Source organism: Pseudorasbora parva, chromosome 3 (genome assembly GCF_024679245.1).
Source record: "Pseudorasbora parva isolate DD20220531a chromosome 3, ASM2467924v1, whole genome shotgun sequence".
In the NCBI taxonomy this organism is placed as follows: Eukaryota; Metazoa; Chordata; class Actinopteri; order Cypriniformes; family Gobionidae; genus Pseudorasbora; species Pseudorasbora parva.
Genome location: NC_090174.1, coordinates 39,349,923 through 39,471,818, shown reverse-complemented (window position 1 = coordinate 39,471,818; position 121,896 = coordinate 39,349,923). Strand labels below are relative to the sequence as shown.

The 121,896-nt window shown below is 38.5% G+C and overlaps 5 protein-coding genes across 8 annotated transcripts; 3 read left to right on the top strand and 2 right to left on the bottom strand.

Annotated features, from left to right (window-relative positions):
- Positions 1-3,824: 3,824 nt before the first annotated feature.
- Positions 3,825-19,088, bottom strand: spns3 (SPNS lysolipid transporter 3, sphingosine-1-phosphate (putative)). Of its 4 annotated transcripts, XM_067438787.1 has the most exons (14): positions 18,964-19,088; positions 17,709-17,815; positions 15,737-15,988; positions 15,316-15,381; positions 13,315-13,451; positions 12,966-13,117; positions 11,274-11,340; positions 10,536-10,678; positions 9,948-10,100; positions 9,469-9,658; positions 7,171-7,236; positions 6,774-6,872; positions 6,270-6,441; positions 3,825-4,120 (listed from the first exon to the last, which is right to left on the bottom strand). In XM_067438787.1, exons 3-14 carry the CDS (start codon positions 15,942-15,944, stop codon positions 4,077-4,079), a joined length of 1,497 nt encoding a protein of 498 aa, XP_067294888.1. In that variant the 5' UTR covers positions 15,945-15,988; positions 17,709-17,815; positions 18,964-19,088; the 3' UTR covers positions 3,825-4,076. The 4 variants fall into 4 exon arrangements, with proteins under 4 accessions (XP_067294888.1, XP_067294889.1, XP_067294891.1 ...); XM_067438788.1 differs by lacking the exon at positions 17,709-17,815; XM_067438789.1 differs by lacking the exons at positions 3,825-4,120; positions 18,964-19,088 and having other exon boundaries at positions 6,276-6,441; positions 6,774-6,852; positions 17,709-17,933.
- Positions 19,089-19,100: 12 nt separating this feature from the next.
- On the top strand, positions 19,101-30,454 carry ube2g1a (ubiquitin-conjugating enzyme E2G 1a (UBC7 homolog, yeast)). Its single transcript, XM_067438791.1, has 6 exons — positions 19,101-19,289; positions 20,974-21,076; positions 21,729-21,826; positions 24,088-24,266; positions 24,463-24,586; positions 28,914-30,454. The coding sequence occupies exons 1-5, from the start codon at positions 19,244-19,246 to the stop codon at positions 24,547-24,549; spliced, it is 513 nt and encodes a 170-aa protein (XP_067294892.1). The 5' UTR covers positions 19,101-19,243; the 3' UTR covers positions 24,550-24,586; positions 28,914-30,454.
- Positions 30,455-31,319: 865 nt separating this feature from the next.
- On the top strand, positions 31,320-52,063 carry ankfy1 (ankyrin repeat and FYVE domain containing 1). The gene is made up of 25 exons (XM_067438784.1): positions 31,320-31,386; positions 33,339-33,543; positions 35,075-35,193; positions 35,367-35,502; positions 39,278-39,401; positions 39,990-40,139; positions 40,758-40,923; positions 41,084-41,288; positions 41,419-41,487; positions 43,135-43,334; positions 43,431-43,528; positions 43,845-44,055; positions 44,151-44,249; positions 44,327-44,480; positions 44,813-44,981; positions 45,111-45,229; positions 45,689-45,845; positions 45,990-46,190; positions 46,975-47,151; positions 47,259-47,406; positions 47,496-47,586; positions 49,737-49,861; positions 49,947-50,093; positions 50,187-50,277; positions 50,466-52,063. The coding sequence occupies exons 1-25, from the start codon at positions 31,377-31,379 to the stop codon at positions 50,596-50,598; spliced, it is 3,504 nt and encodes a 1,167-aa protein (XP_067294885.1). The 5' UTR covers positions 31,320-31,376; the 3' UTR covers positions 50,599-52,063.
- Positions 52,064-52,311: 248 nt separating this feature from the next.
- On the bottom strand, positions 52,312-53,978 carry cyb5d2 (cytochrome b5 domain containing 2). Its single transcript, XM_067438785.1, has 4 exons — positions 53,543-53,978; positions 53,316-53,455; positions 52,649-52,835; positions 52,312-52,557 (listed from the first exon to the last, which is right to left on the bottom strand). The coding sequence occupies exons 1-4, from the start codon at positions 53,839-53,841 to the stop codon at positions 52,380-52,382; spliced, it is 804 nt and encodes a 267-aa protein (XP_067294886.1). The 5' UTR covers positions 53,842-53,978; the 3' UTR covers positions 52,312-52,379.
- A 1,062-nt stretch (positions 53,979-55,040) lies between these two features.
- On the top strand, positions 55,041-111,735 carry zzef1 (zinc finger, ZZ-type with EF hand domain 1). The gene is made up of 54 exons (XM_067438780.1): positions 55,041-55,670; positions 56,652-56,796; positions 56,936-57,130; positions 59,519-59,702; positions 59,781-59,980; positions 60,369-60,579; positions 61,306-61,422; positions 61,644-61,822; positions 63,394-63,492; positions 63,676-63,767; positions 63,927-64,072; positions 64,405-64,510; positions 65,434-65,652; positions 65,788-65,879; positions 66,590-66,774; positions 67,475-67,608; positions 67,701-67,771; positions 67,858-67,972; positions 68,187-68,346; positions 69,266-69,387; positions 69,514-69,636; positions 69,890-70,059; positions 73,884-73,965; positions 75,070-75,271; positions 76,160-76,302; positions 76,773-77,016; positions 78,505-78,584; positions 78,675-78,765; positions 78,861-79,368; positions 80,562-80,726; positions 80,825-80,944; positions 81,132-81,293; positions 82,878-83,007; positions 83,448-83,586; positions 84,543-84,708; positions 84,991-85,253; positions 85,368-85,537; positions 85,686-85,821; positions 86,075-86,247; positions 86,416-86,696; positions 87,584-87,758; positions 89,388-89,520; positions 90,109-90,341; positions 90,812-91,129; positions 91,841-91,941; positions 92,306-92,441; positions 92,528-92,887; positions 93,052-93,195; positions 93,288-93,456; positions 94,652-94,750; positions 100,211-100,376; positions 101,147-101,297; positions 108,103-108,174; positions 110,933-111,735. Exons 1-54 carry the CDS (start codon positions 55,194-55,196, stop codon positions 111,011-111,013), a joined length of 9,135 nt encoding a protein of 3,044 aa, XP_067294881.1. The 5' UTR covers positions 55,041-55,193; the 3' UTR covers positions 111,014-111,735.
- The last annotated feature ends 10,161 nt before the right edge of the window (positions 111,736-121,896 follow it).

The following is a 121,896-nucleotide window of genomic DNA, read 5'->3' as shown; positions in this document are numbered from 1 at the left end:
TCTGCTTCAAATGTCTCTGCTATTGGCTCGTGGAGTGAGTAAACATCAGTAAACGATACGATCGCGTGCTTCGTCATTCAAATGCGCTAACGGTTACTCCATTGTTGTTCTGTATAATGTTACACTATTCTGACTCTGACGTGCAAAACCGTTTTGCTTTCTACCTCTAAGGTCTAGTCACATACAATAGTCCATAAACCGAATCATGTCCTCATAAACTGCGCGTAAAGACACACAAAGGCCACTAAATACAGTACATACCACAGAGACGGACATCCTGATGTTGCCGTTTCTCCTGTTCAATTTATTTCAGCCTCAGATTTGATTCTGGATCATTATCTGTATTAGCTGAGATAGCGATGGGTTTCTCCACGCTTGAGGACGTCACCGCTTTGTGCACATTCGTCATTCTTTAGCTCCGCCCACACGATACGCCTCCAGGCGCTCGGTTTTTTCCGGAAAGACTCGGTACAGCCCATATTTCTTTTATAAATATGATAAAACTAAAGACTTTTCGGAGATATGAAGGATGCAATACTACTCTATAGGTACTCAAGATTGACATGAGATTGACTGAAACTGAGTGTTTCACCCCCCCCCCCCTTTAAAAATAAGTTAACGGCTTACCTTAAAATTTTTAATTTGTTGAAATTAAAAAGTTGAGTTAATACAATGACATTTTTTTGAGAATTGACCACCTTTATTCAAATATTATTAAAAGATTTTGTAAGCATATTGGGTAAATGTGTTTTTTATTTGTGATGACAGTGAAACATGCCAAATTGTGCTATTTTTATGATTTATAAAAAAAAAAAATTGTGGTTCAGATACAATAATAATTTGAGTTTCTATTCATTAAACAAATTTCCTTCATTGTATCAACTCATTTATTATATCAATAAACTCAACATTACTTTGCAACCAGGTTATACTTTTTAAGTTGAAACAACGTGTTTTTACATTGTGCAGTTTGAGCTACTTTAACTTGTCTGTTTGATCGGACCAGACGGGTCAGCTTTCTCTCCCCATGTTCTTTAATGAGCTTTGGCTGCCCATGGCCCTGTCGCCGGTTCACCGTGTACCACACAGACCCCTGCAGACCAAGAACACACCACAAAAGCTGCCAGTCGCCATCACAATTTGGCCCTTGTCAAACTCGCTCAAATCCTTTCACTTGCAGGCACATAAGAAAGAGAGGAACCAGCCAATTCACTGAAATAACTCTGACTTTACAGTGTCACAGCGTATGAGAGAGAGGACAATTTAGGATGAACTGATTCACTTATAAATTGTTGCTGCTAATGCTATGAGTTATTAAGTTATTCAACAATATGCTTAACATTGGTATGACTGAGCATGATGCTGCATAGCTTAAAGCAGCACAGCACAATGCAATTCAACAATAATTACAGCACTGTAAAGCAGAACTTGACTTATAAAGGCCATAGCATCATCATAATTCTACATATATGCAAAGCTAAGGGCATTTTTATAAACAGCACAGCAAATTACAAAGGAAAATATAGTATACCCCTTGTTCACCCAGAGAGTTACTGTAAGGCGCTATATTCTATATTGTTCCAGATAAGTGCTGTTTGTGCATATGAGTATTGAGTGTATCTGTGTGCCTCTTATTTATGGTTATGAAATGCACACCAGGCCTAAGTAAACACTGACCATCTCTCTCTCTCTCTCTCTCTCTCTCTCTCTCTCTCTCTCTCTCTCTCTCTCTCTCTCTCTCTCTCTCTCTCTCTCTCTCTCTCTCTCTCTCTCTCTCTCTCACCATAATGCTTCTCATTGATCGCCCTGCAAATTTATTAGCCATTGTGACAGCTTCCTGCCAGGTTCAGCAGGCAATCAGGGGAAACACACAACTGCTCAGATAAAGGGAGGGCGCACAATACCTATTGTGTCCTAATTGCGGGTCAAAATATTACCCCGAATGGAATGTTTTTCAGGTATGCGTGTACGTTCGTGTCTATAAACGTGTGGCAATGTTTTCTCAGTGTGGTTATGTATGCACCTCCCTATCCACCTAAGCTGAAGAATGAAGATTGTCGCTAGAAAGGCTTAAAAATTCCAAACACAAGGTCAGAAAAACAAGAGAGCGCGGATGAGAAGAACAAAACAGGGTAAAGGAAATGGATTCCAGCCAAAGCCAAACAAATGAGCGGCAATGGCTTAAAATGAATTACCTTGACCTTTTGCGGTCAATAGCACTCAGAGTTTAAGTTCAGTGTTTTGAGGAAAGTATTTGAAAGGGTGTGCACTGTTGCATAAATGGAGAACAATATTATCTGTCCTTTCAATACTGCCAAACAGCAACGTTACATATTTTAACATCTGTTAAGCAACTAATTTTATACCCTAGGAGTGAGCTTTAAGTATATCTATTTAAGTGATGACAAAATGAACGTGTCTCAGTTCATGTTTGGAGGTCTGTGTTTGTGTAGGCCTATCTGTATTATTTTTAAATACCGGTATATATTTTATGGTTTCTGTGTCAGGGGTTGGGGGCTTGGCGTGTTAGGGCTTGTTTGCGTGTGTGTTCATGTGTAACATGCCATTAGATAGAAGTGACACTGTGTGAATGACATCGGTTTAGCTGGTTGATTGACAGCTCTCTGTTTCAAAACAGGCAGTGTGCCTTACAGGCATCAGATCGAGACAGTGAGACATAAATAGGATTGGTCTTATGGTTTGTTTTACCCTATGGGACATAAACACTGAGGACTTTATGCTTCTTTTCACACAACAGCAGCAGTTATTCAGCACCACTAAAGCAATAATCAATAAATGAACATTCCTGACTGTACTGGTATCAGATGACATGATAAGCCTTGTACAGGTATAGCTCATAAAACTGCTTAACACACAATACAAGACTTAGCTAATACTTGAAATAGAACAAATTAACCTTTCTCTTATGACCACCAAGGTGCACTTTGGTGACTTTTGGCTACCTTATGTTTTTTCCTCCCAGTATGACGCTTATTAGATTGTTTAAAATTATTAACTAACAATACATTCACCAGAAGCTAGTTTTAAACATATCACATTTTTTCAAATGTTTTATCCTGCCCCGCTTGAAATAAAATAAAACAATTTAGCTACTAAAAAGCTATTAAATGTTCATGTTTATTGTTTGCTGGGTGTAAACTGAACAATTCAGGGTTTTAATTTGAACATTTTGAAAACAGGGTTGAATAAAAGATTCATGGTTTGACTCAGTAAGACTCCATCTGTTCAGGTCATAAATGTTTTGCAGTCAACAGGCGCTGGTGGCTTAAACAATGAGTATATTCTGCCACCTATTGTTGCTTAAGGGTATGACAGAATTTAAAAACTACTGTATGTGGAATTAAATAGCAGCCAAAGCACATAAAATAAAAGCATACACATTTATTTAAAAGTTTTTGTTGTACAAAAAGAAATAAAAAAGATAAACCATTTTTGAAGTACAAAATAATAATGGCATTTAAATGGCCTATTCATTTGCAGTCTCAGGATGTACACTGACTGGAGGACTCATTTTACACACAGTATTTCAAGCTTTGAGTTTTAGTCCAGGAGGGGATGTTATCTCCTCTTGTTCCCCTGAGGCTCGTATTAGTAGCACACAGCTGCCGAGAGAAGAAAGCAGGACGAAAGCTCTTATGACATGTACGCTGCAATTTGTCAGCCAAATTTTTGTTTAGCATAAATGGATGAAAATTACATCATAACAGGTAGTTTAATTTACCATATGAAAAATATGTAAGCAAGACAATAAGTCATATACACATGTACTGAGTCATGACTAATACAAATAATAAAAAAAACAAAAACAAAAAACATAAAAATGCTGCCTAATGTGTTCACTTGTTTTTTCTTGGTAAGATGCCAGTCCAGTGTTTTTTGTGATGTAAACTTGTACGTTACTTGTATCCCATTACAACGTCTCCTCATTAATACTCTGTCATTTGAAAGTTCCTAAAATCTTTCCATGTCTCATCTCTATTCATTCACATTTGCATTTACAAGTGTCTGCTTGATGTAGCAAAGCTCTTCCAAGGACTTGGTTGGTGTGTAAAAGGTTACACTGAGTCTGTGGATGTCTCAGGTGGTGCAGGAGCCTGTCCTGAATTGAGGAAGACAGAAAGGAAGGAAATTATTCAAATATATGCATTTGTGTACCCCTATGGAGTAAAATCCAAAACCAGCTTCAAGATAGCATAAAATGTGACAGCTTTTCACATTATAAAATGGGAGCTTTGGACTGTGATATTAGAGTTCGACCCTCAGAAAATCAGAAGTGATAAGTACTGAAAGAGCTGCAGTAAACAGTATCTTCTGTTCTATCTAAAGAAGGGATGTGTTGATATGAACACAGAGGAAGCCGTTGGCGCGTCACCTAAATCTAATGAATCTCACCTACATCAAGTTTCCTGCTAATAGTTTTTAGTGTCATTATAGATATGAGAGTACATTGTCATACTCAAAATGTGAAAATGAACTGAATTTTGTAAGCTTAAAACAAAAAACACTGTGCATTAAAATAAAGAAGGAAAAGTTCAGATTATGCATAATTGTTAACATACCTTGTGTATACACTACAGTTCAAAAGTTTGGGGTCTTTAAGATTTTTAAATGTTTTTGAAAGAAGTCTATTATGCACACCAAGACTGCATTTATTTGATCAAAAATACATGGAAAACAGGAATATTGTGAAATAATATTACAATTTAAAATAACAGATTTCCATTTGAATATATTTAAACAATTTAATCAATTCCTGTGACTCCAGTCTTCAGTGTCACGTGATCTTTCAGAAATCATTCTAATATGCTAATTTGTCAAGAAACATCACGTTTGAAAGCATTGTTTTATTCAGGATACTTTGGGAAAAAAAACCCTGAAAAAAAACTCGCCTTTATCCCAAGTTCACCTTTGAGCCTTGTGTGAAAATTCCATCACGTTTGCCATAGATCTGCTTACAGTGTGATCTTTTATACTGTCACTATAGCTAGGAGATGATATTATCTGTGCCAAGAGTGTTAGCTAGTTAATGCCAAAATGGCAAAAACAAAGCTTGAAAACTTAAATTTACGATACATTTTTCACATTTAAATAAATTTGTGGATTTAATCATTTAATAGCTTGACATATCAGCTTTTGTTTTCAACTATTAATCAAACAATTAAAGGGGTATTGTGCAATTTTTACAAGATGTAAAATAAGTCTCTGATGTCCCAAAGTGTGTATATGAAGTTTTTGCTTAAAATACCCCACAGATCATTTCAAATGTTAAAATTCTCACTTTTTTAAGGTGAGCAAAAACTTGCTGTTTCTGTGTTTGTCGCTTTTAATGGAAATGAGCTGCTGCTTCCGGCCTATTTTGAGAAGAGGGCGGAGCTTCAAGAGCTTGTTTTAGCAGCTCTGATTACCTCGCTCAGACATGCACTGAAAATGTCTGACACTGTTCAGCCTTTTATGTTCAAACTGAAGTCAGAAAAAAGATGGAGAGACTCAAAAAGTGACAACATGTAGAATGTAAAATTACATACTTTATTACATACTAAATAAAGTTAAATCATCATTAACCACCCGTTTAAAAGGCACCCGGCCGGAGCATGCTAAAGTCATTCACAAAGCAACTTTTTGTTTTGAAGAAGACGGGAAGATAAGTGCTAATAGATTTAAAGAAAAGCTTTACTTGCAAACTACAATTCATGTTCATCACTAAGGTGAGAACCAGGCCCGTAATAAACCTAAATATACTTGAAATAATTGAAAAGTCTATCCAAATAGTAATAGTTTGGTGTTTGCTATTGTAATGATGACAGTAGCGCACAGCGGTTTCATGCTCTGGCGCAGTTAATGATCACACTACATGCGTACCGCGCCCGGGCCCAACCGAACTGCGCTCTGGCGCACCTTTTCCAAGCTGGCCAAGGCCGGCTAAACGAACCGGGCCCGGGCACTAGTCAACTGAAACCAGACTTTGGGAGTCAAACGCCCCCAGGCACAGTTCTTTTTTTTAAAATCTGCCTACTACTGGAATTGTGTCTTGTAATAATTAAATGCTTTATATATATATATATATATATATATATATATATATATATATATATATATATATATATATATATATATATATATATATATATATTTGTATTATTTTTTTATTGATTTTATTATTATTATTATTTTTATTTCGTTTTTTTAATTTTATCAAATCAGCCAATTATGTCCATGAACATATAAGCATTACAATAGCCTGTTATTACCTGAAGTGAGCAGTTCTGCTGCTTTCCTGTCCTCTTTGATATACAGAGAGGTCATTAGGAAAAACAGGCCTCCCAAGACCCCAATGAATGGGCACAGAAGAATGCTATATTCCAGTCTATGGAAGTTCCAGCTGGCAGAGTCTGGTTTAATGTTTTTCAGAGCGTCTGAGATCTGAACAAATCACACAAAAAAACAGTCAAATTGATTACGCGCATCTGACATAAAAGTTTCTAAGTATATATATATATATATATATATATATATATATATATATATATATATATATATATATATATGCGTGTGTGCATACTGTATACACTTTTATGTTATATGCACTACTGACAGCACAACTTTTAAAAATCACACTGTGAAAAAAGCCATTGTATTTATGTCAAAATAATATCTCACAGTTCTGTATCAGTAACACTTATGTATAGTGACAGCAAAGCCTTTCACTCCACTGCTATTTAATGTGAAAGTATAGTGGATTAAAATATGCTTACCGCACCGATGAGATATGGACTTCCTGCATCTCCCAAAAGATGACAGACCATAATCTGTAATGCCTCGGCTGTCGCTCTCCTGGTAGGCACAACAACATACTACAAATAATATGAATAAAATGTAAAAGATGCTTTTTACAACAACAAAAAAATCACCAATTGTTATAAATAAAATCACACACTGGAAAATTCAAAACAATAAAATCAAACAATACATCACTGTTCTCAACATTTCTAAATTTAAGCATAATGGTATTTTTCCTTTTATACTATTAGCTTTATTGAATCACTTAGCAGGTTTCCACATGTTGTCGCCCTGTGCTAATTTAAAAGAGAGTGCGTTTAATTTCTGCACTTTTTTGTTTTATGTTGTATTGAGTAGTTATAAACCTCTCACCAGCAGAATGTCCGCCAGAATAGCCCAGTTGAGGGACAGCAAAGTCTCTCCAATAGCAATGAATGTCTGTAAAATGGCACAAACATCAGAAACATTCAGTACAGAATATTTAGAGAGCATAATGCACCCTGGTGGTGGTCACACTGTCTTTTTCTTTTGGAAGAACCAGATTTCAGCATCCTGGAACCAATCAAATTTAAAGGAAAAGTTTACAGTTTATGTCAAGTTTAGGTTTAAAACCAGAGTTAGGCACTTCTACATCTGTGTTATTCACCCATCATTTCCTTATGATTGCAGAGGTATGGTATAGTTAGAGTTAGGTTTAGAGGTAGGACACAATTTTCAGATAGGAATGTTGTTCTAGGATTAACAAAATATGTTGACCCAGAAACTTATCAAAATTAGGACATGCGTTGTTCTGTATGTATTCAAACAATGCTGCTAACTAAATTGTTTAAGTTAGTTAAAAGGAGTATATTTCTTTAAAAAAACATTTCTTTCCAAATCTGTATGACTTGTTTTTTTGCATTCACAATCAAAGTCGACAAAGTGTATGGATAAAAACAGTTTAAACAATCTTTAAAGTATCTTCTATTGTTTTCCACAGAAGAAAGTAAGTCGCACAGGTTTGATAACAGAACAGAACCTTTAATATTAAAGGGATAGTTCACTTTCAAAATTACATGTTGATATGTTTTAGCTTACCTCATGGGCATCCGAGATGTAAGAGTATTTGTTTCCCCAGTAGTTTCAATTTTGATCATTTTAGGTCAAACCGTTCTTGTCTCTGCCTCACATAATGCAGGTCTATGGTCACCACCTCAAAGAGCATACACAGAGAAGTCCAAATGAAACAATCCCCCATCGTAAGTACACACTGATGGCCTAAGACACAAAACGAGCGGTTTGTGTGAGAAAACGGTTTTGATATCGTTTTTACCTCTTGTACACAACTACGTCCGACTGATCCGAGGGCCCGCGTGAGTGTTTCCTGTTGTGACATTTGCGCGTTCTGGCTTTAGTCTGCGCAAGCGCGGAAAACGCCGGAAGTGGATCTCTCGCGCGTGTACGTCTCTCATTGTTTACAGAAATTTGTGAAGTGTTATCTTTCACTGTGAAGATCTAAACATATTTAGACGTACAGGACATCGCAATGGAAGAAGATTTCGATATATTAAAGGTGCCGTTCTTTCGTGTGTTTTCGAAGCTTTGATTATGTTTACAGTGTGCAATATAACATGAGCTCATGTTTCGCGTGTAAAAAAACACAGTATTTTTCACACAATTTACTTATCTGTACAGCGCTGTTTTCTCTGTCCTAAAAAACGGCCTGATGATTTCCTTGTTCTATGAAGTCCCTCCTTCAGAAATACGTAATGAGTTCTGATTAGGCCAGCGCTTCCCGTGTTGTGATTGGACAGCAGCTTAGCGCACTTTGCCCGGAAAGGTCTCGCCTCTTACCATAACGGGGAGATGCACGCGCTCAATGCACGCTCTTCTCCACGTGAGAGAGCAACAAGACCACGCCCCCTATTTTGCGTGTTCTTCTGGGCAGAGGGTTAGTCAACAAACGGTTCTAGTGACGTCATTACATCCCTGCACTTCCTGCTGTAGTCCAAACCGGCCGTTCGCTGTAGGCTTAGAAAGGGAACTTCTGTTAAATAATAATAGCTCGCTTGGCATTGAACTTTGAGCTTTATAATTTTACAGGTATTATTTATGCTCTAACAGCAACATTACACTCTAACTAAAGTTTGAAAGATGGAATCGCGAAGAACGGGACCTTTAACAGACAACGTTGAATTTTTTTCACGACCATATTTATTTGAACCAAAATACACTGATCAAAAATGTGATACCACTTTCGGCGCTTTCCGCGCTTGCGCAGACTAAAGCCAGAACGCGCGAATGTCACAACAGGAAACACGCACGCCTGCCCCCGGTCAGTCGGACGTAGTGGTGTACAAGAGGTAAAAACGATATAAATACTGTCCGTTTTCTCACACAAACCGCTTGTTTCGTTGATTGTTACGATGGGGGATTGTTTCATTTGGACTTCTCTGTGTATGCTCTTTGAGGTGGTGACCATAGACCTGCATTATGTGAGGCACAGACAAGAACGGTTTGACCTAAAATGATCAAAATTGAAACTACTGGGGAAACAAATACTCCTACATCTCGGATGCCCATGAGGTAAGCTAAAACATATCAAAATGTAATTTCAAAGTGAACTATCCCTTTAACATAAATACTGAATCACAAAGTAATACAACAGAAACGTGGCTGAACTCTGCTTACGTATGTGGCCGGGATGCTGGTGCCCGCCAGGATGATGGCAATGAAAAAGCAGGGGGAGGAGCTGAGCATGCCAACAGCACATATCAGAGGATCTGCGTTGGGCAATCTGTCTCTCAACTTCTTAGATATGAAGGTGCCCAGAAACACTCCCACAACCCCTGTCACCACTGTGATTGCTCCGAATATATAACTTTCACAAGAGAAAGAAAAAACAGTGAGATATTATTTAATTTTGGACACTCCCTCAACTCAATTTGGAGGTACAAATGGCAGAAAAACACACTGCATCAGATATACTGACATGATTGCAAGAGCAAAAACAACTGATGTAAACAGAATGCTATCTTAGCAAGGATCAAGCAGATATGAACACTGCCGTTTAATCAATCTTTGGCTAATCTCTCAATCTTTTACTAGTCTACTGCTTTCCTTTAAGATCTGTTCAATTATATAGTCAAAAAGCAAGAGGCTTGCTATACCTGTCTAAAGGGTTACAGGGTTCTTCCTTGCAAGGTAGTCTGAGACCCTGTGTAACCTGTGCACGAGACAGAAAGGTGGGGGTCCAGAAGGCCAGAGCCCCTGTGACAAAAGCCATGGCCGTCACACCAAGAGAAGACCACACAAAGCTCCGACTGGAAGGAGGACACAGATAAAAAACACAATAAAAAGTCATATTTGCTCAGGAATAACATTTAATAAGAGAAAACACTTTTTGACCCGAAAAGCCTCCATTGTCCAATACAATATTTTATATTTATAAGCCCCTATATTTCCTCTGAAAAAAAAAAAAAAAAAAAAAATGACTGAGGAAAAAAAAAATCTTGATTTAGGTGTTTTAGCATTTTTATTACATTTTACTTTTTTATATAGTTAAAAAAATAATTATTAATTAAAAAAAAAAATTAATTAAACCCTTTTACCGGTTAAATCATTAATTCTGTGGAACCACTGCCCTTAACAATATGCAAATGAGATCATGACAAACACCTTAAAGATTGTTACGAGCACATGCCAAACTAAAAAACATGAACATTTAATCTAACTTGGGTCTTTAAAATGTGACTTACTTCTTCAAGAGGTACTTGATGTCATCAATGTAAGAGGTGCTTTCTAATGTTGCTCCTCCCTGGGTGTCCGAGGCTCCACGAGGGGGATTGGGAATCAGAAACATAAGGAGCAGCAGACCCAGTAATCCCAGAGCAGGGCTGATCTATAGCAGAAGAAACACTCAAACGATCCGCTCAGCTTTCATTGAAACATATTTGTCTTGATAAAATGAATCAAATAGATGCTTACATTGCAAAGCCGCTAAAATAATCATTACTGATGAACATAATCTTGTAATATATACTAAATGTAATCTTTTACTCAATGAGGGAAAGACAACAAATATTTTAGCATCTTCAACTTTAATTTAAGTTAGCTCAATATTGCAATTCAGTTTTTCATACATTTATTTTTTTCCCGCAGACCAAGACCCTCTGCAAAAAATGTGTACCCCCTATTTAAGACCTCTTTTTTTTTTTTTACTGAGAACAGAGCATATACACTGGTTAAAACTGTTACACTTTAAAGTTAACTTTGAACTTGAATATAGAACAAATATGCAATGAAAGGGACCAAGGAAGTGTTAAATCTGATTAAAATATAATGCAATAAAGAGCCGTTTTTATAGCTGGCTACATTTCAGTTGCCTGTATGACAAAAAGATTAACAGATTATTAAATCTAACACCTAAAACAATAAAAGCTTCTGTGCAATATTACCACTCTCCATATATTTAAAATATATATATATTCTCTTACCCTCAGCGCCCAACGCCAATCCCCTGTTGCATTAGCTACAGTTGCTCCCATTATATATCCTAGACCACTAAATGAAAAAGAAAAGAAAAAAAAAAAGATTCAACAAAAGTCAGCACATTAAGTGCTCGCTTAGAGTCTCAATTTTGTTCCCAGAACTCTGTGTATGTGTGTGTGTGTGGGCATGTTTTTGGGACATATGAGGACACAAATGTGTATGATGACATGGGTATGACATAGGTATTACAAGGAGAGGGGGAAATATGAGGACATTGGCCATGTCCCCACTTTTCAAAATGATTATAAATCATACAGGATGAGTTTTTTTAGAAAGTAAAAATGCAGAATGTTTCCTGTGATGGGTCGGTTTAGGGGTAGGGGGGGCAGTGTAAGGGGATAGAAAATACGGTTTGTACAGTATAAAAACCATTTCGCCTATGGAATGTCCCCATATGTCACAAAAACAAACGTGTGTGTGATATATATATATATATTTCGATATATATATATATTTCGATATATATATATATATATATATATATATATATATATATATATATATATATATATATATATATATATATATATTTCGATATATATATATATTTCGATATATATATATATATATATATTTCGATATATATATATATATATATATATATATATATATATATATATATATATATATATATATATATATATATATATATATATATATATATATTATAATACCAATTTAGGTCAACCAATGACCAAGCAATACTTCATTTAGTTCAGTCTGTGGTGTAAAAGGTCACATTAGCAATTAGAGAAAAAAACACTTAGGCAAAACATGGTCAGGTCAAAGTGTAAATAATTTTAGTCCCACATTTTTATAAATTTTACTGGTAGTCCACTGTATTAAGAATTTTGGGGTATATGTCTGTTAACTTTATTTTGCTATCCTGTATGTTTCCTTACTTAACTTATAAAGTTATATCTTCATTTTTCAAAGTTTTATTTTATTTTATTTTTTTAAGTAAGCAAGTCTGGCCTAGGTGACAAAATAACTCAAAAGTAACAACACATTACTTAAAAGTAATTAAATACTACTACTTTTTAGGGAGTAACGCAATATTGTAATATTGTAAAAACAAAAAACAAAACGCTGACCATCATTGCAATACAGTAGTAGTAATTTTATACAACAGTTCAAGAAACAAGAGGCTAGTTCTAAAACAAACTGAATAATTAATCGCTGTTCACCTTATTTCAGAAAAGTAACCCAAATTGACTGTTATTTCTTGTGAGGTGCAAATTCCTGTCATTTCTTTTTTCTTTGCAATGTAATGGTTACTTTTATTAAATATTGAATAAAGTTGATTGAATGACTCATGAGAAATGAGACAGTAACTTGCTTTACTCCTGCATGAATTGGAGTTTTTGAATGAATCATTTGAATAAATTAGTCAATGACACACTCATAAAGACAGTCACTTGTCATCCCTACTGGCATAAAGATATAATCTGCAAGTGTCATTAAAAAATCTCCATTACTAAAGCACAGACTGACAGTCAGTCTGGAAGATACAAATACAGAAAAGCAAAGTTGCATGATCCAAAAAGTCTGAAAATTAGCACTTTTAGAATCCCTCTCAGTCAATGAAATAGGACCAAAACAAACCATATAGACCAAATATTTAGTAAGACCTTCACCTTCCAACCGGTATGAAAATATAGAAGAAGGAGATCATGAGAGTTCTCTGGTTGCCAGTGAACAAGTCACCAATTATAGTAGGAGCTATGGTGGAGTAACTGGCCTCTCCTGTCCCAACCAATGCCCTCGTCAGGACCAGAACCCAGAAGTGCTGTGGTGAGAATCAAGACAGGTCTGTAACTTAAAACTAAATTAAATTATGTTGTTCCCTTTTAACTGTTAAATATAGTAAAATAAAGATATTGTTCAAGAGTGCAGGTACAAAAAGAAACAATAACACATGATTAAAGTTGTGAGACTTGATTACACTGGAATCCCAGAACTTCCCATAAAGACTTTATACTGTACCGAATTTGAGACGAACGAGCTGCCCAGCGATGTGCCAATCCACACAATCAACCCAGCGATCATGAGAAGCTTCCTGTCATAGCGATCTCCAAGGTAACCAAAAACTGGCGCCAAGAACATAAAGCTACAGATAAAAACTGTAAATATGTTAACACAGGGTTGATGGCAAAGTTGAAAAGTTTGATTGTCACGGTGTGGCTTTTACAAGGAAGCCTACATCGCAAGAAAATATAATGCAAATGGTCTTTAATCCATAAATCCACAGGAATGCTCAGGAAACAGATTTGACAACACATAACTTGGACAACACCGAACAAAGAACTGAATGAAGACAAGACATAAATACACAGAGGAACTAATGAGATAATTAATGGGACATCTGGTGAATGGAATTATTCAGTAAGGAAGCAAACCTGCACACAATAGGAAACTAGACAGAAACAGGAATAGAACTAAATGAAAGAAACTAAAACAAAACGGAACAACACAATACAGCCGTTACAGCATGTACATCGGTGACAGGTCTGGTGAACTGGTCGGCTTTGGTAGAGGAGGTGGGAGAGATCGCAGGTAGCCTATGTGACGCGGAGCTGCGTGGGACCAGCGGAGAAACAGGAGACTCAGGGCTGGACGGAATCAACGTTAAAAGGAGATTTAGGGAAATTCTCTCTATACCAAACCCAATTCAAAGTCAGAGGCCAAGATCACCATCAGTGGCAGGAGTGTGGGCAAGACTCTATTCCATGCTCTTAAATTCCACAATAATCCCTCCGGCATGGGTGTTGTTGCCTGCTCATGCGCCTGGTCAGATTCTTGGTTGGGCTCAGGGGAGGGGTATGGCTCTGATTGGTTTCTGGCTCATTGTCCACAGCAGCCTCTGGCTCCATTTCTGTGGTGGGGACAGGCATCCACCCTATCCGGTGGGGTGCAGGTTGACTGGGCTCTGTGGCTGGTGTTGGGGCAGATGGTGAACAGCAATTTGAACACCCACTCCACGAGCGTGGCACAAGGACAGCTCCCTTGATGATGGCACGCCAATTTCCGAAATATCCCAGGTGTGAGACTCCAGGGAGTGATCCCTCTGCTCCAGGCATAACATACAAACTCACGGAACAGTAACTTAGACAATAAAGATTTGAATGAGGACAGGACATAAATACACAGAGGAACTAATGAGTTAATTAAATGGACAGCAGTTGAACAGGATAATTAATAAAGGGAATAACCTGGCACACATTAGTAAACTAGGGCTGAATCCGAAATCACTCCCTAAACAGTCATTCACTATTCCCTACATTAGTCCACTAATATAGCTCACGTGAAGGAGTAAATGAAAATGAGTAAGTGAATCTGCACTGACATATTTTAACATACGTCAGTGCAAGTTGCTTTCAGTTAAAACAGCTCAAAAATGCATTTTAAATGCACATTAAATGCTAGTCTAAGACTAGGCTTAAGTCCTGTCTGAGAAACCGTGGGAATGAAACTAAGCCAAAAAAGAACATAATAGGGATCTGTAAGATTTGTATTTTTTTTTTTTTTTTTTTACTAATATTCAAAATATTTAATTTTTCTAGTTACATGTCATCAGATTTTCCACAACTTTGTTAATGCTACCCGATCTATAAAGCATGATGCTATGTAACTATGTATTATTTTAATGACTGTCAGTCCGCAGAATAATCAACCAACTAACAGTTTGGAGATTAGAGCAGACAGAGATCAGTAAAAATGAAACTGTAGACCAGATCGGTGTCAGATTAGATGATTTAGACTGAGCGGTGCTTTCAAGAAATGCAAACTCCCCAGGCGAACTCCAAATTTGAACATATCTACTGTGTTTTGCTTGATACCAGGCTTGTTACTAACTTACAAAATGACAGTAAAAGACCTATTAGTTCATCTCTAACAAGGATATACTCTTGTAAAATCAATTTATGCAACGTTCTCTTCCTTCTTACTGTTTTGTCAGTGAAATGTACTAAAAAGTCAAACTGATACCTGTCTGTAGGAGTCCTGATGTGCTGTCAGAGATTTTGAAGAAATTCTGGATGCTGGACAGCACACCTGGATCAAAACCAGAACAATAGCTGTCGTTATTTCTAAGGACATTCTGTAAACCATCACACTAGCTATGGCTTTGGGTACACTGTCAGAAAAAAAGGTACATTTCTGTCACTGGGACAGTACCCTAAGGTACAAAACCGAAAAGGTACTAATATGTACCTTTAAGGTACTACTATGTTCCTTTAAGGTACTAATTCACACTCTTAAAGTACTGATATGTACCTTTTTAGGTACTAATATGTACCATTTAGGGGTGAGTAAGGTACAAAGATGTACCTTTTCCCTTTTGTACCTTAGGGTACGGCCCCAGTGACAGAACTGTACCTTTTTTTCTGAGAGTGTATAGTGTGCTCACCTGCTATGGTATAACGGTCCATATAGTTAAGAAGATTGATGTAGCAGAGCACTGCCACTGCAATGTAGGAGCGTCTCTGAGAAATGGAGGTTGTTTGCATGGAGGATGCATCACTATCAGGTTGCTCAGAGCTCATGGAGCCATAAGGTATAGTCTTGTTTGAGCGGAGGCTCAAGCGGGTTTTTGGTCTGTGTTCGTTGGAGGCCATGGTTCTCTCTGTCTCTATCACTATACCAAAATAATAGATTTTCTCTGGGGGAAAAAACAACTTGTAAGCACTGGTAAAAGTGTCAAAACCATTGTGGTTTTAAAACCATATTGTGCTGGTGAATGATTTGTGAACTGTGGCATTAAACTCACATGGCTTTCATGTGATTCAAGGCCACTGGACAATGTTTTCAGATTAACTAGTAGCTATGGCAGCTAGAAAAAGCATAGGTCTGGAGTGCCTCATAGGGGAAATAAACACCCAACAGTATTTGATCAAATAAGGATCACATTTTTTGCTGGATTGGGAAAACATACCTTGTATTTCGTGCAAAAGAGCTAATGAAATGTCAAAGGCTTGGCATGAATGTAGAATCAAATGTTTAAAGTTGGTGTCTGGAGGATGTTCATCCACACATTGATGCAATTTTTATTCTTTTGTGATAACAGATTGTTGCTAACCTATAGCTTGTGACCCCTGTGTGGCCAGTCAAATTTAGGCAAAGCAAAACTTGGTAATGACAAATAAGCACTAGTCAGGAAATCTCAAACCAAGCCCTTGATAAAAAATAAATTGATATGGAGTTATAATATATAATGGTGAAAAGAAGCTTTTAGGTCAAATGTTAAATGGGCTGCCACAACATTTCTGTGGCTATGAACACGTTCATTGCATGACTTTGTAAATGAGAAAATATAGCTTGCTGTAGCATGTCACAAACAAATGAAGCCTTTTAATAATACTTTTGTAATGTATCTGACTAGAAAAATAAGTGTTTTTCTGTATAACAGAAGATAACTACATTTTGTGAGAATATGTAGACTGTGAGAATAAGTAGACCGGAAGCTGCTATCTCAAAGTTGGTTGTGATCTTACTAGTTGCACAGCAAGCTGTCACCAACTCAACCCACAAGCTTATGTTATTTTTAATTTAAATGCAGCAGTCCTATTTTTGGATCTAACTCACATTTTCCACCGTTATTTTAATACATTTACATTTAGCAGACGCATTTATTCAAAGCAACTTACAATTCAGGAGTACAGGAAGCGATCCGTCAAGAAGAGGCAAAGAAACGCAAAAAGTTCCCTAAATACTAAGATTTATATACTACTCAGAATAGCAAAAAACAGAAAAAGGGAAGAAGAAAAGAGAAATAGAGGAGGAAGATTTTTTAAAATCTTTTTATGATAAGATTAAGTGCTCATGGAAGAGATTAGTTTTTACCTGTCTTTTGAATGAAGCGAGTAATTCTGTTGTGCGTTTGGAGGACGGAAGATCGTTCCACCAACCAGGAACAATGAAAGAAAAAGTTCTGGAGAGGGATTTCATGCCTCTCTGAGATGGTACCACAAGCCTTCGCACATTAGCTGAGCAAAGGCTTCTAGTGCCTTCAATAAGTTTAATAACATTGCGTCTGAAGGGAGATTTAACAGATAAAAAAATTGACTGGTAGTCTGAATATACCAAATGGGTATCAATAGATGAGTTAAGGTCAGGGCTCAGTTCCTTAGAGACTGTCAACAATGCTACTGTTGTGGCGATCAGCTGTGTATGACCACCACAGGACAATGCCATATGATTGTTCAACCTCCAACCAATCTTGTAGACATTGAGGTTATGCTAAATTTCCATTTTCAGGTTCACATTTTTTTATTTATCAACTTGTTCAGAAAATGCGAATCGAACATTCCATGAGAAGATAATTTTGCCTTGACAATTTCAGTAATTTAAAGCAAATTCAACCAACCATTTCAGTAACTTACACTTCAGTCGATGTGCTCAAATGTCCAGTGCTGCTCTAATCCATCTTTCTGTGCAGGCCTTTTTCTTCTTTTCTCTTTCTTATTTTGCTGTGTTTGTTGAGATGTCACTTGTACAAACAGAAAGGCATTCCTCTGAGTATACAGCACACTACAGGGTTATCAAGTTATAATCACGCCCTACCCCCTTTTCTGGTCACACACTGCAGAACAGTTCCTCCTTGTGTTATGTTGCGATATAGACCACAAACCAGTAGATTTTCATCTCTTTGCTCACTTCAGGCTTTCTGCACACTGATCTGTTACCCAGATCTGCAGGGGTTTTGGCATTATTTTTCACTGTAATGCTCTAAAGTCTGAACACCAGGACAAAGGTCTGATAAAAATAGCTGCCAGTAAATAAAAACACCAGGAAAGGAATTCTTCAAATGGAAACCCAATCTTGTATTGTCTACTCAACTGAGTGAAGTTTATGACCCTTGTTTTTATACTAATAACACAATTCATACTGTTGCATTGATAGATCATTCTAGATAAGCCATCCTGTTTACTGAGTATATCTGTTCAGTTATGATGGTGGTCAGTCTCTTTTTCCCACAAGGTTTCTTCAAAGCAGGCTTATGAAACTTTAGCTGTGGTATTGCTGTCTGATGATGGATTACGGTAGTTTTTCATTCTTGTGAAATCATCTGCCTATAACAACTTCCTCTAAAATACAAAGTACACTGTATACATTCCATTATGTACCATGATATACACTACATTTAGACCTACATTTAGATCTAAGACCACATCATAACATGTACTTGTGTAGCCTACACTTGTGAGCAGAGACATCTCACTACATGATAAACTGATATTTTGAAAAGTAGGTAAGTAAGTAAAAACAATGAGGGTTACCATTATAAAAAGTAGGCTTTTTCGTTCGTTTCGAAAGGATTTTCGTTAAATTATATATTATATTGCAATAAAAATGAAATACAATTTTGTATGACTCTTTGCTGTCGCCTAGTGGTTGAATGACACTACTGTCCATAAAATCAAAACCTTTTCATCGACAGTTAACTCTGGCTCTTACAAAAACTAAGAACATATAACCAAATGAATCCCTAGACATAAACTAAGCACAGCATTAAGCCAAAATAAGAAAACAAATATACAGGACTCTTCGGAAAATCTAGCCTACATATGACTAGTTATTCTTTTATCGTCTTCTGCGTGAATTTTTGGACTGGAAACACGTTTTCAATAGACTCACCAACAACATCACTGGAGTGCTAACATATCTCGCACTCAAAGCCCTCACTGTTTGTTATTTGTTGGTGTATGCTGGGGCATGCGCGAATCCGCCGCCCTCAAGAAACGTTCTCGGTTCTCTCCTCGCGGCCTCATAGAGAGCAGAGCGCATGCGCAAACCGGATCAGAATGTTGAGCAAAACGGACTAGAGGAGAGACGGAAAGACGTGCAAGCAAATTCAAACATATTTTCTCCTTAGCTAAGTGAGCGACTGTCGACCTAGAATATAACTTATAAAAACATGACGGAGCCCCAGTCAGCACTGTTACTCAGGAGACAGCTAGCAGGTAATTTTTCAAGGCTGTTGGAAAAAGCCAGGCTAACAAACCGGTGAACATTTAGCCTGTCAATAGCGTCAAGACGGAGGTGTTAGCCGCTAGCCGCTAGTTTAGCTGCTAACGAGCTCTGCATTTATTTTGATGCATTCGTTAGCGAGTTAGCAGCTAGTAGCCGGCTAAAGGATATCTCCGCCGTCTTTTGTTATTTTAAAATGCTGTTTTGGTACGAATTATGATGGAATTTCAATCTAAGAGTTGCTAAGAATCAATTAAAATAATAATACGCGTACATTCGGGTTTTTTATCCATTTTGCGTATGTAACGTTAAATGTATAACTGTCAGGCAGATCTGGCTGTAATCACTCCTGCGGGGCCGCTCGCAGTCGGCTAGCCCGTGTTTTGACATCTGTGTACGGACTCCGGGCGCAGTTTACATATGAGCACCAGCCGTCTCAGGGAAACACTGGCATCGCTCCCATTTCCGTTCACCATCTTCTCGTGATCCGTCAAACCAGTATTGTTATCACAAGGCGCAATGATGAGATTTATAAGCCGTACATTGTGTGCAATGTCCCCGCAGCGGGGCGATCAAATCCCTTTGTTTTTCTAGGCTGGCTAAAAAGGCTAGGCTAACAAATTGATGGTTGTTGTTTGAACACCATCTCACCGGTACATAGAGAACTTGAGACCCCCCGGCCAACTGTATTTTCATAATAGATTACATACGTGATTAACACACAAATTGTTTTTATTTTGTGTTTACATAGGTAATAAGCTGTTACTAGTGTCGTTACTAGTTTGTTTCTCCTGTTCTTTTGTCCAGTACACACACTGAGCAACATGATCCGTGAGTGTCAGCTTTACTGAGCTCAAGCCAGAGGAGGATATCTTTATTGGGCCCCATTTGCGCAGTACTGCCACTGAAGTGAATTAGTTGTAAAGGGGTCAAACTAAGCAGATTACATGAGTTCTTGGTTTAAACATAATGAACATTTCAGATTATGTCAAAAATGTTAGATCTGATTTATGACAGCTGTCTCTTTGCGGCATAGACAGCTCAAGCAACCCCATCCCCCCCAAATTACTCATCTTACAAATGCATGGAGGCAACTCGCTTGTTTCTTTCCAAGGGTCGATGGGGTGAGTGGCACCCTGGCCTGTCATGGAGTCAGGTTCTGTGATTGACTAATTCAGGGGACCAGGGCTGTTTTGGTTACTTCTTTTGACAGGACCAGCATGGTGAACTCTCTGGCCTTGTTCTAAACTCAGTGAACCCTCAGTGGGAACAAAAGCCTTACAGCATCCATTTAGGCTGGACTATAAAGATACGGGCCATGAAAATGTGGGACTTGTAAGATCTTAATTCTCTTAAAAATGACATCCTTATGATTGGATTACCCAACAACTGTCAACTTGTTTTTGTCAACAAGGCGGTCACCCCCCAATTTGCAGCGATTTTTGTTTTGCTCTTTCTTATAAGAACACAGAAGTTCAGACAGAGCATCTGAGACCACAGGCACCAATAGACGGACGTTCTTTGGCTCAAGGCTCAGTCAGTTGATCTGATAACAAACAGGCAAATTGCTCGTTTCTTGTCTAAAATGCTCCCCAGATGTGAAAATTTACTGATTTACTTTTTCTTCGTTCATCTAAAATAGCTAATCAGTATCTTCATGCTCTCTCTTCCTTGCAGAACTGAATAAAAATCCTGTGGAAGGTTTCTCAGCTGGTTTGATAGATGATAATGACCTCTACAGATGGGAAGTGCTAATAATCGGTCCTCCTGATACACTCTAGTAAGTCTTTTTGTTGTCTTATGAAATACCATGTGACAATCATTTACAAGCATAAATTAGTCATAAATTGAAAGATTATATGTAATTATTACTGTTGTTGTTATTGATATGTCTGTTTCTGCATATTGATAGTTTTTAAACAATTGTTAAAATTATTGTAAATGTATTGCAACCAAAATGATTTTTTTAAAAATTGAATACTGTTGAAAGCCATGAATTATAGCCATTGCTGCTGATATGGCATTAAATCATAAATAAATAAATAATAAACTGAGTCATCCGCTAAAGAATTAGTGCAACCAAAAATAAAAAACTGTCATCGTGTACTAACAAAGAACGAGCTGTACAGTTATTCTAAATTAATATTGTGTTGCTTGAAAGAAACTCATACAGGCATGAGGGTGATGACAGAATTAAAATTTTTGTGTGAACTACGGATTTAATTTAAATGGATTGCCCCATGGCAAATGACAGCCTGGTTGTGGTTGTTCCTAATGAAGAATACACACACACACACACACACACGTTTTAGTGGTGCCATGTGGGAGTCATAATTGGCATCGTTTAAGCAGTTGCAGAATATTTTTAAACATTGCAAAATATATTGTTGCTGAATGAGACTTTAAGCTTAAGTGTTTTTTTCTGTTTACAGTGAGGGTGGTGTCTTTAAAGCCCATCTTACATTTCCCAAAGACTATCCTCTCAGACCTCCTAAAATGAAATTCATAACAGAAATATGGCATCCAAATGGTAAGTGTGGGTTCACCCCACTGGGTCTTTTACATTTTTTTCTGAGTATTCACCAGCAATCTTTGTATTTAATGTTGTCTCAGCTGAAGCAAGTTTTGTGAGATTTGATTTTTGCAGATTCCCACAGAATATAAACATCCCTCACAATTTTCTCAGGAAGAGAGAAAATCTTTCTCTATCTTTGATAGAGAGGCTGCTCACTGAGAGCCATGGGTTGAACGTGAAGTTCAGTTCCTCCTTTCTGGATGTAGTTTGGGCGTAACTGATGTAGCTAGAAGGTTCTACCCTACCCAAAAATCTATCCCACCGCCCATTAGATCCACAGAGGTGGAGCTGGACTTGATCAAGCTCAACCCATGACATCCAGAGAGGTGGTGCTGGAGGTCATTTGGCTCTGCAGTGAGCACCACTTGGGCTGATAATATGGAAGCTGTATTGACACCTAGCATTGCGAATTTAGCCTTATGTTTTAAGTTCAAAGTAGTTCAGAATGTGATTATTTTATTCCACTAGCAAAATGTCTAATAACGGGGCTTACCTATCATTAGCCAAGTTTCTATCCACTTTTTCCACTGTTTTGTTATTGACAAAGTGAATATGCGTTTAAAAAATATTGCACAGTTTGTTGTTTCCATCCAATGGGCCTTTTAACCCAAAAAATGGTGTGTGTAATGACATCATCCCTAAAACAAAGCATTGTCGCATAAGTTTTGTTGTATCGCTAAAAAATGTTTTGCCCTCAAGACGTTTCCATACATAATTTCACGTTTATCACAAATGATATCATATCTTCCATGTCCCAAATATTTGTAAAATGCAGAGAGTAATGAGAAGATTTAAATTTAATTTCTATTTACAGATTAAATAATAGGCCTATTACTAAATTAGGGAATATTAATCAGAAGATCACGGAGTAGTGGGGCAGTTTGTCTGACAGGACCGCAGGTAACTGCCTCTATGATGAACTCCATTGGTCTGGACACAGATCAGCTCAATTGTCCTGTGTGTAACATTTTACTATCCATAAAAAAGATCAGTACAGTAAAATGTTTGGTCATATAGCAACAATCTTTAATGTAAGCCTTGAACATGCAATCAAGCCAGTCGTGGTTTGGCGTGGCTGAGATGTCAGATCATTCAAACCAAAACATTTAATTGTTCTGGTTTTTGGAGTTCAATTACATCAAACTGATCAAAAACAAAATCGCTGATATATTTTTTTCTCAGAGACAGATGTAGCTGTAACCTAAACATTTTATTTGTGTAACCTATATTTAACTTTTTAAATAGTCTAGCTTAACTGATGCGGTCTCAACAATTCTAAAATTTGTTTAGAGCTTTTTGGATTTAATGGGAGCAATGCCACGTGCAGACACTGTATGTAATAGGCTAATTGTCATGTAATACCACATTTAATTTACATTGAAGCCCTTTTTCTCAACAAAAAGTGTTTCCAAACTAGTTTTTGTGACATTCAAAGTATCAACATAGTTTATGCATGAAAGTTGGAATAACATTTTGTTGACATTTGCAAAATAATCGGTCATTTCCATCAGCTATATCCTCATTTCGATGCGCTAAACCTTTTTTGCAAAAAATATCAATTGGATGGAATGGAAACCTGGCTTGTGTGTGTCTATGATTAGGGTACTATTTATGAAAATAAATTACTTTTTTTAAAATGCATTTACTAATCTATTGATATGACAGGAGGTTTCTCATGTGAATATACATGATTTTAAATATTTTTTTTAAAGTAATATTCTTTTGTGTAATATTTTAATGTGAAATTGAGTAAACCTTTAAAAATATTCAAATTCCTTTAACTTTCCCTTTATTATCATGTTCATTTTATCATTCTTTTAGCATCTGTTACATTAAACGTTTAGCAACAGAAAAAAATATTAAATGGATAGTTCATCCAAAAAAAGACAATTCTGTCATCATTTACTTACCCTCAACAAGTTGTTTCAAACCTGTATGAGTTTGAATACAAAAGAAGATATTTTGAAGAATGTTGGTAACCTAATATTTGATGAACCCCATTGACTTCCATAGTAGAAAAAAAAATACTATGAAAATCAATGTCCAACTCTCTTCAAATTGTCTTCTTTTGTGTTCATATACAGGTTTTGAACAACATGAAGGTGAGAATTATGACAAGTTTCATTTTTGGGTGGTCGATACCTTTAATGTATGTAAGTGTGTATACTATAATAACTTGCATCCAATATCATGTCCTGTCTCTGTATTGTTTCTAGTTGACAAGAATGGGGATGTTTGTATTTCGATATTGCACGAACCGGGGGAGGATAAATACGGTTATGAAAAACCAGAGGAGCGTTGGCTCCCCATCCACACCGTAGAAACCATCATGATTAGCGTCATCTCTATGCTAGCTGACCCCAATGGAGATTCCCCTGCCAATGTTGATGCAGCAGTAAGTCTAATGATAACTTATTAAATCTACTGTACTAGGATGATCAATAACTATTTAATGAATAATATACACTTCAAATTCCATCGCGTGCATGTTAGCTGACCGTAATGCTGCTGTACCTTTCTTCCTTTCAGTGATAAATGAGATAAATTACTTGTATATTAATGCATTTATTTTTATCTATTTAATATTTCAGAAAGAGTGGAGGGAAGACAGACATGGTGAATTCAAAAGGAAAGTTGCCCGTTGTGTGAGAAAGAGCCAAGAGACTGCCTTTGAGTGAAATTCATCTAGCAGCTTGTAGCTTCACTATTTTCAGGGTAAGCAAGTGGACCTTTACTATCTTGCTTTACTGCCAACTAGAGATCGACTGATAGTTGGTTTTACCTATATATTTCCCAAATAGGGATGCTCAAATTGACCGTTTAACCATTTACCAAAATAAATAATTTTGACTGATTTATACTATCAGTTAAAGGTTTGAATTTTTTGTTTGTTTGCTGCATGGTTAAAGAAAAATATGCTGTATTTGTTTACTCACGGGGCAAGTCGACATATGCACACAGACATATTTGGCAAAGTTAAGCAATGGAAAAGAAGTAGGCCTACTGATAGAAAGGGCGACAAAGTTACTTGCATCCTACATTGTATTAAAATACATGCCGCTCGCGCCCGCTCACTGTGCATATTCGAGCAGAAGAAAGAAAGTAAAGTTTGAAGTGAGTGATAAACTTGTGAGGGACTGGCGAAAAGCAGAGGTTACTTAAACTGTAATGAAGAAAAAGAAAGCTACTGGCGGACAGTAAGCAAGATGTCACGTTCGAGTACTCAACCACTGTTGCCCATTCCTACTTCCTGAGGCTGGTCACTCTAGCGAGGCTTTATCTCTGTATTCCCAGGGCATCAGTGTCATCTGAAGCCTTGTTTAAGCCATTTCGTAATGTGGTTTTGGGAAGTTTACTAAAGTAAACATTGTCACGTATGTTCTTCTTGCCACTGTTTCCTGATGCTGTTTGGAGTCGCCCTTTGTAGTTTCAAAGAATAGCACAATGGCGAGCCCACAGTCACAACTCCCCAAACGGAGAAGGCGCGCACCGCAGTCAGCAAAGATTCATGCTGCAGAGCCAGACGAAAATGTACAAACAGTGGGGTTTTTCGGCCGCCGGTCTAACTCTGAACAGGCTGCGCTCCGGACTAACCCCACATCACTTAGACATGTTACTTAAAAAAAACTAAAAAACATACAAGGTGTGGATTGAGGTAGGCTGGCTGATTTTATTTGATGGAAAAACTGACATAAAAACTATTGCGGTTCTTCAAAGCCTCAAACAGGTTTTCCCATATTTGGGTATCAGTTTTGTAATATCGGATTTACCGATACATTTGTGCAAGATCGGCATTAAAGCACTGCATCCGAGGGGAAATGAGTTGAAAACTGTGTTTAAACGTAAAATAACTTGCCTTTTTTAATTAATACATTTGATTGAACATTATCCAATGAGACATAAATGCTTGTCATGTTGTTTAAACTTGGTGCTAAAAAATGTAATCAGCCAAGTCCGGTCCCAATAAAGACATAACTTTACATGAACTAAAAAAGCCACGAGTGCATGTTGAAAATAAAAGGGCTGAATTGAATTCTCTCTCTGTTGTCTATGCTAATGCTCATTATTAGTCTCTTGAAGTTGTTCATTGTGCCATTCACACGCCAGGTTGATGCTAAGACACTTCCGCATGGCCACCGTATGGAGCTTTTAACACAATGCACTTGTTTAAAACTCCTTTAATTACATTAACATCTACCATATAACCTTTACTTTGCTACTAATAAATACTGTTTTGTTTATTTTTCTGACAATTTCAGCCAATTTTTTAATGAGTATGCAATGTATGTGTATTACAGTGAGTATTCCAACATGTTTCTTTCTTTTTACCCTTTAGCCTATTAAACGACACTCAAACCTTTTAAAACTAATGCTTATATTTATGGTGAGTTGATACTCCCCTGTCATTTATTTATGTTTTCCATATGAAAACATTAGACTTTGTACATTTATTTTGCCTGTTGTTTAATGCTGTTGTTATAAATAAAAAGATGCAACTGGGATTAGGCTACACCGAAGTAGTAAAAAAAAGAAGAAGTTTTTATTATGCTATTTTTAAAGTCTCCAACAACAAGTTTACATGCATCAATTTTCTCATAACATATTGCAAACCACCTCAATATTCAATGATTTTAAAACGACTCGATGGATGAATTCTCTCTGGTTTCTCTAAATCCCTCCTTTTCGCGAGCCTGCTCTGATTGGTCAGATGGCCCAGTCTGTTGTGATTGGTCTACCGTATACAGCGTGTATTTCATAAACAATCGCCAACGACCATAACGGAGCTCCAGCTCCATCTGGAGGCTTCCTAAAGCGCAGTGATTGTACACACTGTAAAGACAGTAGCAATTTTACATAAATCCCAGCACGAGTCTGATGAAGAATTGCTGAAGAAACTATGGAAGAACTAGTTATTCAACCTGAACCTTGAGCAGGATGTTTCTCAGTGATGTGACTCGTGATGTGGAACATTGAGATGATACACATTAACAAGTGTACGTCCATCAAAAAAACTTTTATCTTTATTCAGAGTTTTAGGTAATAGTGGCCCACAGCTGATTTACAGTAGTATTTCAGTAAGACAGTAATAACATCAGTTAGCCGGATACCTACACAATATGAAACAAAGACGCATTGTAGAGCACAGCGTCTTCTTGACATGATGCTATCCAGTATCAGCTGCAGTGTTCCAAGGTTTCCCTGGTGTCTGCGCACAGTAAGTGGACAGGCAATATGCTAGTGTTTCTTCTTGATGTCACAACTAAATGGCTTGTGATTCGTCTGAAAAATGATTTGTTTAATCGACTCAAATGACTCTTGCTTTTGAGAGACAATAACTTTATATACTGTTTGCTTACCTGATCAAAGATTTTATTTAAAATGGGCACTTTAGTGACAGTGTACACACATACTTGATTTATGATATAGAAGTGTGTTTTTTGTATGTGCTATTTCAGAACTTACAGTAATTAAAAATTGTTAAAACCGTTTGTTCAGCTCAGTGCTGTTGTTATAGGCTAATTGTCAAAAACAGAAATAAAACAAAAAAACATTTCGGTTCAAAATATCAGGCACACAAAAATGCAAATAATTGGTATTGTTTAAAAAATAAATACAAAATATTGGTATATCTCTACTGCCAATGTCTTGATTTTTTTTAATTTTTTTATTCACCCATCTTTACTGACTAATTTAAAGCTCACAAGCCCAGAGTCAGATGATGCAGAGAATTGTTGTCACAAGGTTTAAAGTAACCCATCAGATGACTTTTTATTAGTATGTTGATTTAAACGGTTGGTTAATAAAAGGTAAAATGTGCTTTAATATGTATCTACATATGAATGCACAGCACATAAAAAGTCAGAAACATATTACTGACATTGCTGATTTGTACATTGTTAAAACTCTTATGTTGGCTCCCTATCCTGAACTAATCCCTTCCAAATAGGCCTTTTGTCAGTCTGAGTACAGTTCTGTTGTAGTAATGTTGTGGGCTAACCTGTTAGAACAGGTTCACGAGGCTGGTTTAAAATGGAGGTTTGATGCTAAAGATTATTAGGTAACAGTGGCTCTTTTCTGCTAAGCCTCTAAAAAAGAACCCATAGACCTTTTAGTTCAGAGCATTTCATTTCAGTTTCCTGCTTGTTTATACAGTTGTAGATTCCCATGAAACTATAGACATACTTGCCAACAGGGCTACATTTGTTTGATCAAAAATACAGTAAAACATTAAAATTGTGAAATATTATTAAAATATCAAATTGTTTTCTTTTGTTGGCACAGCTGAAATTTCAGCAGCCATTACCAAATTCTATAGTGTCACATTATCCTTCAGAAATGATTCTAATATGCTGATTTGGTGCTCAAGAAATATGTTTTGTAATATTATTGATATGCTGCTGCTTTTGATCAACATAATGCATCCTTACGGAATACAATTAGAAATCGACCTTATTTACTTTGTTAGCAAACATTACAGGTTTTAGGGTGAACAATTAATCTGTGCAAGTTAATACACAGAAAAAAATAGTTTGCTGTGGCAATCTCTAATCAAAATCTAAAAAGTAACTTCTGAGTTTGACGGCTTGGGTTTGAACATCCTTAACCCCATCCCATACAACTGTTAAGGGGGTCGCACACCGGACGCGAAGCTTAGCACCGCGTCTCCGGTACCTCACACCGATGTGCACATTATATACGCTCAGGCTCAGTTTTGAATCGACTTCTGACAGAAGAGCTGCACGATGGGTGTATCTTGTAGCACAGGGTGAAATCAGCGGAGCGTTGAAGTCAAACCTTGCCCTCTATTCTATATTCCGTTTCACTTGGAAATACGTCACAGCGCTGAAATAAAATCAGCTGCAACTTCCGGTCCACTGGGACTTTAAAGCAAGTTGTTAAGTTTCAAAAGATTGCTGCTGCTAATCTATATCACTGGTTTTGAATAAATGAACTGTTGAAAGCTTTACATGTCTAAAGGTCTCTTAGTCTGAAATGTGTTCAAATGTCTCTACTCTAATATCTCTGTCTTTGTCTTTCACAGGTCTCCAGTTGAGAAACAACATGGCACTGTTTTCTTGCACTCTACCACCCTATTGCTGGACTGGTTTTCATTGAATGTTGGCAGTAACAGACTGGCATTAATAGGCTGCAATAGAACATAAGGCCATCACAGATGCTGACAGAACACGCCAAGCAAGTGCCAACAAAAAAGAGAAAAAAACACTTACAAACAATTACGCTTTTTTCCTTTTTTTTTCCAAGTCTATGAACTGATTCAACTTTTCAGGAAGAGATTGTAAAGATGTGTACATAGCACAGACATAAAACCGGATAATATATAATAACTTGTTCCTATCCATCCAGCAAGACTTAGTACCAAATAAAATAGCAATTCCTTAGTTAGAGTGTGGAATCATGTACAGTTTTCCAAGAGTATAGTTCATCTCCTCCTCCTGCCGCCTCACATCTCTTTAGTGTGCATCAGATCTTTCACAGGTGCGAGCGGCCTCACGTACCTCCCTGTCAGTTTGAACAAAAGTCACTTAAACTCAATCCAGTTTTAGGGTGGGGAAGGCGGGGGTAAGCTATCATTAGGATTCAAAGCATGCTCGTCATGTTGGACAGCTTTTTCACTCGGGACACTTCAGGTAAAAATAGCTGTAAAGCACGTCATTTTCTTAATAATTAGGGGTCATGAAGGTATTTCTCTAATTTGCTTTTTAAATGGGGTGGGATGGGGGGGGGGTGCTCTTACTTTGGCTGAAAGGATGGCTGCATTCTGATTGTCAGGTTCTCATCTTTTCTTGTTTTGTCCGTTTGAGGCGGGGAGGCAATGGCAAGGAAACCCATCAGATGTGATTTTCTTTTTTTCCTGCATGTTTTAAGTTCTCTTTTGTTTTCAAAAGTGCCTCCAATTTAAATCGCTTGGCTTGTTACATGCCCTGCATCAAACGGGAGCTAAAGGGAGGAACATGTTTATGAACTGCTTAACATCCTCTCAAGCTTGTGTGAATGTGTAAGGTTTTTTTCTTTCCATAACCCTTGTACCAGCATTCTGAATTATTTGGTGTAGCAATAATTGCTTTGCCCACTTTGTGAGGACATCATAAAATTGGATATACATACAAGATTTCTAGTAAAGATTCCCCCTTGTATCAGAGCAGAATTGTTATTTTTTTTGTGCTTGACATCTCTTGTGTGTGGTTTTTTTGATCGGTTTCTTAGCCATGATTTAAATGTAGATTTCTTGCGAACAGTTTTTGGGATTTCAAATGGTGTGTGTGTGTGTTTAAGGGCGTTTGAGCATAAGTGCAAAGGTGTGTGTGTGTGTGTGTGTGTGTGTGTGTGTGTGTGTGTGTGTGCGCGCGTGCGCGCGTGCGTGAGTGCGTGTGTGCGCATGCCTGTATCCCATTCTATTATCCTCCCACAATCTTTAATTCTCTGGTTAATTTTATTCTGGCTCTGACAGACTACTGCAGTTCTTTTGCCTAATGTACAAAGACAAAATACCGATGTATATTTTTCATGTTATGGAAATTGTCACCTCTAGTGAGTTCTTCTAAAATATAATTTTTTCCAATACTTGAGTGTGCTGTCTGTGTTCAGTTCAAAGTGTTGCCACACACATATGAATGTCTTTTGACACTCATCCATTCATCAACACCAGCATAACTATAAATGTATTTGCTTTTTTTATATATAAAAATATTCTTCTCAGAACATGGCAGTCTTATATAAACCACTGAGTAAAAGGTGTAGTCTACTGTTCTGTAGTTTTAAAAACATTTGGCCCAGTGTGATTTTTATAATTTATATACTATTGTAATATATACATTTTAAATTAATCTAGTTTTATTAATGTAGTTTCATGTGCTATGTTATTTGTATTAGTTTTGTTTCTATATACATAGCATTAATTAAGTAATAATAATATTATAGTATATAATAATAATATAGTAATATTTTAATCTATATTAATTTTATTTCAGTTCACTTTCAATCACCAGAAACAAGTGTAAATAGTTTTTGTGTTGGTTAACAATAACAGCACTGGTTAGAATAATGGGAAATACTGATTGTCCCTCATAATGACAATTCAGTTTTATCAAAATGTGCAACAGGTAACACTCAATGCTTGCTGCAGGTGCCATGTAGGTCTACTGAGACTTTTACACAACACAAATAGGTCCTATTTTTAGAAAGGGTTTGGGAATTTGCGCCAAAGAGGACATTCACCTAAATACAATTCCTTATCCTTAGAATACCTGGAACAGTCTTGTCAAACACATGGGCTGATGGTCAGAATTACATTTAAATAAGACTGAATAATAAAGACTCCCCGTGTACAGTTGGTTTCCTTGGCACACAGACTTTTTTGAATCTGTCATTATTGATAGTGCACTTAACAAATGTAATGTATCAGCGCTTACAGCACGCTCCTCCCCAATCAAGACCTTCCTCCCGCGCGCTCTCGCGATATTAGGCGACGAGCCACGGATCCAACATGGCAGAAGGTATGAGGATGGTTTCTTTCTTATTTTTTCACGCCCTTTCTATTTAACACCTTCAGCTGTTATTTCTTTACACGATGGACAGGCCTAATACTACATTAAATTGTTACCACCACAGCCGTTTGGGGATAAATATTGCATAACCCTAAAATTAACCACTTTATTGCATAGATTTTTTTCCAGCCTAGCTGGTTGCAAGTCAGGTGGTGGGCTGGGCGGTGGTAGTAATAATTCGCCGGGTGATTTGAGCTCCCATATAAAGAGATACTAAATAAATCCTCTTTCAAATGATGTATTCAGTTGCATTTATCGCAGAACATACAACGTTATGCTTTTGAAAGATAAATGGTTTATTTTTGACACATTGTCGTCCTGTATTTTCATTTTGCGCTTTGTTTTCCATTTTTTAGTCTTTTGTATCGGACTTCATCAAATGTATTATCAAATTCATCTGGCTGTACGAATTGATTACTACATCTTACAATACATTGCACTATTTGATGTAATTGACGGCATACCTTGACATCTATGGCAGTAGAAAATTGTTTTACAGTACTAGGTTCTGTCTTGTTGATTGTATAAATAATTTGCATATCATGATTGCATAGTGACGTTGCAGCAGGCGTTTGCTACCGTTACTTTTATCAGCTCATGGGACATGTCCCTTTCTTTATCTTCCCAAAACACGTTGTAAAATCACAATACGTTAAAATCGCATTTCCTTCCAACTGCGTAAAAACACTTTAGCAGTCTGTCTGTTATTTTGTTTAACATCGGGGTGGGCTAATAACAGGCTAGCTTGGTTTAATTGTAGTAACAATACAACCATGTAGCGACAAGCATATTGGTTGAAGGCTGAAGCTGTGGTTGGTTATCATGGTAATAGGTTCTACCTTACCTTTTGTGACTGATTTTCTGTACCTATTACTGGAACAATTTATTGTATATCAATTTCACAATTTCCCGATTCTTGAGAATTATTTATTGTTCATCGGAGTTCATTGTGTAATTCATGAGCTCTTAATTCGTGTAAATGCTTGTGGGTCATGCAAAACTTTATTGCTTCACAAGGTTTCCTGTCATCTGATTGGCTGATGATGAGCATTTTAAACACTTTATGGGACCTATTTGGGCAGCTCTTGAGTTGTTGATTGCTCAGGATCCTGGATTCTTGAATCTAGGCTGAAGACAAATGGCTGACATATTAAACTGAAAACATTCTAATCTTTTGCTTACACCACACACAGATTTAATGGTGCATAATGACTAGGGTAGACTTCTTTTAACAAAACGTACAGCTTTGGCATATTATATTTATACGTGGCGCCGGCCATCTTTTTATTTATTTAGCAGAATTCAAAGATTTTCCTAGATGTCAAAAAGTAAGATGTTACTAGACCAGCTCTCAGCACCTGAGTTTATGTGGGGCAAAGTGTAGCCTCTGCATTCTGGAGAGAGACACAGAAATAAATTCAAGGAAAGAGGAAGGAAGCAGCTGTGTTGGAATGTAGGTTAAGCTGTAAAATCCTCTAGTCATGGATCCAAGGCAATTAGAACATTAAAGTTACTTTGAGGTTTGAGTGGAGTGAGACCGATAAAGGTTGTATATGAATAAACTCTTGCCTTTGTGGTTGTCATGAATCAGACCATGTTAAAAGTGTTGCTACTTCTTGTAATGTGTAAAGGTAGTTGTGCTCACTTATCGTAGTTCCACTTCTCCCGTAAGTGTGCTCAGGAAGTCTGTCTGTGTCAGCAGTTTTTATGTGAAATCTGTATTTTGTCCCTCGCTCTCTCGTCTACATGCCATTTCCACTTCCCTTTTTCTTTTTCCATCATATTTGACGGATTATTCTTTTGTTTACCCTTATTTTCTCCTTGTACTCCATGTGCTCATTCCTTTTGCTCTCTTGAATTCTTGTCCCCCCATCCCTTCATCGTTTTCATCATGCCTGCAGAGGAGGTGCAGAAACTGCAGAAGCACCTTGCTCTGCTGAGGCAGGAGTATGTGAAGATGCAACAGAAGCTGGTGGAGACGGAGAGGCGATGCTCCGTGTTGGCTGCCCAGACCTCTCTCCCCGGCTCCACCTCCCAGGCCAGCGACTCCTTCATCAGCCGCCTGCTGGCGATCGTGGCTGACCTCTTTCAGCAAGAGAAGTACAGGTGAGAACCAAACCAACGCCACAGAACTATCGATGATGAAAGCCGACTGTGTTGTCACCTGTGTCGGGGCAAAAGGCTACACTTAAACACACTGAGAGAACTACAGCTGACGGTCAACTAGCAATGCATGTTCTGCAGCTGCGTGTAAAGGATATACAGTAACTGTTTATTTAAGCAGATAGATATGTCTGTGTTTAAAAAGGGAAACTTACACTGCAGGCACCAGAGACAAAAACCCTAAACAAAGCAGCGAATGCTTGTCTTTTTGAATATCAATCCGGCTGATCACTTTTATTTCACTCCACATATTAATATTAAAATATTTGCCCAGGAACACACAGGTAAGATGGCGTAAAATTAGAACAGCCTTCTGTCTGTACAATTTTGACTTTGCTCACTGTTTTGCCCTTATTCTCATGCACTGAGTCATTCATTAAATTAACAGCCAATCAGAGTTCTCTTTCTTATCAATGGCGATTCTACTTGTTGAATCAGCAAAATAAAATAAAAAATACTGGCTCCGTCCAATTAGAGCCAACGATGCAGAACACACCGGAAAAATTAAGTCGGCCGATGCTCAAAAACGGCCCCTTACGTTGCCTGGCGGCTTGGTGTGTCCCGGGCTAGATGAGATGAGATGTAAATGTTAACCAAGAAATGTTTGCTAAAAAAAAAATTAAACTTATTTTTTTCATTGTTTGTTTTGCACTTTGATATTATTTTTGTTTTCGATATTATTTTCCATTACAATGAAACATTTCCCCCACTGTTTTTGAAAAGAGAACTTCATTTACTATAATGTTTTTTTTGTTTTTTGTTAAATATGTTGCATGTACGTACCATAGTAATAACAGTACTTTATGCATAATTGCATGCTTAACCAAACCCCCACGCCCCCATATATATTTACACTGAAAACAGAGATCTTACAATTACATGGAACTTATTTTTTTGGTTTGTTTTTTACCATCAAATGTATATACATACACATATAATAAAAAATATTAATATTATATATTGGTACATTTTTATATGATTTAAATATAATATTTATTGTATTTTTGGTCTATTGTGGAAATGAGAAATAAACCAACATTTAAAGGTACTTAATTGTCATGAAAATAGTTGAAATTCAATTGACAGTTTTTAAGATGCACATTGTAAGCTTGTATGTGGCTTTGACCTGATTAAAATGCCTGCTTCCACCAGGGTATACAAGTTCTGATTCACAGTTTCATTTTGCTTCTTAGTGTATTAAAGCTGGCTGAAAGGTTTTTAATATGTCCACTGGGTCTGTAAAGTTAGGAAATTCTATTACAGTTGTATTTCTTTTTATTGCACCATGAACTTATGAAGTTACAGAATGACCTGACTGAGATTTGAGCCTGAACTGTTGTCTCCGATCTGACCTCACTGAGACCAATGCATTATATATTAGGTCTAATGCATCAAATAAGGTAGCCGATGACTGCATATTTCACAGCGATGCTGTGTAAAGTCAGTATGACCACATAAGTCTCTCTTCTCCTAGCGATCTGAAGGTAAAGATTGGAGATCAGAGGCTCAGCGCTCATAAATTCGTACTGGCTGCTCGGAGTGAAATCTGGAGTTCAGCCAACATGGCCTCCACCACAGAACTGGACCTCTCAGGTAACAATGGCTTCTCTGTTTCCTACAACCTGCAGTGGAAATGTAGGATATTTAGATTATGTTTCGGCTGTTTTTTCCCTTATTGTTCTAATGCAGTATGCAGCAGTTTTAAATCCCTCAAAACTCAACTTATTCTTGGATTCTTTCCTGCGCGTCCCCATGTGACTTCCTAGATGCCAAACCAGAGGTTGCCATGGCAATGCTGCGCTGGGCGTACACAGATGATCTGGAGTTGAGTGGGGACGATGGATTCCTCATCGACCTGATGAAGTTAGCCAACCGCTTCCAGCTCAATCTTCTGCGAGAAAGGTGGGAACAGTTTTTTTTTAAATAATAGATCAAATTGACTGGATAGATTCATGACTCATGTTGCAGTTATACATCTCGTGGTGATTCACCAACAAAAACACTATGTAACTGTTCTTATCGGTCACTCGGTATGCAAGAATATCAACTACGAGTATAAAAAGCACCACTCAGCATGGACTGGAACACTGGAATGCTTTTAATGATAAATGCCACACTTAATTAATACCACATATGCGTCACGCCATCATTTTAGTCACTCTGGTCCAGGGGTCGGGAACCTTTTTTGACTAAAGAGCCATTTTTTTTAATTTTTGGTTAATGCATTTTTTCAAAAGAGCCACAGTAAAAAAATAATATTATATTATTTAATAATATATTATTATTAAAAAAACGTGTTTTTCCTAGCCTAGAAATCTAGACGCACCCAAATTTTATTTGCCCGCAAGTGTGGTCTAGCAACTTTCAATTCCTATCTGAGCTGTATTCCTCAGAATCTGGACGGCCCAATCACATCGTGTAGGTAGGCTATAGAGTCGGCGGGCGGGGCCATAATGGCGACGGCCGAGTTGCGTTTGCGTGCTTCTAGTAAACACAGAAACTGGCGAACGGCGGCGGTCTTTCGAATCAGCTCTGCCCGCGCCTCCGGAAGACTTGGAGTTGAGCTTTCCTCTGAGAAAAGAACAAAGAGCGGCACTGAAGTCATTCTTAAAAAGGGAAGATGTGTTCGGAGTTTAGCCGAACGGATACGGCGAATGTTTAATCAGTCAGCGAGCTCCCCTTCACCGTCGTTGCTCCGGTTGGTGTACCGCTATCCTGTCGCGTGCAGAGGGAGTTTGAAAGACAACCGTTTATCCCGCCCCTCGGACTGAGCCCTGTCTATGGTGAGTTTCCAGACCAAACATCTTGATGTGGGTCTGGCTTGTCAGGCTATGTTTTTCCCCCAATAAAATGTTCAACAGTAGGCTAGTAGCAAACAAATATGCAGTAAACAATAAATAAGTTGCAGTATTATGAGAGAGAGAGAGAGAGAGAGAGAGAGAGAGAGAGAGAGAGAGAGAGAGAGAGAGAGAGAGAGAGAGAGAGAGAGAGAGAGAGAGGAGAGAGAGAGAGAGAGAGAGAGAGAGAGAGAGAGAGAGAGAGAGAGAGAGGAGAGAGAGAGAGAGAGAGAGAGAGAGAGAGAGAGAGAGAGAGAGAGAGAAAGAAAGAACGCAGTGCTTACATTTATTGTGTTTATGTGAATACTCAACTTGGCATTTTGATATATTTCTGTGTTTATTTGGTTGTTTAGACGAGCAGCCGAAGACAGGCTACTGCTTGTCCGTGTTGCGTTGGAGCGCACGCGCAGCATCCTGTCAATAGAATTGTTCTCTTTCGCGACTTATCGCACTTTTAATATAAATATTTAATATAATTCAATATAAAGCACATACCGCTCTTTTCTTTCTCATTCATCCATTCATGTTTCGTTATTAATAACTTTATCCGCGCAGATTTTGATAGGGCCGGCTGGCAAAAGCGAAAGTAACCTACCAGTGGGTGAAATGTTTGGAAATGTCTTTTTGCAGAGCAAGCACCAGTTTCAATAAAAGCAAGGATATTAAAATTTAGATAGCAGCAAAAATGTAAAAGTAGGCTGTTCTAAAAATGGTTTTGCCATTACCTTAAAGGGGGGGGTGAAACACTCAGTTTCAGTCAATCTCATGTCAATCTTGAGTACCTATAGAGTAGTATTGCATCCTTCATATCTCCGAAAAGTCTTTAGTATTATATTTATAAAAGAAATATGGGCTGTACCGAGTCTTTCCGGAAAAAACGAGCGCCTGGAGGCGTATCGAGTGGGCGGAGCTAATCAAAGAGCGCAAAGCAGTGACGTCCTCAAGCGTGGAGAGACCCATGGCTATCGATCTCAGCTAATAGATATGATCCAGGCTGAAATAAATTTAACAGGTGAAACAGCAACACAGGACGTCCGTCTCTGTGGTATGTTCTGTATTTAGTGGCCTGTCAACATCTGTGTGTGTTTACTCGCAGTTTATGAGGACATGATTCGGTTTATGGACTATTGTATGTGACTAGACCTTAGAGGTAGAAAGCAAAACGGTTTTGCACGTCAGACTAGTGTAACGTACAGAGAACAACAACGGAGTCCGTTAGCGCATTTGAATGATGAAGCACGCGATCGTGTCGTTTACTGATGTTTACTCACGTGACGATAGCCAATAGCAGAGACATTTGAAGCAGTTTTACTCACCGGCTGCTTCCAAAGCAGGACCGAACCTTTATCGCTGGGACCGCTCCGTCAAAAACACACTTCTTTGGTATGATTTGGTGAAGTCCTGTGACAGCAGTGACCGTGGAGATCCACTTTTAGACGCGACTGACGGGATGTTGTGAAGCTTCCCGTCATTTCTGCGTTCAAATCGGTTCAAATGCAGCGCTGCCTTCCCGGAATGCAGTGCTGAAGCGTTGAAGTCGCTCGACATCACTCATAGGAAAAAGTGGAGCGTGGCGCGACCATAGGGCGCCTCAGAAGTGTTCACGGATGACTGGATCTGGACCTTGAAAGAGTGTTTATGGGGCGTGCATTTCCTCTCTCGCTCTAGTCACGCGCACACGCGCACCCTAGCGGGAGAAGAGCCTGTACAGCCCATACAAGGACCTTCCAATCAATTAACGTCAAACCGAGCCATACTCGAAAAAAACTCTCCGAAACTTGTGAGAAACCGGAAGGAGTATTTTTGACACAGAAATACTCCATCAAACGTCCAACATTAGTTTTTGAAACTTTGTCTATGTTTAGGATGGGAATCCAAGTCTTTAACAGTGTAAAAAGCTCAGTATGCATGAAACAGCATTTCACCCCCCCTTTAAACAGTTGAATCCCAGCGCAGGAGCTGTTGCCACAGAAAGTGAGTGGTTGCTGTCGTGTCTCGTGACACTCACTCGCGAACAGCACATGAACACGTGCGGCCAGTACAATTTGAATATTATTATTATCATAAACGTTTCATTTACTTCGGTAGGATGTACAAGGAAATGATAATTGGATGCCTTTCTGTAGAGAGCGGATCTCCGTTGATGTGTGTCTCTTTTTGTTATCGATCATTTTTGGTAAAGGGTGAGAGACCTTGCGAGCCATATGATTTTTAATTAGCTGTATCCGGCCGGCAAAACTCAAACACATCTTCCCTTTTTAAGAATGATTTCAGTGCCGTTCTTTTCTGAGAGAAAAGCTTAACTCCAAGTCTTCCAGAGTCACTGTCAAAGCTGATTCGAAAAAGACCGCCGTTCACCAGCTAGACTAGCCTAGAAATCTAGACGCACCCTAGCGGCACTCTAGTAACAACTAGACGACACTCGTAGCAGATTAGATTTTCTGCCGCTAGGGTGCGTCTAGATTTTTTAGGCTAGACATCTCCCTGAAAGCATGTGATCTTTCATTCATGGGTTGTATGAAATACTTTAGTCTTCTCCCATCAATAAGTATGCGCTAAGTCGATTTGGATGAAAGCAGCTGCTTTTTATGCTAATGACAAGCTTCTATTCTTGAGCACTGGACTGCAGAACAAAAATGCACGAATTAAAACGCAAGAATTAAGTCTTAATCCGTTTGTGAGTTGTCATTGCATGGTTATGACGGGGAATACACTACTGTCTGAACGTTTTGGAATAATTTTTGGATTTTGGAATAATACATTTAATGCTATATATTGAAATGTTATTGTTAAAGAAAACAAAGTGAGCTCTAAACAGAGATATTGTTTTTCAAATGCAGATGTGAGAAGGGAGTGATGTCGTCAGTGAATGTGAGGAACTGCATCAGGTTTTACCAGACAGCAGAAGAGCTAGACGCCGCAACATTGATGAACTATTGTGGAGAGATCATTGCCAGTCACTGGGTGAGTTAGAGGAACAGAGCCATCATCCTTCTCATCCTTGAAAGACTGATCAGATGGGGAATTTGTTCTATAGATGCACATAGCCTAACTTTATTTGTTTGCAAGAAATATACAGTTCTAGGCATCATTTTATCATTGTTAATACAGTAATTATTGATTAATAAATAGGCAATTTCACTGTGAAAAGTAGCCTTCCTCTATTGTATGCACTCTGTTTAAAAGCAGCAGGATCTTGATGTCTTGCTTGATGTTTGAGATCTTCTTTATGACTCTACATAAATCCCCACAAATAGTGATGATTGATTCTCAAGGTTAGGTTATGGGTAAGACTGGGATGGTAAAGGAAACATTGTGGTGGATTTACTGGCACATCAGTATGAGATCAGCAGACCTTGAGCAAGACCTTGAAAAAGACCAAAGGGAGATTGAGATTTGCATAATTATTACATGTTGCCACCTGCTGTTTTAGAGGAGAAAATCCTTGAGCGGTTCATCTTTTTTTGAGTGTGTGTCAATGCAGAAGGTAGGTTTTGCCAATGAATGGATTCTTAAATATTTTAATATTTACTTTTGATCATTTACTTTTAGGATGATCTCCGGAAAGAGGACTTCAGTACCATGGATGCTCAGCTGCTCTATAAAATGATCAAATCCAAGACCGAGTACCCCCTTCACAAAGCGATTAAAGTAGAACGAGAAGATGTTGTCTTCCTTTATCTAATAGAGATGGACGCTCAGGTAAAGAGCTAGCATTAATTCAAAGAAGTGTTCTTGCTTTATATACCGTCCCGTGATATAAAAAGTGCAAGGTCCTATATGTAGTAAAAGCTATATCAAGTGATGTTTTTATATGGTTAATGTTTTGCTTTAGGTTTTACGTTGGACAGCTAGTGGTGACTCAATATACTGAAATATTTTTAGTATAAAAATAAATTACACAATTACACAATTACCCTGCGTGAAATACTTTCCACTGCAAAACTCTAATAGAGAGATTGAGGTCTCAGGAATTCCCATGTGGACTTCTCTGGTACTGTGGAAATAGTGAAAGCTGTCAAGTCGTTAATGACGTAATCAAATGTCTTCCCTTGCTCTGCAAACTTTTTAAGTACGGAAACACAGTCTTGAACTGAAATCTTATAACAATCTCCCTTCAAGTCATCCAAAAAAAATGCCTTAGAAAAATATGAATATTTCTAATTATATTTTGCTTGAATTGTGCCAAATGTATCAATTGTCTAAAACAATCAGTCACATTTTGAGCCACTGATAAAATGTTTTATCCTCTATTGGTAAGTGTGTTTGTTGCATGGCAAACTCATTAGGATAAACATTTTTTTTTTATTCATTCCCAAGTTACCAGGAAAGCTGAATGAGCTGGACAATAATGGAGATTTGGCGCTGGATCTGGCTCTGTCCAAGAAACTAGAGAGCATCGCCACCACACTGGTCAACAACAAAGCAGATGTTGACATGGTGGACCAGAGTGGCTGGAGTCTTCTACACAAGGCCATCCAGAGAGGTGATGAGTTTTTAGATTTGAGCAGAGGGAATAATTTTATAATGAATTTGTAGTTGGTACAAAGATGCTTGGCGATTGTGAATCTTTTGAGAATTTTATATTTTATTCTTTTGGTGTTCTAAATACTGTCCCCATCCTGTTTTTCTCTCTCTCTCTTTAGGAGATGAATTTGCTTCCACTTTTTTGATCCGTCACTCTGCGCAGGTGAATGCTGCCACAGTGGGTGCAGTTGAGACACCTCTGCACCTGGTCTGCTCTTTCAGCCCTAAGAAACACAGTGGTGAAGTTATGGCTGGCATGGCCCACATTGCTGAAGCTCTGCTCAAAGCTGGTGCCAACCCAAACATGCAAAACAGCAAAGGACGGTGGGTAACCTAAGCCAAGGGTTTCTTATGCATTAACGATTTTTGGGATTATTTTATATGCTATGTTTTGGGAGTAAAGCTCATTCATTGTATTCATGACCTGGTTTTATTTCTATTGTCTAATTCTTAGGACTCCATTACATGAGGCGGTGGTGTCAGGAAATGAACCCGTCTTTAACCAGCTTCTACAGTGCAAACAGTAAGCTTAAACGCACTTTATCTGGGTGAATTCCAAACAGTGTTTTTGTGCCTTTGAAGGGCACTTTGGGAAGGGTACACCCTTTGTAGTGGTGTTCCAAATAAAGGTGAACCGCTTAATCCCCCTCACGAAGGGCCTTTCCACAAGTCTGTTAGCGAGAGGTACATACGATGGTCACTTTAAGGAAGTCATTTTATCGTTTTTTGATCATGTGACCCAGGGTGTTAAATCCTCATGATTCATTTTAAAGCTAGATAGCGGGAGAGTTAGAGTTTAGTTAACAAATAAACAGAATAATTCAAGTTATTTTGCACATTTTTTGTCATTCATTTAATATGAATATTAAACAAGTTTAATATGTATATTTAATACGTTTAAAAGTAGATGCTTTGGGTAAATGTGAATACCTGCAGGGTCCAAAGAGGGAATACACTCTGACACACACACGTCCTGTTGTAAGATCAGCTAATGGGCTGATGGACACTGTACTGTTATCATGGTAACATTCCAGATGAAGATAATGAGGAAATTACATTGTCTTTCATCGTCATTGTCTTTCCATTTCCATTGCTCCCTTTGCCAAGTGCATTCCAAACGACCACATTATGACATGCAAGTGCCCTGCTCCCTTTAAATCTCACTTCAAGAGATCTGCCCTTCTGGGTCAAGGCATATGGTTGCTCACTTCTGATTGGAATTCACCCTCTTTTTCAAAATGAATGTTGTATCTTACATTATTGAAGTAGGTAATGGAAAAGCATACTACCAAACCACTTTCTATATGTATGGAATGTGCGGAATGACCTAAAACTTGTATTTAAAAATGTACAAATGCAAGAGTTTAATGAGATAGTGTATCCCTTTAGGCATTACTTACAAGGAACTTGATGTAATATCAAAATGTGATTTGTAATCTTGACTTGGACCGCTAAGGGTTGGGTTAAAAAATAAACATTAATTATGTATTCTTTGTGTGTTCTGATAAAGTATACAATGTAAAATGTTAAAGGGGTGGCTGCATGCAATTTCACTTTTTTAGCTTTAGTTAGTGTGTAATGTTGCTGCTTGAGCATAAACAGTATCTGCAAAGTTACAAAATGCAAATGGTGATATTGTCTTTTAAAGTTACAGCAGTTTATTACCTATAAAAACAGTCGATTTGGACTACAACAAGCTTCTTCCCTGGTTGTTGACATCATCAACCCTTGCTAGTCACCGCAGATGTGACTTCTGCCTGTAATGGTAAGGGGCGTGGCGTTTCCGGCAACCTGTGCTTGGCACTTCAGCCAATAAAAATACATGAAACTACATTTGGCCATCTAACCAATCTAAGATCATTGCGTTTTTGGGAGGGATGGGCTTCATAGAAGCAGGAAGCAAACTGTTCAAAGGACAGTGGAGACAGCGGTGTGGAATAATGGTGAAATATAAGAAAAATATGGCATAAAAATAAAATAAAAACTATTAAGACATGTTATACTGCGCCCCATAAACACAACCAAGCCTAGAAAGAAAACACGGAACCACCCCTTTAAGTAAGCTAGTGTTCTGAATATGGAGATAGTTAACTCCTACCTTCTTGGTGTAATATTGTCCCTTACTTGTTTCCTTTTTTGTAACACCGTAATCCCTCTCATTCCTGCTTAGATTGGATCTGGAGTTGAAAGATCATGAAGGCAGCACTGCACTGTGGCTGGCCTTGCAGTACATCACTGTGGCCTCTGACCCCTCCGTGAACCCTTTTGAGGATGAAGCTCCTGTTGTGAATGGAACCTCATTTGACGAGAACAGCTTTGCAGCAAGGCTTATACAGAGAGGGAGCAATCCTGATGCACCAGACTCAAATGGTACTAAACATCTGGCACTTTCTAAAATGTTTATATGTGTGCCTTTAATCATTACCCATTTAATATCTACTAATCACGACAACACCTCCTCATCAGGTAACTGCCTCATGCAGAGAGCAGCTATCGCAGGAATTGAAGCAGCCGCTATCTTCCTGGCCACACATGGAGCTAAAGTCAATCACACCAACAAATGGGTGAGTCTGTCAGCTTTGATTAGAAATACACTGCCAGTCAAAGGTTTGAACATGCATACTCATTTTACACAATTTATAATAGTAGTGTAGTCATCAAAACTATTAAATAGAACAAATTGGAAGTATGGAAATTCTGCTATGAACCTGAAAAACATATGCATCAGGGAGATATTTTGCATCACAACTGTTTTTAACATTGATAATATTAAGAAATGTTTTTTGAGGACTAAAACGACGTATTAAAATGATTTATTAAGGATGTGACACTGAAGACTGACGAAGACTGATTTCTTATGATCACATTTTTCTCTTCTAGGGTGAGACCCCCCTCCATTCGGCGTGCCGCTGTGGCCTAGCAGGGCTGACAGTGGAGTTGCTCCAGCAGGGGGCGAATCCTAACCTTCAGACCGACAGTGCCCTGCCTGACGGAGTCGAGAAGAGCCAAGGAGTTTTCCTGCAGAGCCCGCTCCACCTGGCCATTGTTCACAACCACCCAGATGTGGTGTCTGTCATATTAGAGCAGAAAGGTGAGGGATTAGGGAAGATTTCTGATTTGAGTACTGATCTGTGCAGCTGTGCCATGTGTCATTCATAACTTTTATTTTTGATCCATCTCTCACAGCCAATGCACTACATGCCACCAATAACCTGCAGATCATCCCTGACTTTAGTTTGAAAGACTCCATGGATCAGACCGTACTGGGTCTCGCACTCTGGACTGGTGGGTTTTGCTAAAATCTCCTTCAGTGAGTTTGCTGCTCATGCAGATCATTTAATGTTTCTTATTTACATTGCTAGGCATGCACAATATTGCCGCACAGCTGCTGGGTTCTGGAGCAGCCATTAATGACACCATGTCTGATGGACAGACGCTACTGCACATGGCTATAAAGAGACAGGACAGCAAGAGCGCACTCTTCCTGTTAGAGCACCAGGCCGACATCAACGTCAGGTACTAGAACTGCTATAAAAACATCAGTTCGCACTAGCAGACATCCCTCGGACATGTTTATCTGCGGCGTTCATGTGGGCAGTGAAGATGATTGATTGATACTTTATTGATCCTTTACAGGAAATTAGATTTGAGAAAGGTTTGAGTCCTGCCTGTAGTGTGTATCCATCCCATTCCTTCTGTCTCCCCAAATAGCAGAGTTGATGCATATAATAGCTGATAATTTGATCATGGAAAAAATCATTAACTACAAATCATACTTATATTGTATACTAATATAATATTGATTTATATAGCATTATATAAATAAAGGTGTCTTGACTTTGTTTCAGGACCCAGGAGGGGCAAACAGCTTTGCAGTTGGCCATCAGCAACCAGCTCCCTTTAGTAGTGGACGCCATCTGTACAAGAGGAGCTGACATGTCAGTGGTGAATGAGAAGGGTGATCCTCCACTCTGGCTGGCTTTGGAAAATGGTTTGGAGGACATTGCGTCCACATTGGTGAGAACTTTTGTTTCTTTTTTTCTGCATTAATTTTCTTAACTACCTTGGAAACAATTATTTAGCATATTTTTATGATGATTTTATTTGATTTGTCGGTTTTATATATATATATTTTTTTTGTTTTAGGTCAGGCACGGGTGTGACGCAACTTGTTGGAATTCAGGACCTGGAGGATGTCAACAAACTCTTCTCCACAGAGCCATCGATGAGAACAACGAGGTCACTGCTTGCTTCCTTATACGCAGGTTTGCACACTTCATTTTCTCGACAGGTCGTCAAATTTATATTTTCAATACAATTCACCACCTAAAGAGAGACCTCAGCCCTAGAGTGCTACAGAGATGACATATTTTTGCATTTTGGCACTTCCATTTCCATAGTTTTTTTTGTTGTTGTTAAATGTTTGAAACAAGGTCTGTGGTTAATATAAGCTCAGAATATTTTCATAAAAGTTGTGTTAATTTGTGAAGATTTTCAAAATTAGCAAAATGTGTAATAATCGTAAACTTTTGTTGGTCATAGTTCATTTTTTGCAATAATCCAAAAGCTAATGGAACAATCTCATTGCATTTTTGTCAAAGGAACCAGGGTGATGCTAACTTCCAGGTTGTCCTACAAATATACATCATCACTGCAGCATTCTCTTCAGGCTATAAATAAGACAAACATGTCTTATCATAAATTATCTCAACATTTGTTTTCAGCGGCTGTGATGTGAACAGCCCGAGGAGGCCTGGTCCTAACGGTGAGGGAGATGAGGAGGCGAGGGATGGGCAGTGCCCACTGCATTTGGCTGCATCCTGGGGTCTGGATGAGGTGGCGCAGTGCCTTTTGGAGTTTGGAGCCAATGTGAATGCACAGGTTAATATAGATCTACAACAGATGCATACATTCTCCCTTGTTCTTATCTTTTTCTTTAGATGACAAGGCTTTACGCAGATATGTTCCATATAATCACTGTTTAAAATTCCCTGAGAACTGCAATGGCCATTTCTCTGCATGCAGGATTCAGAAGGACGTGCTCCGATTCACGTCGCCATTAGCAACCAGCAAGGCGTCATCATCCAGCTGCTCATCTCCCACCCTGAAATCCGGTTGAATATTCGTGACAGACAAGGCATGACGCCGTTTGCCTGTGCCATGACACACAAGAACAATAAAGCTGCTGAAGCCATCCTCAAGAGAGAGTCCGGCGCTGCCGAACAGGTGCGTGGGCATGATTATATCCACATAGATATAGATGGGCAGCCATGGCCTAATGGTTAGAGAATCAGACGTGTAACCCAAGTTTGGGTTAAATTCTCAATAATGGCAGGAAAATTCAAAATTAGTGACCTGCCCATATGAAGTCATCCAGACTGGGAATGCCCGCTTTTAAAAAGGTATGTTTTGTGTGTTCTCCTCTTGTTGGCATCACTTTTCATACTTACTGCATACTACTAGTTGCTCTCATACATGTTTTTTCTCTACTTTTGAGCAAGCATAAATAAATCATCTGTAGTGTGATATGTAGAGCGGTCTCATCCTTAGATATTTGAACTCAAATTTAACTCTGTACAACCGCTTCTTCTCTTGCGCACACAATAAATACAATACATATATAATGGTTACATACTTGTCCATATAAGGTTTTTCCATGAAATAAACAAGATAATAAAACATTAGACATAATATATTAGCTAAATATGTCAAACAATGAGGCAGGGTAATTGTTGTGTTATACATATTACACAATAGCCCCTAACCCCCAATTGCTCCCCAGGGCTCCGCAGTGAATGGCTGCCCACTGCTGCAATATGTTTACTACTTACTGCTCCTAATGCGTGCACTAAGTTGGATGGGTTAAATGCAGGGGACAAATTCCGAGTATGGGTTGCACCATACTTGGTCTTCACAACATGTCCCATCACGTCATAAAAGAAATTACTCCACCTTGTTTTTATATATGTGACGTCACAAGCCACTGAATAAATGTTCTCTCTCTGGCTAGGTGGACAACAAAGGTCGCAACTTCCTGCATGTTGCTGTGCAGAACTCCGACATAGAGAGTGTGCTCTTCCTCATTAGCGTACAGGCCAACGTGAACTCCAGAGTGCAGGACAGTGCCAAACTCTCGCCTCTACACCTGGCTGTGCAGGCAGGATCCGAGATCATTGTCAGAAATCTGGTAAAGCAAAGAGAATGGATGGAGGAATTTTTATTTTATTTTTTATTTTCAAGTCAAACACTGAAAAATCTGTTTTGCTTCTCTCCTGATGTATGTGTGGACTGCAGCTGCTGGCTGGTGCAAAGGTAAATGAGCTGACCAAGCATCGTCAGACAGCGCTGCATCTCGCTGCACAACAGGACCTTTCCACCATCTGCTCTGTCTTGATCGAAAATGGTGTTGACTTCGCTGCCGTAGATGAGAATGGAAACAATGGTAGACTATTGTGCTAAACTTATTTAATTTTAATATTCTTGAATGACTAAATTCCATTTTAAGCATTTCTTTATATCTTGTCTTACTAGCGCTTCATCTGGCTGTGATGCAGGGGCGTCTGAATAATGTACGTGCTCTACTTACCGAGTCCAACATAGATGCCGAAGCCTATAATCTCAGGTTTGACTCAGAATATTTTACGCCACACTTAAAGGTGCAGTAAAATGTCCAAAAACCACCAGGCCCTGTTATATATATTGTTCAGTTGAGTTCTTACAATATCCCAAATGTTTCCAACCATTTGTAAATTGTGAGAAAATAGCTATTTTAACCAAGGAGCCGGGACATCTGAAGGATTCGCTTGTCAATTGCGTCATATCTACGTTACCCTCGGTTTACGGTTTTATTTGGCAGAAACGCTTTACTCTTAGCAGTGTGCAACAAGTGTCACAAGAGCCGCTGAGCGAACGCACAGAGATAATGTCATATCATTTTAAATAAACATTTTCATAATAAAAGTCCCGCTGCTTGCAAGCCGTAAAAGGGTTACTTCAGCGATTAGCATATGGCTTTGGATCAGTAGAAACCCTGGAGTATATTCAAATGATTGTGCTCCTCCCTCTTATATCCCCCTGAGACGAGAGATTTATGCATTTTATTTCTGGAAAAATTCCTCTCGTGACGCAAATTGACGATATTTGCGTCCTCTTTGGAATGTTTGCCCAGAGGCTAAAGACTACAGCCAGCAGAGGGAGCTATTTCCGCATGTTTTCAACCCGCACATGGGGATGGGAGATCACACTTACAGCACACCTCAGCTACAGGCATTAATTTAAACGGATGCTGAGCAATGTAAGTGTTTTAACTTCTCAAATTAATTTATATGAAAGTTAAGCTTCCAAAGGCATGAACTGAAAACGCGTTGTGAATGTATGCCTGCGAATATCACAGAGTTAGTGCTGTGAGACTCACGCGGCAACTCGATCGTTATATTGAACACACACGTTCAGTATTTAATTGTACTTTCCGAACTCATCACTGTAATCCAGTAGGTGGCTTTGGGAATGGCCTCACAAGGCAGCGAAGCATTCTGGGAATTGTAGTCTTTCATCCCCATGAGGCAAAAATACATTTTCTGTCTTTTCTCAGTCTAGAAAGCACCAAATTCAAAAATAATTTAACATTTCTACTACATTAATGACCCAGTTTAAATAGATTCATCTTCCCAGCGCTGAAGTACCCCTTTAATAATCACATCATGAATATGAGTCCTATCCCGATTCTTTTCCACCGGCTGTGAGGTGAAGACCACATCTCCCAAGATTCTGCACTCAAACTTGGCGTCATCAAACTACACCTTTGTTTTGAATAGGTGCCCTCTAGCGGACGGAAAATTTACATAGTGACAAAGTTACATAGTATGCATGTTTTTTGTTTAAATAGATTCTGTTTACAGTTTATTGTTAATTGACTACTACTAGTGTGCCATTCATGGGTTTATCTCCCCCAAACATGTAAAAATTGAGCCTCCCAGGCACCATCTACACATTAAGAGAAGTCTGCTCAGACATGGCTACTGTAACAGGCTGAGCCAGAGGGTGTTTAGCTGGTGTGGGACCCTGACTGACACTTGAGAAAATACATTCAGCTTCGGTTACAGAAGTGCAAGCCAAAATTCACAGCATTTAGACCTTTAAAGATTAAACCGCTCATGAACACATCAAAGTGAATATGGCAATGTGCTACATTCGATGCATCAAAACAAACATACATCAATCTAACACCTGCTCAGAAAGACAAATGTTCCAGTTGAAATTGTTTACTTGTGTCCCATGTAGACTGCCTCAAACAGTTGTGCCATATTGTCAAAAAAATTGCCCGGTTCAGATACATCAGATGGGTTTATTATAAGTGAGATGCTTGCGTTCGCTCGAGACAGAGTAGTCTACTCGGTTGATAACTCGTGACAAAAGTATTCTTAATATGTTGGCCGTTTGTTAGAAGTAGCCTACTTTTACCTGTTGAGACGTGTCTTCACCAGCCCCTGTAAGAGCTGTGATTGTTATGTGCAATGTGCGAAAGGGGCATTTGCAAAATATGTTTTAGTAATGTATTGCATTTCCGTTAGTGCCATTAGTGTCGCAAAAACTACATACTTCACCTATAAACTTATATAAATATATATAAAAATTAACTACATAATGTATACATAGTGTATGTGTGTATATTGCTAAACTATTCAATATTTACATTATTCAAATAAATAAAAATAAATTATTCATTATTCATGGACATTCATTAAATTTTTTGCCCTGTTTTTATTTCTGTAGAGGTCAATCTCCCATGCATGTCCTCGGCCAGTATGGGAAGGAGAACGCGGCGGCCATCTTTGAGCTGTTTTTAGAATGCATGCCAGAGTATCCCCTAGATAAACCTGACAATGAAGGGAACACAGGTTAGTGAAGCACAACAAATTTCATAACAAATCCTTGTCAGAACTAAACATTGGATCGATGATAGTTGATGTTTTCTCCTTGCAGTGCTTCTGTTGGCCTACATGAAAGGAAACGCTAACCTGTGTCGTGCCATTGTGAGGGCTGGAGCTCGACTCGGCGTCAATAACAACCAGGGCATCAACATCTTCAACTATCAAGTTGCCACTAAGCAGCTTCTGTTCCGTCTGCTAGGTAAGATATACAGGTTTAGTGTTTCTAAGACATTTACAGTGCTTTTAGTGGTTATATCTAATGAGCCCTTGTATTGTGTTTTGAATGGCACAGATATGCTTTCCAAAGAGCCCCCGTGGTGTGATGGATCAAACTGCTATGAATGTGTGACCAAATTTGGAGTCACCACTAGGAAACATCACTGGTATGTAGCCAACTAACTGGGTTTAATCGGTCTGCCTTTAAAGTATAAATCCTTGGTGTCCTTTAATTGTGAACACACCTTTCTTTTTCTCCAAATCATAACTCTTCCCTCCTGTAATTATGTTTTGTATCTTCCCTTGTCCTACCACCTAATAACCCATCCTTTATTGTCATTTCTTTTTCTTGTAGCCGCCATTGTGGGCGTCTGCTCTGCCATAAGTGCTCTATAAAAGAGATCCCCATCATCAAATTTGACCTGAACAAACCTGTGCGCGTATGCGACATCTGCTTTGACGTGCTGACATTGGGCGGCGTGTCCTAACACTCTAGAGGAACTTGAAGGACGGGCACCAGCCGAGCTTAGAATGAACCCACGGGCTGGGCCTAGCACTGAAAGGATGGAGAACTGGAGTAAGACGCATTGAGAGGAAGAGCCCTTGAACAAAACCATTCCATTGTTGTCAAAGGATAAAATACAACCATAACAATGTGTTTGTTCTAGCAGTACTTTTTAGAACCAAAATATATGTGTTGAGGATCCAGATAAAAACTAGTGGAATGCAGATGCAAATGAAAAATGTAGTTCCGAGTTCAGCTTTCAGGGCAAAAACCAAGTGTGATTAGGAGAAGGGCAAGTATCATTTACTACAAAAAAAAGAACCATAGGGGTTTTATACAGGGCTAATGTGCTATATGGACAATTATGATTTAAAAATTACTTCATTTCTCATTAGGATGACAAGACTAGTACGATTCCCACATGCAGTCATGCCATCACCACTCGAATTGACTCTTGTTCTACAGATTGGTCGATCAGTATTTCAAGAAAGTTTGTTTGGTGTTGAATGTTACTTGATATGAAAGCATCTACAAAAGGTAGCCATGTTTAGTAGTGTGAGGCCTTAATCATACCGTGCAGGGTCTTTGAGGTGTTAGATGTAGGGTTTGAACACATTTTAACATCTGGAAAGATACAGGCAAGGACATTTCTCTGGAGTTATATCAAAACACTAAGAGAGAGATGGAGAAATATACCTTGCTAGGTTTGTTATTAGTAACATGATCACATAATCATGTATTAATCTGCATATTAAGTGGACATTATTTTATCCAATCATACTAAAATTTGAGAAACACTTCAGATGTTGGAAGTGTTCTTGATGTGGAATTTAAATCGTTCCTTGTGATTCTATTAAGTCAGACAGGTGCAGAAATACAAGTGCAGAATTATATGCTTACTATGCATATGCATGACATCATGTATAGCCTGTTATTATTGTCATCATAATCACACTTTATTCATTTCTGATCACCAAAGGATACATTCCAGTTATCGTTTGCCAGGTCGTTGTTTTCGAGTCTTCTTGGTGACGTAACACGTCATGTTATGTTGACCTATCATATTTTAAATGCTTTTTCATGTCCATGCTTGACAGGTGCACTTTATCAAAGTTCTTTTTCTGTTTTTACGTTTCTGATCACATTTCAAAGGAGATTAGTTTGTTTGTGGGGGGAGGGTGAGGAAAGGGTCATGTCCACAGTCTGTTATTGGTATTGTTAAACTGTACAGATAAATGTATAATATTTTTGACCACTACAACTGTTTTGTACTTAATGCAGGTTGTGCTTTTTTGTCTATGTGACAAACCTACGCCTCTGTTTAATCTTTTCTGCACATTGTATGGTATCTGTATGCTCAGATATTTAGCCTGTCGCCGCCTCTAGTATCCTTTTCAAGAAAGGGAGGACAATTTTACATAAAGGACAATTGAAAAAAATCTATAAAATTGTCTTTTATTTAAAGGGTCTTGATTCTATGGCATAAATAATATACTCGGTCACAAATTGCATAGGAATTGGAAGTGAAAACTAAATCAGAGAAATGGTATAATTGTAAATTAATAACAAATATAAAAACAATAAATAAATAAATAACTACAGTAGTAAGAGTAGCATTGGTCACCGGTCATGTGCCTGCTATAATAAACCAATCATAAAAACATTACGAAAATGAAATAATAAAAAAATCTTGTCATGGATTGATGGATCCTTGAAATCCAAACCAAATTCATTGACTCTTGTAGTGTGGCGAAGAGTTGCAACTCAGTCTTTAGTGATTTGGCAGGACTCTGCTCGAGGAGGACAGTCCTTGTACTCTCTGAGGTTTCGGTTCTCTGAGTGAACGGGGTCCGACGGTCGGATACACACACACCGGGAATGACCAGATCCAGGGGAGAAAAGCATTCTGGGTACTCCAACCCAGTCTCTGTGAATTCCACCACTACAGAGTAAAGCTTATGTTACATTTTTTTCCAGTTAATGTATCACATGATATAAAAAAAATAATAAGTAAAAAAAAGTCAAAGAAGTACCTCATTGTGGAGCACCATACCCGTCCCCCGCTGGCTTCGCTCCACTCAGAGTTACAGGCTGGATACATCTGCATTTCACTCTGAGCCTGGGCCTTTTTCTTCAACCCCTCTGACAAGAAAGCCTCAACACGTAGCAAAGCATCAGTGGGCTGCCCGGTGTCTGTGTAGAATCGGCCTATCAATTTACCTGCAGCAGGGGCCATACAGACAGAGACCTCAACGAAACAGTTTGCCATACTCTCATGACAATTTTCATTTGTGGGTGAATTATTGTTTTGTGTGAGAATTCATTTTTGCAGCAACTGTGCATTATAAGTGAAAATAGGTGCATTATATCAAAGTATATAAGGTCTTCCAAACAATTGAATTTTCAGTTCTTTGATGAATTCAACTATATCTTTTTTCTTCTTGAGAATAAAAGTATTTTCTTTGAAATGTACATTGCTCAGTGTAAACATTTTGCATGAAATAATTATAACTCCAAAACACTAAATTTACTAAGTAACAATATGAGTCATTTTTAAAAAGAAACTTCTTGAACAACCTTTTCCCCATGGTGGCACTGAATTATTTCCAAAAACGTGTTGCTACAGGCAGTTAAAGAGATCTGATTTCAATATTTGTGGTTGAAATGCAAATGAGTGATCATGATTCATGTGGTACCAACCTACTGGAGTGTAGTCCCTCTGATAAAATGAAAGCCAGTCATTAAGAGCCACAATCTGGGAGTCCGAAAAATCCGAGACATCGCTAGACAAGCCAGACTCCGTGAAGTCACCTGTGATAAACGCCCTTGAGGCATCTTTTTCCTGCACAAACACACGGGTTACAAAATTCGTTAGCATCACTCTCACTCTCACTCATCTGGCTTGTAAAATATGCATAGTGAACTAACCCGTAAAGAAATGGTAACCGCCGCCAGGGCCGTAATGTTTCCTCCCTTTTTCAACGTCAAACACCTGTCCTAAGATCGCAAGGTACAATCCTTTACTTTTCTCTCCCCCGTTGTATAAGGAAAGCTCATCTTCGGTCAGCATGCGTCCCGGTGGAGACAATGACACATCACTGACCTGCTGCCGCAGCCACGACTCTAGCACATTTACAACATTGCCATAGATCGGGAATGTGAGCCACTCGGGCACCGTCCATACGGCCAAGACTATTGAAAGGACGGCTACTAAATATTTCAGCATTGTGAATATAACGTATTGGGACAAGCTGTCATGCAGTCAGCATTTAAAATAAGAAGCAATGGCATTCCGCCCGTACCGAGCAACACATCGGTTTCAACCATAGACCGTAAAATACAATCTATCACATCATCTGTCAATGTTTCCGGGTGTGGGAGTACGCATGCGCAAATATATTAAGCCCCCCCCCCCCCCTTCTTCTTTAAAAATATGTTTTTGTCCAGTGAACAATATTAATCAACACTATAGACAGCAACCAAAAGAAAAATGATAGGGAAAAAACGGGTCCGTCAGGGTGAATTAAAAAAATGATTGACAGATTTCAAAGTAATGTAACTTAGTCCTACATTCACATAAATCAAATTCGATTTCAAATAAATATACATTTTGGCCTTTGATGGCTTTTTTTAATGGAAAGAATATCTAAAACCTCTATAAAAATTTTAAAAAATAAAATAAAATGACAATTAAAAATGCACTTTTGTATGCCAATTGAAGTTTCAAGTGTTTGAAATAAATAATTTGACATATAATATATGAACTGCATATATATATATATACACATATATATTTATATATATATGTATGTATATATATATATATATATATATATATATAATATATATATATATATATATATATATATATATATATAATATAATATATATATATATATATATTATATATTTTTTTTTTTTTTTTTTTTTTTTAATTCAATGCCACGTGAACAAGAAGTATTACATTGTCACACTACAACATTTGCCAGAAAAAGTTATTGCAATGAATATTTTGTACACAAACGTTTTAAAGGTTTCCAGAATGTTTATATTGTAGGCAAGTCGCTACCTGTTAAAAGTTTAGGGAAATTTCAATTGTTTGAGTGTTTTTGAAGTCATGCTCATCAAAACTGCATTTATTCAAAAATATAGTAAAAACAGTAATATGGCGAAATTTATTTAAAAATTAAAAGAACTGAATCCTTCAAAAGATGCAATTATGTTTCGTCCTCCATAGCCTATACCAGCTTCGAATATGAGCACATAGCTATATTTGGCTTATTATTATTGCATTTATTTTTTCCATTTCCTAAACAACATTTTTATAAAATTGAATAAATCAAATACTGGAGTAATACGCTAGGGGGCGCGTTTCCAACGCAGCGGGCATCGCTGAGCTCACGGAAGGGACCAAAGTTTTTTGCTGACAAACATGACGTCAGCTGGTGGAGCCCGTCAATGCGGTAGTGACAGCGGAGGAACGCACTGACTTGAGAAGCACAAGCCTGACACTAAAACTAAGCTTGAATCCTGGGCTGAAGGCGATCGGAAGAGAGCCCGAGGCCGCAGAAGAGCAGCATGGGGAACGCAGAGAGCGGCTGTGGCGCTGGGAGCGGCGATGAGGAGGACATAGAAACGGAGAGTCCCGTGTTCGCCGAGGGCAGCCCGGCCTCTGCGGCCACAGGCACCAGGGCCGGCAACGAAGGTGGTGGTGGCGGCGGTGGTGGTGGCGGCGGCGGTGGTGGTGGAAATGGAGGAGCAGGAGCGGCAGTCTCCGGTGCGGGGAAAAGCGGAAGAAGTGCGGTGAACCCACCGGTACCGATCTACGGACTTCCCACCCCTGAAGCTTTACTGGAACAGGTGAAGCTGCGAGAGGCAGCGGCCCGTATGAGCGATTCATGGGTCGCCATTTCGGAGTCGGTGCTGGCCCGCAACGAGAGCGCTCTGGTGCGCTGGCTTGAGGAGCGGCTGAGCCGCGGAGAAGAGTCCGTCACTCTGGAGCAGTTCTGCGAGATGCTAGAGAGCAGAGACGCGCCCAGAGACGAGTGCGAGGAGGTGAGGATGAGTTGCCAGTTAACTGAAAGATTAAAGGTTCAAAACCTAAGAAGTGTGATTATAGACATCGTAGACAGTGCAGTTCAGAAAAGTGGTCCGATCATCTAAATGAGTATTGGGTAAATAAGTAATGTTTTACTTTGACTAATAACTCAAAGTTGTGTAATTGACCCCACAGCTCGACTAATCTGTGAGTGGTTATATTGTGTAATCTCTATCTTTGTATCACACGTTTGGTAAAGGCTGTCTTATGGCAGTCTCCACCTATAGCTTACTTCCGGTATTATAGGACTGTCATTATTATTGGCTCTTTGATTGGCAGCTACAGGTTTTGATTTGACTGAGCTGTTTATATCGAACGTCGAGAAGTCAGACCCATCCAGTGCCAGGTCTGGCCGTACTGTACTTCTTGCCAATGAATAATATATTGTACATGCACATTATATACATGCAGTATACACATATTGTGATTGGAATTGTTGTGTTAGATAGGCTAAACCATAGAAGACTTGGAGTAGTGCACTAATGGTTGTCCATAACCACAGGGCCTGGGGAAGTATCCCCAAAGACAACCCTCATTAAATTCAAAGCCTATCCATGGCATATGATTGAGTAAATGTGTTATTCTTCTGGGATTGTCTCACAGCACCAATTGTTTAGTGTGGTACTTTTATTATGCACCTTTGAGCTGAGGGATTATTTTATTAATGTACTGTGATACATGGCATTCTAAGACATGCCCAAAACCATGGTTGTACTTTAGTTCTTGTTGTGCCTTCCCTGGTTTAACCATGACTCACGTTCATTTGCTTTACAAATGATTCATATGCTAAATAATGGCAGTGAGACCAGCAGCATGGCTGTTTTTGTTGTCCTCCTTTTGTTTGTTTTTTATTGTTTGTTTTCTTCTTTGTGTTCTAATATTTGTGTCACACAATGTTCAGACCAGAAAAAAACATCTCTTCCATTTGTGCACTTTAGGCCTTTGGTCAATTTGATGCTGAGGGTGATGGGATTGTTGATGTGGAGAACATGCTCATGGCACTGAAGAACTCCAATGGAGCCAATCTTAAGGGAGAACTAAGTCATGTGATCAGGCAACTTCAGGCATGCTCTTTGACACCAGGTGTGGAAGCAGACATTAAAAATGGTGCAATGGGGACAGGAGCACAGATGTCCATAATTGACCATTCTGGATGATTATGCAAATGACTGTCAATGTTTGACCCAGTTGTTTTGCTCTTTTACCCTTCATGCTCATCCAGGATTTGTGGATATCTTCTCCAAGTCCAAGGACCGCCTTAGAGCGCATGCCTCCAAAATTCTGAAATTCTTGCACCGGAATCGCATCCCCAGCAACGCCATCCCATTCCCTGTGCTGGAAGGCTACAACAGCATCTGCACCATGAGGTCATCTGTAGTGCAAGACTTCCTGGAATACCTGCTACAGAAGGAGAAAGGTGAATGGCAAATGGGCGGTGGGGTCATAACAACAATTCATATATACTGTATATTATGTATTGTTATATTATATTATTATTGCCCAACTAGAAGTTTGCATCTTCCTGTTCTTCGACAAAAAGCCAATAGGAATTTCATTAAGATAATCTTCGCAAATGAGTGAAAACAACATTTATGACTTTTAAAGCCTAAATACGAACACCATATGTTATAATAACAAACTATTAAATCATTGTATCACTTCAACATTACCACCACTAAGGTTCTGAAAACTGTTTATTAATTTTTTTATTTAAAACTAGTTGGAAAGTAAGAATAGTTTGCAAGAGCACAAGTATAAACACAGCGAGGCTGTGGAAATTAACTAAAAAGATTGACTAACTGAGAAGATGTTTTTTTTTCTTTTTGGTGTGATGTTTAAAGAGGAAGTATGTAGTTTCTGCAACACTAGTGCCATCTAGCGTTCATATCTGTCAGGAGCCGTCGTAAAAGATGATTGGTTGACTATTCGCATATAGTTTGGATTGGCGGTATGGCTCCGTGCGGTATGGTTCCGTTCTGGGCAAGAACTCCATGCACATCCATGCGGCCTAGCATGAATAAGAGCAGGGAGAGCACCAATAACCCCCCCTTAGGGTAAACAGAACAGAACCAACATGATGTATTGCAGATATCATTAACGTTGATATTAAATGTACTAAATAATTCAGGAATTTAGTCTGATTCGAGGGGAATTAGAATGGCAAATCCTGACTGACAAGAGGAAGAGCTGGGGATGGAGGAGAGTAAATGAGCTCTGAGGAAACACGATAGCTGATAATATATATATATATATATATATATATATATATATATATATATATATATATATATATATATATATATATATATATATATATATATATATATATATAGGTCTGGACTTTGACTTGGCCATTCTAACACCTCGATATGTTTATTTTTGAACCATTCCATTGTAGATTTTGCTTTATGTTTTGGATCATATTCTTGTTGGAAGACAAATCTCCGTCCCAGTCTCGGGTCTTTTGCAGACTCCATCAGGTTTTCTTCCAGAATGGTCCTGTATTTGGCTCCATCCATCTTCCCATCAATTTTAACCATCTTCCCTGTCCCTGCTGAAGAAAAGCAGGCCCAAACCATGATGCTGCCACCACCATGTTTGACAGTGGGGATGGTGTGTTCAGGGTGATGAGCTGTGTTGCTTTTACGCCAAACATAACGTTTTGCATTGTTGCCAAAAAGTTCAATTTTGGTTTCATCTGACCAGAGCACCTTCTTCCACATGTTTGGTGTGTCTCCCAGGTGGCTTGTGGCAAACTTTAAACTACACTTTTTATGGATATCTTTAAGAAATGGCTTTCTTCTTGCCACTCTTCCAGAAAGGCCAGATTTGTGCAGTATACGATTGATTGTTGTCCTATGGACAGAGTCTCCCACCTCAGCTGTAGATCTCTGCAGTTCATCCAGAGTGATCATGGGCCTCTTGGCTGCATCTCTGATCAGTCTTCTCCTTGTATGAGCTGAAAGTTTAGAGGGACGGCCAGGTCTTGGTAAATTTGCAGTGGTCTGATACTCCTTCCATTTCAATATTATTGCTTTCAAAGTGCTGCTTGGGATGTTTAAAGCTTGGGAAATCTTTTTGTATCCAAATCCGGCTTTAAACTTCTCCACAACAGTATCTCGGACCTGCCTGGTGTGTTCCTTGTTCTTCATGATGCTCTCTGCGCTTTAAACGGACCTCTGAGACTATCACAGTGCAGGTGCATTTATACGGAGACTTGATTACACACAGGTGGATTCTATTTATCATCATTAGTCATTTAGGTCAACATTGGATCATTCAGAGATCCTCACTGAACTTCTGGAGAGATTTTGCTGCACTGAAAGTAAAGGGGCCGAATAATTTTGCACGCCCAATTTTTTCAGTTTTTGATTTGTTAAAAAAGTTTGAAATATCCAATACATTTCGTTCCACTTCATGATTATGTCCCACTTGTTGTTGATTATTCACAAAAAATTACAGTTTTATATCATTATGTTTGAAGCCTGAAATGTGGCAAAAGTTCGCAAAGTTCAAGGGGCAGAATACTTTTGCAAGGTACTGTGTGTGTGTGTATATATGTAATGAGTTGGCGCTTTTCCACTTTAGCCTGACAAGCCAGACCCACATCAAGATGTTTGGTCTGGCTTGTCAGGCTAAAGTGGAAAAGCGCCAACTCATTTGAATGTTTTAGGACCCATTACTGCAGCATTCTATTGAAAAAACAACAAAATTCATTTTGTGGCTTTTGTGGTTCTAGCGGTGAAATTTACTGTGGATAAAATATGAGAACATCATCTTCATATTCTGATGACTCTCCTTTCAGATCTAGACATCCAGTACAGAGCGGAGCTCAATCATGACCCAGATGTGGATAAAGTCAAAGTGGTCACCCAGTGCTACAGTTTCATCGAGGCTTCATCCAATAGTGCAGATATCAACAAAATGACCAACGGCGAGACTGTGTCTTTCTGGCAGTCAGACGGCAGCGCTCGCTCACACTGGATAAGGCAAGCATTGCTGCATCTACAAATGGTTTAAAATTATAGCTGATATTGACCACTTCCTCTGACTCATCTCTTTCACAGATTAAAAATGAAGCCAGACATAGTTTTGAGACGGCTGGCCATTGCAGTTGCATCTAATGACCACAGCTACATGCCGCAGCTGGTGTCTGTAGCTGTAGGGAAGAACCGGCGTTCCATGCAGGAGATCAGAGATGTGAGGATCCCCAGTAACGTCACGGGTTACGTACCGCTGCTGGAAAACGCCAACATCAGCCATCCCTGTGAGCACACACTTGTATAGCTTTTGTTTGATGTTTCAAGTTGTACACCACTGTTCAAAAGTTTGGGTTGTTGTTTTTTTTTTTGAAAGAAGTCTCTTATGCTCACCATGCTGCATATATTTCATTAAAACTGTAATACTGGGAAATAGTCTTTTGTAGCATTATAAATGTATTTTGCCATCAATTTAATGCATCCTTATGGAATAAAAGTAATTATTAAAAAAAATCCTTCTCACCCCAAACTTTTGCACAGTAGTGTATATATGTATTTTAAATTTCCATACTATGAGGTGTATTTCAAGTACATACCCCTCTAATTCTATCCACATGATTGTCAGAAGTCAGAAAGCCTTTGTAAACTCACACAGATCCTCCTTTTGACTCTCAGATATTCAGATAAACATTAAGCGCTGTCTTAGCGATGGCTGTGACACACGTATTCACGGTCTGAAGACAATGGGCTACCAGATCACCAAAAGCAAAGAGGTTTCGGTATCTGACGCCTCGGCTATATGGTATCTTTCGCTCCTCACGTCTCTGGTCACCGCTTCCATGGAAACCAATCCTGTGCTTGCGCAGACAGTCCTACAGAGCACACAGTAAGTCGAGAGAAATGACTGATGAACAGTGATAGCACTATATTTGTTGCTTTATAGTCACATGCTGCACAAATCCAGCCTTTGATTTACCACACAGACTAGTCTTAAGCCTAGTCCCAGACTAAAATGCATGTTTGAGCTGTTTTAACTGAAAGCACCTTGCCATTGACTATCTTAAAATATGTCAGTGCCTTTGTTTTGTCTCAAAATGCACACCAACAGTATTGAGTTTCTTCTAAGGCACATTTATAAAAGCTACTTAATGGCCTAATCGAACTAAGGGCTAATCCTGACCTGATCTAAGCCCTGTCTGTGGAACTGGGCCAAAGTGTCCTAGATGGGAACTTAATGTTTTATTCTCTACTTTACCTAATGCATTTTGACAATCATCATTTTTGAGACTTGAGAATTACTTTTAAATGTTTAAAACAATTATATTTCAAATAAATGCTGTTGTTTTGAGTTTTTTATTAATCAAAGAAACCTTAAACTATATATATCATGGTATCCAATATATCCAATGTTATAACTTCTTAAGCATTGATATTATTTAGATGTCTAAAATTGATGTCTTTTTTAAATGATTAAATAAATGCAGCCTTCTTTCAAAACATAATTTTTTTACCCACCTGGAACTTTTAGATGGTTGTATATATGTTTTTGTTCTGATGAGTCATTTGTTCAGAACAATTTATTTCACTATTTTGTGCACTTTTTGTCCTCCAGGAAAGCCTTGCAGCACATGCCACCGCTGTCCTTAACACCGTCTTCTACAGAGTTCCCCAAATTCTTCTCTGCAAACATTCTGGAAGAGGTGGACGGCTTTTTACTGCGCATAGCAGAGTAAGAATCGAGCTCTACACGATCAACTCAGCACATTTAAATGCCTTAAGAGGTCAAAACCTTTCTGTTTTAATGATAGAATACGAATCATCCTGATGATAATGGAATATTGTTTTCTAGCAGTGAATAAAAACCGCTGTTTCATCTGAATGTAATTGGACACTCTGCCGTTCTCCGCTTATCAGAAGTGCTTTGCTTTTAACCGTCCCACCTCTCTCTAGCTGCTGTGTGTCTCCTGAGGCTGAGCTGACTCTGTTAGCATTCGCTTTGGCTCGAGGAAGCGTGGCTAAAGTCCTCATCTCTCTGTCTGGTATCTGTGAGCATCTGGACTCGGAATACAGAGCTTCCTCACTGCTGGCCTCTATGGCGTCAGTCCGGTTAAGACTTCTCTACCGTAACGGTAATGGACATTAGTTCCATAGACAAAGGATTTTTGATACTTTGATGCAATGAACTTCTACATGTGATGTTTCCTATAACTATAAGAGCACTTATTTTTTCCAGGATTATTTTAGTATCATTTATATACTATATGGTATTTAATCATATTTTAAGTTAGCTTTTATTTTTAATCTTAGTTTAGTTTTCATTTAAATGTAAGTTTGAGTTATATTGTAGTGCTTTTGCCATTTTTTTCTATTAATTTTGGTTGTTCTGTTTAGCGTTTATCTACTTTAGTGTGTCATTTTAGTATTTAAAGGCCCACTGAAGTGCCTTGGCTTGAAACGCGCCGCATTATTTAATGTGTTGACGTATTTTTCCCTGAAACGCTGTTAGCAGCTCCACCCCTTTTTTGAAACAGCCAATAGTGTTTCATTAATACACCGTTTGACTAGAGCGGACCTTTCTGTTTGGTGAAGCCAGTTTCCTCTAACACTGTTTATCATCATAATCTCCCCCATATCGCTTTGAAATGCAGCATTCTGTGCAGAATTCAAATGGGACGATATGTTTGCTCGGATATGATATCCGCGCTGCGCTCTCGTGTCTGTAGTCTAAATTTAGACCAGAGCCGTTGGTGTGTGTGCGCTGCTGTGGTGCGTGAAACTAACGTGAAAACAGACTTCATTCACCTCAAATGAAAGCATATTTACACTGAATCGCTTCTTATCACATATATAGTGTGCTATGTGTCTTTCACCATGTAGAAATTAGTAAATGTGTGAAATTAGTAAACAACTGACCGATTTCAGCTGCAGCTTCAGCAGCGTAGGGGGCGGGCTTTAGATTCTAGAGAGCATTTTGATTGGACAGAAGATTTGATGAGAAAGTGAAGTCTGCGATAACGTCATCAAAATCTGAGATTCGTTTTAACGGAAGTGAGAGACTGTAAATTATGAATGCTTATATTTCCTAAGTGCAAATGTTGTCATAGTTTTGGAACATACCAGCTTATTCATAACTTTAAGGCTAACACAGTCATACTAAAAGCTAAACAACTTTTTATTTCAGTGGGCATTTAAAACATATTTATTTCAGTTAATTGCCATTGCAATTAGACAAACTTTTATTCATCTAATATTTATAAACTACGCTTTTCAACTATTTATATATTTATATCAGAATTTGTATTTTATTTTATTTCAGTTAATTAAATGGTTTTTAATAGTTGTAATTCTAGTTAATAACAACATTAATTATGCTGTGTTTTTTTATCCTCATTCACTACTGCTAAAATAAATATTTTGTTCTCTTAAATTCCCCATGGACCCCAAAGAAGCCCCATAAGTTTCAACCCAGTTTGGAAATCCCTTCCATCAAAAATTTTTTTTTAACTTTAGTTACAAATTGCTCTGCAAACATTACATTTGCAGCTCCACATAGCTATATTATAAATATCTAATATTGATGATAAGAGATTAGTCATAACATGAATTTGCTGAATTGCCCCACAGCATTTTAATGCATGAAAACTTGTTGTGTGTGTGTGTGTGTGTGTGTGTGTGTGTGTGTGTGTGTGTGTGTGTGTAGGTAAACCCCTCCAGCTCCATCTCCAGGCATGTGATGTGAAGAGTAAAGAGGAGAAGTCTGGCCCCGAAAACATGCTGACAGAGCCGAGCACTGGAGATGGTATGCAAACCACACATAACGTTCCAGATGATCCAGCTGCTTTAAAAGCAAAAGTTGGTGCAATGCTTTCTCTGTGGAGAAAAGGAATATGATTTGAAGCTGCTCTGTTTTATTCACAGGATCTGTTTTTGCTTAGAAACAAAGTAAATGTTGAGACTTTAAAACTTTCATTTAAAACTGCAGGTTTTCTAACAGAGAATGGAAAGAGGAAAGCCAGCGTTATTCTGTCCACTGAAAACCAGAGCTGCTTCCAGGTCACACAGATCAAGATAAAAGTGAGAGAAGCTTCAGTGCACTACGCGCATTGTGTTTTATACTACAGACACATGAAATTAGAAAATGTTCTGCTTGTATGGTTGTTCAGCTGGAAACGCACAAACTGATTTGATCTGCTCATCCTAGTTTTAAGGCACTACTCTGTTCCTCAACCGCAGGTGCGTAAAGGAGCCATTGGTGCTAAATGTGGCTTGTTGTTTGCCTACAATGACAGCGAGCCATTCGATGCCGATAAACACTTCAAAAGATTCAAAAAGTATGACAGCTGGGACTACAAAGACTATAAAGAATTTGTCCAAGACAGGTATGCCACATTCTTAGTCTGTAACATGCTTAGATGTTGCTTTTATCTGCAGTTGACTTGCGTAACATTGTTGCTCTTAAGTGCCTGCTGATGTCGATCATTTGAACTTTAAATGGTGCTTGATTAGGAGTTTGTGAGAGAGAGTGTGTGAGAGAGATTGTATTGTCTCAGTGCATGTGAGTGTATTTTGGTCTTTGCATGTGTGCACAAGGCCATGATGGCTGTAAATTTAGTGAGAATGTATTGGTCAGTCAATTGACCTCTCGTTGTTATCTGCTTCTGTACACTACATACACTGTCACACGTATCACGTTCACACACATACACATCAGCACAAGGATACCAGAGACCAGTGAGGAGGAGCCCATTGGCTGGTTTGAGTTGGAGGAGGACTGGAACGACGTGGAGATCAAGCTGCAGCAATGCAGAGTGTCAAAAGTATGGACTTTCTGTCTCTCTGTCTGTCTATCACGTATTTTAGCAAATACACAGGAATGGTTTCCGTAGTTTGACCGCATTTTCTTTTGAGATTGCCAAAAAAAAATATTGCAACTTTTGAAGTTGTTGGTTTTTTAAAGCAAAAATCATGGTTATGATCAAACCCTTAAAATGGACAGTGAACAAGAAACATTGATGTGAGACAATGTAACTGCTGTCATGGCAAAGTAATCCAGTAGTTTTCACACAATGAGCCAGATTTACTAACAGCTTGCACCAGCGCAAACCATCTTTTAGCGTTAAAAGTCTACATCAGGATTTACTAAAGACAGTGATAAATTAGCGCTGAAAAGGCATGGACAGTTATTTTTGCAACTGACCAAAAACCTGGCCATTTATCCACCTGAATGACTTGTACATTAGTTGATTCCATGGAGGCTTTAAAATCAACTAATCTTAATGTTAGCTTGTAATCATTTGGTCTGCTTAAACCCCGGCCCTTTCTTACAGGTTTAAGCAGACCAAATGATTGGCATACGTCATGAAAGAGAAGGCCAAATTTCACTAGAAGCCTTTTTTTTTTTAAACATCCATGAATAAACCATTCACAATAAGATCAATAACGTGCATTTAGAAAACAGCGTGAATTTCCTTTTCATTACAATTCGAATAAAACAAATTAAGTCTACAATCTTTTTTCATTCTCTGCAGTGCTTGTCTTAGTTCTTCTTTAAGTATATTTTGCTGTAAGAATTGAAAGAATTGAAAGTATTTTGCTGAAATAATTTTCATTATGTCTCAAATGCTTTGATCTTAACTTAAATTCATTGAATATGGAAACTCTAATAGCTGTATTTATATGCATGTGGCTATTTTTTAAAACACACTTGATTAACGTGAACTTTCTCTGTCTCTGCATATAGTTTCTGATGGTGAAGTTCCTGTGTGCTAGGCAGGACACAGCAGAGCGGCTGGGGGTTCAGCAGATGAGTTTCAGTGGTTATTTGTGTCCAGACTCTGGGCGGATGGAGGATGTGGAGGATCTAAGTGTTCAGGCCGATGGGAGCGCCTCAGGCCTGGTTACGGGTCTCACACTCATGAAGAAAACCCTTTATTTCATCCAGCAGCTCACCAGAGATATGGTACACCCACCAAATGTCCTCTTGCAAGGGGTCTCACCACGACTTTGACCTGATTTATTTAAACACCACTTTTTTTTTGTGAACATTGCATGCATCTTTAAAGAGAGCTGTATGAACCCTGAGCCTATGTTACAGGATGTGTCTCTGTCCAAGCAGAAGTCTCTGCTGGACTTCAGTGACCTCAACCTGCTGCTGTTTTGGGACTTTTACCGCAAACTCAGATCCATGTGAGTAAAACTGTAATATAAATGTATGTTTATATTTATCCGTGCATGGATTTTATTTTAAATTATTTATAAATGTGATTTTACACTGCAGAATAAAAACATGCTGTACTAATCCTAGGCCACTATTTAAGTATGAAAAAAGTATATTTGTGACTGATCATGTGACTATAGGTTTTTAGATTTTCTTGCTTCTTGTTTAGATTTCTCTCAAATCCACTTGACATGAAATTTCAAGCCATGACAACAGTGTTCTTTGGTGTTACATTCTTTACTTCATGTAAAACTATTTTAAACAATTTATTAAAAAATACAGTATGTTGCAGAAATTTGTCCATTTAAAGGATCTTTTAAAATGAACTAACAAAGGCAAAAATAAAATGCAATATACAAATCATTTTTAAAATACAGACTAGCCACGAGGCTTAAACATTGAGATGAAACTAGTGTGGCCTTGTCTATTGTAAACTTTGAAAGCTGAATTTTCATCAACATTACTTCAGTCTTCAGTGTCACATGATCCCTCAGAAATCATTCTAATATGCTATCAGTGGACAAACTTTTTTTTCCATGATGCAATCACTTTTAGGAAATGTGCTGACTGATGCGTTTTTGCCTGTGTTAATGTGTTTCTCTGTTTTCTGTGTGTCTGCGTGTGTCTGCGTGTGTCTACGTCTGTCTGCGTGTGTCTCTTTGTGTCTGTACACTCTCAGTGAGGGAGAGGAGGCTGTAAAGACACGAGTTCTCCTGCTTCAGCTGCTCCAGAACTGCTTCCCAATGCTGCCCAACCTGACAGAGTCCCAGCCGTCAGACCTCTCAGCATCTGCATCACCCTCAGCCAGCGCAGACGTGGATCCTGCAGAAGCTGTCGGAGAGCTCTACAGTCACTTGTGTCAAGGTGAGCCTCACATACTGCTTTGAATGACTCAATAATAGCATATGAAAGATTTCCTGTTATTATCAGTTGAAAACGGTGTAATATTTTTGTGGATATTGTGATAAAGTTTTATTGTGATAAAGTAGTATCAAAGTTCCAAAAAATATCAGTTAAAGCTACACTGTGTGATATTTTCCCCCATCTAGCGGTGTAAGGGTATATGACAATCCACTGAATATTAGTTTCTGTTCCTCTCAATTCCGATTTCGTTTTAACTCCTACGGTGGCTGATTTAGTCCAAGATTAACATGGCTTCCATTTCGACCTCTTTCATGACTGCCATCAAGTGTTAAAACGCGAAAAGCGAAGCTTGAATTTACGGGTATGTCCCTCTTTGGCTAAAGTACTTTTAAGATGGAGGGGCAACATGGCGACCTGCATTCGAACCCCTCACCCGTATGTATTTTCAATGGCATATTATAAACTTCTAAAATACTTTATTACTTGAAAGAAGTAAATATACATTAATGAGCACATATATTTTTGAAAGAACTAAGTGTTTTTAGCTTAGAATAAACTAAAAAAGTTACACAGTGTAGCTTTAAAATTGATGGCTTAAAACTAAAGAGTTTTAAAAACATTCACGTAAAAGCCGTGCAGTGATGCGATTGTGTTTTAATTGGTGCTTAAGAGAGTAACCCATAGTTTTTGCGCTGTGCAGTGGTGGATGTGCCTGAAGGAGAGATTGCAGTGGAAAAAGCTCTGAGGAAAGAAGCTGTGAAAGCCATTCTCAATGGAGCCGCCATCTTCTACCCAGACAAACAGAGCCGGAGGGACAAACTCTTTCACATGATGGTAAGATTTCATGAGTGTACTTGCCTTGGTGTAATATTGTTATTGAATTACTTTTATATGTACCAATTTTTTTTTTTTGCTGCTTTTCTCAGCAAAACATAACTGAAGAAAATCAACCGGAGTCTGTAAAACTGACATTTGAGTCTCTCTGCAGTTACTTCAGGTATGAAACGCTTCCCTTTAAACTACTACTCCCCGTCCTGTAAACTGCAGAACTCAATTCCTGCTCTCACTCATCTCTGTTTGCAGTGATCAGGACCCGAAAGGTCTCCTTATGCTGCCCCCTAAAGGAGCACCGTCTGACTTTGACATCTCGCCTATCCTGACCGTCATGGACACGTTGCTCATTGTGGCCACCAGAGAGGCATGTTGACAGCTGCCAACCTCATCTATTCACCCCTGCAAATAGCTGACACATGCTGTAGATGGATTGTGCATTAATGTCTGTTAGCTGACACCTTGCATTGGCATGCATTGTATTACAACTCACTAATAGGTTTCCCTTGTCTAGTAGCTTTATAAAGAAAGGATAATGTAATGTTTATCCATGTAAGAATGTTCCTCTTCCTTTTTTTCAGTGTGAGGTGTTGATGTTAGACTCCAGAGGAGGGTCAATTTGGAGGGTCCTGCTGTCTCTGTTCTGGGCTCTACAGGGCAGCCTGCTGTCCTGGTGTTTTTTGCAGCTTAAAGGAGGAACGGCCACCTCTGCTGATCTGGCCAGGGACATTCTGCTTAAATGTTAGTGTGCTTTTCTTAGTTTTCCAGTCTGCTTGCCTAGAGCCTTTCAGAATTCAGTGGGCTCCAGAAGTCTGAGACCATTAGTGAAAATGCTTCTATTGTGCTAAAATATTTGTATTGTAATTATCGTTACAAATTGTATCAACATAACAATTTAAAAGTTGGAGAGTTGGATTTCATCACTCAAGCAGCATGCGTCTGTGTAAAAGCAGATCATGAGAACATATCAAAGAGCATCTTGAGATTTTTTTGTTCTTAGTTTTTCAGTGATCACTTTAGAGCCCTCTCTATAATGATTATTTCAGTTCTGTGTTTTTATTTGCCTTCAGATATTCGAGTCTGTAAAACAGCAAATGTTTGTGTAAAATTAAAGTAAATGCACTTTTTAGTTTGGTACTAAACTGTACTGTCAGCTATTTTTGACTGTTAAATAGTGAGGTGTACTTCAGAGCAAACAGTGTGTATGACACACTACTGCTCAAAAGTTTAGGGTCAGTAAGATTTTATACAGCAAAGACGCACTCGATTGATCAAAAAATCTAAAAAAGATTTATATTTTTTATATAAAAGCTGTTTTGTAACCTTTCTATTCATCAAACAATTCTTAAAAAAGACAATTTCCATAAAATATTGAGCAGCACATTTCTGTTATTAATATGTAATGATTCTTGAGCACCAAATCAGCATATTAGAAGGATTTTTGAAGGATCTTGTAACACCGAAGAGTGGATCAAATGACATCTTGTACAATATTAAGATAAATGCATGTACAAATGCTTTATTGTACAAGCATTAATTTACTGTATTTTTGATCAAATATATGCAGACTTTAAAAAAATCTTACAGACTTTAATGATAGTAATTATTTGCAGTGGTCTTTCACAGTGTGAATAAATATGTGTTTTCTCTTGGCTATTAGATGTGGAACAGTTCCTCTCAGGAACCAGAAACATACTGAGTCCTCTTATTAAGCGTTTCTCTGGAGCTGACATCACGGAGAAACTCAGTGGATCTATCCTTGCCATGGCGACGAGACAACTGGTAGCACACCACTTTTTCCCTCTATCTAGCTATATGTCTCTTTCTTTCATTATTTATTCAGTCATTTATGTTTCTGTATATGTGTATAATTATGCTTCTGACACTGTGTATGGTGTCCTGTTGTAGACTATCTTCCTGCTGGAGCTGTGTGCTCTGGATATTCCTCACTGTGTGCTGCTCAAGAGATTCTACCCTCTGGCAGACATGCTCAAGAAACTGTCTAGTGATACAGAGGACATCTTCTCTAAGGTCAGTTCACTGTGATCCTAAAGGGTTATTTCACCCAAAAATTAAAATTCTGCAATTAATCGTGTCGTTCCAAACCTGTAAGACCTTCGTTCATCTTCGGAACACAAATGAAGATATTTCTGATTAAGTCCGAGACCTCTCAGGCCCCTCCATAGACAGCTATTTAATGAACATTTTCAAGGTCCAGAAAGGTAGTAAAAACATTGCTAAAATAGTCCAAGTGACTCCAGTGTTTATCCCCTTATGTTTACAGGGAGATATGGAGGGATGTCAGCAGACACAGCAGCCTGTTGTATTAAGGACGTGGCAAATGGAGTCGCCTCATAACTATGAGAACAGCAGACACGAGACCACCGTCTTTGTCTGTCCTGGTGCCACATCCTTCGAGGTGGAGTTTGATGAACGCTGTGAAACGGAGAAAAGGTGTGAAATACTTATTCTACAACTCTACTGCTACCTTCTGGTGATAACAGGACTCCTTATGGCTCTCAATTATGCTTAGTAACACTTTAGAATAATGGTCATTAGTTAAAGGGTTAGTTCACCCAAAAATTAAATTGATGTCATTAAAGGGGGGGTGAAACACTCAGTTTCAGTCAATCTCATGTCAATCTTGAGTACCTATAGAGTAGTATTGCATCCTTCATATCTCCGAAAAGTCTTTAGTTTTATCATATTTATAAAAGAAATATAGGCTGTACCAAGTCTTTCCGGAAAAAACCGAGCGCCTGGAGGCGTATCGTGTGGGCGGAGCTAAAGAATGACAAGCGCGCAAAGCGGTGACGTCCTCAAGCGTGGAGAAACCCATCTATCTCAGCTAATACAGATAATGATCCACAATCAAATCTGAGGCTGAAATAAATTGAACTGGAGAAACGGCAACAGCAGGACGTCCGTCTCTGTGGTATGTAAGTTACTGTATTTAATGGCCTCTCCACATTTCTGTGTGTTTACTCGCAGTGTACGAGGACATGATTCGGTTTATGGACTATTGTATGCGACTAGACCTTAGAAGTAGCAAGCAAAACGGTTTTGCACGTCAGAATACTGTAACGTTATACAGAGAACAACAATGGAGTAACCGTTAGCGCATTTGAATGACGAAGCACGCGATCGTGTTGTTTACTGATGTTTACTCACGCGACGGTAGCCAATAGCAGAGACATTTGAAGCAGTTTAAGTTAACTCACCGTCGAAGCTTTATCGCTGGGACCGCTCCGTCAAAAACACACTTCTTTGGTATGATTTGGTAAAGTCCTGTGACAGCAGTGGCGTGTAAATCCATTTTGAGACGCGACTGAAGCGATGTTGTGAAGCTTCCCGTCATTTCTGCGTTCAAATCGGTTCAAATGCAGCGCTGCCTTCCCGGAATGCTGTGCTGAAGCGTTGAAGTCGCTCGACGTCACCCATAGGAATAAAGTGGAGCGACATAAGTGTTCACGGACGACTGGATCTGCATCTGAGAGACTGTTTACAGCGTGCTCTAGTCACGCGCGCGCGCACCCTACCGGGAGAAGAGCCTGTACAGCCCATACAAGGACCTTCCGCTCTTATTAACGTCAAGTAGACCCATACTCGAAAAAAACTCGCCGAAACTTGTGAGAAACCGGAAGGAGTATTTTTGACACAGAAATACTCCATCAAACGTCCAACATTAGTTTTTGAAACTTTGTCTATGTTTAGGATGGGAATCCAAGTCTTTAACAGTGTAAAAAGCTCAGTATGCATGAAACAGCATTTCACCCCCCCTTTAATGACTCACCCTGATGTCGTTCCACACCTGTAAGACACAGTTTAAGATATTTTATATTTAGTCTCTTAGAGCGTATGGAAGTGTATGCACACTATACTGTCCATGTCTGGAAAGTTATTAAAAACATCATCAAAGTAGTCCATACAAAAGAAAATTAATTAACATATACTAATAATAAACTGCACGTAAAGGTGGGGTAAGTGTTATTTCAAAACCGTTTTAGAAAAAGGACTCGGGCCGAGTGGAATAACAAACTTGTAGCCAATCAGCAGGTAAGGGGCATGTCTATTAATGATGGTGAGAAGAGCGCTCGCTCTCACAGTGCACTTCATTATTCAAAACACATGAGTCACATGATGGACATTAGCCAAGAACTAGCCTAATATATGCTGGCTTTTGCTTCACTCTGCTCGTGTGTCATGTTCGCTTGTTTGTCCATTTGCGATCATATTGTGTTGGCTCACTTCAGCGATGATAAAGACCCGTTCATTTCCACACAGTATGGAGCATCTAAATCTCCTCACTGTGTGCTTCAAGCATCAGCTCACAAAATGTGTCCGACAAGTAAGATACTATACTCCTTTTCATGATCTATAGAACCCTAATCCAGTCATTATTGTAATATGTCGTTAGCTGGACTGTCGTGCTTGTGTTCTATAGAGTTGTTCATGAGAACGGTTTGTGTTTTTGTGATCGCTATAACTATAATCTGATCATAATTGTAATATGTCGTTAGTTGGACTGCCGTGCTCCTGTTTTATCAAGTTGTTCATGAGAACGGTTTGTGTTTTTGTGATGGAAGGGGTGACTTTTTCATTGAATTTTCGACCTGGATTAGTTACACAGATTCTGCTACAGTCATTGCCTGGCATAACGTATTTGTGGGGCGGAGCTATCAAAATATGGGGCGAGACCCTTTTGGGGGTAGGGGCGTGTTTGTTTTGGTGATTTGAAATATCAACAACGGTTACCAGAAAGCACTTATCCCACCTTTAAAGCATTTATTTATCTTTATTAAAGGGGCACCAGCTTTGGGAGATGAATCTGTATTTAAACTGGGTCATTAATGCAGTAGAAATGTAAAATTATTTTTGAATTTTGTGCTTTCAAGACTTTTTTGTGCTTTTCAGAAAATTTATTTTTGTCTCATGGGGATGAGAGACAATAAATCCCAGAATGCTTTGCTGCCTTACGAGGCCACTCCCAAAGCTACTGCTACTGAATCACTGTGACTGGATCACTTTCCCACCTTGTTCATTTTCACAAAATCAGTTCAGTTAGAGAACAGACTCTACAATTAAAAACAGAACGTGTCTGTTCAATATAATGTGATTTAGCCAGTGAGGGAGTGTGAGCACAAATGCAGCAGGAGTCAGATTACATTTATCGTGATGAGAGCTGAGGTAAACGCGTCTGCACTCGTGTCAGTCGTTCACAGCACAAGTTCAGTCTGGCGCATTTTCAGTTCATTTGGAAGCTTAACTTTTAATAGGAATTAATTTGAGAAGTTGAAACACTCACTTCACTCCGCAGGCGCCCTGTTAACATGAATGCCTGCAGCTGCGAGCTGAGCTGTGTCAGTTCTCCCACCCCCCATGTGCGGGTCGAAAACATGCAGCAATAGCTTCCTCATTACAATCATTCAAATATACTCCAGGGTTTCTACTAATAGAAAGCCATATGCTAATCGCTGAAGTAACCCTTTAATGTTAATTTCAACATTTACTACTGCATTAATAAAATCTTGTTAACATTAGTTAATTAGGAGTGATGAATTGAGAAATCAACTTTCCCTCAAGCTTTTAAAATAAAAGGTCATGGGAATATTAGAATATCCTGTAAGTTTCAGAGCTGAAAACTTCCTTTTTATCAAAGAAAAGCTTTTATAGACACCTGGCCAAGAAAACGGTTGTGTGCTTCATTCTGGCGCTTTTTACTGACGCAGCAATAAACATCGAAGACAGTATTAGGAATGTGTGATACTTCATTTATTTTTAATGAAGTTCCAGCTCACGTGAGGAAGACATGTATGCGTGTTCGCTTCATTTCACTAAGGAATCATTTGTAAACAAGTCTCAAGCGTTTTCTCCAGTGACACGCCCATCAAAACCCAGCGTTCAGAAGACAGCCTCCAAACTAGTGTATAAAATAGCCTATTACTTAGTTTTTTTTAATCTAAAAACCACATGAACGTCATTAGTTGACCTCAGACAACAGTTTAAAAAAAGAAAAAAAGCCAGTTCATGACACCTTTAATGCACCGTGAACTAACATGAACAAACCATGAACAGTTGTATTTTTATTAACTAGCGTTAAGATGAAATAATACAGTACTGCAGTACTCAGTACAGAACTACAATAAATTAACTGCTCCTGGTTAGTTCATGTTAGTTAATGCATTAACTAATGCTAACTAATGACCATTATTCTAAAGTGTTACCGTATGCGGTATATTTCTACTGATCAAGTTCTTTTTTGTTCTATTTTTTTGTAGGTACGACTATCTGGAATTCACTGATGCTAGGGGAGGGAAAGTGCGATATGATATGAAGGTCGGAACGGAGAAATGGCCAAAGGTACAAAATTCATTGGAGTATTTTAAATAGGGTTGTTAAGTGATGTGTTAATTGGGTAATTAATTATATAAAAGTGTGTTTGTGACGGTAATCCAATCATGGGCAGCAGCCACAAAAAAACAAAAACATGACCAAAATGAACAAGCAGTGTAATATTACAAAAATTCAATATTCATTAAGCATAATATTAAAGGGGTACTTCAGCGCTGGGAAGATGAATCGGTATTTAAACTGGGTCATCAATGTAGTAGAAATGTGAAATTATTTTTGAATTTGGTGCCTTCTAGACTGAGAAAAGACAGAAAATGTATTTTTGTGTCATGGGGATGAAAGACTACAATTCCCAGAATGCTTCGCTGCCCTGTGAGGCCATTCCCAAAGCCAACCTACTTGATTACTTTGACTGAGTTGGAGAAGACACAATTAAAAACTGAACGTGTCTGTTAAATATAATGAGTGAGTTACCGCGCGGGTATCACAGCACTGAGCACTAACTGCAGGACTGAGAGAAATTAGTTGAATGAGCTCTTGTGATGAGAGCTGAGGTAATCGCAATCACACTCGCGGCATACATTCATAACGCGAGTTCGGTCTGGCGCTTCAGTTCATGCCTTTGCAAGCTTAACTTTCATAGAAATTAATTTGAGAAGTTAAAAGACTTACATTACTCACCATAGTGCTGTTTAAATGAGTGCCTGTAGCTGCCAGCTGAGCTCTGAGTGTGATCTCCCATCCCCATGTGCGGGTTCAAAACATGCAGAAATGGCTCCCTCTGCTGGCTGTAGTCTTTAACCTTTGGCCAAACATTCCTCCTATGATGGAAATATCGTCAATTTGCATTATAGGAGGAATTTTTCCAGAAATAAAATGCATAAATCTCTTGTCTCAGGGGGATATGAGGGGAAAGCACAATCATTTGAATATACTCCACTTTCTACTGTTTCTACTTTCTACGGTTTCTACTGACACAAGGCCATATGCTAATAGCTGAAGTAACCCTTTAATTAACCTGCAACTAATCCAAATTATTAGAATTAGTGAAAAAAGAAGAAAAACACATGTTAATTTTTTTATGTATAATAAATAATGTTTTTATTTCTTCAGAAAGTGACGTTTAAAGCAGGTCCCCAGCTGCAGTTTCTGTTCCATTCAGACAGCAGTAATAACGAATGGGGTTACAAGTTCACAGTGACGGCATACGGCCTGCCAGACATCACTGTGTCCTGGACCTCAGACCTTCAGCTCCTCGTGGCCCGACTGATGGGCCGTCTGGCCTCCCGCACCATGGCTTTGAAATCACCTTATGGTTAGAGAACACTGATAGTCGATTAATCAGTTGATTCATTTACCTTTGTATAACTCTGTTTAATTCATTTTAAATTTGATTTATTCCACTTAAAAATAATAAATTAAAGGTTGTAAAAATAAATGTAACTGTATCCAGCCTTATTTTGAAATGTAGAAGTAAGCTATTTTCTGTGAATGTGCAAGACTTCCGGTTCATTAGCTGCTATAAGTAAATAACTAGAAGAATAACAAAGTGCAATAAGATGTGGTTATAACAAATGCCAGTTTGCAATATAAAGGAGCATACCAGAAACTGGAAGTGAAAGACACCGGAAGCCTTACACAATTATGTTACAAATGGCAGCGCCTGCTCTTGCATTAAAAAAAGTGGACAGACCTACATTTTTTTGAATGTTTAAAGTAAAGTTTTTTCATCATTATTCACCCTCATGTCATTCCAAACCGTAATATATTTGTTCATCTTCTAAACACAAATGATGATATTTTAAATTAAAATATTTAATTTAAATATTTTGGCTATTATATTCTAGATTTCTTTCCCTCCATTGACAGTCTACGCAACTACCTTTGACGCTTCAAAAAGTTCATAAATAGATAAACAAACAAACCCATTCAAACATTTTTGAAGAGACTTGATCGTTTTACACAATAAACAGATTTCATTTAAGTTTATCAAGCGTCAAAGTGGTAGTTGCGTGGGCTGTCATCATTTGTTTTCAGAAGATGAATGAAAGTCTAGCAGGTTTGGAACGACTGAGTAATTGATGACAATTTTTGAATTTTTGCGTGAACTAACAATCTGTGACAATATCTAAATTGCATATAGTTGAGAGTGTGAAAACACACTGACTTTGTTGGTTTTGTCATGTCTACCTTCCTCTTGAAGAAATCCGTGATGTAAAGGAGTTACCTGCAGGCTTGATGAACCATGTCCTGTCCTGTCCTCTATGGAAGCCTGTGTTCAAACACGGATTGAATGGGCTTCCTGAAGAAAAAGCTTTAGCACTGCCCAGCCCAGCCACCGACCAGGTGAGGGTACTAGGAATATTACTCTGTGTGTGTGTGTGTGTGTCTGTGTGTGTGTCTGTGTGTGTGTCTGTGTGTGTGTCTGTTTGTGTGTCTGTTTGTGTGTCTGTGTGTGTGTCTGTGTGTGTCTGTGTGTGTCTGTGTGTGTCTGTGTGTGTGTGTGTGTGTGTCTGTGTGTGTGTCTGTGTGTGTGTCTGTGTGTGTGTGTGTGTGTGTGTGTGTGTGTGTGTGTGTGTGTGTGTGTGTGTGTGTGTGTGTGTGTGTGTGTGTGTGTGTGTGTGTGTGTGTGTGTTTGTGTGTCTGTTTGTGTGTCTGTTTGTGTGTCTGTTTGTGTGTCTGTGTGTATGTCTGTGTATGTGTGTGTGTGTGTGTGTGTGTGTGTGTGTGTGTGTGTGTGTGTGTGTGTGTGTGTGTGTGTGTCAGTCCAAAAAGTCTAATTACATTTGTGCATATTGTGCAATGTTATTCTATAGGAAGAGCTAGCTCCTTGTGGAGATGAATTGGTGAAATTTCTGAAGGAGTTTGCTCGCTGGGATCCTTCCCAGGAGTCTTCAGATGGCAGGACGGAGCTCATGAGGGCCCTTTTGGTGACCTGCAAGAAGCAGCCAATCAGGAACGAGATAGCTGCAGGCTCAAAAGTGGACCAGGCTGTTAATGCCACCTGGGCGGCCATGGTGTATCACACACCAGCACTTCACCACAGTCTTAGGAGCTTTGGTAAGTAAAAACATTTTCATACAGTATTAAGAGAGCAAACTCTACAGAGAAATGCTGCTGACACACTCTAAAACATTTCCTAGGTGAAACTGTTGAATTTGAAGTTATTACTAGGAATGCACTGATATGGAAATTTTGACCAATATTGATAAACATAAATATTTATTTTGAAATCCACGATTTTTTTTTTTTTAATTCAATGAAAAATGAAAAAAAAGAAGCAAGATATCTCGTTATCATAGATAACGTTACAAATAAATTATTTGTAATTGTTATATTAAATATAAATATGATAATATATTTCTATATTAAAATGAATAAAAGCTGTATGTAGTATTTAGTCAGTACCACAGATTTGATTATTTGAATAATATTTGGAAACAGTGCAGAATCTTAAATATTTCTTAATAATTTTACTTTCTTTATTTTAAAACGGTCAAAATCCTAAAACTTCCCTGGTTTAACCCAAATCCTTCCCTTGGGTCATTTTTTTTTGTATTTATTAAAAAATTAAAAAATCCAAGACCCTATGGCTTTAGTCGCACGTAAACCACGAATACACAAAAAAAGAACTTACTGGATTTGAGGAGCTGTGTGGTCGAAATTTTTAAAAGTAACAAATCCTTTCCTAGCAGGTCATTTTTACCCCCCATAGGAATGAATGTGCTTTAGTACACACAGAAAAACCTAAAAATTCTCAAAATTCAAACTAAAAGTGCTAAAAAATTTCCCAAAAACACTATTTTATAATGTTGATGTGTTTATCTTAATGCATATGGAAGAGAACTGACTTTAGGATCCAACAGCACCGCTCATTTGCTCCATCTATAAGTCCATCTAGTGACAAGAGTCAAGAAATATCATGTTATATTATTATTTTTCCACAAGAGGTTGCAAAGATACCCAATTATGCATTAGAATTTGAGTTATATTGAATTTAAGTAGATAGAATATGCTTAAATTACATTAATTTGCTTAAATGTGCTTACATTTTTATTTATTATTTATTGATGAAATAAATTATTTGTAATTTAATGTAAATTATTTAAAAAAATATATTTATTTATTTTTTTATTTTTTATTTTTTTTGACCCACGAGGGAAGGATGAGGGTTAAATTAGATTTGAATCCCAGAATTCAATGTCTACACAAGCATAGATTTTCACAATGCATACCAACTAATGGCTAGTTGTTATGTGGCCAAGTTGTCTACTCACTTTATGAAGAACCCACATTTCAATATAATCTTTAGTCAAAACATGCAACATTTTAAATAATTAAATAAACACATTTAAATGGTTTTCAAAGGGTCAGGTCTTACCTTCAGGGTAATGCTAACCCATTAAAACCCTGACCTCTTGATACGAGTAGTATTTAGGCTGCTTCTGTAAGATAGATGATTGAACAGGACAATTCAGTTGTCACAATTATAAATGTCCTTTTGACTTTTTTACCATTTCCTTTCCTTTCTCATATTCCCTGCATTAGTTGCTAAAAGCGGTCAGAGCGGCATCAGCGAGGACATTATGCAGGTTTACTCCCTCGCAGATGGCATCAGAACATGGATGGTTAGTATGGCTTATGATTATTGGTTTGTAAAATAACAGAATATATATATATTTTTTTATTTATCTCTCTCGTTTTAACTATTTTGGTAGTTGGAGATGAAGCAACGCCACCTTATGGGTAAAATGAACGGAGTAGAGGAAAAAGATGCTGGTCAGAATGAGGTTACGATGGAGTCACTTGGTAAATATTAATAATATAAATACACCTTTGATAAACTTTTTTTTTGGTCAAATAATGATGCTGCATTCTCACTCTCCCTTTTTCACTCTTAACAGCTGAAATTTGCATCAGTAGAAGTTTGTTCCTCTTTCGATTCAGCCCGAGCGGAGGAATCTCTGCATCCCAGGAACAAGAGTCTTCCAGATCTGAATATGGCGCCTGCGCTGCTCCTCTCCTCCGATCTGTTTCGACCGCAGAGGGAGACTTCCAGCCCAGCCCCTCTCTCTCCATATCCCAGACCCTTGAGGGAGCCGAAGCAGCAGGGGCCGGTCAGAGTGAGCGGACACAGGAACAGGCAGTCTCTGCATCAGGGGATGCTGGACGTTCCAGCAGCATCAGCTCTCAGGGTGCCACAGGCTCTTCAGAAAGTCTTCAGTCTCAAACAGGAGAGCCTCTATCTCCATTAGTCTTCCCACGTAAAGCACCTTTCAGTCGGGGGCGCTTGAGGCTCCTGTCCTTGCGATCTATGGAGGAGCCTCGCACAGCACCGCCTGTCAAAGAGCGCTTCCCAATCCTCAAACACATCCTCAGCTTTTTGAAGGACATGGTCATTAATGAGAGCAGGTATGAACTGAGTATTTTCACCTCATGATGTGAATAGCTAGATGTATGATGACATTATGCAGTAGATTTTGATGCATAAACTCACACTCGTGTCGTGCTAGCCTGTATTACTGGCACACTGTAACGTAAAGGTAGATACTGTGCCTTTGGCTTTTTTCACACAGTAAAAGTGAATAATGACCAGAGGCTCTAAAAGTGACAGTGATAACGACCATATAAGTAGCCCTTACAACTTGTTTGCTAGGTCTTACTGAAATGAAAGCTATTAGTTGCTGAAATATCATGTATATTTGGACTGTTATCTATGCATTAAAATCTGTTAAATGATGGTTTTACTGTACATCTGAGAAAACTAGTAAAAATGCTTTTTGGGGTAACACTTTATTTTACAGTGTCTTTGTTACATATGTTACATGTACTTACTATAGTAATATTAGTAACAAAGTAAATTATACATGTAAATGAAACCTAAAATAAAGTGTAACTGCTTTTTGTTTAGCATTTTTTAATGCAATACAAATATAATTTCTAAAGTGTACATGTAATTGTAAGATTTTTAGAAGCAGCTTATTCTCATTTGAATATGTTGCATTTATTTGATCAGAATACAATCAAAATAGTAATGCTTTGAAATATTATTGCAATTTAAAATAACTGTTTTCTGTTTGAATGTATATTTAAATTTAACTAAAGTCATAAAATGGCAAAGCTGAATTTTCCAGTCTTCAGTGTCACACGACCCTTCAGAAATCATTCTAAAATGTTGATTTGGTGATTTTGGTGCTTTGGTGTTCTTCTCAATGCAGAAGGCATTGTGCTGCTTAATATTTAAAAAGTGTTCATTTATTTAATAGTCTCACTGAGCTCAAACCTTCGACCAGGAGTTTTTATGTATTTCAATGTAATTTATGTTCAGTAGTATAACTTTGCATAATTTGAGTACAATTATACAACAATTTAAAATGTATTTTGGTAATTTAAAAAACACCTAAACTTTTATTTACCATTTGGTCAATGACACTAAATTGCTTGTTTGATTAGTGACTTAAATATTTCTTATTCATTTTACTTTTCTTTGTTTTAAAATGGTCAAAATTTCCAAAACTTTGTTTATTTCCAGAGTTTGAATGTGTACATATATGGTTTATGGTATCTGTGATCAGTAGTAATGAAGTGTGTTTGTGTGTGTCCAGTGTTCTTCAAACTCTGGCTCTGAAGAAAGCGCAGGCTCTGAGTGTGTGTGAGGTGCTGGAGCTCGTGCAGCAGTGTATACTCACCCTGGGGAAACCACACCTCTTCCAGGCACCCTGCATTTTGTTTCTCCAGGAACTCTTGGCCTGTCAGAAAGATTTCACCAAGTATGTTATCAACAATAGGCCTATCATTTCTGATGATACTAATATCTACTAGTACTAGTGCTATCATTATTTTAACTCGGCCTGTCTTCCTTTCTCAGTTACTTTTCTCAGTTGGCTGGCAGTGGGCAGAAGATGAGGGAGCTGGTCAGGCACTCGTATCATAAGCTGGTTCTCATGCTAGTAGAGGCCGTGCAGGGCTTCAATGCACTGAACGAGAAGTGGGTTCTCCCCTGTTTTTAAACATTTGTTTCACAATAACAATAACAAATCCCTAAAGTTGCTAATAATAAAATTGCCACATAAGGACTACAAATACATGCTTGATGAATTGGGACAGCTGCTGTAGTCCTTATGTAACATATTTTTCATTATGATCTTTCTGTCTTATTCCCATTATGTCTTCAGGGTCCTGCTGCCTGCCCTGTCATGTGTGCAGACATGTCTGTTGCATTTGCTGGATATGAGCTGGGAAGCAGAAGATTTGTCGCTGTTTCTGGACATCAAACTGCCCGATCTTCTGCTCACCATGTCACAGGAAAACATCAGTGTACATGATATTGCCATCAGGTATGAGTTGGCTTTAGATGGAACTAGACCAGTCATTTTCAGCCTTTTTGACTTTGATAATTTTTTTTAGATCTAGTGTTTTCCCATATGAAAACATCTTGATTTATTTGGGGGTTTAGTGTTTAAATTAAAGTGTTAGTTCACCACCAATCTCTTCCCCCCCCCCCCCCCCCAATCACTTACTCACCCTCAAGCCATCCTAGGTGTATACAACTTTCTTCTTTTAGACAAAAACAATAGGACTTATTTAAAAAAATATCCTGGCTCTACCAAGCTTTACAATTGGAGTGAATGCTTCCCAAGATTTTGAAGCCCAAAAAAGCTCATCCATCCATCATAAAAGTAATCCATATGGCTCCAGGGGGTTACTAAAGGCCTTAAGTGAAGCGATGTGTTTTTCTAAGAAACATATCCATATTTATAACTTTATAAAATGTAACCACTGGCTTCCGGTAACGGCCGCTCGCGGTTCAAGTTCTAGCAAAAGGGTAAACTCATACCGACACATGACCTATTGACAAATGCGGAAGCACAGAGGATAGAGCTAAACAAAACACTTGTCACAAATAAAAAGTCTAAATCAAGATTTTTTTAAAAGAGAAATGTAAGGTGAGCCATTGCCCAAGAGTTTGTTGCCTAGCTTTATTTGTTTGAACTGCGAGAGGCGTCTGCGCTCACCTAAGCCTACACTACGCTAAATCATGTGTTGGGTCAGAGGTCACTCTTCAACCGGAACTCGACTAGTGTTACTGCCGCTACCGTAAGCCAGTGATTTATAGTTTGTAAAGTTATAAATATGGATATTTTTCTTACAAAAACACATTGGCTTACTTCAGAAGGCCTTTATTAACCCCCTGGAGCCTTATTGATTACTTTTATGATGGAGGCTTCAACTCAGGCTCCACTCATTTCCATTATAAAGCTTGGAAGAGCCAGGATATATTTTTTAATACAACTCTGATTGCGTATGGCTTGTGTTTGGCTTAAAGAAGAAAATCATATACACCTAGCATGGCTAGAGGGTGAGTAAATTATGGGATAATTTAAATTTTTGGGTGAACTAACCCTTTAAGGTTTTAAAAAATATATAATTTAATCATTTGAAGTCATCCTGTTGCTCTCTTGGAAGTTTGCTAATGCCCCCTGTTTGAGAACCACTTCTTGAGTAAATCTGATTTATTAAATTGGGATTTTATTGTTAAAATAAGACACATAAAGCATCTGGTTATTGAAAGTGTATTTTATGACCATATTAATTTATGAGTTACTCATGTTGACTTTGACAGTGTCCCAATAGAATTGAAGGAAAGGTCTTTTCTAATAAAACACCAGACTGAGTTTATGAAAATGATCACAGATTAAATACTGTTGATGAATTACTGCACATTATTGCTATATGACAGTATTTATCTTATAATGTTTATATTGTAATATTTTGTAGATGTTCAAAAGAGTGATTTCCCTTACCTGTTTTTGAGCTGCAGGGACTTTTAAAAGACTTCAGTATAAAAAGAGAGTTAAAATGAATCCAATGTTTTACTTGGCTTCTCGTCTGTCCTTTTCTTCGTGTGACATGGTGTGTAGTCAGTGGACGGAGGAGGATGAGATTGCTGACTACGAGAAGAACTGCGAATGGATGGATGAGTGTTTGGACGGCATGTTTGAGAAATGGTTTGACAAGATCAGCCAGGCCTCAGTGGAGGAAAAGAGAAAGGTACAAATATCACATCAAAGAAATGTTTTCCTGAACAATAAAACTGCAATCGCAAAAGACCAGCAAATTTCATACCAATTACAGTTAGAGACAATTAAATAAGGCATCTGAATTAACACAACTACATTTTGGGTGGAGGTATAGCATTATTATTTTTGCAATGTCAATGTTATTCCTGAAAACCAGTGTTTAATCTTTGCAAACATCAGTAAATGTCAACATCCACAGTAATGCCTGATCATAAGATAGATGTCTCTTTGTTCAAATATTTAAGTTTTTATGTTTAAATTTTGATCTAGTTTATCTGTAAAAAAGTGTTTGTTCTTTGCAAAAGTACATATTTTTACACATGTAGACCCAATTTACTGTGACCTGCCATATTCAACCTACCCAATAAACATATTGAATATTTTCGGTGCTCATTCACTGACCTTTTGCAGATGCACATGTTCATTGCTCGTTACTGCGACCTGCTGAATGTGGAGATATCGTGCGACGGCTGCGAGCGGATTGCGCCGTGGCATCGCTACCGGTGCCTGCAGTGCACAGACATGGACCTGTGCAAGACCTGCTTCCTCAGTGAGTCACTTACACCGTAATGAAGGAAAAGGAACATTTTCATGAAGCATATTTCCTTTTTTTTATTAAAATGACATAAAGTTAGACACCATGCAAGGAATTTATTGCAGCAGCACATTTCTCGTAGCCTGACAAGCCAGACCCACATCAAGATGTTGGGTCTGGGAACAATCCAAGGGGCAGGATAAACGGTTGTCTTTCAAACTCCCTCCGCACGCAATAGTTGATAGATTAAACTTTCGCCGTATCCGGTTGACAAAACTCCGTACACATCTTCCTTTTTTAAACAAAGTGTAAGATTGTGGCCAAATCTGGTACTGCAATCACTTTCAAATGACTGTAGAGCGGTGTCTCCCCTCACCCTCTCCCCCCTGACTCGAGTTTGCCAGATAAGCTGCAGGATCCAGCAGGAACATTTGTAGCTGCAGCTGTGGTAACTAGAGCAAATCTGGCAACCCGGATGCCAAAACACTACTGACTTCGTGATTGGTATATAGGTGGAGGGTGGGGCTTCAGGCCAAAACACAACATGTCAACATCAATATCAGTTGAGGGCTGCAACAACAACTTTTAAATGACAATATCCTGGCTGGACTACTGTGATATAAGAATTTGAATAAAAAAAATCTAATGACTAGTGACATATCAGGGCCATTTTATGATTCATTGAAATACATTTCTTACATACAGTTCCTTAAAGAATGATTTCAATGCCATTCTTTGTTCTTTTCCCCCCCAAAAAAAGCTCAGAAACTCTGTCGTCATTATGTTAAGCCCGCCCAACGACTCTATACACGATGTGATTGGCCTGACCAGAGTTAGTTTTTTCCAGCTCGTAGGACTACCGAAAGTTGCTAGACTACACTTGCAGCAAATCTAGATTTCTAGGCTACATTTCTCACAGACGTGATTCAGCTGGAGTGCATGTATTGAATGGTTCTGTTCTGCTTGTTCAGGTGGTGCTAAACCAGAAGGCCACGAGGATGACCATGAGATGGTCAACATGGAGTATGCCTGCGACCACTGCCAGGGCCTTATTGTGGGAAGCAGGATTAACTGTAATGTCTGTGAGGACTTTGATCTCTGCTTTGGCTGTTACAATGCCAAAAAATACCCAGACAGGTAATATACACAGGGGTGTACATATATTTATATATATACTGTATATCATCTATGATAATACTGTAATTGTTGTTTTAACGATGTGTGAATTGACATTATTGAGTATGCTGTGATGTAGCCTTTTAAAGGGTTAGTTCACCTAAAAAGGAAAATTTTAATTTATCGCTCACCCTCATGTCATTCCAAACCTGTAAGGTTTATGTCACCTCTGTGGGTCAAGGCTGGGCCTGTGAGCCCAAGCCTCAATATAATTTTCAATTTTTTTTCCCCCTCTCTCTCAAGCCATCTTCCCACCCACCGTATCACTGTGTACCCTATGGTCACCATCCGCATCAGTGACCGCCACAGACTCATCCAGCCATACATACATAACTACTCCTGGCTTCTTTTTGCCGCTCTCGCCCTGTTCACCTCTGAGCTGGTCAGTGAGCGAGCACAGGACGGAGAGCCTCTGGATGATGTCACCCTCGGTTATGCCAGCGCTCTGCAGACCCACTGCTCTGACATCATCAATGAGTGCCTGCTGAAGGGACAGACTGGGAAAGGTAATCAGTGTATTTGAATCTTCATGATCTGTTAAGAATTGTTTGTGTTAATTAGTAATGGAAGTCTAAAGTGGATTGTATGGATATAGTTTGAGTTGTTGTTGTTTCCTGTAGGTTTACGAGCCTCTGCACTGCTGTCCCTGCTTTCTTCGAATGATTCGGCCACAGAGAGTGAACTGTGTCCTGCGACGGCTGGCTCCTCTCAGGACATCAGCAGCACGGACACCTCCTCACTGCCTAGCAGCACTACAGCGATCTGCTCCCCTTTGCTACCTAGAGACAAAGTCAGTCACTACACATATTCCGTTACTGGAGCTCTTTGCCTTCTCCAGAATGCAGCCGATAACAGTGTGCTTGGCTTTAAAAGCTCATACATACTCTAACTAAAAATATGTCCTCATAATATTCTCGTTTTTTTCCCCTCTTTACAAGAAACCTCAAAAACAGGAGCCAGAAGGTGATGGGAGGAGAAGGAAGAAGCTGGTCTCTGAAGATACGTCAGACTCGTCGAGTGCAAGTCAGACACCCTCTGTTTCTAGCGAGGACACACTCTCCCCTGGAGTCAGAGGTGAGCCTGTGGGGGTTTCGCTTCTGAGTACCCTTCAATAATCAAGAGCTCTAATCTACAGTATAATATCTTTATTTAGTCATAGTTTGATTACTGCTTTAGGTATAAATTTGTTGCATTTGAATGCCTTGTTGGATTCGATCGAAGACAACGGAACAAATAATTCTATCACAACATTTCTTTACTCGGGTAGTTTTGTTCGTATTTACACCTTCTAAGTAACTAATTTATTGTATATTGTTTTTTGTCTTAGTTTCAGAGTCAAGTGGAGACACTATTACGTCTCCTACCTCAGAAAACTTGGACGCATATAAAGACCAGGAGGACAAGACAGCCCGGGGGCCGCTACAGGAACACGTCTTTGCTGAGTGCTCCAGAGAGAGAATTCTAGGATTGTTGGCAGCCATGTTGCCTGCAACCAAACCGGTAACAACAAAGATCCAGTTTAATTAATCATTCCTGGCTTTTGTTTGCTGGCAGATTACTTTGGAAAATGATTTGTAACCTGAAATGAAGTCATTTTAAATACCTCTTTTTTTCCCCCGCATTTCTATTCCGCAGAATAAGCTAATATACAAATGTAATCCTCTACAGGGCAGCCCAGTGTCTTTGTCCAGCTTGAGTCCCATCCTGCCACTGCTGTTCAGAGTGGTCATCTCGAACGCTGGCTGTCTCAATGAAACATACCACCTGACACTAGGTCTTCTGGGACAGCTTCTGTTACGGATCTCACCTACAGAGGCTGATGCAGCTGTGGCGGAGGCACTTACAGAAAAATTTGAGCTCCTTACCCTCGGAGATGGAGCAGCACTTGATGTTCCTGGCTGGAAGACCACTCAGCTGCTCTTCAGTCTGGGAGCAGTGTGTCTGGACAGGTAGTGTGATGTAATGTGAAACATATGGCTAAATATAATGTGTATGAGAGCTCTTCAACCTGAACAGGGAGACACAGCTGAAGATATTTTACTGTTAAATATTGTATAAATGGAGTTTTGATTTTGCCCTATAATAACATGAACATAGCACCATATTAATGTATTTATGATGCTTACATTGTATGTTTTAAATACTTCCATTGCAAAGCCAATTAAATAATAATTATATAGTAAAATATCTATTTATTTATTTGATTATTTTATACTCTATTGCATTAAATTGAACAGACATTTATAATGTAAACAAATGTTTTATATTTGAAAAAAATAATAGTTTTTTAACTTTCTGTTCAACAAAGAATCATAAAACATTGAATAATGTTTTCCACAGAAATCTTAATCAGCAATTTTTTTTTTAATTTTTGTAGTAATAAGAAATGTTTCTTTTGCAGCAAATCAGTATATTAGCTTGATTTCTGAAGGATCATGTGACACTGAAGACTACAGTAATAATGCAAGAAATTCAGCTTTGTCATCACAGGAATAAATTATATTTTAAAATATATTAAAAGACAAAACTGTTATTTGTGTTTACTTTATTTTTGTTCAAATAAATGCAGCCTTGGTGAACAAAAGCAAACTCTTTAAAAAAAAAAAAAAAAAAAAAGTTATTGAATCTCCTGACCCCAAACTTTTGAACAGGATAGTTTAATTTTTATAATTAAATATTTTAATTTGGGAGAGACAATGCAACATTTTACTTTTTAAACGGTAACTTTTTTAAGTTATTGTATTTTTACAATACACATTTACACAAAAAAAATTATGTTTCATGTAACACTTTAACTTGAAATGTCTGTGTCCTTCATCTCTTTACATGAAAATAGCCGTATCGGTCTGGATTGGGCTTGTTCAGTGGCGGACATCTTGCGGAACCTGAATGTTTCTTCACAGTGGTGTGCTGTTGTGGCAGCTTTCACTGATCACTGCATTCAGCAGTTACCACAGCAACTTAAGAGAACTAACCTCTTCACTTTGCTGGTGCTTGTGGGATTCCCTGAGGTATGAACAAAGATGCTACACGTGCAAGTGAACACACTTAAAAGACAACTCCAGCAATTTTTTACGTTTATCTTGATCGTTATATCTTTGTGAGTACAATCTATATATATAAAAAACAAACCGAGTTGGTCCTTGCGACACAGAGCTATTACAGTTAATGCCCAGAGCCCCCACTCAGCTAAAACGGCAGCTTTGGGGGCATAAACGTAAACTGTGTCTTTGTGCCTCTTAACAGACACGAAATGTAATTAAAATGTCTGTCCAACAAGAACAGGTCACTTACATGACAACAAGATGCGTTTAGCCACTTAGACATTGATTAAATTCTCCTGTTTTAGAAGGCTAGCTGTGTCTTGTGCTGAAGTCCCGTGGGAACTCCGTTGTAACCGGAAAAAAGGCAAATAGTCCAGTCGGGAAGAGCGTTGTGCGTATGAAGAGGCTCTGCTCATCAGCTCATCGGTTCTCAGTATTGAACGTGTTCGAAAGAAACAGTTTTCAATTGCTGTACTGCACTGCTGATCCGGCACGTTCAGTTACACGCGCATTCTCAGTATCAGCGGCTCGAGTTCATCAGATCTCTCAGCAAAACATGTCTCAGTTCAGTGAACGGTTGGAGTTACAACATATAATTCAAGACATTAGTTTATTTCTATTCGAAGGGACTGTCACTCATGTCAGAAAGTGAACAACTAAAGTAACTTGTGGGATCATTGCTGATTTGAGACGCAAACCGTTTAGAACGATTCAGTCCGGTTTGGTGAATTGGTTCGCCCGGTTCACTAAAAATAACCGGTTAAAAAGAGCGATTCGTTCATGAACCGGACATCATGGAGTTTCAGTGTCCCATAAAGTGAAGAAGAAATGGTCCACGTTTGTGCCTTTCTGAATTGTGGCAACAGAATGTGAAAATTTGCAGCGAACGCTTTGACAAGGATGACAACACACTTACACAGACACGACACAGTGGTGCCGGTTGAAGAAAAACGCCATTGCGTGGTCAAAGACGGGTGCAGCCACTGTGGAGTTAATGTAAACTTTATTTCTCCTTCCATTTGGGCACACATAGCTTGAGGAAAGATGTGCAGTAATAAAATAATCATGCTTTACACACACAACACTCTTACCAACTGGACTATTTGCCTTTTTTTTCCGGCTACACTGAGTTCCCACGGGACTTCAGCTCGAGACTACAGCTAGCCGTCTAAAACACTATTTAGGTGAATTTAAACAATATCTAAGTGGCTAAACGCATCTCATTGTCATGTAAGGGCCCTGTTCATGCTGGACAGACATTTTAATTGCATTTCGTGTCTGTTAAGAGGCACAAAGACACCCTTTATGTTTATGCCCCCAAAGCTGCCGTTTTAGCTGAGTGGGGGCTCTGGGCATTAACTCTAACAGCTCCGCGTTGCAAGCACCAATCTGTTTTTTTTTCTATAGATAGTACTCACAAAGGGATAACGATCAAGATAAACTTTATAATTCCCCGGAGTTGTCCTTTAATATAGGCCTGTATGAAGTTAATTGTAGAATTATATAACAATTTACTATTACAATCACGCTTATGTTGAAGATGCCTTTTAACATTTTGAAAAAGCTGCTCATAATAAACACATCTCTTGATATTAGGTTCTGTGTATGGGGACTCAGGCTGTGTTCATCGATAACGCCAACGAACAGCACAACATGATTCTGCTCAAACACTTCACTGAGAAGAACAGAGCTGCTGTGGTGGATGTCAAGACTCGTAAGAGGAGAACAGGTATGAGAGGCTGTCTATGGGTTCTACTGCTCACGCTCCTCTTTCAAATTTGCTCAGCTGTAAAAAAATACCAGAGCTGCATAAGTCTTTCAGCTCAGTCTAAAATCACATGACTGCCAAAGACATTCAACCCCACCTTCATTTGCAAAGGGTGTGTCTGCTTTACTCCCTTGTTTAACAGACTGTTTTTGTATGAAGGTACCTCTTAATTAAAGTACCTGGCTTCTAGGGCTTTAAATATAACAGAGCAAATATTTAATGATTATTTAATTTAATGATAGGTTTTGTTGTGATATGGGTTTCAAATTTCAGTTTTTTTCAGTCGACCACAGAAAAAATGTTGTGGGTTATAATGGAAAGAATCTTACAGATTCGCCACTATCCTCAGAAATGTTGTAATGAAGAAATGTCTTCAGAAAGTCAATGAAGACATCTCAAAAGACAGGATTTTAAAGAAACATTCAACTGGGACATCTTAACCTCAGTTAATGCTGCTTAGAGGACATTTTGGAAATGACCATGGATGCACAAAACAAAGCAACATTAAAAAATAACTAATGTGACTGTGTCTACTATATTTCCTCTCAGTGAAAGACTACCAGTTAGTCCAGGCGCATGAGAGCAGCAGCAGAAATGATGTGGCGTCTCAGGAGGGACAGGCTGTGTCCCTGACCTCCGACCACCTGAGCTGCTACCTGAAGAACTTCACCTCTATTGTGAGTCACCTGCTGCAGGTGGAGGTGGAGAGCAGTGCCCAAGATGCTGTGGAGGCCACCTGGGTGCTCTCTCTCGCTCTTAAAGGACTCTATAACACTCTAAAGGTATTCACCTTACATAATATATACATGAATACATATACAGTGTGTACAATAATGACCATAATTTTACACATTATATATGCTTATATGATATATACGATGTATATATAAAATTCATGCACCTCTTGATGGAAGTAACATGACAACATTTACATTTATTTCCATCAAGAGATATACATATCTTGAAGCCTTAACAAGCATTATGGATTTCTTTCAAAAACATTCAATCTTACTGAACACTGACTTTTGATTGTAGTAAATATACTTAATATACATGAAACATTATCATTTAATATGGTTTTAATTGGTTTATATAACATTTATTTAAAACCTTGCAAGTTTGGCATGATATTTCATATTTAATTCAGCGACATCTTATACAATGTCTGGCTTCAGTTTCCAAACATTTTGGGGTCATTATATAAATACACAATAAGTCATGAGTGTTTTGGTTGTGTTTTCTTCTCTTGCAGAAGCATGGTGTGGCTCAAGCCCAGGAGGCCATCCAAGGCTCCGGCCTGATGCAGCTCTTGGTCCGTAAGTGCAGCAAGGGCACAGGCTTCAGCAAGATGTGGCTTTTACGAGACCTGGAGATCCTCTCCATTATGCTGTATTCTTCCAAGCGAGAGATCCACTCCATGGCGGAGGATGCAGACACAGAGACAGATGGAGAGAAGGAGAGAGAGAAAGAGCATGACTCTGATCACTCCAGCTGCTGCGCTGATGATGCTGATCCAAACAGACCAGATCCACTAGAAGGACTAGATGAAGAGACAAAGATCTGTTTCCAGGTTAGGCTTCAGACACTCATCCTCTGTCAGAAGTGGGCCCTTTTCACACCCTGTTCTTCTTTTAAAGGGTTAGTTCACCCAAAAATTAAATGTGTTATTAATGACTCACCCTAATGTTGTTCCATACCCGAAAGACGTGCGTTCATCTTCGGAACACAGTTTAAGATATTTTATATTTAAGATATTTTGTCGGATTCCGATTGCCAATGTGACGTGATTTCAGCAGTTTGACAGTTTGACACACGATCCGAAAAATGAATCAATACCGTACTGGTTCACAAACATTTGAATCTTTATTTGTACTTTATTTGAGGATTGAAAACCAAACCGGAAGAGAAGACAATGCTGAATAGAGTCGTAGCTTTTGAGATTTTTTTGGACCAAAATGTATTTTTGTTTGTATGGACTACTTTTTACTTTCTACTTTTTTATTACCTTTCTGGACATGGACAGCATACACTTCCATACGCTCTCAGACTAAATATAAAATATCTTAAACTGTGTTCCGAAGAGGAAGATGGTGTGGAACGACATTAGAGCGAGTCATTAATAACCCTTTAATCTAGAATCATCAGATTGATGGAGTGTTGTAATTGCTCCTCAGCATCTGAACTGGAGAAGGAAAAGGGTGGATAATTCACATTACTGGAATGTAGAAACATGTATGTAGAGGAATAGTTATTAGAGCTTTAAAATTTGTCTTGATCTTAGATTACCCATGATGCTCTTAATGCCCCACTGCACATCTTGAGAGCCATGTATGAGCTCCAGATGAAGAGGACTGACTCTTTCTTCCTTGAGGTGCAGAAAAGGTGAGTTACATTTATCTTTTCACTCGTATAGTGAAGGTAACATTTTATAATGAATAAGTCTCAAAAATATGCATTTTTTTCTGGTGGTTCTCACCGCCTGGACTTTAAAGTTACCAAATCCCCTCATGTTATAGCCCCCCTCTCTTTTTGTAAAGAACTCGTGAATATTAGTAACCAGTGTATTATAAAAAATACTATAAAATATTATATAAAATAGCATCATCAATTTGTATCAATTCATTTTAATATCTACAAAGTGCTTGCAGATTCTGTGAGGGGTATGCAAACTTATGAGCAGAATTGTAAAGAAATATTCAAAGACTTTCTCTCAAATAATCCTTTTCTCTAAAACATCATCTCATAGGTTTGACGGTGATGCTATAAAAACCGATGAGACTATTCGTACGCTGGCACAGAAGTGGCAACCATCTAAAAGACCTCGTTCTGAGGAAAGAAGCACCAAGGCTGTAGATACGGATATTATCATTGTGCCCTGTGTGGTAAGACTAGTTTTAAGAACATATATATGCTTCCATTTTGTGATCTAAAGTAAATGTTAGTTCACTCTACTTTCTTTGACCCTCAGTCTAAACCCACCCGGTGTGAACGTGCCACAGAAGAAACGAATGTCATTACGCAGAAGCTCATCACCAACACCGAGAGCGACCTGCAGCTGAGTTACGCCAAACAGCGGCGCACCAAAAGCTCAGCTCTGTTGCATAAAGAGCTGGACGCCCGCAGTAACAAGGCAGTGCGACAGTACCTTTTCAAGGTCAACGAGGCCATTGCTATCCTGTACGCGCGTCATGTGTTGGCGACACTGCTGGCCAACTGGCCCTCTGACACTCCCATCACGGAGGAAGACCTTGAGCTGAGTGGAGCTTCTCACATGGCCTACATACTGGACATGCTCATGCAACTAGAGGAGAGACCAATGTGGGAGAAGGTGAGAAGGGAAAAGGAGTGTGTGGATTTGTAGTCAGGATCTAAAATGCCAAACCTGTGAGTGAGCCGAAAACATTTACAAGCCAGGAGTATTTCTTTCATGCAGTGAAACTGTACTATTATTACTAGTTTGCGTAAATTTCTTCCTTGCATATTGGATCTCAGATCTTGCAGAAGGTTCTGAGGGGTTGCAGCCAGAGCATGCTGGGTAATCTGTCACTGACAGCATGTCAGTTTATGGAGGAGCCTGGGATGGCCGTGCAGGTCCGCGAGTCCAAGCACCCCTACGACAACAACACTAACTTTGAGGTATGAATTCCATTCGTTTTATGTAAAATCCCTTGATAATGGTTGAGTCCCCCTGGTCCACTCAGTGTCTTGCATTTTGTGTCTCGTCTCAGGACAAGGTGCATATCCCTGGAGCGATCTTCCTGTCTGTGAAGTTCGACTCGCGTTGTCACACAGAGGAAGGGTGTGACGAGCTCCTGATGGCCAGCAGTTGCGACTTCCTGCAGGACCTGCACACCTTCAGTGGTTCTCACCAGAAATGGACAGACTTTGAGATTCCTGGTGAGAGTTTGAGGAAGTGGCATATATGAGTGCTAGTGGTTTATAAATAAATCATAACAGGCTTACGCTCACTTGGTTTGGATTTAGAGAATTGATCTGCATAAATTGGTCTCCTTAGTTAAATCATAACAAGAGACTTGAGTCTGCTTTAAAGGAGTGATCAACTTTCCCTGAAAACTTCCTTTTTAGTTATAGAAAAGCTTTTTTAGACACCAGGCCCAGAAAACGAGGCCTCCTCTATGTGTACGCGGCTTCTGTAGCCCCGCTTTCAAAACAATCGAATCCCTCCCTCGTGTGAAAGGAGCCGAAGCTCATTAAATGTGCAAATCTTATCCAATCCTAGCTGTGGGCGTTTACTTCCAAGTCTTCATTGAGGCACGCCCATCAAAACTCAGCGTTCAAGAGAGAGCCTCAAAACCGGTGTAGAAAATAGCCTATTACTTATTAGTTATGATGATTTTGAATGCAAAAAAACATGCAAACGTCATAAGCTGACCTCAGACAACAGTATACATTTTTTTTTAAAGCCAGTTCATGACACCTTTAAAACGTATTACACAAACATGATAGCTCGCTGTCAGCTAAACTGAAAAAGTAGAGGTCCAGTATTCCTCCTGACCATTGTACAGGTATGATCTATTACTACAGGAAACGTTTGGTGGAGGTTATGCTGCCTAAAAGAAAAGCAACCAGATATTATATCAAATACTTCTTAAAATAAATTATGGACTTTTCTTTACACTAAGGCCAAAATATTGACTTTGTATTAAGTTTGAAAGCATGTCTATTTTTCTACTCACTATTATGAATTTGAAAGGAAACAATTACATGTAATTAAATGTAATAATATAGAGTATTATGATAAACAGTAAAATAATATGAATATAAAAAAACTTTCCAAAGCAGTGTTAAATTATTGTATTAAACTTGCAGTGTTTAATAAATATCTAATAAATAATTATTTATATATTTCTTTTCTCAAAATTTTCACTGACCATTTTGTGTCCCTTGTCCCCCGTATAAAACCCCCTGGTTTAACAAAAAAATGTGATCTTTTTATAGAAATCCAGGTCAGTCTACAGGGGTCACATATATTTGCTGATGTATATTCATACAACTTTAGGTACAATGATGAATGAACAGAATGTAAGGTTTTTTTTTTTCCTTCTTCTCTTTTTTTCTCTTTCTCCTCTAGGGGACACTCTGTACTACAGGTTTATATCAGATATGAGTAACACAGAATGGGGCTACAAGTTCACTGTGACCGGTGGCCATCGAGGGCGCTTCCAGACTGGTAATCTTTTGCAGTGATTTAATTAACTCTTGATGTCTCATTGATGTTTGTCACCACTGTTATTCTTCAAACTGTGCTGTCATCATTCTCTCTCTTTCCTCTACAGTCACGGCCTCTAATAAGCCATGAAAAAGAAATTAATCTCAATCAGAGAGCATTTCACTTGAGACTTGATTTCTTACACCCTTTTAGGGTCGTAATTTTGGCGTCTCACTAGCTGATTTTCAGTCGTAAGCTTCATTTACTCTGCAGTTTGAGAATCAGAGGGGGGGCGGTGTGCACGGCCGTATCTCTCAGCGTGTGAGAGCATTAACAGCCCCAGAAACTCAACTTCCTGCTGAGTCCATGGCCCTGCCGACCCTCCGATCATAACTAGCACATTTAAAACGAATTAAGCCAGTCAGTAGGGGAACGTGGTTTTGGCAGTGACCATTGAGCTACTTCTCATGCTGAACAGAAGACGCTAAGCGACATAACATGATGATTGTATTAGTCTAAATGAAAAATAAAACAAAAACTACAATCAGTCATTTAAATACTGAATTTAAGCTTCTTGAGATTATATTGTACAGTATAGAAAACTAAAATGATTACAAATAGTTTTCATTAATTGAAATAAAGCTAAAATAAGTTACATTTACCATAACTGAAATAAAAATAAAGCTAAATTAAAATATTTTAAAAAAGATAAACTAATAAAATTGACACAACCACATTAAAAAATTAACTTAAACTAAAATTATAATTTATAAAAAAGAAAAGCAAACTCAAAATATGTACAAATACTATTCAAAATATAGCTGCTAGCAGCAATTGCGGGGCCAAGCCCATTATGGCTCTTTTTGGCTTTTTAGGACTTTTGATATTATTAGGAAACTTTTGAACATTGCCCAATTCACATGCTTAAACAACATAACTTAACTTGCTACACATTGAATTTGACCAATCAATCTTCAAAGCTTTAGCCTGTTGCTTTAAACAGCAGACCACTCATACTTTGGTTTGTTTAATTTTATAAAGGCTTGAAATTTCGAAGGCAGAACTGCAGCTTTTGCCACTAAATGACAACATTACACACAATTTTATAAAGCTGTACCCCATGGGACTCGAACCCATAACCTCACAATCCAGTGTCTGACACTCATCTCATTGCGCCACAGGGAAGACATGTGTTCGTTGACATGCCATAGGTCCATAGTTAAAATTAGAAATTAACTCAAAATTAAGATTTTTGGATTTCATGAACAACATTATATTTTTTTTTGTGAAAAATTGGTTGAAATCATTCTTAGAAGTAATTAATGTCTGGAACGGAAGAACATTTTTGCAAATAACCATTTATAATGCTAAGCTAATTAGCATAAAGACACAAACACAGGCAAGTTCAACTTCAGAGGTGGATTTCTCCGGAACGGTAGCGAATATCAAATATCTGTTCAGTCATTTCTGTGCGGCTCACTCCATATTTAATGTGAGCCAATTTTGATTCAATATGGCGCACAGTCACATGTTTGGAAAATGACAAATGAGACATCGTCGAAATCTGCAAAACCCAGAGAACAAAATGACATAAATTATATAGAATATAGATAATGTTTTCAAAAGTTATAAACGTTTTAGGAAAAAATCGTATATCTCTGGAACACTAGGTGGCGCTATTCTGAAACTTCTCATGTACATTCGGGACATGATGACGGTCATGCATACCAAATTGTGTGCAGATATGTCAAATATTATAAAAGATATCACATTTTATGACAAAATTCAAAATGGCGGTCATGTGGTTCATCCGATCCTAACATATCTTATATCAATATAATATAAATATACCAGATTCAGCATGACACGAGGAATCCATAGACACCAATATTAGGATTTTCTGACAAACCGTTCGGATGTTATGGGCAAAAATAGCCTTTTTTCATATCTCATGACCCCTAGGTGGCACTGTTCCCAACTTTGGCATGGATCCTCAGATCATGGGTCTGATGAAGCATACCAATTTTCGTTTCGATTGGTCAAAGTTTGGCCGAGATACAGCCTCAGAACCAATTTTGGGTCAACCTCGTTAACTTCGAGACATCATAACTTTTTTTTTTTCCAAGGGTCCAAAAAATTCTGTTCAGTCATTTCTGTGCGGCTCAGTCCAAATATTCTCTCTGCCAAGTTTGGACAAAATTAGACAAATTTTGAAGGAGGAGTAGCGAAAAAACTGAATACTGTACTTTTTAAAATGGCCATTACTGTAGTGGGCGGAGTCTTAATGTAAGATATTAAATTTGATCAGCATGATAAGAGGAATCAGGTGTACTAAGTGGCATTTTTCTACCTCAAAGGGTTCAAAAGTTATAACAGTTTCAATGTTGAATTTTTGGACTGGTGGTGGCGCTATGGAGTTGGTCTTAGAGACTCCAAATTTGGTCCATTTACTAATGATGACTATCTCTACAAGTGTGCAAAATTTCATCATTTTCCTACTTACGGTTCATAGGGCTGCCATTGACTCCCATAGGGGAGGAAGAATAATAATAATAATATAGGAAACTAACAGATACAATAGGGGCTACAGCCCTTTCAGGGCTTGGCCCCTAATAATACTAAAATAACACTGCAAAATTACATATAATGGTGGCATTTTTAATAAGCATGATAAAAATGAGCATAAACACTTCAATATCCAATAACTACTGATATTGATAAATTAAAAAACTGATATGAGAATATATAAGTTTATCCATTACAGAATTCTCATCCCCAACCCAGTTGCCCAGGCCATTCTCGCTTTAGAACGTGGGCGCATTCAAATCCCTCCATATAGAGTTGTTTGCATAGATAAACAATGTAAAAACAGCTCACTGGAATACTTAAACGAATTCTGTGTGAACTGGTCCGTAATAGGTGAACTTCTGAGCATATGATTGATCATGACTCTCAGTAGTGGGTCATGAGTCACTCTTAACTCTTCTCCTGAGCCTTGTCTGACTTTAATCAAAGAATTAATAGACTTGTGCACCTTTCGCTCTGTTTCTGAAATTATTATTCTATAATGGAATATCAAATGGGTTTCCCAGCCATGGAATCAGCGCCTCATTTTTGAGGTCTGCCAACTCATTCGTTTTTTTTCACAGATGAGGCTTAAGAGGGTAAACAGGAGAAAGAAAACAGCCCCATATGTGAATTTTATATCTCTTTGATTTGGAAGTTAAATGGGGTTTTAACTTGTCCTTCACATTTTCACTTCATTTTCTTGATCAGTATTCTATATGAGTTCTCTATATCAGTACTTACTGAAACGCCTCGATTGTAGTCCTGAGCTTCGGGGAGTAAGTATTCCTCATTTAAATAATTTCTGTCCAAGGCATTCACAAAAAAAAGGGGGGGAGTTGTGTTAGTAGTGTGTTGTTGAACTGACGATATAGTTAGCATAGATACAGGCTGCACAATATTGGAAAAAACTGACATTGCGATATTTTCTTTTTCTGCTTTTTATAAATTGCGATATGAAAAACTTTCACCAGATGACTTGATTAGCTCCGGAAAGAATTAATCATTCTAGAATTGTTCAATCATTGAGTGATTTTTGTAGAGGAGTGACTATCTATAGAAAATAATAAACAAATTACAAACATTAGATAAATACAATAGAATAAAGATACAAATTAAATAAGAAGTGCTTTATGTTTTTAATGTAAAAGTAAGTAAAAAAAAGTAAGTAAAAGTATTCAGGTACAGAAATGTAATACTCAAATGTAAAATAACACTGCATAGTCTTCACGGCATATAAATTAAATATACTGAATCTTTGCAAAAGCTGAAGTGTTTTTCTCTGTATTTTGTTTGATTAACATTAATGACTCAGACATTAGTGGGTATATTAGGCTGCTATCACCTTTAAGAGCTAATGCACCTATCAAATATAACGATGCGCATCTATTTTCTTTCTCAACCGTTTACTTTCACATAAGCCGTGTGTGACTGTCTACACATGACGCTCTCCGAGACAGGCATTTTGAAATTTTGATTATGTGTCTGTTGAAGCACAGATAGAGGCAGAAGAAAATGAAATTCGGTTTTCGCAGGCTGTGCTCGCACAGAAAACAGCGTGCAATTTTTTTTTCTTTTTTTCTACTTTGTGCGCTTGAATGACTTAAAGGGTTACTTCAACGATTAGCATATGGCTTTGTATCAGTAGAAACCCTGGAGTATAATCAAATGATTGTGCTTCCCCCCCTCATATCCCCCTGAGAGAAGAGATTTATGCATTTTATTTCTGGAAAGATTCCTCTCGTGACGCAAATTGACGATATTTGCTTCATCTTTGGAATTTTTTGGCCAAAGGCTAAAGACTACAGCCAGCAGAGGGAGCTATTTCCGCATGTTTTCAACCCGCGCATGGGGATGGGAGATCACTAAAGCTCAGCTCAGCTCAGCTGCAGGCATTAATTTAAACGGATGCTGAGCAATGTAAGTGTTTTAACTTCTCAAATTAATTTCTATGAAAGTTAAGCTTCCAAAGGCATGAACTGAAAACGCGCCAGACTGAACTTGCGTTGTGAATGTATGCCGCGAGTGTGATTGCGATTATCTCAGCTCTCATCACGAGAGCTCATCAGCTCATTTATGATATTAAATGTAATCTGACTCCTAATCTGAGTTAGTGCTGTGAGACTCACACAGCAACCCGATTGTTATATTGAACAGACACGTTCAGTATTTAATTGTAGTGTCTGTTCTCTAACTCGCTGTAATCCATTAGCGGTGACTTTCAGGAATGGCCTCACAGGGCAGCGAAGCATTCTGGGAATTGTAGTCTTTCATCCCCATGAGACAAAAATACATTTTCTGTCTTTTCTCAGTCTAGAAGGCACCAAATTCAAAAATAATTTCGCATTTATACTACATTAATGACCCAGTTTAAATACAGATTCATCTTTCCAGTGCTGAAGTACCCCTTTAATTTCTTGAATGTTTAAACTGACAGGAACTAAAAGCCGTGCACATTAAACATAACAATTAAACAGAATCATGTGCATTTTAAGCAGTGGTGTCTGGTCTGTACGGGTCACAGATCAACTACGATCCCTATACTTGACATCGCACATCCTGCGATGTGACTATCATGGATGTACACGTTGCGATATCGATGCTAAAACAATATATTGTGCAGCCCTAGTTATAGTAGTGTTTACAGCGCCTCAGGTAGCCTTTGGAGCTGATACTCAATGGTTATGGTAAGTGTGTTATATTTCCGACATTCGTTTTAAGCAGTAGGCCAATCATAATAGACTGCGCTTTTCGAAGAGGGTTTTACTAAAGTTCAGACATCAGGTGAAAACAGGTGCTGCAACAATGTAAATCATACGAAAATATATTTTTTTAATATTAAATTAAGTAAAAGTATTGTATAAGCAAAATGATGCACTTGTTAATAAGCACATTTCTGTTTTTGAATCTGAACAGGGTTTGAGATCCTGAAGCAGATGCTAGCGGATGAGCAGGCTCTCACTCACCTCCCGCTGGCTGACATCTGGGAGTGGCAGGTGGGCGTGGCTTGTCGGCAAACAGGAAACCAGCGGCTGAAAGCTATTCACCTGCTGCTGCGGCTCCTGCAGTGTCCGTCTCAATGGTGTGTCCCTTCTTACCTCTCAGAAAAGTTGTTTTAAAAGCTGACAGCATTTATTAAACCCAACAAAAGGCTGCCGCAGTATCCTGCAGTGCTTTATAGCTGTCCCAGTATTCTGAAGAGATGAGGCAGCACCTTCCTTTCAGAACCTGGTTCTGTCAGGTCAGTTCTGTGCTCTGTGGATGGCAGGTGCAACTTGGCCCACTTTAACAAACCTCAAGTAAGCTTATCTTCCTCTCGCCCTGCAACTTTTTTCTCCAGTTTCTGAAAAGGGAAATACTTTTGAAACTGAATCAAGTGGACAACTTTAAGCACACAAATATTGCATATCAACTTATTAGCAGTTTTCCTCGAAAGCGGTTTTTATTAACTTCTGCTCACTCTTTTGTGTTTTGTTTTGGTGAGCATCCAGATTGACACAGCTTTTGCATAACGCATCTGACAGTGGCTTTCTGCCTTCATTGTTCCCATGGCAACAAGGTCACATGTCAGGTTGATTTGCATAATTTCCATGGTGTTTGGACACAGTTACATCATCATCATCAGCAGCAGCAGAGAGACCGTGTATGAGAGAAATAGAGACACGGCCCTGTGGTGTCAGATGAGTTAGCGAGGTTGAGGAATAGCCCATGCAAATGACCACCTGCTCTCCACACTGGGAACATTAAGCGGGCGAATGAGATGGCCATATAGTTCAAATATGAGTAATGATAAAGCCAAGTTCATTTAGAGTGTAATGACCTCACGTTTTGATTTTGTGTGTGTTAACACAGGGGTTGTGACCTTACACTTCTGCGGCCGCTGTGGCAGCTCTTCATTACTATGGAAAGTGGTTTGAGTCAAGACCCCACCAGTATCACGGTCCTCCTTCCTCTCCACCGTGCTCTCACCGAGCTCTTTTTCATTGCTGAAGCAAAGGCCATGGTGAGTGTCCGTCTTCTTCCTCTTTTCTCAAAAAAATTCATGAGAAATGAATCCCTCTTAAATGTCCACCTCAGCTACAGATCTGTTTATTTAAAGGGGGGGTGAAACACTCAGTTTCAGTCAATCTCATGTCAATCTTGAGTACCTATAGAGTAGTATTGCATCCTTCATATCTCCGAAAAGTCTTTAGTTTTATCATATTTATAAAAGAAATATAGGCTGTACCGAGTCTTTCCGGAAAAAACCGAGCGCCTGGAGGCGTATCGTGTGGGCGGAGCTAAAGAATGACGAGTGCAAACAAAGCGGTGACGTCCTCAAGCGTGGAGAAACCCATCTATCTCAGCTAATACAGATAATGATCCACAATCAAATCTGAGGCTGAAATAAATTGAACAGGAGAAACGGCAACATCAGGATGTCCGTCTCTGTGGTATGTACTGTATTTAGGGGCCTTTGTGTGCAGTTTATGAGGACATGATTCGGTTTATGGACTATTGTATGTGACTAGACCTTAGAGGTAGCAAGCAAAACGGTTTTGCACGTCAGAGTCAGACTAGTGTAACGTTATACAGAACAACAATGGAGTAACCGTTAGCGCATTTGAATGACTAAGCACGCGATTGTATCGTTTACTGATGTTTACTCATGCGACGGTAGCCAATAGCAGAGACATTTGAAGTTGATTTACTCACCGGCATCTTCCAAAGCAGGACCGCTCTGTCAAAAACACACTTCTTTGGTATGATTTGGTGAAGTCCTGTGACAGCAGTGACCGTGGAAATCCACTTTGCGACGCGACTGAAGCGATGCCTTGAAGCTTCCCGTCATTTCTGCGTTCAAATCGGTTCAAATGCAGCGCTGCCTTCCCGGAATGCTGTGCTGAAGCGTTGAAGTCGCTCGACGTCACCCATAGGAATAAAATGGAGCGCGGTGCGCCACATATGTGTTCACGGACGACTGGATCTGCACCTGAGAGACTGTTTACAGCGTGCATTTCCTCTCTCTCCCTCTAGTGACGCGCGCGCACCCTTCCGGGAGAAGAGCCCGTACGGCCCATACAAGGACCTTCCGCTCTATTTAACGTCAAATAGACCCATACTCGAAAAAAACTCGCCGAAACTTGTGAGAAACCGGAAGGAGTATTTTTAACACAGAAATACTCCATCAAACGTCCAACATTAGTTTTTGAAACTTTGTCTATGTTTAGGATGGGAATCCAAGTCTTTAAAGGTGTAAAAAGCTCAGTATGCATGAAACAGCATTTCATCCCCCCTTTAATGCTTGCCAGTTGTTTAAAAGGAATGGTTTACACAATAAGAAACATTCCCTTATGTTTGCTGTTAGCAAAAAATTTAAAAATCACCAACAAAAAAAACAATTATTTAAGAGCAAGATAAAGAATGATAGCACAGGGTTTTGGAACGTCATGAGTCTGAGTAAATAATTGATATATTTTTTTCACTATTCAATTTTAAAGCGAAATTACAAATATTTATATGCTTTTAATTTAGAATTTTACGAGTTTCCATGTTTTCCTTTTGCCGTACAGGACGGCATTACACATCAGAGTACTGAATCTCCTGATCATAAGACGTATGAAGAAGAAGTAGAAACAAGCGATAACATATATAAGGAGATGCATATGTAAAACAACACGATCATCAGCATTAAACAGCATATAAATCAAAACGACCTAATTTTACTGAATGAAATTTATACCTAGGATGAGCTATAGGACTGTGCAAGCATTGCACTTGTTGACGGACTCAATCTACTCCATCTGTTTTGATGATTTTCTTTTAAAAGTTAATACTTTTATTCAAAAGTGACAGCAAATAAAATGGTATTTCTTTTTCAAAAAATAATACTGTTTGTTTGAAGTTTATATTCATCAAACAATTCTGTAAAAATGTATCATGGCTTCCAAAATGATATTAAGCAGCACAACTGTTTTTAACATTGATAACAATAAGAAATGTTTCTTGAGCAGCAAATCAGCATATTATTATGATTTCTGAAGGATCATGTGACTGAAGACTGGAGAAATGATGCTGAAAATTCAGCTTTTTCATCACAGGAATAAATGACATTTTACAATATATTAAAAAAGAAAACCGTTGATATCGGGTAATAACATCAGTAATCTTTTTGTATAGTTTAATATTCAGTTTAAGATGCAAAATCTATCTGGATCTTTGATTCTTAATCCTTATTATCACTTATTTTGACATGCGTTTAGGGTTATGCATGTGTAACAGGCGTGAATTGCTTTGTCCTTCAGACAGTGATGATAAAACGGTGAAGAAATGTCCCCTTCCAAAAATTCCAGATCCCCGTTAAGTTATTTATCCTGGCACTGGTTCTGTCCGGACAGTTGCTTTTTATGAAAAATTTGTATTGAGTTTTGGGAGGCGTCCGGGTAACGTAACATAAGTAGTTGTTTTGTGCTGTCATGTGGAAAAACTGGAGTGGGGAGCAGAAGATTTTTTATTGTCATGTTTAATGTCAGATTTCATTCATGCCAGGTTCTCTGAGCGTCTGTCAGGGGAGCTGCACTAAAGTGAGTCTGTGTGAGTGAGACTGTTTCTCATATCCACCTGCGCAAATCTCTGTCGAGTGTGTGTCTCAATCCCAGAGTTGCAGCGTTTGTATGCTACACAAACTCCAAAAAATAGAAACACCCACACAAAAACGTACAGGCCTGCCATTAGCCTTAATGGCTACATAAGGCAACGTAGATACAAACGTATATATTTGTCTATATCTTCTGTTTTTTTTTTCTTTTTCATGTGAAAGTACAGTTGCCCTAGCTTAGAAATGTAGACGCACACTAGCGGCAGCAAATTTAATCTGCCCGCAAGTGTCGTCTAGGAACTCTCAATACCGTTCTGAGCTGTATTCCTCAAAATCTGGACGGGCCAATCACATCGTGTATAGAGTCGGCGGGCGGGGCCATAATGACGACGGCCGAGTTGCGTTTGCGTGCTTCTAGTAAACACAGAAACTGGCGAACGGCGGCGGTCTTTCGAATCAGCTTTAACTGCGATTCTGGAAGACTTGGAGTTGAGCTTTTCTCTGAGAAAAGAACAAAGAACGGCACTCAAGTCATTCTTAAAAAGGGAAGATGTGTTCGGAGTTTAGCCGACTGGATACGGCGAATGTTTAATCTATCAACAAGCTCTGTTTCACCTTCGTTGCTCTGGTTGGTGTAGCACTATATCGCGTGCAGAGGGAGTTTAAAAGACAACCGTTTATCCCGCCCCTCGGATTGAGCCCTGTCTATGGTGAGTTTCCAGACCAAACATCTTGATGTGGGTCTGGCTTGTTAGGCTACAGTTGCCCCACAAAGCATTTGTGAAGAGTATATTGGTTAAACTAATCAAGTGTTTAAATGTAATTAATTTTAACCAATTGCTTTAAAGGTCATTTTAAAATGAATGTATGAAGTAAGTTTCTCTCATGAACTACAACTGTTGTTACACATCTATGAGCATCACATTAACTGTAACACAACCAGTGTCAAAACACTTGATCTTGATTTTAAACATACCTATTTTTTATTATTTGAAACATAAACTTAAACTAGAAATGTATTTTGCTATATTTCTTAAAAATAAAATATATTATATTATAAAATGTTATATAATGCAAAGACAAATTCATATGTAAGAGTGGCTTCAGTTTCAAGTGCGTGGCAGAGAAAAAAAGTGTGCACTAGGGGGCACTAAGACACCTCCTGGTATTAAAAGTAAGCCAAAATATTCTTCAAGAACACAGTATAGTCACACACACTGTTCAGGAAGATGCACACACATTATAAACATATAAACGCAGTACATGATATTTATAGATATAAACAGCCACGTCGTCGACCATGCCTGAGTGAATGGATCTCTTTCTTTGAGCCGGTGAATGGAAGGAAAGTTTTTATTATGACAATACTCTTTTATCATTGAGCCATAATGCTTTACAGCCAAGTTGGACACGAATATGAAGTGGTTTGTTTGTCTGCGTGTTTGAATGAGATATGTTTAAGTGAGCATTAGTGTTGAAGACGGACAGGCAAATGGATGAAGTGAGAGTTTTGTGAGTGTTGAGTGGTTATACCAGCAGACACTCAACATTGTTTGGCCTCATTATGAGAGCCTTAATCTCTCCCACAACCGCTGCACTTCTCCGAACTGACCATAAAGATTTCTAACCTCTCAGCAGCCAGATGATCATGACTGAAATATTGTTTATTTTCAGTTAGCAATGGCAGAAAACGGGGTTTAGAACATTGAACCAGCGAGAGATTTTCGACACGTATTTGCAAGAGCGCTTCAGCTGTTGCAACGTTTGAGTCGGAAATGAGACGGAAAGAAGAAGAAAAAAAAACTGATAAGACATTCAGACTTGCTCTGTCTTCCTCTCCAGTAGTGTAGTAACACTCATTTTTGCAGGATGACAAAAAACCCTCCACAGAGGAAGTGGTTTCAAATGTGTTCTGACATGACAAAAGCTGCAGCCTCCCCACAGTCTACAGACAGTTCTGTCAAGAAGCGTTCAAATGTCTTTGGGTGTAAAATTGGAGTGCGATCTGACCGGCTTCTGTTAACCATTCTGTTAAGCATTGACGGCACTCCATTCAGAACTCCTCCCACTAAAGTCATCAGAGCTGAGCTCTCAGTAAGAGAGATGTTGTTTGACAGGGTTACGGAGACTGAACAGGATATTGGCATGGATGTATCTTAGTTTTTGAAGAAAAAACAAATATGTAGAAAAACATTATTTACTTAAAGGGATCGTTCACCCAAAACTGTTAATTGTCATCATTTACTTACCCTCAAGTTGTTCCAAATCTGTAGAAATTTCTTTCTTCTGCTAAACACAAAAAAATATATTTTGACTAATGTCGGTAACCAATAAGTTGATTGGCCCCACTGACAATTGTTTTTCTTCTTTCATACTATGTAAGTCAATGCCCATCAACTGTTTGGTTACCCATATTCTTCAAAATATCTTTTTGTGTTCAGCAGAAGAAAGAAATTCATACAGGCTTGTAACAACATGTGGGTGATTAAAGCTGCACTATGTAACTTTTCCATCCGCTAGAGGGCGCCAATTCAAAACGAAGGCATAGTTTGAAGACGCCAAGTTTGAGCTCAGAATCTTGGGACATGTGGTCTTCACCTCACAGCCGGTGGAAAAGAATCGGGATAGGACTCGGGTTGAAATCAAGTTCATGAATGCGGTTATTAACTTTACTGTAGTATGAAGAAGGGCAGGACCGAGTGTTGTAGGAGCTGAGCGAGGCTACTGGAGCGATTGTTACGCAACACACGGCTCGCGAGGAATCATATTTTATTATGACGGGACACCGTCGCCGGTGCCATTTCCGCTTTTACGGTCATGAGTATGAGGTAACGCAGCTCTGTTTATCATATTAGATACATTTAAGTGAGTTTAAAATTATGTTATGACGTTACTCTGTGCGTTCGCTCAGTGGCTGCGGTGACACTTGTTGCACACTGCTAAGAGTAAAGCGTTTCTGCTGAATAAAACCATAAACCGAGGGTAACGCAGATGTGACGCAATTGACAGGCGACTCCCTCAGACGTCCTGGGTCCTTGATTAAAATAGCAATTTACAAATAGTTGGAAACATTTGGGATATTGTAAGAACTCAACTGAACAAAATGCATAACATAGGGCCTAGTGGTTTTTGGATATTTTACTGCAAAAATACTATGACAGAATTTAGTTTTAATAATATTTCATTTTTTATTTTACACTACTTTCTCCTAGTATACTTAACAAATAGCATAAAAAACATTTTTTTAATGTAATTAATTTATGTGATGGCAACTTCAGCATCATTACTCCAGTCTTCAGTGTCACATGATCCTTTATAAACCATTATAATATATTGATTTGGTGTTTAAGAAACTATTCTTATTTTCAGCTGTGAAAATATTGTGGTTTAATATTTTTTTGTGGAAACTATGATAAAAGAAAAAAATCTTCCAAAATGCTCTGTATATGAAATCCAAAAGCACTAAAAATGAAGTCATGTGCAATATTATAAATGTCTTAAATCAGTTACAGTGGACACTGCAAAATTCCCGTTAAATGTTTAAGGACAGTTACATGCCTTTTGTGCTGTACTTGTTCCGTTTCCCATTTGTAATTATTAGCATTAGCATTTCTAGCCTAACGTGCAATCTGGATTTCATGAACACATTTTAACAATCTATGGCTGATTCGTGCCAATCGTGCCTGAGTATGCATTAGCCTTATCAACCTCATTGTGTGTTGTTTATACGTACTGTCATAATACAAAGTTTACCTTGATGTGAACATGACCTTTCAGGGTTTTGTTAACACAATAAATATTTTAAACAATCTATTTTACTGTATTGCTATGCCTGTTTTACAGTTTCTAGGTTCCACCGTTCTCCCCATAGGCTCTAGACTTTGATCAATGTGAAATACCTGGAAGAGTGCAAATACTCCTACCTCAGGAAATTAGATAGCCGAGGCAGGGTTGATTTAGATGGTGTCTGGTTTGATTCAGAGTCATGTCATCAACAGCATGGTGCTGTTCCAAACCCCAGATTAACAGCTCATGTTGAGCCAGTCTATGGTGAATAACAGTATAGTCTAACTGGCCTTGAATTGAACTGCCTCTCATCGGTTTGCTCTCCTGGCAAGAGCTATAGAATAAATTTAACATTTTTTGTAGCTTGTTTTCCACATCAAATGTGTCCAATTCATGTTGTGAGTGAATGCTGAAGCTGCTATGTGTCTTTTCATTGGTCCATCAGGAGCAGGATGTTCTGCAAGAGTACCTTCTTGCTCTCACTACCAATGAACAGCTGGTAGTGCGCACTGCACAGGTAAGGCAAACTCTAAGGTGTTCATAAAATTGTTTTAATTAATTTAATTTAATTTTATTCTATTTTACCAGTTTAGTCCCCACTAATATTTAAAGGTGTCATGAACTGTCTTATTTTTTTAATATTTATACTGTTTTCTGAGGTCAACTAATGACGTCCGTGTGGTTTTTACATTCAAAAACATCATAACTAATAAGTAATAGGCTATTTTCTACACTGGTTTTGAGGCTCTCTCTAAAACGCTGGGTTTTGATGGGCATGCCACAATGGAGACTTGGAAGTAAACGCCCACAGCTAGGATTGGAGAAGATTTGCATATTTAATGAGCGTCAACTCCCCTGTCAGTTCACAATGAGGGAGGGATTGTTTTGAAAGCGGCAACCGGAATGATTCATGAGGAGAAAAAGCGTGGCGCGGGACATGCTCGCGCTGCCGGACTCTAACCTGAAGCGCGTGCACACGCTTTTCAGACAACAAACATGCGATCGCCATTCAGCTCTTTCGCGGATTATTGTTTGGGTTTGAATGGTCAAACATATGTAAAAATGTATGGTCTGGCGAGTATTCAGGTAAACACAGTCGGATATGTCTTTAGTGAACGTGTACAGTTTAGGTAATTATATCGTGCATGTATTAAGACAGACCTATTCTGTGTGATTAATGTTAAGCAAACCACCACATGCTTGGCTTAATAACTAAAATATATTTATTAAGAATCAGTGTATAGTTAAATTATAGAGTGAAGACTAAGTAAGCAATTTTATATTTGATTATTTAATTGTATTCCTGACTTGCTACTGTTAAATAGACCTATAGCTGAAAAATAAAGCACTGTTTTGGTCATATTGTTTGTAATTTGCACTTATTTGCTTATTTTTTTAAAACAAAGATACAATTAAAATACAATTACCATAGTATCGATTTAGTATCGGTATCAAGGTATTTTAGTCTGGTATCGTATCGAAGTAATTTTGGTATCGTGACAACACTAATTCCAATCCATCGCGGGTGGATGAGAGATGAATCATGTTTGATTAATAAAGATATTTTGCAAGCCCTGTAGGCGTCTGGTCGATTAACTCCAGCTGCCGTTTCACCACTGAACACAGGGAGCTGAAGCTCATTAAATATACAAATCTTCTCCAATCCTAGCTGTGGGCGTTTACTTCCAGGTGTCCAGTGTGGCACGCCCATCAAAACTGAGCGTTCAGGAGAGAGCCTCAAAACCTGTGTAGAAAATAGCCTATTACTTATTAGTTATGATGTTTTTGAATATAAAAACCATGCGAAAGTCATAAGTTGACCTCATACAACTGTATAAAAAAATAAAAAAGCCAGTTCATGACACCTTTTAACAAAAACTTTATATGAGTAGCTTGAGTACCAGAGATTGTCCAATTTTATTAATTAATTAGCATGTCATGTAATTCTGTAAATATATTTTTAATTAGTACTGATCAATAATTTGACGTACAAAGAGAAAGATAACTTGTATTGTTAAACAATAATGCAGTGAGCATGTAAGGGTTGTGTAGTTGACGAAGACACATGATGGCAATGAACCGATGCACCCATCTTCAAATGAGTATGTATACAGTATAACAGGAGCCACATTGGGTTTTCAGCGGCATTGGTTTGCTGCTTAAAGTGAGATGTGATGGAGCCTAGTGCATTAGCTTGTACCATAAAGCTGCTAATTCACAGTGTAAAGGTGAATGTTTTTCAAATGGCTCTGATGGATGGTCCCACCATATGTGGATGAGAAATGATGATCCTGTAATGTCTAATGATGTGTAAAGCTTGTTTTATTAGCACAACTCGATGACTGACAGTCATTGTACGGTATGGATACTTGATGAAAAATTAATGAAAGTGTATTTTATTATTACTATACAGTAGCGATCTCATTGGTGTTGCTTTTTTACTGTAACATTTGTTTTAGTAGATTCATAAATGCAATTTAACTATTTCTTACTAACCTTTGTTCACATAGAGAGAGAAAATGGCAATAGTGACAAAATTACCTTTGTTGAAATAAATATTTGCTCTCCTCATCACATGATGGCTCTAACCAAATATTATGTTAAAACAGCTGAACACCAGAAAGGATACTTATAAAAACACCTGTGTTGATTCTCACATGAGGCGTAGGTGTTCCTAACATCCATATACGTGTGTGCAAGAGTGTGTTTGTGTGTGGGCTGGGGGCAACTCTGTTGCTTTTAGTCATTAACGCCATAATGGTGTTGGGTGTGGCGCAGTCTCATCTCCGCCACAGGGGCGGCTAAAGGAACACATTGTGATGTGTAGGACGGGATTAATGCTCTGTATTTATTTTCTCCCTAGCACCAAAAAAAAAAAAAACATGCTTGTAATATTAATGACAGCTAAACAAGTGGTTTATGTTGTTAACCAAATAGTGTTTTTGTGCCAACACAAAGTTTTTAAATGGGTTAAGCAGTGGCAATTTTGAAGTGTGATAATGTGTGTTTGTGTGTGGGTGTTTATGCTGAGCTCTGAGGGCCACAGGTGTGTGAAACGGTTTGATAAATTACCCACAATGTTTTGCTTAATGGTTTTATTTTCTCTCTCTCTCTCTCTCTCTCTCTCTCTCTCTCTCTCTCTCTCTCTCTCTCTCTCTCTCTCTCTCTCTCTCTCTCTCTCTCTCTCTCTCTCTCTCTCTCTCTCTCTCTCTCTCTCTCTCTCTCAGTGTACTCACTTTTCTTTATATTTTTCTTTCCCCTGCTTTATTGCATAGGCGCTGAAGAACATCGCAGCCATCAGCCTGGCCATTAATTACCCAAATAAATCCACTAAGCTGCTCAACCTGTCCCCATGAAGGAGGGATGACAGAGAGATGGAGATGAGAGAAGGGAAGCTTGCCAGGAGCCCATGGGTACGGCCTTCTGCACTGGGAACGGGCCACATACGTCTTCCTGAAAAACCCACCTGTAAAACCACCCCTTCGCTGTTTAATCGTGAAGTGAGGGGCACAGTGATATGTTTAGTGTCTCTTCATAATCATAAAAGTTTCCTTTTGAAATGATGGCGAAGGTTATTTTCTTTTTCTTCTTTTTTTGGGCTCACCTTCCGTTTTAAGAGTTTAGTGGGCTGTGCCAAATTAGTTTCTCACCAATAAGCATGTGTTTCTTTCCCCTTCGTTTTCTTTTTTGGAAAAGCCACCGTGGGCAAGACAATCAATCAAAGTGAAAGCAGGTCACCTTTCCCTGCCTCACACACTCTCCCTGGACACGCCGCCTAAAAATACGAAGCTGCCGACGCACTCTCATCCTTCAGAGGGGCCCGAGACTACATGTATACGACTCGCAACATGTCGATGTCTGTTCAAAACCGCAGGGCCTCGGTGGAGCCTGATGAGATGATGTTTGTTCGGTACTAGCAGCTAGTAGGTTTAACACAAAAAAACCACTCTTTTAGTCAAACGCCACCTGATGTTTGCGAGTAAAATAAAAACAAAAAGAGTTTGACGTGCCATTTGAGTATAGAAGGCGCCATTTGCCTTAAAGAGCAGTTCAATGATCTTTCGACTGATTGTGGGCCAGTTAAAGGGATCCCATGGTGTTGAGACTTGTATGGCTTAATATAACATAAATGATGTCTCTTACTGAATTATGTAGTAGAAAACCCATGAAAGATCTACGTTATTTTAAAAATCGATTTTATATTTGGACCATGGGCGGCGCCATTTTGTTTGCGTTCTAGGTTGATGACGTAGAGTGGTTGAACTCCTCAATCAGCTGGCATTACCCGTAGCTATTTTTACCACAACGCAACTCGAAAATTGTTTCAGAGTTAAACAAAACCAATGAATTCCTTTGTAATTATACTTAAAACACACTCAAACATACATGTGCACACAAACTCACCTACACAAGTCACAAACAGATCGGCGGGCGCGCACACGACAGGCTCTGTCTCAATCGAGATGTTGGGCTGCTCAGTCTCCACGACAGGGGCTGAATCTGAAATCGACCCTATACCCTTAAATAGGGCATTATTTGAAGGGACGGACATTTGTAGTGTTGTCCGACACCATAGTGGACATGTTCGAGTGCAGTCATTCAGTCTCACCTTCCACCGCAATAACGAGTAAAGCCGATTTACAAACAGCTGTCCGACTTCACGCACTCAAACATACATGTGCACACAAACTCTCTCTCTCACACAGACTCACACACACCCCAACAGATCGGCGCGAACACAGCAACACACACACACACCAACAGATCGGCGCGAACACACACACAGCCCAACAGATCGGCGCGAACACACACACACACACACGCACGCACTGCGCGCGCATACATAACCCTCAATCTATTCCCTGTGTATATCCTGTTCAACACATCCTGTTCCCCAGATAGACTGTTGATAGTAGATTAACTATAATGCCTAATGTGACCAGCAGAGGGAAATATCTAGGTAGGACGATGGGATAAAGTAACGTGAGGAAGAGAGGCAGGATGTTTTGGTGATGATGCATGCGATTGAGACAGAGCAGTCAGGTGTGTGTGTGCGCGCCCGCCGATCTGTTTGTGACTTGTGTAGGTGAGTTTGTGTGCACATGTATGTTTGAGTGTGTTTTAAGTACAATTACAAAGCAATTCATTTGTTTTGTTTAACTCTGAAACAATTTTCGAGTTGCGTTGTGGTAAAAATAGCAACGGGTAACGCCAGCTGATTGAGGAGTTCAACCACTCTACGTCATCAACCTAGAACGCAAACAAAATGGCGCCGCCCATGGTCCAAATATAAAATCGATTTTTTAAATAACGTAGATCTTTCATGGGGTTTCTACCACATAATTCAGTAAGAGACATCATTTATGTTATATTAAGCCATACAAGTCTCAACACCATGGGATCCCTTTAACAAAGCTATAAAATGTCTTTGTTCGTGGAATGTCAGTCCTTGTCTTACGTTGTCATGTCCCAGATTCTCAATTCACTCGGTAGTGCAGCATACCACCAATGTAGAGCACTATGTACAGAAATATCACTTTATGTTGTGCTGCATGCAACACTGGACAGAATCGTGTAGCCATTACTGATAGGGGCATATCGGTTGGTATTTTATTGATCTATTCTCTAATATTACTGCGGCTGGAGATGTTTTCTGAAGTGTTCGATCTGTTGATTGATACGCAATTACGAGTTTAGTAAATGGTCAAAAGGTGCAGAACTTGATAATCATAAACTTCAACCATTATAGCGGTTTCCTTCTAATCTAGCGATTAAGACTCAGCAGTATTTTAACTGTGGTGATACGGATTCGGTTATGGAAGTTGTGTTGCTTTAAAAATATATTTATTATTATCATTACAGGGACATTTTAGGGTGAATCTTGAGTGAAGCATTTGATTGGCTAATACAGATGTTGCCGTTTTGCAGGTCACAAAGTTTCTTAGTTCTAATAAATGTGTTTTTATTAATTGTAATTTTTGCCCTGTAGCCTAGTGTTTCTCATTTTTATGAAATATCCTAGTTTTTTGTTCTTGACAGGGGTATTCAGGTCATTATTTCAGTTTGATTTCATTTTAGTTGGAAAGGGATTGAGAGATGAATAGTTATTTATGCCAAAGAATCACTGTTGTTTGAAAAAGAAGCACCAAACGCAAAGAAAAGTATATTTATCTTCCAGAAGGAGGGTCTTATATTGGAGGTGGTTGGTGGTGGTGGTGTTATAATAGAAAAGGGTTAAAGTGGAGGGCTCCAACGACGGACACCGATCCTTTAGTCCTCAATGTTTTTGTTTACATGCGTACTAGCATGGAGCAATGGCTCTGTTTGGTGGCCCTGCTCAGCCTCAGTTTGGGTGGGACATTTCAAAATGTCTGCCAGGAAAACTTCCTTTCACTATAAAGCCTCAGATATTAACAAACGATGTGCCTATGTTTAAAATGAAGCAATCTTAATTTAATCTTCATATCATTGTAAAAGTCCTCTCTTCAACTATATTTTTAATGAAAATTATATAGTTTAATTTGGAGCATTTTCTATCTATTTTATTTTTATGAATGTCTTTTTTTCTTTTCTTTTTTTGCAGAGTTCATGGCTTCAATTGCTTTGAATTTGACATGAATGTATATAGTTGTGTATATGGACAATTGCATAAATAATTGATATGAAAATACATTTTCAAATCAGCCCTCCACGTTAAAGAAATGTCAGAACAATGTACTATATTGTTGTAAGTTTACACTTGATCCTTTTGAATTGATTTGCTGTCACGCAAAAAAAAAAACTGCTTTGGGTTGATTGCTCATTTGTTTTTAATTAAAAAAGCAAGATATGCAAATTCATGTGCCTAGGCGTTTCCTTCTCTTTCACAGAATATCACTTAGATGTCAACTTGACCATGTTTTAGTTAAGTTGGCAATTTAGTCTGTTGTAAATTGTTGGTGAGTTGTGTAATTTTGAGTTTTGTAATATACAAAACAAACCCTTAATTTGCCACTAAGTTGTAGCAATATTTATTTTACCTTATTTTATAGTATAAAACTGCATTGAGCTGACTTGGGGGAAAAAAAAAATTTCGATTTATTTTGCTACTTTAAATAGTTCCTAATTCACGTTCTTTGAAATCATAAACCCTTTAAGTTGAAATGCAAAATTTGCCATGCAGTTTCTATTAAAGAATAATTTTGCACCCATATTTCTAGCATATTTATATTCCTCAAGGTTTGTTGCTTTGACCTTAAACCTTTTTCATAATAAATTTCATAAAATTTGTGCATCTTTTAAAGAAAAGCCATTGTATTTTGTATGTAGCTGCATATGTACTAAAGACATGTTCCTGTTATTTCTGATATGATTTTCACTGTGCTGAAAGGATCAGTTCATCTTAAACAGCCTTACATTGGGAGCCGAAAGCATCAAATGTGGCTTGCTACTGAAAGTTATAAATTACACATAATCCAGTTTTTATGAACCTTTACTCTAACTTCCATAAAATGTAGCATTTATAAGTCCATTAAAACATCCAGCCAACACAAAGTTGTTGCGTTCCTTTCCTTTTGAATATTAACACCCTTCCCAGCATCCAAATGAATACAGACAGCAGAGGTGTCTGAGGTCTCGCGTCTATATGTTTGTGTTTTGGCTTGGCAAACACATGGACCCTCCCAGCACTACAAATAGTCCCTCCTATGTCAGCATTTTCTTCCCTCCTAGAATGTAAACCATCTGCTGTTTTATTGTAACCGTGGGCCTAAATTTAGGCTCTCTCTCTCAAACAAACACGCATGCACCGTCGACCTGTGACAGCCACACCCTGCCTTTTGAATTTAACTCATCTTCACGAATAAATATGGACAAATTTACCTCATAGTACCACCAGCATTTCTCTCTGCCTTCTCTTTTCTCTCCATTCACAGAAACACTGAATGACAGACGTGTCACTGATGATGATGATGGTGGTGGTGAAGACAGTGATGATTCATAGGCGCTCTAAACTGTAACATCCCCCTCATTACCTGTGACTCAGCTCTCCTCACACCTCCTCTCCCGCTCCCTTCCATCCTACGAGCTGGACACCACCAGTGAGACCCTACAGCTGTGACTGCAGAGGGGGAGATGATGATGATGATAATGATGAAGTCATCCGGCGGGGACGTGAGGCAGTGGGTTTGAAGAAGTATAAATAGCCTGTGACACCAGAACTGCGCGCGAAACTCGCTCTTCACACCTACACCTCGGATATGGGAAAAAGGGAGAATGGGGAAAAGAGAGAGAGAGTGAAGTGAAAAACAGAGTAACTGATAATCTGTAGATGTGCTGGTTTTCGAGAGAGGGTGGGTGGCTGTGATTCAGGCTTCGCTGAAGATGAGTCTGGATTAATGGTGCTTTCACAGCAGATGATTTGTGTTTTGGCTCTGTGTCATGTTATGCAGGAATAAGGGCTTGCACTAAATGAACGCAGTAGTATAATGCTTGTTATACAATTGCGATGTTCGGGTTGAAAGAGAATTGGCATGTTCTAGCCCAAAATTTCCTAAGAATTTTGGTTTGAGGAAAATATGGTCAAAAATGACGTCCTTCAATTTTGTTCCAGAAAATAAACCACACAGTTATATCTCAAGCTTCAGATATAGAGACTACGTAACTACATCTGTTAACTGATTCATTAAGCACCTAAACTCACATTCTTGTGTTAGCCGTAGCCCTTATGTCGCATCTTAGCAACCAAGAAAAACTGTGAAAAGTTCCTGTGCTGTAATGCAGCCTCCAAGTGGAGTTGAAAATGGTCATATTTATGCTTTCAAAGCACAGGAGTGACCAAGCAATATCGTATTTGCAAGTGGGAAACTCTAAATTATAGATAATTCTCAACTTATTGTGTCTCTAAATATTGTGTTTGTTCTGAATGGTAAGCCTAATGAATGACCTTTCAAAGTTGTTTCAATTTTCTATACTGTATTTCATTAATATTTTAATGCAACTTGTATTTAAGAGACAGAAAACGTTTCAATTCAGAATTAGTGACGGCAGCCATATTGTGCCAGAACAACCAGCTTATTTGGTGGAGAGACAGAGGGAACATCATGTCTGACATTATGCAATAACAAATGGCCGTCTGAGAAGTAGGAACTCCACAGGTATGCTGAGCACCTGAGAAGTCGAGCCTTGTTAATATGATGTTATCACGCTTTCAGGTTGGAAACATGGCACGGTAGTAGCCTAAACAAAATCAAATTATTATAAACCATAAACCCAAATCGCATAGCTTATCTGAATTCCAAAAGTGGATTACAATTATTAATTGCTTTCATTTAGTTTTATATTGTATACGTTTTTTAAATAGAGCAAACCATGAAAGTCAAGTAATTAACTAACTAGCAACTCATAACTTAGTAACTCATAGCAACTCGTGTATCATCTAGAACTCTGACTTTACCAACTGAACTCTTGTCGTAGCATCACGTTAACTCAGATAGCTATACTTTGCTGTAAGACTAGCTAAGAAACCGAACTGTAGATGTAACCTCTGAAAACAATATATATTCATGCAAGTAGGCTACTTTAAATATACTGTTCTTATGATGTGAATGTCTTTGTACTAGTTCCATTATAATTGAAGAACATGACTAGTGCCTACAGGCAGGTGGATACACACACAAACACACAGGAACCAAATGTATTTGCATTTACATCTTAGATGTAAGCAATATGGGTTCCATCAGGGAAACATTATCTACACTGTGCCTTTTATGCATTAACCAGTCTCTTAGAAAAACACTTTAATAGACAAACAAAGGATGTGAGGACTAGATTCATTAAACTTCATTTTATGAGTGTATGAATTCACTTGGAGAATTGGCCTGCAGTTGGCATTTATGAATGGAAGTTCAAAACTAAATTGAATGGCTCAACAATCCTATATTTTTAAACTGCTGATCTCTTTTGTGTCTTGCTATAATAATCATGGATGCTTGTACTCTTTACTGCTAGGAGCAAAATGTTATGTTGTTTTGTATCTCATAATTGTGTCCCATCCAGTGCAAATTGGTACATGGGTGTGATATTGGTCTCTATGTACTATTGGCCATAGAGTGTATATGTTTGACTAAGTAAGTGTTGATTCAAGTTTTAGCTAGTTTTGTCAGCTAATAGATTAACATATTTGCATAGGCTTACCGATGTGCATCACGATTATGTTCAAAATGATCTGCTCATAATCCCTTAAAGCTGAATTATTCATTTTGTTCATTAAAGTCCCCGTGTAGTCAATCATTGCATCACTTAAAGGGATAGTTCACTTTAAAAAGACAATTCTGTCATCCTTTACTTAACCTCAAGTTGTTTCAAACCTGTATGAATTTCTTTCTTCAGCTGAACACAAGGGAAGATATTTTGAAGAATGTCATTAACCAAACAGTTAACTGGAGCCGTCATGTTATAATTTTTTTCTTACTATGGAAGTCAATGGCTCCAGTTAACTGTTTGGTTACTGACATTCTTCAAAATATCTTCCCTTGTGTTCAGCTGAAGAAAGAAATTCATACAGGTTTGAAAAAACCTGAGGGTGAGTAAAGGATGACAGAATTTACATTTTAAAGTGAACTATCCCTTTAAAATCATCTTTGTTTACCAAAATTACTTTTAAAGTTTTTTTTTCCTGTGAAAAACCTGTTTTCCTGTTTTTTTCCTTTTTTATATATATTTGAATCCCTATATATGCAAATTAGTTCCACCTCCACTCTTAACTTTTAGTCAAGTTACTGTAGTAAACGCTGCACAAAGGTATCACTCTTTTTTACAACGTCAGGCACAACGGTTATAATCACGATTAGACTTTTGCTTGACTATGTTATCAAACAGCTAATAATGTGTTGCAAATGTTACACAAACCATGTTCCCATTCGCCATCTCAGTCAGCATTCTAAAAATCAGCAACGCTTTGAACATCAGAACGTCAGAATGTGGAGAAAGGCATATTTCATCATAACATTGTAATATACATCATAATTCACCCGCTACATAGCTAATTGTACATGATTTTGAATTTCAACAGAATGTCAGAAACACCAGCGATTTCAAACCACGTTTTTGGTTCACTGGACTTTTAAGGAGAAAATACTCAGCAATGGTCATGACTTACAAAGTTGCACATGGTTTGCCTGAATGCATATTAAAAACACCACATAAACATACAAACAACATAACTTGGGGTCTTTAACTGATATGATTTATTTTTCTTCAAATGCCTCACACTGGCTATATGCTTTTTTAATGTCCAGTAATGAAATGAAATCGAGGCGTTAGAGTTGTGTGGAATGAGTTTAATTGCTCTGAGTGTGCTCCAGAGAACAGCAATGATCTGCCCTCTGACTTCTGTCAAATGCTGCAGGTATCATTTCTTGTATACGAGAAAGAGGCTGAGAAAAAAGGCTTGTGTGTATTTGAGGAGAGAATATTTGCATTTGTTTTCAATTCTCTGATGTCAAGCAGCTCCATTGCAATGCCTATAGGCAGAGCCGGGCTGGGCTGAGATGATCTGAGGGTTAAGCTCTGCTTCACTGGAGTCAGCTGCCCTCTGTGGCTCGTCTCCTGACACTCGAGAACTACACACATCAAATCTTTCTGTCAATACACTGCAGCTAACTTCAGTTTTTTTACCTACTTATTTTGCCTTAGGCAGAGCTAAAGATGTCATTGTGAATACCGTTCTCTTTATGTCTCTGCATTGTTGCAATATGAGAGTTTTAGACATTTGTTCCTCTCTCTCTCTCTCTCTCTCTCTCTCTCTCTCTCTCTCTCTCTCTCTCTCTCTCTCTCTATATATATATATATATATATATATATATATATATATATATATGGCTGTGTTCATAATGGACAGCATACTAGACAGCGTATAATGCATACACTGTAATTTGGGATTGGTAAGAATTTTGCAATGTCATCTGTCTCTATAAAAAACAGTAATATTGTGAAATGTTACAATTTAAAACAATTGTTATTTTTTTTTTTTTAGACTATTGGGACCCACTTTATATTAGGTGTCCTTAACTACTATGTACTAACATTGTAATTAATCATTTGATACAATACACTTATTGTTTACATACATGTTTTTACATTGTATTTACATTTTAAAAATACCTGCATGTAATTACGTCTGTAATTAATTTCTGTAGTTACATTTGTAATTACACAGTTGGCACTTCTCTTACACATAACTCTAGCCTTAAACTGACCCACACCACCACACCTGTCCCTAAATCTACCCATATCCCACCTCATTATCAGCAAAAGTGCTTTGCCATACAATTTGAACACAGTAAGTACATTGTACTTATTTTTTGATGTAAGCACAGTACTTAAGGCCACCTAATATAAAGTGGGGCCGACTATGGTATACTACACTGCTATTACATGACCACTATATATTGCATGGTGAGTTCAGCAATAAACGTTCAATTATCTTCTTTGAAAAAGAAAAAAAATGCTGTTGATGATGGCTGCGTCCGACAATGACTTGTTAGGCAGCGTTTGTGCATGAACGCAGCTCACAAAACTGATTTCGGACAGGCTTCTAAGGCAGCATAACAGTTTAATGATCTACAGCAAAACAGAGAGAGCTTTGGTGAGAACGAAACAAATACTGAATTACTACATTAGTAATTTCTCACTGGAAATGACATCAGAGGTGGAAAATGTTGTACATTTACACACAAACTGACCAGCAAATGCAATTTTCGGACGCCATCTTGTTTTCTAGCTCAACTGTCACAGAATGGAACGCACAGGATTGTGGGATATCAAAGACAGCGAAGAAATTTACACGGTAAAAAAAGTTACAGCCTGACATTTTTATGTACAATCGACTTGGATGTTTAAGTTATTTCAACATAAATTATGTTAAACTGACTTTAAAAAATGAGTTTTGTATAACTTATAAAAGAAGTTTAACATTTCTTAACTTATTTTGATTAGATAAAACAGTGTAAACACACATGTTGTCATAATTTATTGCACATATAATTTTTTACAGTGTATGCTGCCTTCAAAACTCGATCAGATAAAGATCTCTCAGGAGGCAGGAAGTGAAGCTAACATTAGATTCAGACGTGCCTTGAAAAGTGTCCTCCGAAGGCATCATTTTCCATGTTTCGGACGCAGCCATTGTTTCATGTTCATACATGAATGCACTGCCATCGCATTGTGGGATACCGTGTTCCTCACAGTGTGTTGTTGTATAGTGCACATTTGCATAGGTAATCCAGATTTTGCATACCTCAAAAATAGTATGAGTAGTATGGCAATATGCTATTCTGAACATGGCCTCTTTTTCTTTAGTGTCTCTGATGAGTATGGAGGTCTTCATAGCTATTCAACCACCCTTTCTTCTGTCCTTGTAGTATGCTGGAAAATAAAATGGCTCTTTACAGCGTTCGTCCTTCAACAGAACTTTGAAAAGAGGTAACTAGAGCTTCTTCATTCAACAGTCCTGTGTCACCCAGTAACTTTTTCTAAAGTGTAAAGATGGGGCTAAGAACAATATTAAACAGTTTGACTACAACTGGTGGTTCTTTACAAACAGAATGAGCGCTTAGCCACGAAAACTCAACAAGCTCTAATCCCAATTTCATGCAACACACCAAATCCTCAAAAATTTTCGGAGGGTAAAATCTAGCATTCCATCACAGCAGAAATGACATCACATCAGATGTCACAGACATCTGAGAGCTTCATTAAAGGAATGCCCCACCACAATACTAATGAGACCTACTTCCTGTTTCCCAAGTGTCACTTCTTCAGAGACCTGCCTGCATGCTAATTGGCTTGTTTAAATAACCCACGAGAGCGAGACCCCACTCAGCCTTTTAACCCAGATTTAATGACATCACAGAGGGACATGTCTGATTGCTCTGAGAGACGCAGGAGACTATTTTAGCATATGTTTGATTCTTAATAAGGGCTTTTGGGTGCCTTGTTGTCATAATCCGCCCCATTCCTCTCCTTTATCGTCAAGGAAACAAGCCCTGGTCAATAGCAGAAGATATTATGACCACAACACAGGTCTCCAGTTAATCTATCCACGCCGGAAATGAAGAAATCAAGAACGGTCTCAAAGTCTACAGGCCACAGTTCATTTAATGACTATTTCATGCATATTGTACACACATTTTTGGCTCTCCACCTACACGCAAAGTCCTGTTTACAAGTTACAAGACTGCAAAGTAGTCCAGATAGCAAC

Bases quoted from the DNA above. Each gene is read 5' to 3' on its own strand.
- zzef1 (XM_067438780.1), top strand. From the start codon at position 55,194: ATGGGGAACGCAGAGAGCGGCTGTGGCGCTGGGAGCGGCGATGAGGAG. The intron at 86,248-86,415 runs GTAACAACAAAG...AATCCTCTACAG, and splicing joins TGTTGCCTGCAACCAAACCG to GGCAGCCCAGTGTCTTTGTC. The intron at 91,130-91,840 runs GTTAGGCTTCAG...TCTTGATCTTAG, and splicing joins AGACAAAGATCTGTTTCCAG to ATTACCCATGATGCTCTTAA.
- ube2g1a (XM_067438791.1), top strand. From the start codon at position 19,244: ATGACGGAGCCCCAGTCAGCACTGTTACTCAGGAGACAGCTAGCAG. The intron at 21,827-24,087 runs GTAAGTGTGGGT...TATTGTTTCTAG, and splicing joins AGAAATATGGCATCCAAATG to TTGACAAGAATGGGGATGTT. The intron at 24,267-24,462 runs GTAAGTCTAATG...TTAATATTTCAG, and splicing joins CTGCCAATGTTGATGCAGCA to AAAGAGTGGAGGGAAGACAG.
- ankfy1 (XM_067438784.1), top strand. The intron at 45,846-45,989 runs GTTAATATAGAT...CTCTGCATGCAG, and splicing joins GAGCCAATGTGAATGCACAG to GATTCAGAAGGACGTGCTCC. The intron at 47,152-47,258 runs GTAAAGCAAAGA...TGTGGACTGCAG, and splicing joins AGATCATTGTCAGAAATCTG to CTGCTGGCTGGTGCAAAGGT.
- spns3 (XM_067438787.1), bottom strand. From the start codon at position 15,944: ATGGCCTCCAACGAACACAGACCAAAAACCCGCTTGAGCCTCCGCTCA. The intron at 13,452-15,315 runs GTATCAGTTTGA...ACATATTTACAG, and splicing joins ATCAGGACTCCTACAGACAG to TTTTTATCTGTAGCTTTATG. The intron at 10,679-11,273 runs GTAAGAGAATAT...CTTCTGCTATAG, and splicing joins ATTGGCGTTGGGCGCTGAGG to ATCAGCCCTGCTCTGGGATT.
- cyb5d2 (XM_067438785.1), bottom strand. From the start codon at position 53,841: ATGCTGAAATATTTAGTAGCCGTCCTTTCAATAGTCTTGGCCGTATGG. The intron at 53,456-53,542 runs TTAGTTCACTAT...GTTTGTGCAGGA, and splicing joins GGTTACCATTTCTTTACGGG to AAAAGATGCCTCAAGGGCGT. The intron at 52,836-53,315 runs GTTGGTACCACA...CCCCTGCTGCAG, and splicing joins GAGGGACTACACTCCAGTAG to GTAAATTGATAGGCCGATTC.